At 45.5% G+C, this 143,390-nt stretch overlaps 3 protein-coding genes and 2 long non-coding RNA genes across 5 annotated transcripts; 3 read left to right on the plus strand and 2 right to left on the minus strand.

Moving 5' to 3' along the window:
* Positions 1–50,127: 50,127 nt before the first annotated feature.
* Positions 50,128–65,323, plus strand: LOC132772921 (WAP four-disulfide core domain protein 8-like). The gene is made up of 6 exons (XM_067467131.1): positions 50,128–50,245; positions 54,017–54,067; positions 58,627–58,794; positions 59,153–59,302; positions 62,316–62,515; positions 65,177–65,323. Exons 1-6 carry the CDS (start codon positions 50,155–50,157, stop codon positions 65,321–65,323), a joined length of 807 nt encoding a protein of 268 aa, XP_067323232.1. The 5' UTR covers positions 50,128–50,154.
* Positions 65,323–74,916, plus strand: LOC132772705 (WAP four-disulfide core domain protein 8-like). The gene is made up of 6 exons (XM_067467132.1): positions 65,323–65,633; positions 66,557–66,724; positions 69,272–69,421; positions 70,930–71,064; positions 71,992–72,198; positions 74,834–74,916. Exons 1-6 carry the CDS (start codon positions 65,378–65,380, stop codon positions 74,914–74,916), a joined length of 999 nt encoding a protein of 332 aa, XP_067323233.1. The 5' UTR covers positions 65,323–65,377.
* A 4,716-nt stretch (positions 74,917–79,632) lies between these two features.
* Positions 79,633–85,689, plus strand: LOC137097027 (uncharacterized). Its single transcript, XR_010909934.1, has 3 exons — positions 79,633–79,947; positions 82,445–82,612; positions 85,411–85,689. It is a non-coding gene; the product is annotated as an uncharacterized lncRNA (long non-coding RNA).
* A 4,595-nt stretch (positions 85,690–90,284) lies between these two features.
* Positions 90,285–92,926, minus strand: LOC132772936 (uncharacterized). The gene is made up of 2 exons (XR_009631294.2): positions 92,890–92,926; positions 90,285–90,522 (listed from the first exon to the last, which is right to left on the minus strand). It is a non-coding gene; the product is annotated as an uncharacterized lncRNA (long non-coding RNA).
* Positions 92,927–93,649: 723 nt separating this feature from the next.
* Positions 93,650–114,656, minus strand: LOC137096873 (whey acidic protein-like). The gene is made up of 6 exons (XM_067467133.1): positions 114,523–114,656; positions 111,609–111,731; positions 108,024–108,152; positions 98,408–98,545; positions 95,135–95,266; positions 93,650–93,810 (listed from the first exon to the last, which is right to left on the minus strand). The coding sequence occupies exons 1-6, from the start codon at positions 114,623–114,625 to the stop codon at positions 93,650–93,652; spliced, it is 786 nt and encodes a 261-aa protein (XP_067323234.1). The 5' UTR covers positions 114,626–114,656.
* Positions 114,657–143,390: the final 28,734 nt, after the last annotated feature.

Consider the following 143,390-nt stretch of genomic DNA (forward strand, 5'->3'; position numbering starts at 1 on the left):
GAGGTCTCTTCCAACTCTTTGATTCTATGATTCTATTATTTAAGGAGCTAACCTTGAGACTGATCTTTGGGAGAAAAGTATTCTGTCACGTTGCCAGGGCTCTACCTTGTTTAGGTAGAGATGAATCAAACTCCCAGTTTTACCAAACAGCTTAATTAAAACAGCACTCACTTGCTGGCTGTTTTTATAGTCCAAAATATAAAACACAAAGATGGCACACAGCTACAGAATAAACAAAAACTGATAGAAAAAACAACTCTGTAGTCAAAAGGGTCCAGTCCAATGGTCAAATGCCAAGAGTTCAATAACAGAGTCCAGGGATCAAGAGTCAAAAACCAGTCCAAAGGTTCAAGATTCCAAGATTACAGGAGACAGGTCAGGATACCGAAAAATCCAACAGACCTGGGGGAAAAACCAGCAGCATCCACCACCAAAATACAACAGATACTTTTCTCCCAAAGATCAGTTTCAAGGTTAGCTCCTTAAATCCAGTAACACTCAGCTGCAACCCATCTCCTGCACACCTCCACCCCTAATTGCTTTCACCCATGAACTCCCACTTACAGATTACCAAACCCTCTAGAACTAATCCTCACATTAACCCTTCCATCACCAACCACCATCAACTGCAGAACATAGGACAGACACTAATGAAGTACTTCCACATTCCCTGCATGCTTTTGCTGGAGTCTTTTTTCATGGCCTCATAATTTTTTGTTAAATTAGCCTCCCCACGCATAGGTGGTACCTAATTTTTCTACTTGACAGATCCAACTGTCTTTGGGGTTGCAAAGGTCGACAACAAGCTACACAATTGGTCGGAAGCTCACTCCGACCCAGGCTGGCTTTGAACTCATGACCTTGTGGTCAGAAGTGATCTTAATGCAGCTGACACTGATGCCAAGCATCTTCCCCCCCCAAGTATTTGTAGTTCGCCAAGGGCCGGACGATGGATTCTGTTGCTTCCTGACCCAGCACACATAACTGGGTTCCTGTTTCCTCTCTGTGAATTCTCTGGCTTGTGCACTGGACCCTGGCCCCTGATCAGGGAAATGTAGTTTCCCAAAGGACACTGCTTCGCAGATCGCAACCTGGAAGCCCCCCCCCCTTTTTGAACTCTCTTGCTTGCCCTCTCCTATTGACTTTCTGCTCCACATCCCGGACTGTTTTCAGCCACACTTTTGGACTCAAACCTCAGACCAGGCTAGCTTGGAGGGACAAGCAGCCTCAACCTGCGTGCGCCCTTGCCAAGAAGATCATACCTCAATCTCCAAATGAGCCACTTTTATCAATTGTTGTTACTTATAATAAACTTTGCTGGGATGGGATGGGATGGGGATCCCTTTTTATGAAATCTATGAAACTTATGAGGATTTATGGAGACTGTATATGAAATGTATAATATGATAGTGATGCCTTATGATTACGATGTATGTAACCCTATGAACTCCCCTGGATCCTCACCCCCTTGACCCTTGTCCCACCAAAACCGACGTGACCAGGAACTGCCTGAGGAAGGGGCCCCAGCCCCTTCCTCAATCACCCAGTGATTAACTCAATTGCATGGACAGTGCTGCAAATCCCAGAAAGGAGCACGATCGACGCGGACTGGGGAAGACGTCTGAGGGTAAGCAACCGGGGTCCCCCAAGACGACCAGGTGGAGGGGTCTCAAGTTTCTCTGGCCAGCTTCGGAGTTCGCCCACTGGAGAGGGATTTTCTTGGGACTCGGTAACAAATCCTGGGTGAGGGGGGCGAACATCTAGGCGTTTTGAGGTCCTGAACTTGGCAATCCAGCTTGCCTTTTTGCATACCTGATAGGGGCTGTGTGAGAAAGGGAGTCCTCCCCTTTCGGTCTGTCCTGGTATTCAGGTGCTGGTCGCTCATTCTTCCTGACCAGGTACCTTTCAAGGTGTAGGTTTTTGACTCTGATCCGGTTGCCAGAGGCCCTCCTTGATTAGCCACTGGACTGTGGGGCTGTTTCAGAGAAGATGGGGGCATGTCAAGCAGGAATCAAACGTCCCATTCCACCAGAGTCACCTTTGGGAAGATACTGGCAGAGTGGAATGGGGGGGGGGCGACACGGTTGTTGTCGCCAGCCAGTTTGGTAAAGTATAGCATGAAGAAGTGGCCCACCAGGCCGCTTGCAGGGGGAGTTTCGTGGCCCCCTCATGGCAGCACTGACCCGGACCTCATTTTGAAGCTCCAGTCAGACTGTTGTGGGAGGGCCAAGTGGACCGAACTCGCCTCTGCCTCATGCTTTTTGCCATGTGCCGGAGGGAGGCGGAAGGGGGGTAGTTGTGGCCAACCCCTACCATGCAAGGGGAAGGTAACAAAGCCCCAACCCCCAGGAAACCCCCTCTAGACCCTTTCACCCTCTCCCTTTGGAAGAAATTGCTTGTTCCCCCACCATCCCCTTCCCATTTCCCTTTATCCAATCTCCCTGACTCCTTCCTTCCCTTCCCAACCCCTCCATTTCCCTATTCCCTATTTATGATATGTCTGCATTCATATGCCCCTCCTAATTTTTTTCCCCTGTTCCTTGAGGAAATGCGTTAGGGAAATTCTTTGCTCCCCTCCTCTCCTGCTTTCCCCTGTGCCACCTTTTTCCTTCCTTCAGATGGGAAAAGGAGGCATTGCTCATTCCCTTCTCCACCAAGCTACTACAAAATCCCTTTCTTTCTCAAGCTGAATCTTCAGTGCCTGTTTATTTATAATAAACAGTGTTTCTCCTCGCCAGGAGAGACCCTGCCACTGATGTGACTCCGCTGCCTTGCAAAAGTCTCTCTCTCTCTCCTGGTCTCCCTGACCCAAGAGCTCTCTTTTTCTCCCCTTCTCTTCTGTGCAACTACAAAACCCATTTTTTCAGGGGCAGTCACCAATGTCCCTGCCTTATCCTTTGTTCTCTCTTTACTCCCCAACTTCCCTTTTTTTTCTCTCAAAACCCCTCCTCCCTTTCTCCTCTTGCAAGGGGAGGTGTAAGAGGGGACCTTTTCTGTTCCTGTTTCCTCTTGCCAAATAAAGTTTTCTGGGTCTCTCTCTCTCTCTCTCTCTCTCTCTCTCTCTCTCTCTCCCTGCTTTTTTCCCCTTTTCTCTCTAAGGACCAGACCTCACCAAAGAGTTCCATGTACTTGTGAAATGTCTCTGAAACCCATCCTCTCTCTCTCTCTCTCTCTTCCCTCCCCTCCCATCTTCTAAGGAGCCAGTATTCTGTGAATTCTTTCCTCTATCTCCCAGAGAAATCCTGCTGCTCCCTCTTACCTCCTTCTCCAAAAACCTAAGGAAGGGATGTTCCAGAAGCATTCCCTCCTGACATTTCACCCACATCTATGGTTAAATCTCTCTCACACCCACGCAGTCCCTCTGATGCTCTTTTCCTTCCTGGCCCTTCCTTCCTCCCCTTTCCCTGAGCGCATGTAGGTGTATGTCTAAATTATCCCATTAACTGCCTTAAATATGAAGGGGGCGTCGAGGTCCAGGGGTCCCCTCTGCGCAGTGAAGAGCAACTGATCGAACTGTGGGACCCATAATCCACTCCTGCCGCTGAGGACAACTACCTGGGCGAGGTGAACAATGGGAGGTCTGTGGACTTTCCTGTGTGGAACCCAGATGGCACAGGAGGATCCCACAGAGAGCAGGACCAGACCCCATGCTGCCCAGAAGAGACAGCCCCTCCTAGAGGCTGATCTGAGCCCCCACGGGGAAATGCCATCGCAGGAGGAGCAACCAGGATCCCACAGCAACTGCCATGAAGGAAGGAGGCCCTGCCCGTTCCAGAAGCTGTGCAGAGGGGTGGCCCAAAGGAGACCACTGACGCCCTCACTAGGTATGAAAGTTTTTCCCTTTTGTTTCCCCACTAACTACCCTTGGGCTGGGAAGGGGGGGTGGGGGGGGGCTGTAAACCTTCTTTCTGACTGTCCTAGACACTATCCCTGAGTCTCTGTGATGATGGAGAGCCGGACCGGTCTGCGGTCACCAGGAGGCGCCACGCCAGAAGGAGTAGCAAGGCTGTGCCCCATCTTCTCCCTCCCCCAAGTGCCAAGGGAGGAGCCAGCGCCCCCAGGAGGCCTGAGGACCACTGCCAGATGGGAGGATTCCACCATGTGCCATCCTTCTCCATTGGGAACTCACTCTGGACCCCTGAGTGCTCCATGCTGACGGCCATCACAGGCTCCATCATCCCCTGCCTCCACCGTCTTCACCTTCTTACTTCAGTCTTTTTTTTCTTTCTCCAACCCAAAGAACACTCCGCCACTGGTCTCTCCCACCCTGCTGGGTCCTGCTGTTGTTGCTTGAGTTGGGCCCCAAAATAATCCACAGAATACAATCTAATCAGTCTAGAAAGAGGCCCTGGGTGCTTGGGGGGGATTGTCGAGGCTTGGGAAAATGAGTGTGACCATTTTCCAGCCTCGAAGGGAGGATTTGATGCCAAGCATCTTCCCCCCCAAGTATTTGTAGTTCGCCAAGGGCCGGACGATGGATTCTGTTGCTTCCTGACCCAGCACACATAACTGGGTTCCTGTTTCCTCTCTGTGAATTCTCTGGCTTGTGCACTGGACCCTGGCCCCTGATCAGGGAAATGTAGTTTCCCAAAGGACACTGCTTCGCAGATCGCAACCTGGAAGCCCCCCCCCCCTTTTTGAACCCTCTTGCTTGCCCTCTCCTATTGACTTTCTGCTCCACATCCCGGACTGTTTTCAGTGATTAACTCAATTGCATGGACAGTGCTGCAAATCCCTGATCCTATCGTTCGGAGCAAGGCCAGAGGGAAAAGGAGATTTGCAGAGACTCAGGAAGAAAGGACTGATTAATTCAATCAGACATCGTCGACCCTCCGGGTGGTCCAATGTCGACATTGCCATTCATATTTATCCCCAAAACCCATCAAGGCCAAGGAAGTCTTTTGTTTCTCAAGGATCACCCTCTTCCCGCCCGGAACAAAAGCCGCATTCCAGCGGCAGGGGGTTCCAAAATTTCATCATCTTTCCCCTTTGTCCACGGCCGCTCCGCCTCCTCGCTCCTGATTGGTCTAGCCTCAGAAGCGAGCCGAGGGTTCCCATTGGCCCTCCCAGGGGGCGGGAGCGTCCTGATTGGCCAGGAGGCGGGGCGGACCGCCCAGCCTCCTCCCAGCTGTTTCAGGCGCAGCCAATCAGGGCGAAGCCGGCCGGCAGAGGGCGGCGGGAGTTTTGAAACTGTTTTTTCCTTTGTCTGTATGCTATAAAAATGCCTGGAAATTCTGTAAAAACATGCTTATGGAGGAAAGATCCCTGTAACGCATCCTTTTCAGCTGAATCGCAAATAAACGCCTCGATCCTGGTCTCCTTTCGCCTCTGGTGAGCTGATTGCTTTTAGATAACTTCTGCGCTCTTGGATTGGCTTCTGGAAAAATCTCACCAAGGTTTCCAGGACCCTCTTTGGTGCGGTCCTTGGGCTCTCCTTTCTGGGGGAGCCCCCTAAAAGAGCTCGATATCATTACTCAGACAGCTGCACCACAGTCCTGGTGCTTCTATTCTAGGCTTCTAGGCTTTCTAGAGGTCAGGGAAGAGTAAGGAAATATCATAAAGATATTCAATGGGATGAGTTAGCTGAGGCTCCCAGACGAAGCAATGGCTCCACCAGTGCTGGGACTTGGCAAGGAGCTTCCCATTGTCCAGGAATCCTTCTTGCAGAGCCAAACTCTCCTCCGCCTCCTCCTCCTCCTATGGCAACCTGACCCAGGCTCCTGCTCTCCTTCTTCTCTCTTCATTGATCACAAATAGAGAACAATGCAAAAGGCACATCCATCACAATGGGTGAAGACCACAGTGTGCTGGGAAGAACTTTCCTTGGCCATTGAAGGAGGAGGCAAAATCAGATTCAGAGGAGACTTTGGGGAATAGAGCCACTATGGGGAAGTGCTATGGAATCCTGGGATTTGTAGTTTGGAGAGGCACCAACACACTCTTTAGCAGAGAGGGCTCAGAAACTACAAATCCCAGGATCCCATAGTATTGAGCCATGGCAATTATCAAACTGCATTCATTTCTACAGTGTATAGTTTTTTCTCAGGCCCCATATAATGCAGTTTAACTTCATATGAGTCTACACTGTCAAATAATCCAGTTCAATGCAGTTAAACTGCATTACATGGCAGTGCAGATGGGACCTCAATAGAAAAACCATCCCATTTGATGCATTAATGGCCAGAATCACTAGGTTATTGTGAGTTTTCCAGGCTGTATGGCCATGTTCCAGAAGCATTCTCTCCTGACGTTTTGCCTGCATCAAAGGTTATGAGGTTTGTTGGAAACTAGGAAAATGGGGTTTATATACCTGTGGAATGTCCAGGGTGGGAGAAAGAACTCTTGTCTGTTGGAGGTAGGTGTGAATGTTTCAGTTGGCCACCTTGATTAGAATTTAATGGCCTAGAAGTTTCAAGGTCTAATAAATGAACCTCATTTTCCTAGTTTCCAACAGACCTCACAACCTCTGAGGATGCCTGCCACAGATGCAGGCCAAACGTCAGGAGAGAATGTTTCTGGAATATAGCCATACTGCCCTGAAAACTCACCACAACTCAGTCCATTTGAATGGTGCATGGGGTATGCTCCATTCCTTCAGTGCTTTTGAGGTTGAACCTGGAACTTCCTACCTTCAAGCTGATCTGACCTGCAGCAGGGAGTTCCTCAGTTCTCTGTTGCCCTGCTTGGGCCAAACTTTATGAACGTAGCCACAGCAGCAGCTGTAACTCAGAAGTCTTCTTATTACTTCGCTTTCTTCCCCATCCTAACATTGTAACTAATCCCCCCAATAAAAAGTATCAATCAGTTGTAACCTTATTCCTCTCCATAGTGCTACTTTGTGTCTTTTCACTGCCTCAAACTTCTCTCTCCATGAATCTTTCTTCTCCCGGGCTGCAGATGACTGACGGCCCTCTGGGATGCGATTTTTGCATCCCGGGGAAGCCAAAACTGCGTTCCCTTAAACCGCGGATACGGAAACCCCTCAGACCCCCATATCCGCGGGTCAACAGATCGCTTCAAAAATGGTGTTATTTATTTATCGTGTCATCAGCAACCAGACATTTGTATTACATTTTTAACAAAAACAAACAAAGAAAGAGACAAAATACAAAATTTGTGAAGTTTGGTAGTTGATTAAATGTCCTTTGACCAGTATCTGGCCCCTTGGAGTGCCTCTGGTGTTGCCGCAAGGAGGTCCTCCCTGGTGCATGTGGCAGGGCTCAGGTTGCATTGCAGCAGGTGGTCAGTGGTTTGCTCTTCTCCACACTCGCATGTTGTGGATTCCACTTTGTAGCCTCATTTCTGAAGGTTGGCTCTGCATCTTGTGGTGCCAGAGCGCAGTCTGTTCAGCGCCTTCCAAGTCGCCCAGTCTTCTGTGTGCCCAGGGGGGAGCCTCTCATTTGGTATCAGCCATTGATTGAGGTTCTGGGTTTGAGCCTGCCACTTTTGGACTCTCGCTTGCTGGGGTGTTCCAGCAAGTGTCTCTGTAGATCTTAGAAAACTATTTCTTGATTTAAGTCATTGTCGTGCTGGCTGATATCCAAACAAGGAATGGGCTGGAGATGTCACTGCCTTGGTCCTTTCACTATTGGCTGCCACTTCCCAGTGGATGTCAGGTGGTGCAATACCGGCTAGACAGTGTAATTTCTCCAGTGGTGTAGGGAGCAGACACCCCGTGATAATGCGGTATGTCTCATTAAGAGCCACATCCACTGTTTTAGCGTGGTGAGATGTGTTCCACACCGGGCATGCATGCTTCGCAGCAGAGTAGCATAGCGCAAAGGAAGATGTCTTCACTGTGTCTGGTTGTGATCCCCAGGTTTGGCCAGTCAGCTTTCGTATGATATTGTTCCTAGCACTCACTTTTTGCTTAATATTCAGGCCGTGCTTCTTGTAGGTCAGAGCACGGTCCAAAGTGACTCCCAGGTATTTGGGTGCGCTGCAATGCTCCAGTGGGATTCCTTCCCACGTCATCCTCAGAGCTCGGGGTGCTTGTCTGTTCTTAAGGTGAAAGGCGCATGTCTGTGTTTTAAATGGAGTCATTCTTCTCCATTCTTTTGGCTCTTTCCTTTGCTCACCAGAGTACCGGACTCTGGTGGGTCTGAGGGCCCCTCTCTCCTGGGTGGGAGCCTCCAAATTCTAGCTCGATATCACTTTGACCTGGCAACTTTGTAAGTGTCAGGACAGATGTTCCAGATGAAGAGCCAAAGCCTGACCAATCCATGGATCCAGGTGACAAATCTTGCAGGAGGAGGAGGAGGAGGGAAGCATAACTCCATGCTGACATCCAAATCCTCCCAACTTGGTCTTCTTTTGAGGAAGATGGAAGAGCATGAGAGTCACACGGACCCACCCCTTGCCAGTTGGGCTTGGCCAGGGATATATTCAGCCCAAATACCCTTGGCTGGCCAAACCTCAAGTGTGTTCCAAGCTGAAAGATGGACCTTCCTGCTTGCATCCTTTTCCTTCTTTGGAGCAAGATCGCCTTCACATCCAAGCAAGAATGGGGAGGTAAGTGGGGACAATGCAAGATGTGCCTCTGCTGGAGTGAATCAGAGGTGTGTGTAGGTCTCAAAGAGGGGGTGCATCTACACAAAGCATGAGCCAACTTCAGCCCTCCAGGTGTTTTGGACTTCAACTCACACAATTCCCAACAACCGGTAGGCTGTTAGGAATTGTGGGAGTTGGAGTCCAAAACACCTGGAGGGCTGAAGTTGGCCCATGCCTGATCTATACTTGAACTACCACTTGAACTGCCAGAGCTCAGTGCTATGGAATCCTGGGAATTGTAGTTTCACAAGGCTTTTAGCCATCTCTGTCAATGATTGGTGATGCCTAACCAAAACTACATAATCCATTATTGCTCAGGCTTGGGCCAAGGCATTTAAAGTGGCGCCAAACTGTATTCATTCTACAGAGGCTGGGGTTGGGGAGGGGTATTGATTTTGTCATTTGAGGAGTTGTGGTTTCTGGGATTTATAGTTCACCTACAAGTAAAGAGCATTCTAAATTTCACCAAGGATGGGATTGAACCAAACTTGGAACACTGAACTGCCATGACCAACAGAAAATGCTGGAAGGATTTGGTGGGCATTGACCTTGAGTTTTGGAGTTGTAGTTTACCTACATCCAGAGAGCACCGTGAACTCAAACAATGATGCATCTGGACCAAACTTGGCACAAACTATGCCCAAAAGAGAGGAGAGAGAGGAGATTTCATCTGAACACGAGGAAGAACTTCCTGATTGTAGGAGCTGTTCAGCAGTGGAACTCTCTGCCTCGGAGTGTGGTGGAGGCTCCTTCTTTGGAAGCTTTTAAACAGAGGCTGGATGGCCATCTGTCAGGAGTGCTTTGAATGCAATATTCCTGCTTCTTGGCAGAATGGGGTTGGACTGGATGGCCCAGGAGGTCTCTTCCAACTCTTTGATTCTATGATTCTATGAAAAGTGAACACTGGTGGAGTTTGGGTTAAATAGATCTTGACATTTTAGAGTTGTAGTTGCTGGGATGTATAGTTCTCATACAATCAAAGAGTATTCTGAACTCCACCAACGATGGAACTGAACCAAACTTGGAACACAGAACTCCCATGACCAGCAGAAAATACTGGAAGACCACCTGCTGCAATGCACCCTGAGCCCTGAGCCCTGCCACATGATGCACCATGGAGGACCTTCTTGCGGCAACCCCAGAGGCACCCCAAGTGGCCAGATACTGCTCAAAGGACATTTAATAAAATGCCAAGTCTGCAAATTTTGTTTTGCTTTGTTTTTAATGCACTGTTTCGCTCCTGACACGATAAATCTTGAAGATTTACACAGCTGGAATCACTGGGGTGTTGTGTGGTTTCTGAGCTGTATGGCCATGTTCTAGCAGCATTTTCTGCTGATGTTTCGCCTGAATCTGTGACTGGCATCTTTAGAGGATCTGGTGGTGGTAAAACTTACTGCATATACTTGCAGAATGTCCAAGGTAGGAGAAATGACTTTTGATTTCCTTGGTGTCAAATTGTTGTTGTTGGGTTGTTGTAGGTTTTTCGGGTTATATGGCCATGTTCTAGAAGCATTCTCTCCTGATGTTTTACCTACATCTGTGGCAAGCATCCACAGAGGTCATGAGGTTTGTTGGAAACTGGAAAGTTGGGTTTATATATCTGTGGAATAATGTCCAGGGTGGGAGAAAGAACTCTTGTCTGTTGGAGCTAGGTGTGAATGTTTCAATTGGCCATCTTGATTTACATTTGATGGCCTGACAGTTTTTAGGTGTGGCTTCAAACTGCCTGGGAAAGGTGACCAGGTGTTCCTGATTGTTTCCTGGCTGGAGTTCTCCTGTGTTTGAGTTTTGTTATTAGTTTACTGTTATAATTTTAGAGTTTTTCAATACTGGTAGCCAGATTTTGTTCCTTTTCATGGTTTCTTCCTTTCTGTTGAAATTGTCCACATGCTTGTGGATTTCAGTGGCTTCTCTGTGTAGCCTGACATGACCCATTGAAACATTCACACCTAGCTCCAACAGACAAGAGTTCTTTCCCCCACCCTGGACCTTCCACAGATATATAAAACAAACTTTCCAGTTTCCAACAAATCTCACAACCTCTGAGGATGCCTGCCATAGATGCAGGCAAAACGTCAGGAGAGAATCATAGAATCAAAGAGTTGGAAGAGACCTCATGGGCCACCAAATATGCCCCTGGGGGTTTCTGTATCTGCGGTTTGGAGGAGCACAGATTCGGCCTCCCCGGAACGCCTGGAAGGCATTCCGGGCAGGCCTGAGTCTCCCGCAGCCTGGAAAAGGTTAGTTTCATGCATTTATATAGTTTCAGCCAAGGAAATGACACAAAGTAACAAGCTAGAGAGTTAAAAGTTGCAATTTCAGTAGTCTTTATTGGGGGATTTGTTACGTAGTTGGGGCTTAGCTGGGAAGTGAAAGGAGAGAGCACACGGCTGTGTAGAGTCCCTGGTTGAGCTTGTTGTTGGGGCACATTTCATCAGTTTGGCTCAACTTTGCATCCAGGAACTGTGGAACTCCCTGCTGCTGGTCACACCAGCTTGAAGGCAGGGGCCTGGGATGCCCTTGACGACAGCCATACAACCTGAATAACCTACAACAACCCAGTGATTCCAGCCATGAAAGCCTTTGACAATATGTTGTTTTTGTTGTTGCTGTTGTTGTTGTTGTTGTTACAGTCACAGTCCAGGAGTGTAGAGTGGGAGAAAGAGCCATTGCCTGTTGACCAAGTGTAAAGGGTGCAATTAGCCAGCTTGATTTGCAACTGTTGAGTGGGCCCTACCAAGCCAGCTAATTGCACCCTTCACACTGGGTTAATAGACTAGTTCCCTCCTCCCACCCTGGACATTCCACAGGTATATATACTCCACTTGCTTTACCACCATTGGATGCCAGCCACAGATGCAATCAAAACATCAGGAGAAAATGCTGCTAGAACATAGCCATACAGCCCAGAAACTGTACAACACCCCTTCTGATCTTTGTGGTCTTTCTTTTGCAGATACTTCTATGGCTGGGACTCCTGTCCCAGAGAAGGAGGGCTGGTGCCCACCGGAATGGGACCGGGATGTCCCCACAGGCCGGATTTACTGCCTTTCGGATGCCTCCTGCCCCGGGAGTGAGAAATGCTGCACCATTGGGACTATGAGGATCTGTGTGCAACCTGCCGTGGGTATGTGGGTGCATTTGGTGGATGGGGTGACAGATCCCAAGACGCTCAAATATCTGGCTGGAAGGAGAAGGTCTCACAGAGGTAGGAAACGATTAAAGAATGACAGGGAAGGAAAGAACACCTTTGGGAACTAATGAAATGTGCTGTTGAAGGCTTTCATGGCCAGAATCACTGGGTTGCTGTAAGTTTTTTGGGCTGTGTGGCCATGTTCCAGAAGCACTCTCTCCTGACGTTACTTACAGCAACCCAACTCATGAAATGTTTGCATCTACACTGTAGAATTACTACAGTTTGTTTAACTGCTGCAGCTCCATGGAATCTAAGGAGCTATAGTTTAGTGAGACCTCAAAACTCTGGCAGAGAAATGCTAAGGAACTTGCAAAACCAGAAATCCCAGAATTCCATAACATTAAGCCTTGGCAATTCAAGTGATACCATTCTGCAGTTTAGATGCATCCCAGTCAATATCTGAATCTACACTAAAACTCTGTTACATGGTTAGTGTAGACCATGGTTAGTGTAGACCATAGAACTCCAGTATGCTGATGATAATGTCGTCTGTGTGCATTCAGAAGAAGATCTACAAGCCACTCTAAACACCTTCGCAGAAACATACGAGAAGCTCGGCCTGTCACTGAACATTGAGAAAACCAAGGTGCTGTTCCAGCAGTCACCAGCCAATCCCTCCCCAATGCCAGTAATACAGCTCAATGGTGTAACATTAGAAAATGTGGACCATTTCCACTACCTTGGCAGCCACCTCTCCACCAAAGTCAACATCGATGCCAAAATACAACACCGCCTGAGCTCTGCAAGTGCAGCATTTTCCAGAATGAAGCAGAGAATGTTTGAGGACCGGGACATCCGTAGGGAGACCAAGGTGCTTGTCTATAAAGCTATTGTCCTCCCAACCCTGCTCTATGCCTGTGAGACGTGGACTGTCTACAGACGTCACATGCAACTCCTGGAGTGATTCCATCAGCGCTGCCTCCGGAAAATCCTGCAAATCTCCTGGGAAGACAAGCGGACAAACGTCAGTGTGCTGGAAGAAGCAAAGACCACCAGCATTGAAGCGATGGTCCTCCAACATCAACTCCGCTGGGCCGGCCACGTTGTCCGGATGCCTGACCACCGTCTCCCAAAGCAGTTGCTCTACTCCGAACTTAAGAACGGAAAACGGAACGTTGGTGGACAGGAAAAGAGATTTAAAGATGGGCTCAAAGCCAACCTTAAAAACTCTGGCATAAGCACTGAGAACTGGGAAGCCCTGGCCCTTGAGCGCTCCAGCTGGAGGACAGCTGTGACCAGCAGTGCTGCAGAATTTGAGGAGGCACGAGTGGAGGGCGAAAGAGAGAAACGTGCCAGGAGGAAGGCGCGTCAAGTCAACCCCGACCGGGACCGCCTTCCACCTGGAAACCAATGCCCTCACTGCGGAAGAAGATGCAGAGCAAGAATAGGGCTCCACAGCCACATACGGACCCACAAGGAAATCCATAATGGAAGACCATCTTACTCGTCCAACGAGGGATCGCCTAAGTAAGTAAGTATAAGTAAGTAAGTAAGTGTAGACCAGCCCTGCACAACCTGTGGCAGTCCAGTTGTCTTGGACTTCAGTTCCCAGAATTTCTGACCATTGGACAAGCTGGCTACAGCTTCTGGGAGTTGGAGTAAAATTGCATTATATGGGTCTGTGTGCTGTCACACACTGGGCCTATAGCAGTTGGCTTTTGAACAGGACGTGCTCTTTGTGACCAGCGGGAAGCCGGGGTGCCTCGGGTGAGAAGTCTTAAGGATTTTCCTATACAGAGTCTTTAGAAGCTTTATTATTGCTTAAGTCTTCAACAAACAATCAAATACTTCTCAGATCTTCAACAAGCCAAATAAATTCTTCAAGGCTTTGAATCAACTGGTGGCTTTCTTAATCTTGTCCACAAGCAACAGGCAACTGGCTCCGTGAACTGTTTCTTTTCTTTAAGAGGAAAACCCTTTTTAACCCCTCCTTGGGCAATCTACTTTCTAAACTTTGCTGGTGTGGACTCTACTCCCGGCTCCAAACTACTTCTTGGGTCCCGAGTAGACCTACCAGTCAAGGCTGTGTAGATTCTCCAGATGGAGTCCTTTGGAACTGTTTTCCCCCGAGTGCTGTGAAAAACAAAGTTTCTCTACAAGTGGAGCTAATCCACGTCCTGTAGCTAAGCTTTCCAATGCAAGACTGACCTAAAATGGCTCCCTCTCCTCCCAGAGCCCTGGGGAAAGGGGCGGAACCAAAACTTAACAATGATTGATGGGTCATTGGCCCTATAATTGCAAACCAAGGGAAGCCACCTTATTGCAAAATGGATGGAACTTTGGAATACATGCAAACACTCAAAGAAAGAAAAGGAAGTTGGAGCTTTTCATAGAATCATAGAATCATAGAATCAAAGAGTTGGAAGAGACCTCATGGGCCATCCAGTCCAACCCCCTGCCAAGAAGCAGGAATACTGCATTCAAATCACCCCTGACAAATGGCCATCCAGCCTCTGCTTAAAAGCTTCCAAAGAAGGAGCCTCCACCACACTCCGGGGCAGAGAGTTCCACTGCTGAACGGCTCTCACAGTCAGGAAGTTCTTCCTAATGTTCAGATGGAATCTCCTCTCTTGTAGTTTGAAGCCATTGTTCCGCGTCCTAGTCTCCAAGGAAGCAGAAAACAAGCTTGCTCCCTCCTCCCTGTGGCTTCCTCTCACATATTTATACATGGCTATCATATCTCCTCTCAGCCTTCTCTTCTTCAGGCTAAACATGCCCAGTTCCCTAAGCCGCTCCTCATAGGGCTTGTTCTCCAGACCCTTAATCATTTTAGTCGCCCTCCTCTGGACACATTCCAGCTTGTCAATATCTCTCTTGAATTGTGGTGCCCAGAATTGGACACAATATTCCAGGTGTGGTCTAACCAAAGCAGAATAGAGCATGGGTAGCATTACTTCCTTAGATCTAGACACTATGCTCCTATTGATGCAGGCCAAAATCCCATTGGCTTTTTTTGCCGCCACATCACATTGTTGGCTCATGTTTAACTTGTTGTCCACGAGGACTCCAAGATCTTTTTCACACGTACTGCTCTCGAGCCAGGCATTGTCCCCCATTCTGTATCTTTGCATTTCATTTTTTCTGCCAAAGTGGAGTATTTTGGTACAGCCATACCAGCACAGTCTCTCCTGACCATATCCTGCAGTTTCAAACTATATTATATGCAGTGTAGATGCATCTGTACAGTTTGCCATCATTTTTTTTCTATCATAGCTTCATTCTAGGGAATACTAGGAGTTCTGGTTTGGTGAGGCTCCAGCACTCTTTGCCAGGGAAGTGCTATGGTTCTTATAAAACCTCAACTCCCAGGATTCCACAGCATTGAGCCACAGCAGTTTAAGTTGTGTCAAGCTGTATTAATTCTACAGTGTACACTGTAGATACCCCCATTGTCTCCAACCTTTAAGTTGGGAAGTTCCCTGTTCTTCTTCTTTGCCCACCTTTCCTGTTGCCGGTTCCCATATCACCTTTCCCATGGCACACCTTGGGTGCCCCCTCCTGGACGTAGCCTCCCCTCAAGGAGATTTGCATCCTGTCCGTCTTTCTCTTTTGGGATTTTATCTGACACCCTTCCTTCCCTTTTGCGCAGTGGGCCTGGGCTACTGCCCCAACCTTTGCCCTTCCGTGGAGGAGCCCTGCCTGGTCAGCTGCCTGGACGACACCTGGTGTGGACCGGGAGAGAAGTGTTGCCAGCTGGACTGCCATGTTCGGTGTTTGGCTGCTGAGCCAGGTAATGCAGGTGTGCCCCAAAACTCCAAGGTGGATCTCTGGCTGGGGTGATTTCTGTGCTTGAAGAGACAAAGTGTGGAAGCAGAAAACCAGAGAACCAGAGGCAGAGTTCAAGGTAGAAAGAGGCATTGACTTCAATCCTATGGTTAGTCCCAACTAGACTCATAGAAGGACCTCCAAAGGACATCTAATCCAATGCCCAGTCAAAGCTCCTGAGAAGGTGGTCTTCCAACAATTGCTTGAAGACCTTTGAAAGAGAGGTGTTCACCACTATCCAAGGGTGTCTATGGGTGCATCTACACTACAGAATTAATGCAGTTTGATTTTACTTTGTTGTTGTTGTTGTTACCATGTTGTTCATTCGTTCAGTCATTTCCGACTCTTCGTGACCTCATGGACCAGCCCACGCCAGAGCTCCCTGTCGGCTGTCACCACCCCCAGCTCCTTCAAGGTCAGTCCAGTCACTTCAAGGATACCATCCATCCACCTTGCCCTTGCTCGGCCCCTCTTCCTTTTTCCTTCCATTTTCCCCAGCATAATTGTCTTATTCAAGCATTCCTTTCTTCTCATGATGTGGCCAAAGGACTTCCTCTTGGCCTCTACTATCCTTCCATCCAATGAATCATAGAATCATAGAATCAAAGAGTTGGAAGAGACCTCAAGGGCCATCCAGTCCAACCTCCTGCCAAGAAGCAGGAATATTGCATTCAAATCACCCCTGACAAATGGCCATCCAGCCTCTGCTTAAAAGCTTCCAAAGAAGGAGCCTCCACCACACTCCGGGGCAGAGAGTTCCACTGCTGAACGGCTCTCACAGTCAGGAAGTTCTTCCTAATGTTCAGATGGAATCTCCTCTCTTGTAGTTTGAAGCCATTGTTCCGCGTCCTAGTCTCCAAGGAAGCAGAAAACAAGCTTGTTCCCTCCTCCCTGTGGCTTCCTCTCACATATTTATACATGGCTATCATATCTCCTCTCAGCCTTCTCTTCTTCAGGCTAAACATGCCCAGTTCCCTAAGCCGCTCCTCATAGGGCTTGTTCTCCAGACCCTTGATCATTTGAGTCGCCCTCCTCTGGACACATTCCAGCTTGTCAATATCTCTCTTGAATTGTGGTGCCCAGAATTGGACACAATATTCCAGATGTGGTCTAACCAAAGCAGAATAGAGGGGTAGCATGACTTCCCTAGATCTAGACACTAGGCTCCTATTGATGCAGGCCAAAATCCCATTGGCTTTTTTTGCCGCCACATCACATTGTTGGCTCATGTTTAACTTGTTGTCCACGAGGACTCCAAGATCTTTTTCACACGTACTGCTCTCGAGCCAGGCGTCCCCCATTCTGTATCTTTGCATTTCATTTTTTCTGCCAAAGTGGAGTATCTTGCATTTGTCACTGTTGAACTTCATTTTGTTAGTTTTGGCCCATCTCTCTAATCTGTCAAGATCGTTTTGAATTCTGCTCCTGTCCTCTGGACTATTGGCTATCCCTCCCAATTTGGTGTCGTCTGCAAACTTGATGATCATGCCTTCAATGAGCAGCCCGGCTTTATTTCCTGGAGGATGGACTGGTTGGATCTTCTCGTGGTCCAAGGCACTCTCAGCACTTTCCTCCAACACCACAGCTCAAAAGCATCTCTCTTCTTTCGCTCAGCCTTCCCAAAGGTCCAGCTCTCACATCCGTAGGTGACTACGGGGAATACCATTGCTTTAACTATGCGGATCTTTGTTGTTACCATACTAAACAACAAATCCCAGGTTCCAAGCATTGGGTCATCATGGCAATTCAAGTGGTGTCAACCCACACCCATTCCTGCTGCCCTTGGAGACACTCCTGGCTCTCAATGACTAAACACAACACTGAACTTCTGAGATATTTGATAATCAATGGGGTGATCAGGTGCAGAATTAGATGATGGGTGTGGGCTGTCAAAAGGCTTCACATTTGTCCTGAATTTCTTCTGGCTCTTTCTTGACCCAGTTAGACCCGGCATTTGCCCAAGAAAGAGGATTCTGCTGAATGCTCCACCTTGTACAAGTCAGTGCGTTGATGACCGGAGCTGCCCCAAAGGCCAGAAATGCTGCTTCACTGGCTGCAGGCTGGAGTGTGTCCATCCCATTGCAGGTAAGGACTTTGCCTGGGTTGCATCCCTGGGTGAGGTGGGAGGGGTACCCTATGGAATCCTGGAAGCTGTAGTTTGCACTGTATTATCGAAGGCTTTCATGGCCGGAATCACTGGATTGTTGTAAGTTTTTTCGGGCTATATGGCCATGTTCTAGAGGCATTCTCTCCTGACATTTTGCCTGCATCTATGGCAAGCATCCTCAGAGGTTGTGAGGTCTGTTGGAACTAGGAAAATGGGTTTATATATCTGTGGAATGACCAGGGTGGGACAAAGGACTCTTGTCCACTGGAGCTAGGTGTGAATGTTTCAACTGACTTTCATGGCCGGAATCACTGGGTTGTTATAGGTTTTTCCGGGCTATATGGCCATGTTCTAGAGGCATTCTCTCCTGATGTTTCGCCTGCATCTATGGCAAGCATCCTCAGAGGTAGTGAGGTCTGTTGGAACTAGGAAAAAGGCTTTATATATTTGTGGAATGACCATGGTGGAAGAAAGAACTCTTGTCTGCTGGAGCTAGGTGTGAATGTTTCAACTGACCACCTTTATTAGCATTTGATGGCCTGGCAGTGCCTGGGGCAATCTTTTGTTGAGAGGTGATTAGATGTCCCAGATTGTTTCCCCTCTGTTGTTTTGCTGTCCTTTGTCCCACCCTGGTCAGACTGCAAAGCACAGAATGACCCCATTCCAGGCTAAATATCCCTCATTCCTGCCTTCATTACCTCCATATCTTTACTTTTCTCTCAAAGTAGGGACTTAATGACTCCGTTCTATGCCTCGGCATGTTTTATTTCCCTGCCCTCCTGCTTGACCCGAGAGAAAGTGGCCAGAAAAGCCCATAAAAGAGCATTAAAGGCTATAAAAGAACATAAGGTAAAGATGGAAAACCCCGTGACAGGTTCGCCCAGGGTCACCCTCAGTTGGAAATGAGTTAAAAGCACACCACAATCAATGAAAAAAGCAGGAGAGGAAAGCCTTGAAGAGCTGCCTGGAAGAAGGACTGGATGGCCCATGAGGTCTCTTCCAACTCTTTGATTCTATGATTCTAAGGAAGGAACTTCAGCAAATAATAATAATAATAATAATCTTTATTTATACCCCGCCACCATCTCCCCAACGGGGAATCGGAGTGGCTTACATGGGGCCAAGCCCGGACAACATATTACAGCAATAAATCAAAGCATATACAACAAACAACAACATCATCAAAATTACATAAGGAAAAAACAACATCATCAACATTACATAAGGAAAAAAACAGTCATAAAATAGCATTCTAATAAACACAATCACAGTAACGATAACAATGGGCGGACCACATGTAAAGGATAAAACAACTAAAAGGACTGTAATGAGATAAAATAGGAGCCGGACATTTATGGGGAATTCATAAAACACACAGAGTTGTGAGGCTAAACTTCCCATTTGGAGGACACAAGCTCCAGTAGCAAAAAACATCGAGGGGTGCAAAATGTCATGGTGTGCACCTACTCACCAAAGGGGCAGCGGAAGAGCCAGGTTTTAAGGTTCTTTTTTAATGTTTCTAGTGAAGGGGCTTTCCTGATCTCTCCAGGTAAAGAGTCCCATAGTCGGGGAGCCACAGAGGAGAAGGCTCTCTCCCTTGTTCCCACAAGACGAGCTTGTGAGATTAGTAGGGACAAGAGGGATCCTCTCACCTCTGCAGGAGTCTACCGTGTACTTACTTTACTTACTTAGGTGATCCCTCGTTGGACGAGTAAGATGGTCTTCCATTATGGATTTCCTTGTGGGTCCGTATGTGGCTGTGGAGCCCTATTCTTGCTCTGCATCTTCTTCCGCAGTGAGGGCATTGGTTTCCAGGTGGAAGGTGGTCCCGGTCGGGGTTGGCTTGACGCGCCTTCCTCCTGGCATGTTTCACTCTTTCACCCTCCACTCGTGCCTCCTCAAATTCTGCAGCACTGCTGGTCACAGCTGACCTCCAGCTGGAGCTCTCAAGGGCCAGGGCTTCCCAGTTCTCAGTGTCTATGCCAGAGTTTTTAAGGTTGGCTTTGAGCCCATCTTTCAATCTCTTTTCCTGTCCACCAACGTTCTGTTTTCCGTTCTTAAGTTCGGAGTAGAGCAACTGCTTTGGGAGACGGTGGTCAGGCATCCGGACAACGTGGCCGGCCCAGCGGAGTTGATGTTGGAGGACCATCGCTTCAATGCTGGTGGTCTTTGCTTCTTCCAGCACACTGACGTTTGTCCGCTTGTCTTCCCAGGAGATTTGCAGGATTTTCCGGAGGCAGCGCTGATGGAAACGTTCCAGGAGCTGCATGTGACGTCTGTAGACAGTCCACGTCTCACAGGCATATAGCTGGGTTGGGAGGACAATAGCTTTATAAACAAGCACCATGGTATCCCTACGGATGTCCCGGTCCTCAAACACTCTCTGCTTCATTCTGGAAAATGCTGCACTCGCAGAGCTCAGGCGGTGTTGTATTTCGGTGTCGATGTTGACTTTGGTGGAGCTGTGGACAAGTCTCCAGAGGGACCACCAAACGCAGCACCATTGCCCAGACACGCATCAAGGGACATGAAAGGCACTGCAGACTCCTTCAACCAGAGAAGTCAGCCATAGCAGAGCACCTGATGAACCAGCCTGGACACAGCAGATTATTGGAGAACACAGAAATGCTGGACCACTCCAACAACCACCATGTTAGGCTACACAGAGAAGCCATTGAAATCCACAAGCTTGTGGACAATATTTCATTTTCTGATGGTCTTTGGTGACCCTTCTGACACCCCCTTGCAACCCCCCTAGGGATCCCGACCCCCAGGTTGCGAACCACTGCACAAGAGTCAAGACAAAGATCCACCCAGAGGAAAAGTGTTCTTGTCACACATCAAGGGAAACATTGACCGCAGAGGGAAGCTGATGAGGAAACACAACATTCAAACTATCTACAGACCCACCAAAAAAAATCCAACAAATGCTACGTTCAGCAAAGGACAAGAGGGATCCTCTCACCTCTGCAGGAGTCTACCATTGTATACCATGCAGCTGTGGACAAGAAGTCTACATAGGGACCACCACACGCAGCAGCATTGCCCAGACACAGATCAAGGAACATGAAAGGCACTGCAGACTCCTTCAACCAGAGAAGTCAGCCAGAGCAGAGCACCTGAGGAACCAACCTGGACACAGCATATTATTTGAGAACACAGAAACGTTGGATCACTCCAACAACCACCATGTCAGGCTACACAGAGAAGCCATTGAAATCCACAAGCTTGTGGACAATTTCAACAGAAAGGAGGAAACCATGAAAATGAACAAAATCTGGCTACCAGTATTAAAAAAAACTCTAAAATTACAACAGCACAACAACAGAGAAGAAACAAACAAGGACATCTAATCACCTCTCAACAAAAGTTTGCTCCAGGCACTGCCAGGCCATCAAATGCTAATCAAGGTGGTCAGTTGAAACATTCATACCTAGCTCCATCAGACCAGAGTCCTTTGTCCCACCCTGGTCATCATTCCACAGATATATAAACCCAATTTTCCTAGTTGCAACAGACCTCACTACCTCTGAGGATGCTTGCCAGAGATGCAGGCAAAACGTCAGGAGAAAAGCCTTCGACAAGCTTTCTTCTCCTTGGATTTCTTTGAGAGCATCCCAATCCCTGCATATTTCATATTCCTGTACTACAATTCCCAGCAATCCTCCAGATAGATTAGATAGAGGTAGGTAGGTAGGTAGGTAGGTAGGTAGGTAGGTAGGTAGGTCGACCAGGAGGACTGCTGGATGTTGCAATCCAAGAATAAGTAGAGAAGGAAGAAAGGGGACAAAGAGGGAGGGAAAGAAAAGGGGAGGAAGGAAGGGAAGAAGAAGAGAAGGAAGGAAGGAGAGAAAGAAAGAGAAAGAGGGAGAGAAGGTTGACTACAGCAACACGTGGCAGGTTATGCTAGAAGGCAATAAAAATGAGATACACAGATACAGGATGAGTAACTCCTGGCTTGGAAACAGTTCATATGAAAGCGATCTGGGAGTTTTAGTAGACCATAAGGTGAATGTGAGCCAAGAGTGTGATGCCGCAACTTAAAAGGCCCATGTGATTCTAGGCTGCATCAATGGGAGCATAGGGTCTAGATCAGCGTTTCTCAAACTAGGGGTCAGGAGCCCTGGGGAGGTCACAAGGGGGTGTCAGAGGGGTCACCAAAGACCATCAGAAAACAGTATTTTCTCTTGGTCGTGCGGGAAGTTTGGCCCACTTCTATCCTTGGTGGGGTTCAGCATGCTCTTTGATTGTAGGTGAACTATATATCTCAGCAACTACAACTCCCAAATGTCAAGGTCTATTTTCCCCAAACTCCAGCAGTGCACACATCTGGGCATATTGAGTATTCGTGCCAAGTTTGGCCCAGATTCATTATTGTTTGAGTCCACAGTGCTCTCTGGATGTAGGTGAACTATAACTCCCAAACTCAAGGTCAATGCCCACCAACCCTTTCCAGTATTTTCTCTTGGTCATTGGAGTTCTGTGTTCCAAGTTTCGTTCAATTCCATCATTGGTGGAGTTCAGAATGCTGTTTGATTGAAGGTGAACTATAAATCTCAGCAACTACAACTCCCAAATGTCAATGTCTATTTTCCCCAAATTTGAGCAGTGCACACATCTGGGCATATTGAGTATCCATGCCAAGTTTGGCCCAGATCCATTATTGTTTGAGTCCACAGTGCTCTCTGGATGTAGGTGAACTACAACTCCCAAACTCAAGGTCAATGCCCACCAACCCCTTCCAGTATTTTCTCTTGGCTATTGGAGTTCTGTGTTCCAAGTTTCGTTCAATTCCATCATTGGTGGAGTTCAGAATGCTGTTTGATTGTAGGTGAACTATAAATACCAGAAACTACAACTTCCAAATGATTGGGGGTCACCACAACAGGAGGAACTGTATTAAAGGGTTGTGGTATTTTGAAGGTTGAGAGCCAGTGGTCTAGATAGTGAGAAATCATAGCCTCACTCTATTCTGCTTTGGTCCGACCTCACCTAGAACCTCGCTTGTAACCCTCTCTCTTTCCGCAGAAGTGTCCCATCCATGTGCAGAGGCATCACCCGCAACAACACTGAGGAAGTGTGAAGATCTCTGTGTGAATGATGCTGACTGCCCAGCAAACACAAAGTGCAGCCCCACCGACTGTGGCTTCCAATGCAAAGGGCTTCCTCCAGGTACTGCCCAGTGTGTTTATGTGTGCGCATCAGAGAGGGAGCACGCATTGCGGCATCTTGGATAGGTAGGAGAGGCCCTTCCATGCCATCTAAGCAAGAAGTCAAGCCTTGCACCGAGAGCAAGGCATGTAGGAAGGGTCACCTCCAAGGATCCTTTACCTGCCCTTTGCTGCCCATGTGCTTTCTTCTCATTTCAGGAGGAATGGAGAGAATGGAAAGGAGGGTTTGAGGAAGGAAGAAAAGAAGGGAGGGAGGAGACAGACGAGAGGAGGAAGAATAGAAGAAAGAGAAAGGGAAAGAAAGGAGAAGGAGGAGGAAAACAAACAGTGAGGGAAGGAAATGGAGGAAAGAAAAAGAAGGAGGGAAGGAGGAAGGAGAAGAAGGGTAAGGGAAGGTAGGAGGAGGGAAAAGAGAAGGGAGGGAGGGAGGGAGGGAGGGACAGATGACAGAAGGAGGAGTAAAGGAAGGGAGAAGGAAGGAGGAGGAGGAAAATAAAATGTAAGGGAAGGAAATGGAGGAAAGAAAAAGGAGGGAAGGAGGAAGGAGAAGAAGGGTAAGGGAAGGTAGGAGGAGGGAAAAGAGAAGGGAGGGACAGATGACAGAAGGAGGAGTAAAGAAAGGGAGAAGGAAGGAGGAGGAGGAAAATAAAAAGTAAGGGAAGGAGATGGAGGAAAGAAAAAGAAGGAGGGAAGGAGGAAGGAGAAGAAGGGTAAGGGAAGGTAGGAGTAGGGAAAAGAGAAAGGGAGGGAGGGAGGAAGGGACAGATGACAGAAGGAGGAGTAAAGGAAGGGAGAAGGAAGGAGGAGGAGGAAAATAAAAAGTAAGGGAAGGAAATGGAGGAAAGAAAAAGAAGGAGGGAAGGAGGAAGGAGAAGAAGGGTAAGGGAAGGTAGGAGGAGAGAAAAGAGAAGGGAGGGAGGGAGGGAGGGACAGATGACAGAAGGAGGAGTAAAGGAAATGAGAAGGAAGGAGGAGGAGGGAAACAAAAAGTAAGGGAAGGAAATGGAGGAAAGAAAAAGGAGGGAAGGAGGTAGGAGAAGAAAGGTAAGGGAAGGTAGGAGTAGGGAAAAGAGAAAGGGAGGGAGGGAGGGACAGATGACAGAAGGAGTAAAGGAAGGGAAAAAGAAAGGGAGGAGGAGGAGGAAAACAAAAAGTAAGGGAAGGAGATGGAGGAAAGAAAAAGAAGGAGGGAAGGAGAAGAAGGGTAAGGGAAGGTGGGAGGAGGGAAAAGAGAAGGGAGAAAGGAAGGAAGGAAGGAAGGAAGGAAGGAAGGGAGGGAGGGAGGGAGGGAGGGAGGGACAGATGACAGAAGGAGGAGTAAAGGAAGGGAAAAAGGAAGGAAGGAGGGGGAGGAAAACAAAAAGTAAGGGAAGTAGATGGAAATAAGAAAAAGGAGAAGGCAAGGGAAAGAAGGAAGGAAGGAGGGAAGGAAGGAAAATGGAAGAGAAGGAAGGAGAAAGAAAAAGGATGAAGATGGAAGGAAGAAGAAGGCAAAGGAAGCAAGCGAGGAGGTCAAAGAAGAAGAAGAAGGGTAAGGGAAAAGGGGAGGAGGGAAAAGAGAAGAAAGGAAGACAAGAAAAGGAAACAAAGGAGAAGGAAAATGGGGACAAGGGAAATGGAAAGAGACAGAGATGGCAAGAAGGAGAAGGGAAGCAAGGGTTGGGGAAAAGGAAGGGGGGAAGAAGGAAAAAGGAAAGAAAAATGGAAGAGAAATTGGTTGGTTCTTACCTGTTGTCAGGTCCTGATGGGTAGTCCTCATCTCAATCTTCCTAAAGAATGGAGTCTTTGAGGAAAGAATCATGGAGAGAAAGGGAATATTTCAGGTGGCGGAGCATCTTTTAATTTGAGACCGGTGGGGTGTGGTGAGGTGCAGCAGTGTGCTAGATGTGTTTATGTACGGAAGAGAAGCAAAGGCCTAGAGGAGACCCAATTGAACAGTTGAGTTAATATGCCAGTTGACTTTTTCAATAGGTCTGCTCAACAACAGGGTTCTAGCCAACTTTGAATCCAATTGCTTAATTTCAACTGAAAGAGGTGCAGTGGATGGTTTTCTTACTAGTGCTCATAAATGGTGGGTCTACTCTAGAAGTTTGGCTTTTCATGCAATGAAAATCTAAGAAGCACTGTGACATTGGGCCAGACTGAACATCTATTGAAGCTCCATCATCCTGTGTCCAACAGCATCCACTGCTGGGCCAGCTGCACCTCGGTCAAGGCCAGCTCCCATTCCAACATCTGTCCAGCCTCTTCTGACCTCTCCTCCTCCAGGTGAGTGACTCCCAGGATTCCGTAGCACTGATCCATAGTAGTCCAAGGGCTGTCCAACTGCATGAATTCTACAGTGTGGATGCACCCTTGGTCCTCCACTGAATGGAAATGACAAACATGAATGGGGCTCCAACTGTGATGGCACATCTGGCCCCACTTGTATGTAAATATATAGTTGAATTGTTTGGTTATCTACAGCTTCTATCAATGTTGTTTTGCACCGGTTGAATTGCTCCCCAGCCCAATTGTTTGGCTCCACCCCTTCCTGGGGAGGAGGGCAGTGCTTTCTTTTTCATTCTACCATCAGAGAACTCAGCAGATGGACTTGAGAAAGGCTTGGCTCTAAAGCCTTCAGTCAAGTCATCTCTCATCACCAATTCTTAAATTTGTACTCTTAAGATTCATGCTTCATTCCCAGTTCACCCTGTACGATGTTGAGGAATCTTAAGCGCCTTCAAACCAGTCCTTTGGCATCAAGAGGAAGACTTTGTGCCTTCAATATAGGCTATTGGACTGGGGTTGTGAATGAGAAAGAGGGAACTTGGAAAGCTTCTCAGCTGGAAAGCTCCTTGGACCCAATACTCCAAAGACTGTAATGTATGTTTTCTTTACCCCCTTTGAATATCAAGTTTATGCCTAAGGAAGATAACTCATGGTGAACAATAAAGCCTATTTCGAGTTATCTATAGTGTCTTGATCCTTGAGAGTTCCAGTTCTCTAAAGGAAGGCAAGAAGCAATCCCCTGGGGAAAAGATGCCACGTCCATGTTTCTTTCACTAAGAACTATAGCCCCCAGGTGCAACGGCATACCAACTCTAAAAATGAGGCAAATAGATGACTGTACGCATGCATGCATGGATGTGTGCACAAAAACATGCACACACACACGCACATAAATTTAATGTTTGTTTGTAGGACGCACATAACTCAAAAACCACTAGATGAAACGACACCAGATTTGGCCACAAGACACCTACAAACCCTAGAATCATAAAATCAAAGAGTTGGAAGAGACCTCATGGGCCATCCAGTCCAACCCCATTCTGCCAAGAAGCAGGAATATTGCATTCAAATCACCCTCGACAGATGGCCATCCAGCCTCTGTTTAAAAGCTTCCAAAGAAAGAGCCTCCACCACAGAGAGTTCCACTGCTGAACGGCTCTCACAGTCAGGAAGTTCTTCCTCATGTTCAGATGGAATCTCCTTTCTTGTAGTTTGAAGCCATTGTTCCGCGTCCTAGTCTCCAAGGAAGCAGAAAACAAGCTTGCTCCCTCTTCCCTGTGGCTTCCTCTCACATATTTCTACATGGCTATCATATCTCCTCTCAGCCTTCTCTTCTTCAGGCTCAACATGCCCAGCTCCTTAAGCCACTCCTCATAGGGCTTGTTCTCCAGACCCTTGATCATTTTAGTCGCCCTCCTCTGGACACATTCCAGCTTGTCAATATCTCTCTTGAATTGTGGTGCCCAGAATTGGACACAATATTCCAGGTGTGGTTTAACCAAAGCGGAATAGAGCATAGGGAGCATGACTTCCCTAGATCTAGACACTGCGCTCCTCTTGATGCAAGCCAAAATCTCATTGGCTTTTTTTGCCGCCACATCACATTGTTGGCTCATTTTTAACTTGCTGTCCACGAGGACTCCAAGATCTTTTTCACACGCCCTGCTCTCGAGCCAGGCATTGTCCCCCATTCTGTCTCTTTGCATTTCGTTTTTCCTGCCAAAGTGGAGTATCTTGCATTTGTCCCTGTTGAACTTCATTTTGTTAGTTTTGGCCCATCTCTCTAATCTGTCAAGATCGTTTTGAATCCTGCTCCTGTCCTCTGGACTATTGGCTATCCCTCCCAATTTGGTGTCGTCTGCAAACTTGATGATTTGAGGAGTGAGCATTACTCAAAAATCACCAAAAAAACCCAGCAAAAAGAACTTTAAAATCCAAAAAAACATAGCTCATGCACGGAAATTAATTCCATGGCCCCACCCCCTCCTGCACAAGGACACAGCAAGAGAAAAGGGGAGAGAAAAGCAAAGAAAGAAAGAGAGACGGAAGGATGGAAGCAAAGAGCGAAGGAAAGAAAGAGGTAGAAAAGGAAGAAAGGAGAGAAAGAGGAAGGGAAAGAAAAATGTGGGAAGGGAAGAGGAAGAGAAGGAAAGAGAGAAGGAAAGAAGAAAAGGGAAGGAAGGAAAGAGGGAGTGAAAGAAAGAAAGGAGAGAAAGAGGGAGAGAAGAAGGTTGGCCAGAGCAACGCGTGGAGGGTACAGCTAGTATGTGTGTGTGTTTTGTGTGTATATATATATAAAAATACTTTTGCATCCTCACCAGAAACTGAACACCCTGGTGTGTGCCCCGTGACCTTTCCAAAGACCTTGCATTTGTGCCGAGACCGGTGCCGCACCGACCGGGATTGCCCCAGCAAGAAGAAGTGTTGCCAGAACGGATGCATCCGGGTTTGCACAGATCCTCTCCGGGGTAAGCCACCTGACTCAGATCCAGATCAGTGGGGCAAGAAAAGGGCATTGCCCACACAGGGGCCTCTTTCAAGGACTTCATTCTTGTGGAGAAGTGTAAATTTTTAACTTGCAGTTATGTGTAATTATAGATGTTATGTATAATTATAGACATTGCCATCTTGAACCTCATTTATATCATTCCCCACATCCAAAGCACCCTGATCCTGAAACACAATCACAGGCTGAATTCCAACATCTTCAACCTTCTTTGGCAAAGGATTTCCTGAGACCATCAGAAATATATATATATATATATATATATATATATATATATATTCTGATGGTCTTTGGTGACCCCTCTGAAACCCCCTCATTTTTATCTTTTGCTTTTCAATAAACTACAAAGACTTCAGTCCATGTGCAGTTTGGTGATTTCAGCAAGGTGAATGTATTCTGAGGTGCGACAGGATGGTCATCTGTCAGGAAGGCTTCAGTGATGTATTTTTTGCTAGGCTGAAGAAGGTTGGATTGGATAGCCCTGGGGGTCCCTTCTGACTCTAGGATTCTATGAGGCAGCCTCAAATGGGGGGCTCTCCTTCAGAGAGAGCTTTTAAGTAGAAGTTCAGTAGCTATCTCCAAGGGGTGCTTCAGGGGTTGACTCCTGCTGAATAGACTGGATGACCGCTGGAGTCAAGAGCTGTGGAAGAGGCAAAGAGAAAGATAGGGATGGAGACCTGCACTCAGCAGGGCTCCCTGGCTCATTTTCTTCTGAGCATTATCTGGGTCTCTTGTGTTTCAGTGAAACCTGGAGCATGTCCTTTGCAGCTCAGGGGGTCCATGGGCCCCTGTCTGGAGCCAAATCGGCAGAACTGCAGCAAGGATGATGACTGTGTCGGGGCCCAAAAGTGCTGCCCCATCGGCTGCACCAGCGTCTGCAAGGAGCCCGAGGAAGGTAGGTCCCTTCCCCAGGAAAACCTGCAGAGAATCTACAGTTGACTTAAGAGAAGGAAGAAGTGGATAATGGGATGGCAATGAACAAATATCCTCAGGCTTTGCCTACAGTCTTGCCTTAGTTCAGAGTGCCACAGTCTAGAACAGGCACGGGCAAACTTTGGCCCTCCGGGTGTTTTGGACTTCAGTTCCCACAATTTCTAACAGCCGGTTAGCTTTGGAGATGAAGTAATACTTTCTAAACCAATAACTACAGAGGGCCTGCAGTCTGGCTTTCCAGACTCTGATACTGTTTAACTTCCAGGGTGCTGCTGGATCTATAGCAACTAGGCTTGGGCGATCCAGTTCGTTAATTTCGTAATTCGTTATTAATTCGTATTTAAATTAGACAACTGAACGAATGAACAACAAAACAATCTAATATCGAACCATGCAGGAATAGTGTGAGGAGTAATTAAGAATCGAAACAATTTTTCCAATTTTCGTAATTATTTCGTAATTATTTTCGTATGTCTGGTGCAAGTTTTACAATCTCGCATTTACCCCACTTCCGGTCCCTTTGCTCTGCTGCTTCCCTCCGCTTTCCTCATGCTTCTTCTTGCCTCACTCTAATATACAATACTATAATATAATATATAATATAATAATATATTATATTATTATAATACTATTATATTATAATATATAATATATATAATAATAATATATAATATAATAATATATTATATTATTATAATACTATTATATTATAGTATTGTATATATTATATTATATTATTATATTATATATTTTGTTTCTGTTCATTCGTTCAGTCGTCTCCGACTCTTCGTGACCTCATGGACCAGCCCACGCCAGAGCTCCCTGTCGGCCGTCACCACCCCCAGCTCCTTCAAGGTCAGTCCAGTCCCTTCAAGGATGCCATCCATCCATCTTGCCCTGGGTTGGCCCCTCTTCCTTTTGCCTTCCACTTTCCCCAGCATAATTGTCTTCTCTAGGCTTTGCTGTCTCCTCATGATGTGGCCAAAGGACTTCCACTTTGTCTCTAGTCTCCTTCCCTCCAGTGAGCAGTCGGGCTTTCTTTCCTGGAGGGAGGACTGGTTGGATCTTCTCGCAGTCCAAGGCACTCTCAGCACTTTCCTCCAACACCACAGCTCAAAAGCATCGATCTTCCTTTGCTCAGCCTTCCCTAAGGTCCAGCTCTCACATCCGTAGGTGACTACAGGGAAGACCATGGCTTGGACTAGGCAATGGATCTTTGTTGCCAGTCTGATGTCTCTACTCTTTACAATTTTATCGAGACTGGACATTGCTCTCCTCCCAAGAAGGAAGCGTCTTCTGATTTCCTGGCCACAGTCTGCATCTGCACTCATCTTTGCGCCTAGAAATACAAACCCTGTCACCCCCTCCACATTTTCTCCCTCTGTTTCCCAGTTGTCAATCATTCTTGTTGCCATAATCTTGGTTTTTTTGACGTTTAGCTGCAACCCGGCTTTTGCGCTTTCTATTCTCACCTTGATTAGAAGGCTCCTCAGCTCCTCCTCGCTTTCGGCCATCAGAGTGGCGTCATCTGCATATCTAAGGTTGTTAATGTTTCTTCCAGCCATTTTCACCCCAGCTTTGCATTCATCAAAGCTGGGGTGAATTATATATTTTATTATTATATTATTATATTATATTATAATTGTATAATATAATATAATGTAATATATATAATATAAAGTAATATAATATAATAATAATATAATATACAATAACATAATATAATATAATATAATAATATTATAATAATATAATATAATATAATATAATATAATATACAATAATATAATATAGTAATATTATAATATAATATACAACAATATAATATAATATAGTTGTTGTGTGTTTTCTCACACCAACAGTCAACAACAGAGGGAGAGGGAAGCTTCAGAAGTTTCCCCTGTCCCATTTGGAGGTTTTTTTAGCATATTGCGCAATCGCGTCCGCCATTAACGAATCGATTCGTAATTTACGAAATTTCGGAAATTTTGAAATTTTAAATTTCGGAAGTTCTCAGAATTTAGAAACGCTAGCGCACCCTAGAAATGAAACGAGTTTAGAACCATTTTTTTTCTTGATCGCCCAAGCCTAATAGCAACCCTGGGGAAATGTAAAGCAATGCTATCCCATGCAGCTAAAAGGCAACGTAAACCATGCTCCTGGAAGACGGAACAGGCACCATATACCAGCATCCATCTAAATTCACTTGCGGCTTTAATCTGACCTCTGTGCTGTCCAATATTCTGAGCCCTTTCTCCAGATAGCATCCAAAAAACCCTTGTGCAATTTTACGTTGTATCAATCGAAGTTTGCAAAGATGAGTGCAGATGCAGACTGTGGCCAGGAAATCAGAAGACACTTCCTTCTTGGGAGGAGAGCAATGTCCAATCTCGATAAAATAGTAAAGAGTAGAGACATTGCACTGGCAACAAAGATCCCCATAGTCAAAGCCATGGTATTTATTTATTTATTTTATTTCATTCACTTATACCCCGCCCTTCTCACCCCGGGGGGGACTCAGGGCGGCTTACAGGGGAGGGCACAATTAGATGCCCAAACACATAACAAGTAATACAAAAATAACAATTCAACACTTAAGTTAAAACATCAGTACATAGTAAAATCCTAAAACCTAAAACAATCTCATGTCAGGGTCCATAAATCAGAGTCCATAAGTCCGATCTACTCCGTTTGTAGGTTACTACAGGTATTCCTGTAGTAACCTACGGATGTGAGAGCTGGACCTTAGGGAAGGCTGAGCCAAGGAAGAGAGATGCTTTTGAGCTGTGGTGTTGGAGGAAAGTGCTGAGAGTGCCTTGGACTGCGAGAAGATCCAACCAGTCCATCCTCCAGGAAATAAAGCCCGGCTGCTCATTGGAGGGAAGGAGACTAGAGGGAAAGTTGAAGTCCTTTGGCCACATCATGAGGAGACAGGAAAGCCTAGAGAAGGGAATGATGCTGGGGAAAGTGGAAGGCAAAAGGAAGAGGGGCCGACCAAGGGCAAGATGGATGGATGGCATCCTTGAAGTGACTGGACTGACCTTGAAGGAGCTGGGGGTGGTGTCGGCCGACAGGGAGCTCTGGCGTGGGCTGGTCCATGAGGTCACGAAGAGTCGGAGACGACTGAACGAATGAACAACAACAATCAATCAAAGTGCCATGGCTTTATGTCCAGATGATGGGAAGTCCCAGCACCGTTGTATTTGTGGCAATGTGACTTTGTTCCACTTTGGGCAGACTGCCCTTGAATTCCTGTTCTGGATACCAGAGCTTTATCAACAAGGTGAAGGGTTGTTGTGAGTTTTTTGGGCTGTGTGGCCATGTTCCAGAAGCATTATCTCCTGACATTTCACCTGCATCTATGCAGCCCGGAAAACTCACAATAACCCAGAGATTGCAACCATAAAAGCCTTTGCCAATACAATTAAGGTGAAGGGTATCCAGAGAGGGGAGACCAAAATGCTAAAGAATCTGAAAATGAAGGCTCATGAAGACGTATCCCCAAAATCTTTTGCACATAACAGGTATCTCCTTTAAAGCTCAAAGTAAAACCCATCTTGCACCTGTCGAGGTGGGATAGGTGTGTGATTTATAATTTCCTCAATTGCATTCTCCCTGGAAATGCTGCACACTGGGCTGAATGCATTAGAGGCAAAAATAAACATACAGCAAAGTGCTCATCAGCAGAAACTGTGCCGTCTGATCTTGTGCTGCTCACTGTTTAGAACAACTCTCTGATTCAGTTTCCAGCCAAACTCAGGAGGCTTTTCATCTTGACACATTGTTCTATATACAAATATATACACTCAAATCGGGATCCCCTGATCCCCAATCTGTCAATGTCATATACAACAATATACTCACAATGTAGGCAAACTGATACATGAGCAAGAGATATTGGCAAGAGACGTGGAGCAAGAGAGTTCACATGGCAAGGGAAAGAACAAGGGACCTCACTACCCCTGAGGATGCTTGCCATAGATGCAGGTGAAACGTCAGGAGAGGATGCCTCTAGACCATGGCCATATAGCCCGAAAAAACCTACAACAACCCAGAAAGAACAAGCATTTCTTGCCTTTTTAATATACCCACTGCTTGGCCCATCATCAGCCAGGGACAAACATAAATAATGCAACCATCATCAAGAATGTCACATGGTCTTCTGAAAATGAAGGCTCATGAAGACGTATCTCCAAAACCTCTTATACATCGCAGGTATCTCCTTTAAAGCTCAAAGTAAAACCCATCTTGCATCTGTCGAGGTGGGATAGATGTGTGATTTATAGTTTGGTCATGAATCAGTCTTTTCAGCATGTCCCTTTGGTAACACATCACCACCCACATAATCATTCTGCAGGTGTGTGACATGACATGTCCATTAGAACTATATTTTACACAATTTTACAAAATAGGATTACTGCCGGTTCATTCCTGTCTAACAATGCATTCTCTGTCTAGCAGCGTCTTGCAACTGGACTCTCATGGGAGACTCCAGTTGCTACTTGTAGGACAGTTGACACATCTGCCACCTGTCTAAAGGGGGCATGCCCAAAGTGAGCAGATGAACAATGGTGGCTGCATCTCCCATGGCTGCCTTGGGCACCCTTTGGCTTCAGAGCCAAGCTAGGTGTGGATCCAAATGCACCCCACTACCACATACAGAGAGACCCCAGCAGAGCCCCACAGAGCAAGGGGTCCAGAAGGAGAAGGAAGGGCAGTCATCTTCAGAATCAAGTTGAGGAGCTAACAGCATCCCTTTAGGTCTGCTTTGCTATGCACCAAGGAATTGTGTGCCAAGGAATTGCCCTGCAGTGGGTCATGTCCTTTTCATCCACCCACTCTTTCTCTGCTGCAGTGCGCCCCGGATCCTGTCCCCTTGTGGCTGCAGAGAGTGGCAAGGAGCCTGAGTGTCCCACCTTCACCTACTGCATAAGGGACAAGGATTGCCCACAGCGACATACGAAGTGCTGCTGGCACACCTGTGGCTGGGTCTGCTTGGTTGCTGCAGGTAAGAGAGGAGGAGGAGGAGGAGGAGGAGGAGGGGGGGGGAGGAGGAGGGGGGGGAGGAGGAGGAGGGGGGAGGAGGAGGAGGGGGGGAGGAGGAGGAGGGGGGAGGAGGAGGAGGAGGAGGAGGAGGGTGAACCTTGCCCCCAAACTGGGAGAGCATTTTCACCAGTGGTTCTCAACCTTCCTAATGCCGCGACCCCTTAATACAGTTTCTCATGTTGTGGTGACCCCCAACCATAACCCTCACATTATGAATCACCATGTAAATAATGATCTGCAGGATGTATTTTCATTCACTGGAGCAAATTTGGCACAAATACCCAGTATGCCCAAATTTGAATACTGGTGGGGTTGGTGGGGGGATTGATTTTGCCATTTGGGAGTTGTAGTTGCTGGGATTTATAGTTAACCTGTACACAAAGAGCATTCTGAACCCCACCAGCAATGGAATTGAACCAAAGAACTCCCATGACCAACAGAAAATACTGGAAGGGTTTGGTGGGCATTGACCTTGAGTTTGGGAGTTGAAGTTCGCCTATATCCAGAGAGCACTCTAGATTCCAACAATGATGGATCTGGACCAAACTTGGCACGAATACTCAATATATTCAAATGTGAACACTCGTGGGGTTTTGGGAAAATAGACCTTGAGATTTGGGAGTTGTACTTACTGGGATTTATAGTTCACCTACAATCAAGGAGCGTTCTGAACCCCAACAACTTCCCACACAGAGACCCCCATGATCAACAGAAAATACTGTGTTTTCTGATGGTCTTTGGTGACCCCTCTGACACCCCTTCGCGACCCCTCCAGGGGTCCCGACCCCCAGGTAGGGAAACACTGATCTACACTGTAGAATTAATGAGGTTTGAGACCACTGGAATTGCCACAACTCAATACTATGGAATCCTGGGAGCTGTAGTTTTATTTATTGATTATTTATTTGTTTAGAAGATTTCCAACCCGTCTTCTCAATCCCCGAGGGGGAACTCAGGGTGGCAATTCAATGCCACAAAATAAAACACAATAACAAATACAACATCAATTTAAAACAGTGAATAAAACATCAAGGTAAAACAGATTAAAATCCCATTGAAACATTGTCAACAATGTATTGTCAAAGGCTTTCATGGCCGGAATCACTGGGTTGTTGTAGGTTTTTTCAGGCTATATGGCCATGTTCTAGAGGCATTCTCTCCTGACGTTTCGCCTGCATGGCAAGCATCCTCAGGGGTAGTGAGGTCTGTTTGAACTAGGAAAAAGGACTTTATATTTCTGTGGAATGACCAGGGTGGGACAAAGGACTCTTGTCTGCTGGAGCTAGGTGTGAATGTCTCAACTGACCACCTTGACTAGGGACATCTAATCAACCTCAATTAAAGGGGGAAGAGAAAGGAAGGGGCAGGACAGAAATGAAGCAGAAATTACCTTCTCCCAAGCCTTTCTCCTTCCAGAGAAATCATATGGTGATTACAGTAATAATCTACCAGGATCACCAAGACCAAAGATCTTGGAGTCCTCATGGACAACAAGTTAAACATGAGCCAACAATGTGATGTGGCAGCAAAAAAAGCCAATGGGATTTTGGCCTGCATCAATAGGAGCCTAGTGTCTAGGTCCAGGGAAGTCATGCTCCCCATGCTCTATTCCGCTTTGGTTAGACCACACCTGGAATATTGTGTCCAATTCTGGGCACCACAATTGAAGAGAGATATTGACAAGCTGGAATGTGTCCAGAGGAGGGTGACTAAAATGATCAAGGGTCTGGAGAACAAGCCCTATGAGGAGCGGCTTAAGGAGCTGGGCATGTTTAGTCTGAAGAAGAGAAGGCTGAGAGGAGACATGATAGCCATGTAGAAATATGTGAGAGGAAGCCACAGGGAGGAGGGAGCAAGCTTGTTTTCTGCTTCCATGGAGAATAGGACAAGGAACAAGAGAGGAGATTCCACCTGAACATGAGGAAGAACTTCCTGACTGTGAGAGCCGTTCAGCAGTGGAACTCTCTGCCCCGGAGTGTGGTGGAGGCTCCTTCTTTGGAGGCTTTTAAGCAGAGGCTGGATGGCCGTCTGCCGGGGGTGCTTTGAATTCGCTTTTCCTGCTTCTTGGCAGAATGGGGTTGGACTGGATGGCCCAGGAGGTCTCTTCCAACTCTTTGATTCTATGATTCTATGAATGTCATTAGCCTTTTCTGCCAAAGAAGGCTGGTAGCCCAGCAGACTACTCCTCCCAGGTTTCCACAGCATTGAGTTGTGGCAGTTTGTAGCCTCAGACTTCAGCGTAGATGCTCTCTTTGACTCTCTAGCTTGCTCACTATGGTTTCATTTCTGGTTGGTATTTCCCCACAGGGTCACTGGCTCCTCTGCCTCTGCAAGTGATGAAGGAGGAAGCAGCAAAGCCAAAAGCATGAACTAATGGTGAAGGCATAGTGTTTGATAGATAGCAGCATTTCCTATGTACCTGACATGATAGATAAGCCAGCCATGCAGCCTTGTATTTGGTCCTTTGGGCGTGTTGTCATTCACTGATTGAGATATCCTAGAACTTCATTCTGTACACAGCTATTCGTATATCTACACCAAGCATGGGCTGAGGGAGAAAGGAAAGAGCCTGAGGCTGTTAGGAATTGTGGGAGTCGGAGTCCAAAATACTTGGAGGTCCAAAGTTTGCCCATGCCTGATCTACACTGCAGACCAACTGTATATTGTTAATTGCAGCAATAATGTTTCTTTCTTATATCTATGTTTGATCTTTTTATGGTTTTAATGGTTTTTACCTAGAGTTATATGTTATTGATTTAGATATGTGATATTTTTATATGTATGTAAGGCATTGAATTTGCCATTTATTAGGTTGTAAACCACTTTGAGTCCCCCCCAGGGGTGAGAAAAGCGGTATAGAAATGCAGTTAATAAATAAATAATAGCAAATAATTTATATGTATGTGAGGCATTGAATTTGCCATTTATTATTTATTTATTTATTTATTTATTTATTTATTTGGGGTTCTTTTACCCCGCCCTTCTCACCCCGAAGGGGACTCAGGGCGGCTTACAAAAGCAAGGCACAATTTGATGCCTGCATCATAAAAACAATCAAACACAAAATTACATCAATACACAGTTAACACCAAATATACATTATAACCATAAAATCAATAAAATCAATAAAACCAAATACAAACCCAATTTCTCCTCTTACATGGTCAGTGTTCGCTACTCATAGATCTAGTTTTACGTTCCGCTTCATCAATCCTGCTGGTCTTACTCGCCTGGTTGTCTGATTTAATTGCCGGAGTGCCCAAAGGCCTGGTCCCATAACCAAGTCTTCACCCTCCTCCTGAAGGCGAGGAGGGATGATGATGCCCTGATTTCCCCCGGGAGTGAGTTCCACAGGTGAGGGGCCACCACTGAGAAAGCCCTGCTCCTCGTCCCCACCAGCCTCACTTGTGACAGTTGTGGGGTCGAGAGCAGGGCCTCCCCAGATGATCTCAGACTCTGAGGCAGGACGTAGAGGGAGATGCGTTCGGACAGATACACTGGACCGGAACCGTACAGGGTTTTGTAGGTCAAAACCAGCACCTTGAATTGTGCTCGGAACTGAATCGGCAGCCAGTGGAGCTGGCATAGCAGGGGGGTGGTATGCTCCCTGTATGTCGCTCCGGTGAGCAATCTGGCTGCCGCTCGCTGGACTAGTTGAAGTTTCCGAACAGTCTTCAAGGGCAACCCCACGTAGAGCGCATTGCAGTAGTCTATTCGGGATGTAACAAGAGCGTGGACCACCGTGGGCATTATGTTGTAAACCGCATTGAGATGCCTGTATGGGCTGAAAAATGTGGTATAGAAATAAAGCAAATAAATAAATAAATAAGTGCTGTGTTTCCATAGATATATATTATATATGTGTCGTGAACCAGATGCCTTAAAAGAGCCAGACACAAAGAAAAGGTCCAAACAAAGTTTATTAAGGCAACAAAAATAGCTTAGAAACACTTAACTCAGTGTTTCTAGCAATAACTGAAAGTCTGTAGCAAACTGCTATGCAAAAACATAATTTAGCGGATAATCCGGATTATACCGGAATATAATCTGGATTAGAAAAAGTATTAGCATCCTGCTTCAAAAACACAGAGTTCAATAAACACAAGGAAACAAGGTGGAAGCAATCAAAACGTCATCAAAAAGCAGTCCCAGGTCCAAGCATGTCCAGAAGAAGATGATAAAGTCCAAAACGCGATGTCGTCGTCCAAAAACAATCCGAAGTCAGAGGGGAAGTAGAAGGCAGCACTTATGAGATTCCAGTTGGTAGAAGCACGGAAACACGGCAACCTGCAGTTCCAGGACCCAAGCCCACAAAAGCAATGGCAGCAACAAAGTCCCAAGCACGAGTGCAACACTTTGCCTACTGCAAAGTGCCCGTAGTTTGATACCTACTTTTATCCTATAACTCATTATCAGATGATGAACTGCTCTCTACCCTGTCTTCATCACTCTCAGCTGCCTTAGCTTCCACAGCTGATCACCAAAGCCCATCCCTCCAACTTTTCCACCTTCTATCAAGACTTAAATCGCCCCATGTATCACCAGATTGCCAATCCCCAGAGAAACCTTCAAATGCATCACTAGATGTTGGTTGTCTACATATTTCTCTGATTTCCTGCACATGGGTCCAATCCAGCCCATCCTCCTCTTCGTCACTACTCCCAGTCCCATCACTTCCCATAAACCCCATAAAATCTTCCTCCTCAGTTGGAGCATTAAGTATTTCATGGATACGTTTCCTTTCACATTCTTCATCTGATTCTTGTTCCCGAGTAATCTGCTTTATACCTCTACCCCCATCTCCCTCCTCCTCCATTTCAGAATCTGAGAAGCCTTCAAACGAGTCAGTATCTGTAGGTGTCATGAATATCTCCCTAATTCGCTTCCTTTGCTGCTCTTGCTCCAACATCTGAGCAGCCCTCTTTCCCCTTCTACTACCAGTTGTAACTTGACCAGCACACTCTACTGCAACAATATGTATGTAATCGCTAGTCCCTTCTGTATGTAAAATTATGAATAATAGAATTTAGGATTCTATTTTTATATATATGTAATATGCAAGGGTTTGGTAACCCCTGCACATCCAAAATCTATGAGTGCTCAAACCCCATTATATGCAATAGCATTGCAAACTGGTGTTCTATATATAAAACTGCAAAATAAAGCATTGTTTTTAATAATGGTGATGATGATGACAATTTAGATAAAAAAAAGATATAAATAATATGTAATGGTGGGTACTCAAGCTACACTACATAAATTGCTAAATTGCACGCCTGATATAAAATGTCAAAATCAAGGACTGCTTTCGGGAATTTATTATCATTGCATTTATTGTTTTTGTTGTTGTTGTCGCTGCTGCTGAATGGTGGAATCGGTGGATGCTGAATCTGTGCATACAACCAGCTGGCTGCAATGACAAGTGATAAGCCATTGGGTTGCTGTGAGTATTTCAGGTTGTATGGACATGGTTCAGCAGCATTATCTCCTAACGTTTCGCCTACATTTATGGCTGAGAGGTATCTTCAGAGTTCTTTTTGGAAGTGAGGCAAGTGGAGTGTGTATATATATCTGTAGAATATCCAGGGTGGGAGAAAGAACCCTTGTCTGTTTAAAGCAAATGTGAATGTTGCCATTAAAAAGCTTGAATAGCATTGAGCAGCATTGCATCTGCAAAGTCAATCAATGAGGGTACCTGCATAGAGGTAGCCTGGCTGTTGTTGCCTTGAGGCATCCTCTGTTTGGGGTTTTCTGACTGACCCTTAATGGTTTGCTGTCTGGATTTCCCATGTTTCTGAGTAGTGTTCTTTATTTACTGTCTTGATTTTGGTTGGTTTTTTTAAAAAAATACTGATAACCAGATTTTGTTCATTTTCATGGTTTCCTCATTTCTGTTGAAATTGTCGACATGCTTCTTGTGGATTTCAATGTCTTCTCTATATAGTCTGCCATGAACACTACTCAGAAACAGGAGGACACCAGAGAGTAAACAATCAAGTGCCATTTAATACTGCCCAAACAGAGGGCATCTCCATGCAACAACGGCCAGGCTATCTCTGTGCAGATACCCTCACTGATTGACTTTCCAGCTTCATGTCTACTCTAAGCCAGGGGTCCTCAAACTTTTTGAACAGAGGGCCAGGTCACAGTCCCTCAAACTGTTGGAGGACCGGGTTATAATTTGATAAACAAAAATGAATGAATTCCTATGCACGGTGCACATATCTTATTTGTAGTGCAAATAACACTTAAAAACAATACAATAATTGAAATGAAGAACAATTTTAGCAAATACTAGCTGTGTATTGTCGAAGGCTTTCATGGCTGGAATCACTAGGTTCTTGTGGGTTTTTTCGGGCTATGGAGCCATGTTCTAGAGGCATTTCTCCTGACGTTTCGCCTGCATCTATGGCAAGCATCCTCAGAGGTTGAGAAGGTCTGTTGGAAGTAGGAAAAATGGGTTTATATATCTGTGGAATGGCTGGGGTGGGGCAAGGAGCTCTTCCCTGCTGCAGTTAGGTGTGAATGTTTAGCTTATCACCTTCATTAGCATTTGAAGGCCTGCCTGAGTCTGGGAAAATCTGTTGCTGGGAGGTGTTAATCTGTGCCTGGTTTTTTCCTCTCTGTTGTTTAGCTGTTATAATTTTAGAGTTTTTTTAATACTGGGAGCCAGATTTTGTTCATTTTCACGGTCTCTTCCTTTCTGTTGAAATTGTCCACATGCTTGTGGATTTCAATGGCTTCTCTGTGTAGTCTGACATGGTGGTTGTTGGTGTGGTCCAGCATTTCTGTGTTCTCAAATAATATGCTGTGTCCAGGCTGGTTCATCAGGTGCTCTGCTATGGCTGACTTCTCTGGTTGAAGGAGTCTGCAGTGCCTTTCATGTTCCTTGATGCGTGTCTGGGCAATGCTGCGTTTGGTGGTCCCTCTGTAGACTTCTTGTCCACAGCTGCATGGTATACGGTAGACTCCTGCAGAGGTGAGAGGATCCCTCTTGTCCTTTGCTGAACGGAGCATTTGTTGGATTTTCTTGGTGGGTTTGTAGATTGTTTGTATGTTGTGTTTCCTCATCAGCTTCCCTATGCGGTCAGTGGTTCCCTTGATGTCTGGCAGGAACACTTTTCCTCTGGGTGGATCTTCATCTTTACTCTCGTGGCTTCTTCTCGGTGGTCTTGCAGCTCTTCTGATGTCTGAGGTGGAGTCTCCCTTGGCCTGGAGAGCCCAGTTGAGGTGGTTCAGTTCATCTTGGAGGAGGTGGGCTTCACAGATTCTTTTTGCGCGGTCTGCCAAGGCTTTGATGGTGCTTCTTTTTTGACTTGGGTGATGGTTGGAGTTTTTATGTAGATATCTATCTGTGTGTGTGGGTTTTCTGTAGACGGTGTGACCCAATTGTTGATCTGGTTTGCGGATGACTAGGACATCTAGAAAAGGCAGTCTTCCTTCATTTTCTTTTTCCATGGTGAACTGGATGTTTGGGTGGATGCTGTTAAGATGGTCCAGGAACCTGTGGAGTTCTTCTTCTCCATGGCTCCAAATACTAGCTGTGCCCTGCCACGCGTTGCTGTGGCCTATAGTAAAACTTATCAAAGTTGAGGTAGATATCTGGACTATTATGAAAGAGAGGTCCCTACCTATTCCTTCCCCCCTTTCCTCCCCCTTTCTCTCCTTTCTTCCTTCTCTACCTCTTTCTTTCTTTCACTATTTGGTTTCATCCTTCTCTCTTTTCTTCATTCCCTCCCCCTTTCTTCCTTTGCCTTTCTTCCCTCCCTGTTTGCTTCCTTCTTTCACTTTTTATTTCCTTTTATTTCACCACCATCATAACAATAACAATAATGCAATGCATTGCCTCTGGGACCTGACACCTCTCCCATTCCCCCTAAAAGGGTCTCATAGGAACAATAGCATAATAATAATAATAATAATAGAAATAACAACCTTTACCCGCCACGTGTTGCTGTGGCCAATCTTCCCTCTTTCTCTCCTTCTTTCCCTCCTTCCTTCCTTCCCTCCCATCTTTCCTTCTCCTCTTCTTTCTCTATCTCTTTCCTTCCTTCCCCCTTTTTCTTTCTTTTCTGCTGTCTCTCTTTTCTTTCCTTCCATCTTTCCTTTTCTTTCCTTTTCTTCTTCCTTCTTTCTCTAACTTTCCTTCCTTCCCCCTTTTTCTTTACCTCCCTTTCTCTTTCTTCCTTCTTTCCTTCCTTCCTGTCTTTCCTAGATTTTGACAGGGCGGGAAGGGGCGGGGCGGGGTTTGGAGGTGGCCTGAAGTAAAAGGAGGTAAGATTGGAGTGGGGGAGTGATGGAGCGTGGGGTTGCGTGTGTGTGTGCGGCGGCGGGGGGAGTGGGGTTGCGTGTGTGTGCAGCGGTGGGGGGAGTGATGGAGCGTGGGGTTGCGTGTGTGTGTGCGGCGGCGGGGGGGGAGTGATGGAGCGTGGGGTTGCGTGTGTGTGTGCGGCGGCAGGGGGAGTGGGGTTGCGTGTGTGCGTGCGGCAGCGGGGGAAGTGGGGTTGTGTGTGTGTGTGCGGCGGCGGGGGGAGTGATGGAGTGTGGGGTTGTGTGTGTGTGTGCGGCAGGGGTGTGTGTGTGTGCGGGAAGCGGCGCGGCGGGGCTTGGAGTGGGCATGGTTTCCGCAGAGGGAACGTTGGCCGGAAGGGCATGTGCACGCGCCAGGGAACTTGCGGCTGGGCGCCAATGCGCATGCTCAGTTGTTTTGCCGTTTTGTGAGTGTGTTTTTGTGTTGTTTTTCATTTTGAGTAGATACGTTTGTACCTTGTGGGTTGTGTTATGGGCATGGGAATTTTGGTTAAGTTTCGTTGGGGTTTTTTTGAGTTTTGTTTTTTTGCCGTTTTGAGTGTGTTGTTGTGTTGTTTTTCATTTTGAGTAATATGTTTGTACCTTGTGGGTTGTGTTATGAGCATGGGAATTTTGGTTAAGTTTCGTTGGGTTTTTTTTTGAGTTTTATCCTTTTGCCGTTTTGTGAGTGTGTTGTTGTGTTGTTTTTCATTTTGAGTAGATATGTTTGTACCTTGTGGGTTGTGTTATGGGCATGGGAAATTTGGTTAAGTTTCGTTGGGGGATTTTTGAGTTTTGTTTTTTTGCCATTTTGAGTGTGTTGTTGTGTTGTTTTTCATTTTGAGTAGATATGTTTGTACCTTGTGGGTTGTGTTATGGGCATGGGAATTTTGGTTAAGTTTCGTTGGGGGATTTTTGAGTTTTGTTGTTTTGTCGTTTTGTGAGTGTGTTGTTGTGTTGTTTTTCATTTTGAGTAGATATGTTTGTACCTTGTGGGTTGTGTTATGGGCATGGGAATTTTGGTTAAGTTTCGTTGGGGGATTTTTGAGTTTTGTTGTTTTGTCGTTTTGTGAGTGTGTTGTTGTGTTGTTTTTCTTTTTGAGTAGATATGTTTGTACCTTGTGGGTTGTGTTATGGGCATGGGAAATTTGGTTAAGTTTCGTTGGGGGATTTTTGAGTTTTGTTTTTTTGCCATTTTGAGTGTGTTGTTGTGTTGTTTTTCATTTTGAGTAGATATGTTTGTACCTTGTGGGTTGTGTTATGGGCATGGGAATTTTGGTTAAGTTTCGTTGGGGGATTTTTGAGTTTTGTTGTTTTGTCGTTTTGTGAGTGTGTTGTTGTGTTGTTTTTCATTTTGAGTAGATATGTTAATTTTGGTTAAGTTTCGTTGGGGGGTTTTTGAGTTTTGTTTCCTCGTTGGATGTCCCTAACAAATTTATATATATAGATAAACTTAATAGTATTTCAATGGGAAGTGTGGGCCTCCCTTTTGGCTGATGAGATAGGATTGTTGTTGTTGTTGTTGTGTGCTTTCAAGTCATTTCAGACTTAGGTTGACCCTGAGTGAGGGCCGGATAAATGAGCTTGGAGGGCCACATCCGGCCCTCGGGCCTTAGTTGGAGGACCCCTGCTCTAAGATATTCAAGATTGCTATTTGCAGCATCCACACTTTCTTTAAACAGACAAGGTTTCTTTCTCTCATCCTAGACATTATTCCACCAATATATACACTCCACTTACCTCACCTCCAACAGAACCTCTCCAGCTACAGGTGTAGGCAAAACATTAGGAGAGAATGTTGCTGGAACATGGCCATACAGCCTGAAAAACTCAATGCAACCCAGTGACTCTGGCCATGAAAGGCTTTGACAATGAGCTGCTGCTTTTGCATGGAGAAACCTGTCAATGTGTAATAAACCCTGGACTGGAGCCCAGGCTGTTGCCACACCAACGAATTGTGAGGTGCATTCTGGGACATTTCAGGGAACAAAATAATCCCTGGTCCATGCAGCGGAGTGTGACACAACTTTTGATTCTTTGGCTCACAAGTGGCACAAACAGAGGGCACCACAAGTTTACCTGGAAGCAGTTCAAATAGAAAATATTTGGAGATATTGTGTGTTTTAGGAATGGATCCTACTCAGCTGGAACTCTGAGAGGGGCATCTACACTGCAGAATTAATGTAGTTTGGCCCCACTGTAATTGGCATGGCTCCATTCTATGGAATCCTGGGATTTGTAGTTTTGCAAGGGCAAACTACAAATCCCAGCATTACATGGCATGGAGCCATGGCAATGGCAGTGGTATCAACCGCATCAATTTTATGGCGTGTTGTGTTTTTTAGTGAATCGTAAGGTTTTCCCTTGACATTAAGTCCAGTCGTGTTCGACTCTGGAGCATGGCGCTCAACTCCATTTCTAAGCCAAAGAGCCGGCGTTGTCCGTAGACACCTCCAAGGTGATGTGGCCGGCATGACTGCATGGAGCACCATTACCTTACCGCTGGAGCGGTACCTATTGATCTACTTACATTTGCATGTTTTCGAACTGCCAGGTTGGCAGAAGCTGGGGTTGACAGCGGAAGCTCACACTACTCCCCGGATTCGAACTGCGACCTTTTGGTCAACAAGCTCAGCAGTTCAGCACTTTAATCGACTGTGCCATAGAGATTCTAAATGCCCTACAATGGTGAAAGAGCATCCTTGATTGTTGTTGTTAGTAGTAGTAGTAGTAGAAGAAGAAGAAGAAGATACCCCAAGATACCTTGGAGGAGGTGCGAAGCCCACCTCCTCCAAGATGAACTGAACCACCTCAACTGGGCTCTCCAGGCCAATGGATACTCCACCTCAGACATCAGAAGAGCTGCAAGACCACCGAGAAGAAGCCACGAGAGTCAAGACAGAGATCCACCCAGAGGGAAAGTGTTCTTGCCAGACATCAAGGGAACCACTGACCGCAGAGGGAAGCGGATGAGGAAACACAACATACAAACAGTCAACAGACCCACCAAGAAAATCCAACCAATGCTCCGTTCAGCAAAGCACAAGAGGGATCTTCCCACCTCTGCAGGAGTACTGTGTACCATGCAGCTGTGGACAAGTCTACAGAGGGACCACCAAACGCAGCAGCATTGCCCAAACATGCATCAAGGAACATGAAAGGCACTGCAGACTCCTTCAACCAGAGAAGTCAGCCATAGCAAAGCACCTGATGAACCAGCCTGGACACAGCATATTATTTGAGAACACAGAAGTGCTGGACCACTCTCACAACCACCATGTCAGACTACACAGAGAAGCCATTGAAATCCACAAGCATGTGGACAATTTCAACAGAAAGGAAGAGACCATGAAAATGAACAAAATCTGGCTACCAGTATTAAAAAACTCTAAAATTATAACAGCTAAACAACAGAGAGGAAAAAACCAGGCACAGATTAACACCTCCCAGCAACAGATTTTCCCAGGATCAGGCAGGCCTTCAAATGCTAATGAAGGTGATCAGCTAAACATTCACACCTAACTGCAGCAGGGAAGAGCTCCTTGCCCCACCCCAGCCATTCCACAGATATATAAACCCATTGTCCTAATTCCAACAGACCTCACAACCTCTGAGGATGCTTGCCATAGATGCAGGCGAAAAGTCAGGAGAAATGCCTCCAGAACATGGCTCTATAGCCCGAAAAAACCCACAAGAACCAAGAAGAAGATAGTTATCATCTTAGAAAAATGTCAAGGTGTTATCACATTAGAACCACTACAAGAACAAAAAAAACAAAGTAGGCGATGACTTTCATAGAATCATAGAATCCTAGAATCAAAGAGTTGGAAGAGACCTCCTGGGCCATCCAGTCCAACCCCATTCTGCCAAGAAGCAGGAATATTGCATTCAAAGCACCCCTGACAGATGGCCATCCAGCCTCTGTTTAAAAGCTTCCAAAGAAGGAGCCTCCACCACACTCCGGGGCAGAGAGTTCCACTGCTGAACGGCTCTCACAGTCAGGAAGTTCTTCCTCATGTTCAGGTGGAATCTCCTCTCTTGTAGTTTGAAGCCATTGTTCCTTTGCATCCTCGTCTCCAGGGAAGCAGAAAGGAAGCTTGCTCCCTCCTCCTCCCTGTGGCTTCCTCTCACATATTTTTCACAATACATTTCATCTTATTTTGTTTAGGTGTCCTTGGCGAACTATAAATCTCTGGGGTGGGGGGGGGTGCATTGTCCGATAACACTAGGGCTTGATTTTTTTCTCACTTTCGGTTGTCTCATCCTTGTTCCAGCTCAAGTCATTAGTAAGTTGGATGTTTGTAACTCAGGGCCTCCCTGTAAAACTGCTATTGTTGAGATTTTTTAGGTTTTCCTAGAATTGTGGACTAAGAGAGTTGGAAGAGTCCCCAAGGGCCACCCAGCACAACCCCATCCTGCCATGCAGGAATGCACAACCAGAAGTTTGTGTAGCCAGAAAAAGAGAGCTATAGGTGGGCTTGGTGTGAAGTTGTCATCTTTGTAAAGCTCACAAGTTTAGGCTGGAATGTGTTTTGGCTAAATGTTCCTCAGCTCTTGGCTGTGGTTTTTTGGCTCGAGCTCCTTTGCCAACATGTGCGCTGACCTTGGAGCATGTGCATGCTTTTATGAGCAACGTTTCTCTGCCAGGTCTTGGTAACCTTCTGAACCCAGAAGTGACTGGCAGCATGACTGGACAATGTTCTTCCCAGGCTGTAACCCTATACCCTGTTCGGCCTTGCGACTGACCAGGAGGACCTCTGTCTTGTCTGGAATAAGTTTCAATTTGTTTGCTCTCATCCAGACTGTCACAGCGGCCAAGCACCGGTTCAGGACCTGGACAGCCTCCTTAGTAGCGGCTGGGAAGGAGAGACAGAGTTGGACATCATCTTCATACAGATGACATTTATTTATTTACTAGCTTGGGGACCCGGCGCTGCCCAGGTTATTAGAGAAAGTGGGTAATGGCGGTTCTGTATGCCAAGTTTGGTCTTTGTTGGTCATTGGATAACGGCTGCATTGTTTTCAGGTAGTGAGTGAAGGTACTTGAAGTCCCATCATCTATGGTCCACCCTCCTCCAAACAGCAGCAGGATATAGAGTGGGTCATGGGGGCTCTGTGTGCCAAGTTTGGTCTTTATCAGTCATTAGATGAGGGTGTCAGTGGTGTCAGTAAGTGAGTGAACGTACTGCAAGTCCCATCATCCAAAGTCCATCCTCTTTCAAACTGCACCAGGATGTAGAGTGGGTCATTGGAGTTCCATGTGCCAAGTTTAGTCTTGATTAGTAATTGGCGAGGGTCTCAGGAAGTGAGCAAAGGTACTTCAAGTCCCATCATCCATCTCCAAATTTTTCCAAACAACACCAGGATGTAAAGTGGGTCATGAGAGGTCTATGTGCCAAGTTTGGTCTTGATCTGTCATTGGATGAGGTTAACAGCGGTCTCAGAATGTGACTGATGGCACTGCAAGTCCCATCATCCATGGTTGCAGTAGGATGTCGAGTGGGTCATGGGGGCTCTGTGTGCCAAGTGTGGTTTGTATTGGTAATGTTTTGACGCAGCCCCCTCTGGCCTTTTCTTTCCTCTCTTTGTCATCTCGGAATCTTGAAACTGAGGCTGGCCAATCAGAGACCATATGCAAATTTCCTTCTGTCATGTCCCTGTTTCTGTCATGAACCCTTTTCTCCACCAGGGGCTCCTGTTGAAGCAGGCCAATCAGGGACCATATGCAAATAGCATCACAGCAGCAGCCAATCAGAATCTTGGAACTTTCAGGCTGGCCAATCCGAAAGCCGGCACATACACCGCCACACATCCGCCGCATACAAGTTTTGACTTTTATTATATAGATAGATTTATTTGCTATGCTTGTATACCGCTGTTTCTCAGCCTAGCCGGCGACTCAACGCGGTTTACAACAAAACATAACAATCAACAGTATACAATTTAAAACCATAAAAGCATAATACACAATTCACATATCAATAGCAACCCAATACATCTCCTGACTAAAATCGTGATCCAGTTCGTCGTCCATATTGCCAATCCTTAATCATTACATTAATTGCACTGAGTTAACCAAATGCCTGTTCGAACATCCAGGTTTTTAATCTTCTTCGGAACACCATCAGCGAGGGGGCTGATCTTACCTCCATGGGAAGGGCGTTCCATAGCCGCGGGGCCACCACAGAAAAGGCCCTGTCTCTCGTCCCCGCCAGCCGCACCTGTGAAGCAGGCGGGAAAGAGAGCAGGGCCTCCCCAGGAGATCTTAGGGTCCTGGCGGGCTGATAGGCCGAGATACGTTCGGGTAGGTAAGTTGGGCCAGAACCGTTTAGGGCTTTAAAGGCCAACGCCAGCACTTTGAATTGAGCCCGGTAGCAGATTGGCAGCCAGTGGAGCTGGTGCAGCAGAGGAGTGGTATGCTCCCTGCGCTCCGCTCCTGTTAGTATCATGGCTGCCGAGCATTGGACTAGTTGGAGCTTCCGGGCCGTCTTCAAAGGCAACCCCACGTAGAGAGCGTTGCAGTAGTCTAAACGGGATGTAACCAGAGTGTGGACTACCGTGGCCAAGTCAGACTTCCCAAGGTATGGTCGCAGTTGGCACACGAGTTTTAACTATGCGAATGCTCCCCTGGTCACCGCCGAAACCTGGGATTCCAGGCTCAGCGATGAGTCCAGGGTCACACCCAAACTGCGAACCTGCGTCTTCAGGGGGAGTGCGACCCCGTCCAACACAGACATCGTAATCCAAAACTCTGGATGATCTCTCTCAATAGATTTAAGTAAATGTTGAACAACATAGGGGACAGAGTTGAGCCTTATTAAACCCAGCCAGTGTAAATCAATCAAGCATGTGCAAACTTGGGCCCTCAAGGTGATTTGAACTTCAATACCCAAATCTCCGAGCCAAACTGGCAAGGGGTCTAACGTAGATGCTGAAAAGAAGAGGGGAGAGAATTGCACCTTGGGGTACCCCGCATAGGAGGGGGGAACTTTCGGAGACTTGGTCCATATATTCCACGCACTGACTCCGATTTCGGAGGAATTAATTGAACCAATTGAAGGCCTGACCGCGAACTCCGGACATGGCAAGATGGTGGGTCATTAGGTGTATGTATATGTGTGTATTTGTGTATATGTGTGTCTGTGTATATGTGGGTTTGCACATGCATTCTAATGTATTTTTTTGTTTTTTGGCTTTTTAAGTCTCTTCTGCTGTGCTTTTCAGTGTTTTTATGAGTGATGGACACTCGTTGGCAGAAAAGGATAAAACTTTTTAAAAATCATAACATTGGGCTACCGCAGTGAAAATGGGGGTAAAACTGCATCATGGTTCACAGTTAATGTGGTACCAAACTGGATGAAGCCTACAGAACTGAAAGTGATCACAGAGGCCATCCAGTCCAACCCCTTTGTGCACACAATGCTAGTCTGTCATGTAGTGGACTGCCAAGATGGGCCTTGTCTGCCCAAAATAAGCCCCAGCGGTCATAGAAGCATAGAATCATAGAATCATAGAATCAAAGAGTTAGAAGAGACCTCATGGACCATCCAGTCCAACCCCATTCTGCCAAGAAGCAGGAATATTGCATTCAAAGCACCCCTGACAGATGGCCATCCAGCCTCTGTTTAAAAGCTTCCAAAGAAGGAGCCTCCACCACACTCCCTCTGGGGCAGAGAGTTCCACTGCTGAACGGCTCTCACAGTCAGGAAGTTCTTCCTCATGTTCAGATGGAATCTCCTCTCTTGTAGTTTGGAGCCATTGCTCCATTGCGTCCTAGTCTTCAGGGAAGCAGAAAGGAAGCTTGCTCCCTCCTCCTCCCTGTGGCTTCCTCTCACATATTTATACATGGCTATCATATCCCCTCTCAGCCTTCTCTTCTTCAGGCTAAACATGCCCAGCTCGTTAAGCCGCTCCTCATAGGGCTTGTTCTCCAGACCCTTGATCATTTTAGTCGCCCTCTTCCTCTGGACACATTCCAGCTTGTCAATATCTCTCTTGAATTGTGGTGCCCAGAACTGGACACAATATTCCAGGTGTGGTCTAACCAAAACAGAATAGAGGGGTCATGGTAAGAGAACCCAGTGACAAGAACATTGTGTGCCTTCTCCCAAAAGAGACAGTGACCTGCCCCAGCTGATTTATTGAGGTCTCAGATAAACCCAGCAGATAACAGTGTTGACACAACATTGCAGGATTCAGCACCAGCTGTCAAGGGGGCAGGACATGGCACCCCGGGAAGACCCATCAGGCCTGGCCTTGGCATCCGGGAGGGTTTATATTCCAGGTTCTCCCTCCTTGGCCAAGGACACCGTCAGCCATGAAGAGCCACCACGCTGCCCTGCTGCTCCTGGGCTTCTTCGCCCTCGGGACAGAGCCCATTTTGGCTAACCTGAGGAAAAAGCTAGGCAGTGAGTACAGAAATCCCCACGCCTGGCGTGGAGAGAGATTGCCATGCCTCCCACATTCTGTGCCCTTGTTTTTCCTGATATTTGACCTTTTAATTCCCTGCACAGTTTGAGCTTGGACTGTCCTAGTATGCATCTACAATGTAGAATCAACTGCCTCAACTCAATGCTATGGGATCCTGGGAATGGTAGTTGGGTGAGATGTTTTGGTGGGATCAAACTATGTTTATTCTATAGTGTGGATGCGCTCAGTGCCTTTTCAGTGATTGTTCCCATTGCTTTCTTTCTATGTAGGTATTAGAGGTGTGCAATTCAGGTAAACCACGTGCTGGTTGGATGGTGAATTTTTGGTTGCCCAAATTTGGGAGGGCAAAATGCTGTTTATCGATCTGGCAGCTGGATGATCCATTTTCGCTCTGGGAAGATTTGGCCCAGTGGTGGCAATGGGGCCATTCAAATGGTTCTACCCCAGAAGGTGATAATGCTGTGAAGGCTCCTTGCTGGCCATTGATTAGTCTTATGGATTGATTGATTGGTTGGTTGGTTGGTTGGTTGGGTTGGTTGGTTGGTTGGTTGGTTTGGATAGGATGCCTGCTTTTCTCAAAATGGGACTCATCTGGGCATGGCTGGAAGAAGAAGAGAAGTAAGAGTGTGCAAACAGGTAGTATCCACTCTCCTTCTCCTTCCCTTCGAAGCATCTTCCACTCTGGATGACCACCTTTCCCTCTATTGTTCCTTGCTTGCAATCCCCAAATACCCCTATACTGTCTGCCCAATCCAGAATAAATAAATTTCAATTGAGTATATGCAACTGAGTACAAGATGATGGCCTACCTATAAGTGTCATATAGGTGCACAACCTATATTAAACTTGTGGTAGTTAGCATGCTCCTTCCATGGCCATGTATCTTGCTCCCCAAAGGGGCATCTGCCTGCCATTCTGAGAAGTCATCTGCTGGGTGAAAGATGCTTTGGACTTGACCCAGGAGATCTCTTCTGACATTCTGAGGACCACGGAAAGGACCCATTTCCAAGAGTCTTTTCCAAAGTCCAACTTCTATGGCATTACTAGCTGTACACGCCACACCACACGTTGCTGTGGCCAACCTTCCCTCCCTCTTTCTCTTCTTCTTTCCTTCCTTTGCTCCCTCTTTCCTTCCTTCCCTTTTCTTCTTTCCTTCTCTCCTTCCTTCCTCCTCGACCTCTTTCCTTCCCCTTTTTTCTTTTCCTTCCCTTTCTCTCCTTTCTTCCTTCTCTACCTCTTTCCTTCCTTCCTTTCTTCACGTTTTGCTTCCATCCTTCTCTCTTTCCTTCTTTCCTTTCCTCCCATTTTCTCTCCGTCTTTCCCTCCTTCCTTTGCTCCCTCTTTCCTTCCTTTACTTTTTTCCTTTCCTTCTCTGTTTCCTTCTCTACCTCTTTCTTTCCTTCCACCCTTTTTCTTTTCCTTCCCCTTCTCTCCTTTCTTCCTTCTCTACCTCTTTCCTTCCTTCCTTTGCTTTTTGCTTCCATCTTTCCTTCTCTTTCCTTCTTTCCTTTCCTCCCATTTTCTCTCTGTCTTTCCCATCTTCCTTTGCTCCCTCTTTCCTTCCTTTCCTTTTTTTCTTTCCTTCACTCCTTCCTTCCTCCTCAACCTCTTTCCTTCCCCTTTTCTTTTCCTTCCCTTTCTCTCCTTTCTTCCTTCTCTACCTCTTTCCTTCCTTCCTTTCTTCACGTTTTGCTTCCATCCTTCTCTCTTTCCTTCTTTCCTTTCCTCCCATTTTCTCTCCGTCTTTCCCTCCTTCCTTTGCTCCCTCTTTCCTTCCTTTACTTTTTTCCTTTCCTTCTCTGTTTCCTTCTCTACCTCTTTCTTTCCTTCCACCCTTTTTCTTTTCCTTCCCCTTCTCTCCTTTCTTCCTTCTCTACCTCTTTCCTTCCTTCCTTTGCTTTTTGCTTCCATCTTTCCTTCTCTTTCCTTCTTTCCTTTCCTCCCATTTTCTCTCTGTCTTTCCCATCTTCCTTTGCTCCCTCTTTCCTTCCTTTCCTTTTTTTCTTTCCTTCACTCCTTCCTTCCTCCTCAACCTCTTTCCTTCCCCTTTTCTTTTCCTTCCCTTTCTCTCCTTTCTTCCTTCTCTACCTCTTTCCTTCCTTCCTTTCTTCACGTTTTGCTTCCATCCTTCTCTCTTTCCTTCTTTCCTTTCCTCCCATTTTCTCTCCGTCTTTCCCTCCTTCCTTTGCTCCCTCTTTCCTTCCTTTACTTTTTTCCTTTCCTTCTCTCTTTCCTTCTCTACCTCTTTCTTTCCTTCCACCCTTTTTCTTTTCCTTCCCCTTCTCTCCTTTCTTCCTTCTCTACCTCTTTCCTTCCTTCCTTTGCTTTTTGCTTCCATCTTTCCTTCTCTTTCCTTCTTTCCTTTCCTCCCATTTTCTCTCTGTCTTTCCCATCTTCCTTTGCTCCCTCTTTCCTTCCTTTCCTTTTTTTCTTTCCTTCACTCCTTCCTTCCTCCTCAACCTCTTTCCTTCCCCTTTTCTTTTCCTTCCCTTTCTCTCCTTTCTTCCTTCTCTACCTCTTTCCTTCCTTCCTTTCTTCACGTTTTGCTTCCATCCTTCTCTCTTTCCTTCTTTCCTTTCCTCCCATTTTCTCTCCGTCTTTCCCTCCTTCCTTTCTTCCCTCTTTCCTTCCTTTCCTTTTTTTTCTTTCCTTCTCTCCTTCCTTCTCTACCTCTTTCTTTCCTTCCACCCTTTGTCTTTTCCTTTCTCTTTTTCTCCTTTCTTCCTTCTCTACCTCTTTCCTTCCTTTGCTTTTGTCTTCCATGCTTCCTTCTCTCTTTTCTTCCTTCCTTCCTTCCTTCCTTCCTTCCTTCCTTCCTTCCTTCCTTCCTTCCTTCCTTTCTTTCTTTCTTTCTCCCATTCCTTCCCTCCCTCTTCCTTCCCTTTTTTCTGTATGGCATTTAACTTTTCATCATTTAGCTTTTGGGGAGCTTTAAATCCTTTCCACTTTTGGGGGGGGTTATGAGTGATGGTCACTCATTGGTCTGTTAGGGGTATAGTGTCCAAATTTCGTGTCAATTCTTCCAGTGGTTTTGAGTTATGTTACTCCCACAAATGAACATTACATTTTTATTAATATAGATTACTCCCCGTGGGAGACTGAACATGAGGTTCTGCCCAAAATGGGGAGGACAAGCAACTCTTGAGAGCACTTTCTGCTGCTGAGAGTTTGGCCAGTGAAATATAGTTCCAAAGAGTGGAAGAACTTCCTGACTGTGAGAGCCGTTCAGCAGTGGAACTCTCTGCCTTCCCCGGAGTGTGGTGGAGGCTCCTTCTTTGGAAGCTTTTAAACAGAGGCTGGATGGGGTGCTTTGAATGCAATATTCCTGCTTCTTGGCAGAATGGGGTTGGACTGGATGGCCCAGGAGATCTCTTCCAACTCTTTGGTTCTATGATTCTTTGAGTCAAAAGGCTGCACTAGAAGAGGGAATCTGTTGCTGGAGACATGATTGACCTTTTGCTGCAGAAGGCAAGGAAGAAGGTGGCAGCCCCCTTTCCCCTTCCATAAACAGAAGACGTTGAAAGGTCCCCTTGCCAGTTTCATCTCACTCCAACACAGGAAACCACAACTCCCATCACCACAAGTCCTGTTTGGAGTGCCTTTGCTATGATGTGTGTCCCTCTCAAAGAAAAAGGGACTTGAAGGGTCCACCAAGACCTTTCACGGTGTTCATGCTCAGCCTGATGGGAGGTCCAGTCTGGTTGGATGGAGAAACCTGGAACCTAACTCTGCTTCTTCTCTCTTTTTAGAAATGGAAGCACATGACAAGCCACCGGCACGTTCCATGGCAACCTTCCAAGGTGAGAAACTACGCCCAAAGACAAAAAGGTGTTTTAGAGATAAAGTTCTCAGAATACAAAGAAGATAATCTTGTTAAAAAATGAAAACATTATCAGGAAATAAGTGGTCAGAGGAACATCCCAGGTTTTGCATCCTTTGTGAAACTATACTATGGCAAAAGTAATGGAACTGTTCAGATCTGTTTAGGCATGAAACTCTTCCCTTTTGGATACCTGCTTGGTTGACTTCCTACAGTTTCTCTTGGATGCTCATTTGGCTTTCTAAGGGGGACATTTCTTTACCTGTCCACTTTTAATAAGGCCAGAGTTCAAATGCCCAACCAGCCATGGAAATTCACTAGGTGACCTTGGTCATTCACACTCTCTTAGCCATAGAGGAAGACAATGGTAAACCTCCATTAAAGGGGGACGAAAAATAATAGGGAAGGACAGAAATAAAGCAGGAATGACCTTCCTCCAAGCCTTTGTCCTTCCAGAGTATCACAGTAAGAATCTACCAGGATCACCAAGACCAAAGATCTTGGTGAGTCCTCGTGGACAACAAGTTAAACATGAGCCAGGAATGTGATGTGGCGGCAAAAAAAGCCAATGGGATTTTGGCCTGCATCAAGAGGAGCAGAGTGTCTAGATCTAGGGAAGTCATGCTCCCCATTCTCTATTCTGCTTTGGTTAGACCACACCTGGAATATTGTGTCCAGTTCTGGGTACCACAATTCAAGAGAGATATTGACAAGCTGGAATGTGTCCAGAGGAGGGCGACTAAAATGATCAAGGGTCTGGAGAACAAGCCCTATGAGAGCTGGGCATGTTTAGCCTGAAGAAGAGAAGGCTGAGAGGGGATATGATAGCCATGTATAAATATGTGAGAGGAAGCCACAGGGAGGAGGAGGGAGCAAGCTTGTTTTCTGCTTCCTTGGAGACTAGGACGCAATGGAACAATGGCTTCAAACTACAAGAGAGGAGATTCCACCTGAACATGAGGAAGAACTTCCTGACTATGAGAGCCGTTCAGCAGTGGAACTCTCTGCCTTCCCCGGAGTGTGGTGGAGGCTCCTTCTTTGGAAGCTTTGAAACAGAGGCTGGATGGCCATCTGTCAGGGGTGATTTGAATGCAATATTCCTGCTCAGTTCTTGTGGGTTTTTTCGGGCTATATGGCCATGTTCTAGAGGCATGGCCATATAGAACATGGCCATATAGCCCGAAAAAACCTCTAGAACATGGCCATATAGCCCGAAAAAACCCACAAGAACTGAGTGATTCCGGCCATGAAAGCCTTCGACAACACAATATTCCTGCTTCTTGGCAGAATGGGATTGGACTGGATGGCCCATGAGGTCTCTTCCAACTCTAGGATTCTATGATTCTATATCCTTTGGTCAAAACATTCCAAACCGTTTAGGATTATCCACCAGCCCAACCAGCCATGGAAATTCATCATCATCATCATATTTAATTACTTATTAATTGCCCTCCATCCGAGAATGCTCTAGGCGATTTACACCTAAATTGTAAAAGATAGGTAAAGGTAAAGGTAGTCCCCTGACATTAAGTCCAGTCATGTCTGACTCTGGGGTGTGGTGCTCATCTCCATTTCTAAGCCAAAGAGCCAGCGTTGTCCGTAGACACCTCCAAGGTCACGTGGCCAGCATGACTGCATGGAGCGCTGTTAAAGATAAATTGTAAAAGATTCTGTACATACATACAGAAATTAAAAATCAACAGGGATCGAATGCTCTAGTAAAAAGCCAGGTGTCTTAAGTGCTTGAGTAAAAGGCCCTAAGTCATGCATGGCTCTCAAGTAGGGCAGCAAGGAATTCCTTAAGGCAGGAGGGGCAGAAATAGAGAAAGCCCATCTGCACCTGGTCCTTTCCAAGTGCACTTCTCTAGGACTCGGTATATGGAGTAAGTTGGGCTGGGAGATGGGAGAAGGAGAGGCGGTCCCTAAGGTACGATGGACCCTGGCCGTAAAGAGTTTTAAAGGTCAGAACTAGCATCTTATACAGGTCACGGTACTCAGTTGGAAGCCAATGTCAATGTTGCAGCACTGGTGTTCTATGGCATTATTTCATGGGCGTTCTTGTGAGTAACCTGGCTGCCACATTCTGAACAATACGGAGCTTTCGGGTCATAGACATTGGAAGGCCAACATACAGGGTGTTGCAATAGTCCAGCCTATTTATTTATTTATTTATTTATTTCACAGTTTTGTATACCGAGCTTCTCAACCTCGTCGAGGGACTCAGCCCGGTTTACAGCCATAAAAACATATACATTCATTAAAATATCATATATCACAAATTACAAAACAACTTTAAAAACACTAAATATAAAACTACAGTGGTCAGTCGTCCTAATAAGATGGGTCTATATCCACTTCCATCCAGAGTCCTATGGTGTTGTCTCATTCCTCGAAGGCCTGACTCCACAGCCATGTCTTCACCCGTTTCCTAAATGTTAGGATGGATGGGGCGGTTCTGGCCTCTAGTGGGAGAGAGTTCCAGAGTCGTGGGGCCACCACCGAGAAGGCCCTGTCCCTCGTCCCCACCAGCCGCGCTTGCGAGGCTGGTGGGACCGAGAGCAGGGCCTCTCCAGATGATCTTATTAATCTTGATGGTTCGTAGGGGAGAATACGTTCGGAGAGGTAAACAGGGCCGGAGTCGTTTAGGGCTTTATAGGTCAACACCAGCACTTTGAATTGTGCTCGGAAGCTAATTGGCAGATGTGACCATGGCATGGATGACTGTTGCCTGAGCCTCGTCAGATAGGGAGGGTGCCAGTTGCCTCGCTTGTCGTAGATGGAAAAAGCCCTGTTTGCTGGCAGCAGCCACCTGAGCTTCCATTGTCAGCTGCGAATCCAGGACGACACCTAAGCTCTTAACAGTGGACGATGGAGATAGGGCAGCACCATCGAAGGTGGGTAGCGGATGAGTCAGACCTGCCGGGCGGCCATGCCAGAGAATCTCAGTCTTTGCCGGGTTCACCTTCAGTCTGCTAGCACGTAGCCAGTTCGACAGAGCTTCCAGACATAGGGTGAAATTCAGTTCTTGTGGGTTTTTTGGGGCTATATGGCCATGTTCTAGAGGCATTTCTCCTGACGTTTCGCCTGCATCTGTGGCAAGCATCCTCAGAGGTGAGGTCTGCTGGAACTGGGAAAAAAGGGTTTATATATCTGTGGAATGACCAGGGTGAGACAAAGGGCTTTTGTAAGTTGGGCTAGGTGTGAATCTTCCAACTGACCACCTTGATTAGCATACAATGGGCTGACTGTGCCTGGAGCAAACTCTTCTTGAAAGGTGATTAGATGTCCCTGCCTGTTTTTCTCTCTGCTGTTTTTGCTGTTGCAATTTTAGAATAGGGTGTAATTGTCTGGAATTGACGTTGCTCCAGGCTCCAAGCACAGAAGGAGTTGGGTCTCATCCGCATATTGGTAGCAGTCCAGGCCGAAACTCCGAGCCAAACTAGCAAGGGGTCTAACGTAGATGTTGAAGAGAAGAGGAGAGAGAATTGCACCTTGGGGGACCCCACATAGGAGGGGGGATCTATCAGAGACTTGATCCATGTACTCCACGCGTTGGATCCGGTTCCGGAGAAATGAGTTAAACCAATTGAGGGCCTGACCACGAACTCTGGTCATGGCAAGATGGTGAATCATTAGATCGTAGTCGACAGTATCAAACGCTGCGGTAAGGTCGAGAAGTACCAATAGCACTTATCCACCGTTGTCAGACTGGCGACGGAGTTCATCCATAATGGCAAGCAGGACTGTCTCCGTCCCATGGCCCGGGCGAAAACCTGACTGGAAAGGGTCCAGGCCAGTTGTGTCATCCAGGAATTGTTGCAATTGTCCCAGTACAGCCCGCTCTATCACCTTGCCTAAGAATGGCAGATTAGAAACAGGACGGTAATTGGCAAGGATCATAGGATCCAAGTTTGGTTTCTTTAACAAGGGACGAACCCTTGCCTCTTTTAGGGTTCACTAGGTGACCTTGCGTATTCACACTCTCTTAGCCATAGAGGAAGATAATGGCAAACCTCCATTAAAGGGGGAAGAAAAATAATGGGGAAGGACAGAAATAAAGCAGGAATGACCTTCTCCCAAGCCTTTCTCCTTCCAGAGAAATCATGTGGAGATCACAGTAATAATCTACCAGGATCACCAAGACCATATCCTTTGGTCAAAACATTCCAACCCGTTTAGGATTATCCACTGCAAACACTTTAAAGTCAAAAGTCATAGAAAAATAGAGTTGGGAGAGACCACATGGGCCATCTAGTCCAACCCCCTGCCCTGCAGGAAAAGCACAATCAAAGCACCTTCGACAGATAGCTACTGAATCGCAAGCCATTGAATAGACCTCAAATTCCTCCCTCCTTCTCAACATGGAATGATGTTCTGGTTGGTCCCAGAAAAGGTTTCCCACCCCTTACAAAAGGTCTTGTCCATGGGTTTGTGAGGTGGAGAAGGAGCAACCCAAACAAGGCCAGTCAAGAGGGCTCTTTGAGGCTGGGCCTCCCTGTCCCACCTTCTGCTCAGTAGCTTTTTCCTTCCTTCTTCTAGATCTCTGCCTCTTTCCACCCGAAGAAGGAGACTGCAAAGCAAACATACCCCGATTCTTCTTCAATTCGACCTCATGGAAGTGTGAGGGATTCATTTATGGTGGATGTGGAGGAAATGACAACAACTTTAAGACACGGGAGGAATGTCTCCAGTTCTGCTCACACAGAGGTGAGGAGCAGAAGGCAATGGGGTGGCCCTGAAGCTCATTTGGACTAGCTGGACAAGGAGAAGGAAATGCACTTGATGCTCCTTCCATGGCCATGGATCTTGCTCCCCAAATTGCAGAGTATGAGGAACATCACCACATCTTCTAGCCACACAACTGGAGGAAACTATAGGACCCTTGTTGTTGTTTTCTTCCTTGGGTTTCATTCTGACTTTGGGAGGCTGAGTCCCAATAACTCCAACAAAGGCATGCAATATGGGGACTTGATGCTAGGTCTCCCTGTGCCACCTTCTGCGTCCTTCTTTGCCCTGTCCATCTTGGACTTCTGCGTGAGCATGACTCTCCTTCTCTTCCTTACAGAGCTCCTTCAACCTGGTGATTGCCCAAGAAGAATGCTGCCTGGGCTTTCTCGGCCTACCGAAGCCTACTGCATAGAGGATGGGACCTGTCCAGGAGAGCAGAAGTGTTGTCTCATGGGCAATATCAGGAAATGTGTCCTCCCTGTTGGAGGTAGGCCACCATCTGTTCAGCCCTCCTCAAAGCAGGGGAGCAGGAGGAGTCTTCTCTTTCATGTGAGGCTTTGATTGCTGAGATGTTCTAGGATTGTGGGGTTTATCTAGGGAACAATTTCCTGGCATCCAACCCTAGATGTTGCCAGAAGTACAACATCTACTCCAGATGGCCTTTCATATAACACTTCTTCCTTCCTTCCTTCCTTCCATCCTTCCTTCCTTCCTTCCTTCCTTCCTTCCTTCCTTCCTTCCTTCCTGAAATTTCCTTTCCTCACAAATAATCTCAGAAAATGGGAAGCATGGATTAATGGTTGGAGATGTGGGTTGTCAGATCTGGCCACAGTGGTCCAAGTTCTTGTTACATCCCGAATAGATTACTGCAACACACTCTACGTGGGGTTGCCTTTGAAGACTGTTCGGAAACTACAATTAGTCCAGCGGGCGGTGGCCAGATTACTCACCGGAGTGTCATATAGGGAGCATACCACCCCCCCTGCTATGTCAGCTCCACTGGCTGCCAATCCAGTTCTCAGCACAATTCAAAGTGCTGGTTTTGACCTACAAAACCCTATACAGCTCCGGCCCAGCATACCTGTCCGAACGCACCTCTTTCTACGTCCCGCCTCGGAGTTTAAGATCTTCTGGGGAGGCCCTGCTTTCGGCCCCACCTCTATCACAAGTGAGATTGATGGGGACGAGGAGCAGGGCCTTCTCGGTGGTGGCTCCTTGCCTGTGGAATTCACTTCCCGGGGAAATCAGGTCATCGACATCCCTCCTCTCTTTCAGAAGGAAACTAAAAACATGGATATGGGACCAGGCCTTTGGGTAATATGGCAGATAGACAAAGGATAATGACGACCAGAATTGATAGGATTTGACAATGTGGAACGAACCTACGGACTCTGAGCTGGCGAACGTTAAACATTAGATTGGTTTTATTGATTGTGATATATATCTACGTAGCTTGTTTTAATTGTTTATAATGGCTATTGATACATGTTTTTATTTTATTGTTTGTTGTTGGCATCGAATTGTGCCATTTGTAAGCTGCCCTGAGTTCAACCACGGGGGTTGAGAAGGGCGAGGTAGAAATGAGCAAAATAAATACATAAATTGTAGGTTTTTTCAGGCTATATGGCCATGGTCTAGAGGCATTCTCTCCTGACGTTTCGCCTGCATCTATGGCAAGCATCCTCAGAGGTAGTGAGGTCTCTTGGAACTAGGAAAATTGGATTTATATATCTGTGGAATGATGTCCAGGATGGGAGAAAGAACTCTTGTCTGTTGGAGGTCGGTGTGAGTGTTACAATTGGCCACCTTGATTAGCATTTGATGGCCTGACCGCTTTTTGGAGTGGCTTGCTACTGCCTGGGGGAATCCTTTGTTAAGAGGTGATTTTTTTCATTGTGTCAGGAGCAACTTGAGAAACTGCAAGCCGCTTCTGGTGTGAGAGAATTGGCCATCTGCAAGGACGTTGCCCAGGGGACGCCTAGATGTTTTGATGTTTTATCATCCCTGTGGGAGGCTTCTCTCATGTCCCCGTATGAGGAGCTGGAGCTGATAGAGGGAGCTTATCCGCGCTCTCCCCGGCTTTGAACTTGTGACCTGTCGGACTTCAGTCCTGCCGGCACAGGACAACCCAGTGATTCCGGTCATGAAAGCCTTCGACAATAGGTTGGACATGTCTTCAGTCAAACCGAGACATCACCTTCCTCTTCATCTTGGAAAGAAGTGACGAGCGGAGTGCCGCAGGGTTCTGTCCTGGGCCCGGTCCTGTTCAACATCTTTATTAATGACTTAGATGAAGGGCTAGAAGGCAGGATCATCAAGTTTGCAGATGACACCAAATGGGGAGGGATAGCCAATAGTCCAGAGGACAGGAGCAGAATTCAAAACGATCTTGACAGATTAGAGAGATGGGCCAAAACTAACAAAATGAAGTTCAACAGTGACAAATGCAAGATACTCCACTTTGGCAGAAAAAATGAAATGCAAAGAGACAGAATGGGGGACAATGCCTGGCTCGAGAGCAGTACGTGTGAAAAAGATCTTGGAGTCCTCGAGGACAACAAGTTAAACATGAGCCAACAATGTGATGTGGCGGCAAAAAAAGCCAACGGGATTTTGGCCTGCATCAATAGGAGCATAGTGTCTAGATCTAAGGAAGTAATGCTACCCCTCTATTCTGCTTTGGTTAGACCACATCTGGAATATTGTGTCCAATTCTGGGCACCACAATTCAAGAGAGATATTGACAAGCTGGAATGTGTCCAGAGGAGGGCGACTAAAATGATCAAGGGTCTGGAGAACAAGCCCTATGAGGAGCGGCTTAGGGAGCTGGGCATGTTTAGCCTGAAGAAGAGAAGGCTGAGAGGAGATATGATAGCCATGTCTAAATATGTGAGAGGAAGCCACAGGGAGGAGGGAGCAACCTTGTTTTCTGCTTCCTTGGAGACTAGGACGCAATGGAACAATGGCTTCAAACTACAAGAGAGGAGATTCCACCTGAACATGAGGAAGAACTTCCTGACTGTGAGAGCCGTTCAGCAGTGGAACTCTCTGCCCCGGAATGTGGTGGAGGCTCCTTCTTTGGAAGCTTTTAAGCAGAGGCTGGATGGCCATTTGTCAGGGGTGATTTGAATGCAATATTCCTGCTTCTTGGCAGAATGGGGTTGGACTGGATGGCCCATGAGGTCTCTTCCAACTCTTTGATTCTATGATTCTATGATTCCCAAGTGCCACTTGGGAACACATTTGCTAAAACTGAATCAACATGAGAGTTGTGTTTGGATAGCATTTTGCCCAAGATATGGTTTTGGACCCAAAAAGTGATTTTCCATCCCCTCCCCCAAACATTACAAAAACAAGACTGACAGCAAAGGGCCGTCCCCTTTGCTGTCAATCTGAGACAGTTTCCTCCCTTGATGGGGTCCCTGTCCTCACCTGGCCTACTTCAGGGGTCTGGAAAGCCGTGTCCATTCTTAACCCTCCTCTGTACGTTTCCTTCACAGTGAATCCTGGCTTTTGCCCCAGGAGAGACGATGCCACAGTCTTCACAGAGCCCTGTTCATTTGACTTGGATTGTGCCTTGGATGAGAAGTGTTGCCCCAGTGAAGGACGGAGAAGATGCACCAAAGCCTTGCCAGGTAAAGATCCTTCTGGAGAGGTGGACCCAAAGGCAGCCAGCACCCCACATTGCAACCTCAAAAGAGTAGCAAGGCTGCTCCTTGAAACCCATAGACCAGTGTTTCTCAACCTGGGGGTCGGGACCCCTGGAGGGGTCACCAGGGGGTGTCAGAGGAGTCACCAAAGAGCACCAGGAAACACAGTATTTTGTGTTGGTCATGAAGGTTCTGTGTGGGAAGTTTGGCCCAATTCAGTTGTTGGTAGGGTTCAGAATGGTCTTTGTTTGTAGATGAATTATAAATCCCAGCAACTACAACTCCCAAATGTCAAAGTCTATTTTCCCCAAACCCCACATTTGAGCATATTGAGAATTTTGGTCCAGATCCATCATTGTTTGAGCCCCCAGTGCTCTCTGGATGTAGGTGAACTACAACTCCCAAAACTCAAGATCAATGCCCACCACACCCTTCCAGTATTTTCTGTTGGTCATGGGAGTTCTGTGTGCCAAGTTTGATTCAATTCCACCGTTGGTGGAGTTCAGAATGCTCTTTGATTGTGGGTGAACTATAAATCCCAGCAATTACAACTCCCACAGGACAAAATCAATACCCTCCCCCAATTTCAATTCAAATTTATTTGTGCCAAGTTTGGTCCAGATCCATCATTGTTTGAGCCCCCAGTGCTCTCTGGATGTAGGTGAACTACAACTCCCAAAACTCAAGGTCAACGCCCACCACACCCTTCCAGTATTTTCTGTTGGTCATGGGAGTTCTGTGTGCCAAGTTTGATTCAATTCCATCGTTGGGGGAGTTCAGAATGCTCTTTGATTGTGGGTGAACTATAAATCCCAGCAATTACAACTCCCACAGGACAAAATCAATACCCTCCCCCAATCCCACCAGTATTCAAATTTGGGTGCATTGGGTATTTGTGCCAAATTTGGTCCAGTGTATGAAAATACATCTTGCATATCAAATATTAGTATTAATAATAATAATAATAATAATAATAATAAACTTTATTTGTACCCCGCCTCCATCCCCCCAAGTAGACTCAGAGCGGCTTACATAAGGCCACACCCATCAATACAGTAAACACAATATAAACACAAAGAACACAACAGATAATCAAAAAGTAAATTACATAAAGTGCAAAACCATATTTGCATTACTATTCATAACAGCAAGAAAATGACAGTTATGAAAAGCCAATGGGATGTTGGCCTGCATCAATAGGAGCCTAGTGTCTAGATCTAGGGAAGTCATGCTCCCCATGCTCTATTCCGCTTTGGTTAGACCACATCTGGAATATTGTGTCCAATTCTGGGCACCACAATTCAAGAGAGATATTGACAAGCTGGAATGTGTCCAGAGGAGGGCGACTCAAATGATCAAGGGTCTGGAGAACAAGCCCTATGAGGAGCGGCTTAAGGAGCTGGGCATGTTTAGCCTGAAGAAGAGAAGGCTGAGAGGAGACATGATGAGGGCCATGTATAAATATGTGAGAGGAAGCCACAGGGAGGAGGAGGGAGCAAGCTTGTTTTCTGCTTCCCTGGAGACTAGGACGCGAAACAATAGCTTCAAACTACAAGAAAGGAGATTCCACCTGAACATGAGGAAGAACTTCCTGACTGTGAGAGCCGTTCAGCAGTGGAACTCTCTGCCCCGGAGTGTGGTGGAGGCTCCTTCTTTGGAAGCTTTTAAGCAGAGGCTGGATGGCCATCTGTCAGGGGTGATTTGAATGCAATATTCCTGCTTCTTGGCAGAATGGGGTTGGACTGGATGGCCCAGGAGGTCTCTTCCAACTCTTTGATTCTATGATTCTATGATTCTATGAAGTAGCAATGAAAATAATTTTATTGTTAGGGGTCACCATAACATGAGGAACCATATTAAGGGGTCGTGGCATTAGGAAGGTAAGGAACCAATGCCATAGACCATTAGAGGACTTCACCCTACTTCTCCCTCATAGAGGACGTTCCTCACTCCTTCAATGCCTCTTTGTTGGCTTAATCCATTGGATCAATGGCCAAAATTTGGTGCAGTCTCAAAGCACCATGGGTGAACCCAAGGGCCACTGCTTTCTCCCCCAGACCCAAGGAGGACATCATCCTTCCCAATGTGACTTCACCACATTGCCAGGGACTCTGCCAAATAGACCTCCTTGAAAAAGATTCTACATGTGTGTCAGTGTCCAAAGGGGTGCTACTTTCTTCCTTCACCCAAACCCATAGAGTTGTGGGGAACCTCACCCTGCTTGTCATAGAATCCTAGAATCCAAGAGTTGGAAGAGACCTCCTGGGCCATCCAGTCCAACCCCATTCTGACAAGAAGCAGGAATATTGCATTCAAATCACCCCTGACAGATGGCCATCCAGCCTCTGCTTAAAAGCTTCCAAAGAAGGAGCCTCCACCACACTCTGGGGAAGGCAGAGAGTTCCACTGCTGAATGGCTCTCACAGTCAGGAAGTTCTTCCTCATGTTCAGATGGAATCTCCTCTCTTGTAGTTTGAAGCCATTGTTCCACTGCGTCCTAGGGAAGCAGAAAACAAGCTTGCTCCCTCCTCCTCCCTGTGGCTTCCTCTCACATATTTATGCATGGCCCTCATCATATCTCCTCTCAGCCTTCTCTTCTTCAGGCTAAACATGCCCAGCTCCTTAAGCCGCTCCTCATAGGGCTTGTTCTCCAGACCCTTGAGAATAGTCATAGAGAACATTCCCTCAGTCCTTCACTGCCTCTTTGTTAGGCTATTCCATTTGAGTCAATAGCCAAAGTCCGATGCACCTTCAATGTGTGTCAGGGTGACCCTGTTCCTGCACTCTTATCTCAAGGGATGACATTGGGACCTAAGGGAGAAGGGGACACGAGGCTTCCAGTGCCTAGTATTGACTGATGCCCCCATTTTGCCTGCTTACCCTTCCTTAAGGGGATTCTGGGTCAACTCTTAATGGGAAGGAGCTTCTGCTTGTGTCTCTTGCTAATTCCTCCCACTTCTGCAGCCAACCCTGGCTTTTGTCCCAAGAAGAGCCTCTTGCGGGTGCCCAGCCCTTGTGAAGGTGAATGCATAGATGACCAGTCTTGTCCCAAGGGGAAAAAGTGTTGCTTTGTCAACTGTGGGCTGAAGTGTGTCCCCCCAGAGAGCCATCACAGTGGAGAGCGAGTGGAGCTGGATCGGGATCCCTCACTGGAAGTGGGACACAGAGGTGAGTTGTGGGTTGGAAAGAGTGGTTCTTGCTCGACCCTACTCTCTAGGACATTGGTGCCAGGCCAAAGGGTTGGGTGGCCTCTTGTAATTTCCACTCCCTTGCTTTGTCTTGCACAAACTCCCAAATGTTAGGGCCTATTTCCCCCAAACTCCATCTGAGTTCACATTTGGGCATATGAAGTATTCTTGCCAAGTTTGGTCCAGATCCATCCTTGTTTGACTCCACAGCACTCTCTGGATCTAGGTGAATTACAACTCCAAAACTCAAGGTCAATGCTCACCAAACCCTTCTAGTGTTTTCTGTTGGTCATGAGAGTCCTGTATGCCACATTTGGTTCAATTCCATCATTGGTGGAGTCATGGGTGGAGCTCAGAATGCTCTTTGATTGTAGGTGAACTATAAATCCCAGCAACTACAACTCCCAAATGACAAAATCAGAAAAAAAATAGAGTGAAGGACATACATTGGGTTATTAGGTATATGCTGTCCAAATTTGGTATCAATTTATCCAGTAGTTTTAGAGTTCTGTTAATCCCACAAATGAACATTACATTTTTATTTATATAGATAGATGTATTTATGTTTCTCTTTGAATCTGTCCATCAGCTTTTTTTCTTCTTTGCATACATGTTCAGTCCACTCATAGGTTGCATGATGGCTTTCTTCCTTCTGGGAATTGGCCATGTCCTTCTCTTTCTCCCACTGAAATAATTGTGGTCATTTCCAGCCTTGAAAAGTGACCTTCCATTTCCTTTTCTGCATTTGGACTGTGATGCCTGTAGAACCCTTCGTGGTCCTTCTCTCCACTATAAGGGATTCAGCAGAAACATCTCACTGGTTCCTTCAAAGTCTATTATTGCTGAACTTTTGTTCTCCACCTGTTTATCTCCCCCTAGTAGCATTCTTCTCCTTTCTTCTAGATATCTGCCTCCTTCCTCCTAAACAAGGAGACTGTGATGCCCACATGCCCCGATTCTTCTATAATTCAACCTCTGGGAAGTGTGAGAAATTCATTTTTGGGGGCTGTGGGGGGAATGAGAACAACTTCATGACGCGGGAGGAATGTTACCATGCCTGCATTGACAGAGGTGAGAGCCAGAAGACAATGAATGTGATTGTCCTGCTTCTTGGCAGAATGGGGTTGGACTGGATGGCCCACGTGGTCTCTTCCAAGTCTATGATTCTATTATTCTAATGAGCCAGTGTGGACGTGTTAGATGGGGAATGGGATTTGTTGGATAATGGAAGAGAAATTTATAGCTGGACATTCATCCAGATGTTGCTTCTGACTTGGACTGGTCCACAAAATCGTTGCAAGGACAGGAGCAAGTTCAAATCATCAAGTTTCCAGACGACACCAAATGGGGAGGGAAAGCCAAGACTCCAGAGGACAGGAGCAGGATTCAAAACAATCTTGACAGATTAGAGAGATGATGGGCCAAAACTAACAAAATGAAGTTCAACAGTGACAAATGCAAGATACTCCACTTTGGCAGAAAAAACGAAATGCAAAGATACAGAATGGAGGACAATGCCTGGCTCAAGAGCAGGACGTGTGAAAAAGATCTTGGAGTCCTCGTGGACAACAAGTTAAACATGAGCCAGGAATGTGATGTGGCAGCAAAAAAAAAGCCAATGGGATTTTGGCCTGCATCAATAGGAGCCTAGTGTCTAGATCTAAGGAAGTAATGTTCCCCATGCTCTATTCCGCTTTGGTTAGACCACACCTGGAATATTGTGTCCAATTCTGGGCACCACAATTCAAGAGAGATATTGACAAGCTGGAATGTGTCCAGAGGAGGGCGACTAAAATGATCAAGGGTCTTGAGAACAAGCCCTATGAGGAGCGGCTTAAGGAGCTGGGCATGTTTAGCCTGAAGAAGAGAAGACTGAGAGGAGATATGATAGCCATCTATAAATATGTGAAAGGAAGCCACAGAGAGGAGGAGGGAGCAAGCTTGTTTACTGCTTCCTTGGAGACTAGGACGCAATGGAACAATGGCTTCAAACTACAAGAAAGGAGATTCCATCTGAACATGAGGAAGAACTTCCTGACTGTGAGAGCCGTTCAGCAGTGGAACTCTCTGCCCCGGGGTGTGGTGGAGGCTCCTTCTTTGGAGGCTTTTAAACAGGGGCTGGAAGGCCATCTCTCAGGGGTGATTTGAATGCAATATTCCTGCATCTTGGCAGAATGGGGTTGGACTGGATGGCCCAGGAGGTCTCTTCCAACTCCTTGATTCTATGATTCAGGTGGCGTTCTGGTGGAGATAGAGATCAGAAGGCAGTTGGGTTGTCCTATGACTCATCTGGACTAGTTTAACCAGGAAAATTGTTCAAGGAAGAATCCCTCTTCAGATTCAGCCAAATTTTGCATCTAGCTGGACAGTTTTTCATCAGCCAACCGGGAGATGATGAGGGTTTCTTGAATAGCTGTCAGATGAAATAAAAAATGTTATGCATTTTCCAATTGTGTTATGTCAATACTTTGGAGGGCTTTCTCCACTGACATCCTCTCTGACCATTGACAGGCATGTAGCCGGGGGGGGGGGGGCTTGTGGGGCTTCAGCCCCCCCCCCCCCAAATTCTCATGGTAGTCCACGAGAAGGCCTTACTGGTGCATTATTTAAACTGTTATGTTTATTCAGACTATGGTATGATTACCATACTCAATATACCCCATATGCATGGGGTATTGGTGTAATGATACAAAAGGTTTGCTAGGGTAGATCCTCTTTCACTCAGACCCCCCCCCCCCCCCCGAATCAAAATCCTGGCTGCAGGCCTGACCATTGAGAATAAAGCTCTGCTTTTTCCTTCTACCTATCTGTGTCCGATTTGGCCTTCCTGGAAGCTATTCACACTGGATCCCCAAACCCATGGTTTTTGCAGAGCTGAAATTACTGAACATGACACAAAGGAAAAGATGGGGATTCACCATAAGTAGAGGAAGAATTTGAATCAAATATAGATAGACATTCATCCAAATATTGCTTTTCACCTGGACCTGCTAACATGGTCATGGCCAGAACATGTACTCTTACCTCAGTTCAGATGGAGGTGAGGGGCAGAAGATGAGGGGGTCCCAATTCTCATTTAGTTCAGTTTCTCAAGGAGAATTTTTAGAGCAGTGGTTCTCAACTTGGGGTCCCAGATGTTTTTGGCCTACAACTCCCAGAAATCCCAGCCAGTTTACCAGCTGTTAGGATTTCTGGGAGTTGAAGGCCAAAAACATCTGGGGACCCCAGGTTGAGAACCACTGGTTTAGAGGAAGAAACCCTCTTAAGATACAACCCCACTAGTGGACATCTTCGTCTGGTCATTTGAAAGAGAAGAATCAACACTCTCACTTCAATATGAACATTATGCTCCATAGTAATAAACTACAGCATGTGGAGAACATCGCCATTCTTTGAGCAATGAACTAAAGAGGTAATGATGGGCTCACAATTTTTCAACTTGTTGTAAAATTTCAATTGATTGTTGTGGTGGTGGTGGTGATGGTTTCCTAGCAGCCTTGGGAGACTTAGCAACCCAAACAAATGCATGCAACATGGGAGTATAAATCTGAGTCTCCTTGTGCCACTCTTTGCTCTGTCCCCCTAGGACTTCTCCATGACCCCTTTTCTCATTTCCAGCATTGTCCAAACCTGGCATCTGCCCAAGGAGGACGGTTCCGGCTCTTCCAAGGTCCTCCAAGGCCTACTGTGCATACGATGTATCTTGCCCAGGAGATCAGAAGTGTTGTCACATTGGAAATATCAAGAGATGTGCCCTCCCTGTTGGAGGTAGGCCAACGTCCGTCCATCTGTCTATGCAAAGAATGGATGGGTGGTCAGCGGGAACAGGAGGAGCCATGGTCCTTCTCTCTCATGGGAGGCTCCCCTGCCTGGGATGCAGCTAGTGGCCATAATTAGGGTGATGCATAATTCACCTAGGAGAGCCTTTCTCACCTTGGAGTTTGCAAACATTAATTGTCCCCTAAGCTGCCTTCCAAATGACAGTTCCCCCTTCCCTGGTGCATACTGGTGTTTTTGAATCATCTCAGCAAATGGGAGGCATAGAGCGCAGAACACATGGAGGCATCTCACCAAACAAACAGTGGATAGCTCAGACATTTGTCACATTTGTGTATATTTTTTGCACAAAATGAAGGGTTATTTGCACAGTGTTTCTTTGACACACCATACATAAGAGAACCCTTCTTTGGTTGTTTTGTTTTGCTTTTGCAAAAAACAATCCTAAAGATAAAAGGACAATCCACCAATCAGGTCCAGGTCCTGAATAGGCTGTGCTAAGTACATCTGGTGCTTTTTTTCTCCCAAAAAACCAAAACAAAACCCTGGCTTCTACCTATCCCAGTCATTTGCCATGTCCCATGAGGCCATTGCTGTGGCTACCAAATGTTCACAGGATTGGTCAGAGGAAAGAGCATATGTAGGTGTTGACCAAGCCATTGGGGTAATCTTCCACATCCTCACCAGCCTAGAGTGACACTCATCCTAATATATCACACACATGTTTACACCATTCATATGTCACCAATAGGACATATGAATGTGCCAATTTTATTCACAGATTTTAATACAATTCATTCACAACAGAATAATCAACTTTTCAAAAGAAAAAGTGGGATATGTGTGTGTGTGTGTGTCTATGCATATGTATATGCTAAACCTAACACTAAACTACACTGGCTGGATGGCCATCTGTCAGGGGTGCGTTGAATGCAATATTCCTGCTTCTTGGCAGGGAGTTGGACTGGATGGCCCATGGGGTCTCTTCCAACTCTATGATTCTGCACTATGCTGAAAACACTAAACTATTGCAATAAAGACAACCCAATTAATCACGAAGATACAAAAGAACTCAGACACCCTCAAACTAGTTGTAATAAAAAAAATAAAGCCTTATTAATCTGTTGGGAGTGCTTAATTGTGTTTTCCTGGATCATGCAGGATTGGACTGGATATCCCTTGGGGCCTCTTCTAACTCTAGGATTCTATGATTCAACAAGAAAAAGGAAAATCAGTCATGTAGCAATTGTGAAGGGAAATTAACTATTTAGTATTGATGATGATGATGATATAGACACCTGAGCAAAACTAAGCACAGGCTTGAACCCCTTCCAGCTGGCCATGTTTTTGCCCCCAACTTGTGCCAACTCTTTGCAATCAAACCAAGAGAGTTTCCTCTCTTGGTGGGAATCCATAACCTCGTCAGATCCACCCCAACGATTCAGGAATTTGCTCATTCTTGGCCTAACTGAGTCATTTTCTGTCCCTTTGCCTTGCAGTACATCCTGGCTATTGCCCCAGAAGAGATGATGTTGCAGTCTCCTCGAAGCACTGTTCGTGGGATTCAGATTGTGCCGTGGATGAGAAGTGTTGTCCCAGTGAAGAACACAAAAGGTGCACCAAAGCCATACCAGGTAAAGGCTCTTCAGTAGAACATGACCCTTGTGCACCCACCATTTTCGTCCACCTCTCTTTGCAAGGAACCATGCTGGTTAGGTCTTCAAAAGAAGAAGCAGGAGTGTCCCCAAGGGCCACTGCTTTCTCTCCCCCACCCATGATCCAAGACTCACAGAGAGCCACACCAAAGCTGTGCCAAAGAACAATCCTTCAGAATGAACCAAGGCTCTACCAGAGAAGAGTCCTTGAGTATCTTCACCATGTTTCCAGGTCCTCTACCAGCTAGATCTCTAGAAAAGACCATGCATGTTTGGCAGGTGTCCCCCCATCCAAGCTCCCAAACTCATGGAGGACCTCACCCTGCTCTCCCTCACAGAGGACCTTCCTTCAGTTTTCACTACCTCTCTTCTGGGTTAAACCAATGGATGAGTTGACAAAGTGTGCTGCACTCTTGTGGTAGCAGGGACCTCAGCAATGCTAATGCCAGAAAATGGTCCTTCAGGATGAACAGCACATCCACTACATTGCCAAGGGCTCTGCTAGCTAGACTTCCAAAAGAGACCACACATATGTGGCAGGTGTCTTTAGAGGCACTGCTTCTTTCCTCCAACCAAATGCTTAGAAACATGGAGGGCCTGCTCAGTTGAGAGCTCCCTCTCAGTCCTTTCGCTGTCCAAATCCACTGGGCCAATGTCCAGCCATGTGTCACCATCCCAAGTTTGATTTACCAACCATATGACACAGAACTTTGTGTCAGGGTGACCCTATTCCCACTGCCTTGTTGTAGGTCATGGCCCTTGGGAACAATCCAGGTGCTGAGTGTGCATGAACTCTTTCCACCTTTTACCTTGCCTAGTCCTTCTCCTGAGGGTTATGTTCTACCTCTTGAGAAGTGGCTCTACACAGTTATCTGCTCCCATTGATGTCTTTTCCTTCTTCTGCAGCCAATCGAGGCCTTTGCCCCAAGAGAAGTCTACCACTGGAGTTTTTCCCATGTGAAGGACATTGCAGGGATGACCGGTCATGTTCCAAGGGGCAGAAGTGCTGCTTTGTTGGCTGTGGCCTGCAGTGCGTCCCTCCAGAGACTCATCACAGCGTAGAGCGGGTGGCACTGGACCAGGACCATGCTCTCACCTTGCCAGTTCACAGAGGTGAGTTGTGGGTCAGGGCAATGACAGGGCGTCACCAGGCTAGGTTTTTGAACTCATTCCAAAATCTGCAATGACCCTTTGCGGTTGTTGTTGTCTTGCTTGGATCTCACCACATCCTTGCAAGGCTGAGAACCAGCAACCCAAACAAGGCCACATGAGAAGGCGTTATTATGATCATTTTAATAATGCAAGCATGATATACAATTTAAGTCTTTAGTCTTTTGCCTGGATAGCTCAGTCTGTTGTTAACTGCCCTTGAGTCTGGTTCACCCCATGGCCAGCAAAGACCTCATCTCTCAATGTCTTTGGTTCTAGACAGGTTACTTGGTGCCCATTCCAATCATCAGCTGACCTGGATTCCACAATTCCTTTTCTTTCTTTTTTTCGAAATCAATACCTATTTATTTATTTATTTATATCATTTTTACTAGGCTTGGGCGATCCAGTTCGTTAATTTCATAATTCGTTATTAATTCGTATTTAAATTAGATTACGATCCAATATTGAGCCATGCAGGAATAGTGTGAGGAGTAATTAAGAATCGAAACAATTTTTCCAATTTTCGTAATTATTTCGTAATTATTTTCGTATGTCTGGTGCAAGTTTTACAATCTCCCACTTCCGGTCCCGTTGCTCTGCTGCTTCCCTCCTCTTTCCTCATGCTTCTTCTTGCCTGACTCTAATATACAATACTATAATATAATATGTAATATTATAATATAATAATAAGATATATATATATATATATATATATTATAATACTATTATATTATAGTATTGTATATATTATATTATATTATTATATTATATATTTTATTACTATATTATTATATTATATTATAATTGTATAATATAATATAATATAATATAATATATTATAATAATATAATATAATATAATATACAATAATATAATATAATAATATTATAATATAATATACAACAATATAATATAATAATATTATAATAATAATAATAATAATATAATATAATAGTTGTTTTTCTTTTCTCACACCAACAGTCAAAAACAGAGGGAGAGGGAAGCTTCAGAAGTTCCCCCTGTCCCATTTGGAGGATTTTTTAGCATATTGCGCAATCGCGTCCGCCATTAACAAATCGCTTTGTAATTTACGAAATTTCGGAAATTTCAAAATTTTGAAATCTTAAATTTCAGAAGTCCTCAGAATTTAGAAACGCTAGCGCACCCTAGAAACGAAACAAGTTTAGAACCAATTTTTTTCTTGATCGCCCAAACCTAATTTTTACCCCACCCATATCAGCCCAAAGACGACTACCTAGCCCTCCTGCAATCCAATCTGTGTGCCAAAATGTGCTGTAATGCCACTCTCTTCATTTGCAATGAATAAGACAGCTATTCTCAGATGAGTTTCTTGGAAGACCCCCTTATCACTGGGATCCCTTTCCACTGATTCACCAACTTATGGTCGCCACTAATAGAAGTTTTTGTGGCATCTCTCAGTCCTTCAGTGTAACTCCAGGGTGTGATGAGGCTAGAATTTGACATCTGACCCACCATTAAATGATGGAGAAGTAACAAGTGGGCTTGGGGCATTTGGTGCTCGCAGGACATCCTCTTGCTCTTAATGTTGCCATAGATATCAAGTATGGATGTGTGGATCATGCGCTCTGCTTGCACCATTTTGCTGGTTTTTCACATGAATGCAGAGGGAGCAGAGTGGTCTCCCTTCCTGAAAATTATTTCTATATTGGGTTGTTGTAGGGTTTTTCGGGCTATATGGCCATGTTCTAGAGGCATTCTCTCCTGATGTTTCGCCTGCATCCATGGCAAGCATTCTCAGAGGTAGTGAGGTGTGAATGTTTCAACTGACCACCTAGGTGCAAATGTTTCAACTGACCACCTTGATTAGCATTTGCTGGTCTGACAGTTGTTTGGTGTGGCTTGTTAGTGCCTGGGGCAATCTTTTGTTGAGAGGTGATTAGATGTCCCTAATTGTTTCCCTTCTGTTGTTTTGCTGTTGCAATTTTAGAGTTTTTTTTTAATACTGGTAGCCAGAGTTTGTTCATTTTCATGGATTCCTCCTTTCTGTTGAAACTGTCCACATGCTTGTGGATTTCAATGGCTTCTCTGTGTAGTCTGACATGGTGGTTGTGAGAGTGGTCCAGCATTTCTGTGTTCTCAGATAATCTGCTGTGTCCAGGTTGGTTCCTCAGGTGCTCTGCTGTGGCTGACTTCTCTGGTTGAAGTAGTCTGCAGTGCCTTTCATGTTCCTTGATGCGTGTCTGGGCAATGCTGCTGCGTTTGGTGGTCCCTACGTAGACTTGTCCACAGCTGCATGGTACACGGTAGACTCCTGCAGAAGTGAGAGGATCCCTCTTGTCCTTTGCTGAATGGAGCATTGGTTGGATTTTCTTGGTGGGTCTGTAGATAGTTTGTATGTTGTGTTTCCTCATCAGCTTCCCTCTGCGGTCAGGGGTTCCCTGGATGTCTGGCAAGAACACTTTCGCTCTGGGAGGATCTTGGTCTTGACTCTTCTGGCTTCTTCTCGGTCTTGAAGCTCTTCTGATGTCTGAGGTGGAGTCTCCATTGGCCTGGAGAGCGCAGTTTAGGTGGTTATTTCTATATTTCATGTTCTTTTTTTCTGTCATTTTTAAAGGTTCCTGGCCATTGAATTCTACAGAACGTGAATCTCATCCTGCTCGTGGTAAGCATGAGTTTTATGTCATAAAGGCCATGTGATGTTTAGGATGCTCCAGAAAGACTCAGCATGTCTCAAGGTCTCGACATTTCCCTGCATTGTGTGCCAAGGCAGAGAATTCATTATTTTTCATTACTTCCCCCCGCCCAAAATTGCTAACAATTTGGAACTACTCTTTCTGAATTTGGTTTAATGCAGATTGAGATAAGGCACTGCTTTATTGAACCAAGATCTTATGCTGAGTAAATGGAGCTCTTCCTCACACTCACATAATGATGACTTTCCAATGACCTGCATTCTTGCACAAACAAATGTGACATGAAATGCATGGGACCTTGTGTGTGCAATGTGCATCCTGTGCAATGTACAACAATGGGTAACGAGAATATAATGACAGTCTTATAGAAACAAGGACAACAGAGCAATGTATTCAGGTCCCTTGGTGCAATCTTGAACTGAAGTGCAAGGAGAGGTAAGCCATGTCTTTGTGGGAACTTACACCTCACTGCTGTGAACCAGAAGCCTTAACAGAGCCAAACACAAGGGTAAAGGTCCAACAAAGTTTATTAAAGTAACAAAAATGGCTTAGAAACACTTAACTCAGTGTTACTAGCAAAACTGAAAGTCTGTAGCAAAAAGCCAAGCAAAAAAACACAACTTGGAATATAATCCAGATTATACTGGGATATAATCTGGGATCACAAAAAGTATCAGCAAACTGCTTCAAAAACACAGAGTCCAATAAACATTAATAAACAAGGTAGGAGCAAGCAAAAACGTAGTCTAGAAACAGTCCAGAAGAAACTGTAGCAGTCCAAAGCGTGAAGTCGTCGTCCCAAAAACAATCCAAAGTCAGCAGGAAGATAGCAGCACTTACAGGATTCCAGAAGGTAGAAGCATGGAAACACAGCGATCTGCAGTCCCAGGACGCAAGGCAAGAGTAATAACAGCAACAAAGTCCCAAGCCCAATGCAACACTTTGCCTACTGCAAAGTTCCAATAGTTTGATACCTTACTTTTATCGTATAACTCCTCATCAGAGGAGGAGCTGGACTCCACCCTGTCTTCATCATTCTCAGGTGCTTTCGCTTCCACAGCTGCTCGCCACTGCCCATCCCTTCAACTTTTCCAACATCTATCAAGACTTAGATCACCACATGTATTTCCAGGTTGTCCATCTCCCGAAAACCCTTCAAACTCCTCAATTGATGTGGGTTGGGTACATATGTCCCTGATCTCTTGTACACGGGTCCAATCTAGCCCATTTTCCTCTCCGTCATCACTCCCAGTCCCATCACTCCCTGTGAACCCCATGGTCTTCCTCCTCAGTTGGAGCATTAAGTATTTCACGGATCCGCTTCCTTTCTCTTTCTTCATCTGACTCTTGCTCCCGAGTAACCCGTTTCAAGCCTCTACTCTCATCTCCCTCCTCCTCCATCTCAGAGTCTGTGAAACCTTCAAACGACTCAGTATCTGTAGGTGTCATGAATATCTCCCTAATTCGCTTCCTTTGCTGCTCTTGTTCCAGCACCTGAGCAGCCCTCTTTCCCCTTCTACTACCAGTTGTATCTTGCTCAACACACTCTACTGCAACACCTCACTCCTCACTAGGATTCCAGACAGTATGATTCAGCATCTATATTTATCACAAGGCATTTCCCTGTAATTCAGCTTTGCAGAATTTCTCCAGCTGCTTCCTGTCACTCCATCTAGGAACTGGTTTGCTGAACATCCCTTTGGCAGCCTAACCATCCTCTGCAACAAAACTGCAAGGAAAAGCAAGCATTGTTTCAAATGTAACCTTCAGTCTCCATGGGAACTTTATATGCAAAAGTGCTAAAATTATCCTTCAGAAGAAGTTGGGCATTTTTTGTCCTTCACAGAATGTCCAGAGTCAGTTGCAGAAGAGGAGTTGCAGATCGTACAGACTGAACATGCAGCTCCTCATGCAATGCACACTAGCATATTCATTTGCTATAATACACTCATATATTCAATTGTGCATTCAGTTGCGTGATGATGTTACCATTTAATGCAAGAGTTGCACAGCACAATCTGTGTTTGAATTTGGAGACTGATACTATGGGTATAGAATAAAATTGACTACACCCAGTTTTAAATGCATTTTATTATTTTATTTTATTAGTTTAGTAGCCATCCCCTGCCACGTGTTGCTGTGGCCCAGTCTGTATATATGTGTTATGTGTGTGTATATATGTGTTTATGTGACCGCGTGAGTGGTGCCACCTATATGTAGAACTGTTAGTTGCAAGATTTAAACTGTTGTATCATGCTTAATCCTGCCTTTTTACCCTGCTTATGTATAGTTGGATTGATTGGTTATTTATAGCTGTCAATCAGTGTTGTTTGCACCAGTTGAATTGCTTTCTCAAGCTCAATTGTTTGGCTCCACCTCTTCCTGGAGGAGGAGAGTGCTTCCCTTTTTCATTCTGCCATCAGAGTTTCTTTCAGATGGACGTGAGTAAGAGACTTGGCTCTAAAAGCCCCTGCTTAAATTACCTCTCAGCACCAATTCTAAGGTTTTTTACCCTTGGGACTCATGCTTTATGTCCAGATCATCCTGGACAACATTGAGGAGACACAAGCACCTTCAAACCGGTTCTTTTGGCACCAGAGGAAGGTCTTGTCCCTTCAACATAGGCCATTGGACTGGGGTTGTGTTTATTCCGATATTCACAGCCATTGAGGAAAGAGGAAACAGGAAAAGCTTCTCAGCTGCAAAGTCCTTGGACTTCAGAGATTGTAAAGTATATTTCCTTTATCCCTGTTGAAACATCAAGCTTATGCCTAAGAAAGATAACTCATTGTGAACAATAAATACCATTTCGAGTTATCTGTTGTGTTTTGGTCTTTGGGAGTTCTAGTTTCCTATAGGAGGGCAAGAAGCAATCCCCTGGGGAAAGATGTCATGTCCATGTCTCTTTCATTCAGAGTTATAGCCCCCAGGTGCGACGGTACAGTTTATATGTGTGTATATTTGTGTAACTTTGTATATATGCGTGTTTGCATGTGTATATGTGTATATGGGTATATGTGTGTGCATATCTGTGTGTGTAGATGTATATATATGTGTGTGTATATATTTGTGTGTTTATATGTATATATGTATATTGTGTATATGTGTGTGCTTGTCTATATGCATATTTGTGTGTATATATGTATGTATGTGTACATGTGTGTATGTGTGTAGATGTATGTGTCTGCTTGGGTATAAATATGCATGTGTGTATGTATGTATACATGTGTATATGTATGAGTGCATTTGTATATATGTGGAGTATTTTGGGGATTTTTAAGTCCGTTCTGCTAGGGTTTTTTGTGTGTTTATGGGTGATGAACACTCGTTTGACTGTTAGGTGTATTGTGTCAAACTTCCGTGTCGATTCGTGTAGTGGTTTCTGAGTTATGTTATTCGCACAAACGAACATTACATTTTTATTTATATAGATTAGTGTATTTTATTAATGAATTTTAACCTGAAATTTAACTGCGTGTATCCCATTAAGGATAAAGGAGCCCCAGGTGGTGCAGTGGGTTAAACCACTGAGCTGCTGAAAGGTCACAGGTTCAAATCTGGGGAGCGGCATGAGCTCCTGCTCTTAGGCCCATGTTGCCCTCCAGGACAGGAATAATCCTCTGACTTTAAAAAACCTCAAACGTTGTGTAGGGGAAAACAATCCTTTTATTGAAGATAAGTAAAAGCAGCAAAGTAAAAAAGCACTTTAAAGGAATGGGTAAATCCAATTAGGTAAGCAGATAAGCAGGGACAAATTAGTCCAAGGTAGAGTTCAGCAAAGTCCCAAAACAAAGTCCACACTTCACTAACAAAATCCAAAGAACCAGGAAATGTTGATTCAAGGCATGAGTATGTAATCACAAGAGACAGAGTCAAACCATGAAACAAGAAATCCTTAAACATGAATGTTCCAAGCAAAGCTTCCATGAAAAAAGAACAAAAATTTAGCAGGATTCTAAATCATGTTTCATCTGGCTATATTTCCCATGCTTGGAACTTTTATCCCCTCATTAACCATTCCAAGCACTCAGGAATTGGTTTCGCTTTCCTTGAACGCCCTTTATCTTTTTCTGTCGGAGCCTGGCAGAACGCCAAAGGCCTTGGTCGAGCTGTCTGTTTTGGCTAATTTCCACCTGCCTGTCTATATGCTCATTAATTTCTGCAGGTGCCAAGTTGTTTTCAAGCCCCAAATCCTGGGATCTCTCTGGGAGCAATTCAGCGAGTAAACCATCATCCTTATATCCTGTAGGAACATTCTCATGGGAAACTACACTTGGAACAGGTGTCTCTCTGTCATTCTCTGCATCAATATCACTGACCAAACCATTGCCATCTTGAACCTCATTGACATCATTCCCCACATCCAAAGCACCCTGATCCTGAAACACAATCACAGGCTGAACTCCAACAGCCCAGCTTCTGCCAACCTAGCAGTTTAAAAACATGCAAATGTAAATAGATCAATAGGTACCACTGGGGGGGGGGGGGGGGACAGTGCTCCATGCAGTCATGCTGGCCACATGACCTTGGAGGCGTCTACGGACAACGCTGGCTCTTCGACTTAGAAATGGAGATGAGCACCAACCTCGAGAGTCGAACATGACTGGACTTCATGTTAGGGCGAAACCTTTATCTTTACTATCACGGCTGTTAGGAATTGTGGGAGTTGAAGTCCAAAACGCCTGGAGGGGCAAAGTTAGCCCATGCCTGGTTTAGCCCGTAATGTGCTAACATGGCGACAGTGGGAGCCTGATCAGAGGGAATATTTGAGTCAATAGGAGTATGCATTGTTAACCTTTCTTTCCTCCTTTGCAATGATGGCATTGCCCCGGTCCCTCTTAATGGTCATCTCCTCTGTGCCTAGATTTCTGCCACCTTCCTAGTGCCTCTGGCTCTTGTGACGCCCCCTCCGTCCACCGTGTCTTCTACAACTCCCAGGCCAGGAGGTGCGAGAGGTTCCTTTACAAAGGCTGTGGAGGCAACAGGAACAATTTTGCAACACAACTGGAGTGTCTCCGGAGCTGCTCCAATCCAGGTGAGAAGGACACTGAAGGGAAGGCGGGCTCAGCAGAGATTAAAGGGACAACTCCTACTGCAGGCAAACTACAGCCATCCCACTGATGTTCTCTATAGGCATTCCCTTGGTCCTTCAACATCGTTCTGGTGGATCTAGAAAGGCTAGTGAGATGTTCTCTATAGGCATTCTCTTGGTCCTTCAACATCATTCTGGTGGATCTGGAAAGGCTAATGAGAAGTTCTCTATAGGCATTCTCTTGGTCCTTCAACATCATTCTGGTGGATTGAGAAAGGCTAGTGAGATGTTCTCTATAGGCATTCTCTTGGTCCTTCAACATCGTTCTGGTGGATCTAGAAAGGCTATTGAGATGTTCTCTATAGGCATTCTTTTGGTCCTTCAACATCGTTCTGGTGGATCTAGAAAGGCTAGTGAGATGTTCTCTATAGGCATTCTCTTGGTCCTTCAACACCATTCTGGTGGATCTAGGAAAGGCTAGTGAGATGTTCTCTATAGGTTTTCTCTTGGTTCTTCAACATCATTCTGGTGGATCTAGCAAGGCTAGTGAGATGTTCTCTATAGGCATTCTCTTGGTCCTTCAACATCATTCTGGTGGATCTAGGAAAGGCTAGTGAGATGTTCTCTATAGGTTTTCTCTTGGTCCTTTAACATCATTCTGGTAGATCTAGAAAGGATAGTGAGATGTTCTCTATAGGCATTCTCTTGGTCCTTCAACATTGTTCTGGTGGATCTAGAAAGGCTAGTGAGATGTTCTCTATAGGCATTCTCTTGGTCCTTCAACATCATTATGGTAGATCTAGAAAGGCTAGTGAGATGTTCTCTATAGGCATTCCCTTGGTTCTTCAACATCGTTCTGGTGGATCTAGAAAGGCTAGTGAGATGTTCTCTATAGGCATTCTCTTGGTCCTTCAACATCATTCTGGTGGATCTAGCAAGGCTAGTGAGATGCTCTCTACAGGCATTCTCTTGGTCCTTTAACATCGTTCTGGTGGATCTAGCAAGGCTAGTGAGATGCTCTCTACAGGCATTCTCTTGGTCCTTTAACATCGTTCTGGTGGATCTAGAAAGGCTAGTGAGATGTTCTCTATAGGCATTCTCTTGGTCCTTCAACACCATTCTGGTGGATCTAGGAAAGGCTAGTGAGATGTTCTCTATAGGTTTTCTCTTGGTTCTTCAACATCATTCCGGTGGATCTAGCAAGGCTAGTGAGATGTTCTCTATAGGCATTCTCTTGGTCCTTCAACATCGTTCTGGTGGATTTAGAAAGGCTAGTGAGATGTTCTCCATAGGCATTCTTTTGGTCCTTCAACATCGTTCTGGTGGATCTAGAAAGGCTAGTGAGATGTTCTCTATAGGCATTCTTTTGGTCCTTCAACATCGTTCTGGTGGATCTAGAAAGGCTAGTGAGATGTTCTCTATAGGCATTCTCTTGGTCCTTCAACACCATTCTGGTGGATCTAGGAAAGGCTAGTGAGATGTTCTCTATAGGTTTTCTCTTGGTTCTTCAACATCATTCTGGTGGATCTAGCAAGGCTAGTGAGATGTTCTCTATAGGCATTCTCTTGGTCCTTCAACATTGTTCTGGTGGATCTAGAAAGGCTAGTGAGATGTTCTCTATAGGCATTCTCTTAGTCCTTCAACATCGTTCTGATGGATCTAGAAAAGCTAGTGAAATGTTCTCTATAGGCATTCTCTTGGTCCTTCAACATCATTCTGGTGGATCTAGAAAAGCTAGTGAGATGTTCTCTATAGGCATTCTCTTGTTCCTTCAACATCATTATGGTAGATCTAGCAAGGCTAGTGAGATGCTCTCTACAGGCATTCTCGTGGTCCTTTAACATCGTTCTGGTGGATCTAGCAAGGCTAGTGAGATGCTCTCTACAGGCATTCTCTTGATCCTTTAATATCATTCTGGTGGATCTAGCAAGGCTAGTGAGATGCTCTCTACAGGCATTCTCTTAGTCCTTCAACATCGTTCTGGTGGATCTAGCAAGGCTAGTGAGATGCTCTCTACAGGCATTCTCTTAGTCCTTCAACATCGTTCTGGTGGATCTAGAAAGGCTAGTGAGATGTTCTCAATAGGCATTCTCTTGGTCCTTCAACATTGTTCTGGTAGATCTAGAAAGTCTAGTGAGATGTTCTCTATAGGCATTCTCTTGGTCCTTCAACATCATTTTGTGGTATTTTTCTACCAGAAATCTTTTGTTTCAATAGGGCTTGCTATTATCTGTGATTTCATATTTCTTCAATCAGTACAGACATCTACCCCCTGTAGATATGGGGGCTATATTGTGCTACCCTCATTCTAGAAGAACAGCTGTTATTATTTCTCCTCAAGTCAACTTTGACTTTTGGTGATCCTATGAATAGAGAACTCCAAGTTAACTGCATATGTGCATATAAGCCGCACATGATCCTGGTCTCCAAAATTCCCAATGGAGGTTTGGACAAATAGAAATGCACTTCAACCTTATGGTGGTCTGCTCCTTCCTTTCAGGGATCTGTCAGCTCCCAATGGACCACGGAATAGGCGATGCCCTGAGGCCTCGCTACTTCTACAACTCCGACTCCAGGACCTGTGAACACTTCATCTACCGAGGACACCACGGCAATGCCAACAACTTCTGGGAGGAAGAAGATTGCCTCCAGTTCTGTGGATCCCATGGTAATTTTGGGGTGGCATAAATGTGCCCAAAGGCAGGCCTAGGTAGAGAATGAAGTCCTCAAAAGCACAGGCAATTTCCTCCCACATTCCTCATCTTGGAGTATGCTGCATTAGAAAGATACTAGAAGGTGCAGATGAAGAACATCTGAAGACCAAATAATCCCCTGCTCTATAGCATAAATTGCATATACAGTAGAGCCTTGGAATCTGCTGGAGTTTGTTTCCAGGACCCACTCTGGATACCAAAATCCATGAATGCTCAAGTCCCATTGTATACAATGGTGGAGTAAAACTGCATAAACTGATATATAAAATGGCAAAATCAAAGTTTCCTTTTTCGATTTTTTAAAAATACTTTTGAGCAGTAGATGGTTGAATCCATGGATCCAGAATCCATTGAATCAGAGGACCAACTGTGTTGCAGTAGATCATATGGCATCCATTGCTGAACGGCTCTCCTGACTGTGAGAGCCGTTCAGCAGTGGAACTCTCTGCCCTGGAGTGTGGTGGAGGCTCCTTCTTTGGAAGCTTTTAAGCAGAGGCTGGATGGCCATCTGTCAAGGGTGATTTGAATGCAATATTCCTGCTTCTTAGCAGAATGAGGTTGGACTGGATGGCCCATGAGGTCTCTTCCAACTCTTTGATTCTATGATTCTATGTATCAGCATTTGAATAGGCCAGCAGCTGAACTCCTTTTCAATAGTAGTAACACAATGTACACCATACAATAGAAGTACAATAGAAGCACATAGACGCCACGTGCATTTCTCATCTTTATTTAGGACTTGAACTATGATGGCCTCTGACCATCGTTGAATCACTTTAATCAGGAGCTCAATTTGTGATCAACGAAAATGGTAGCCCGAATCCTCTTTATTAGGTTGGCTTAGAGTAGAGCCATTATTGGTTGGGTGACTCGTCATTCAGCAAGGTGTCCAATGGGTCTACTCCAGTTGGGGTGAACCAGCAAGATCACAACTATTCTGGGCAAATTCTGTTGTTCTGGCCATATCTATACGGCAAAGGTAACGTCAACTGATATCTGAGTCTCCGTAGGGTCCCAAATAATGCATGGCTTGGATTTGCAGTGGAAGCAACACATCCAGCTGTTAATGAGGCTCAAGAGGAAATGGGGTTTGTTCTGGGATGCTTCAGAGAGATCCCAGAGTTGTGGTATATGACGCCACAAAAATTAGGTATAATGTATGACAATGTTAGAAACAAATGCTGGAAATGTGAATTACAGACGGGAACCTTCTACCATGCATGGTGGACATGTCCCGTGATTAGTGCATACTGGAAAATGATAAAACAAGAATGTGAGAAGATATTAAAATTGAAAATTCATATGAAACCAGAATACTTTTTACTGGGAATCATAGACGAAGAATTGGAACTAGACCAAAATATGGATATCCTGTTTAATTATTGTATCACTGCAGCAAGAATAGCATGGGCAAAAAAATGGAAACAGAAGGAAGTAACCACAAAGGAAGAATGGATAAGTAAAGTGGAGGAAATTAAAGACATGGACAAACTGACATTTGCATTAAAAGATTCATACAGAAGACCAATAAAAAGAACAGACTGGAAGCTATTTGAGGAATACATATCAATATATCTAAACAGACATGATATGAAAGGAGAGCAAGAAGAAATTTCAGAAGAAGGAAGAAGACAAAAATAGAGGAAACCAGAGAGAAGATGATTAAGGAAGTCAGAAGACCCCCATCACCCCCTTATACCCTTTTCCCCCTCCCTCCCCCGTTGTGCCGTCGCACTTGGGGGCTATTAGTCTTAATGAAGGAGGGATGGACATGGCACTTTTCCCCCAAGGGATTGCTTCTTGCCCTCCTTTAGGAAACTGGAACTCCCAAAAACCCAAAACGCTGTAAATAGCTCAAAATAAGTTTTATTTATCACAAAGTCATTTCTTCAAAGCAATAAGCTGGAAAACTTTAGAGGGGTGAAGGAAAACATACTCTACAGTCTCAATTAGTCCTGGGTCCAAGGGGTTTGAAGCTGAGAAGCCTCACCAAGTTTCCTCTTTCCTCAATGGCTGTGAATGCCGGAGCAAACCACAACCCCAGTTCATATGGCCTATGTTTGAAGACTCAGAATCTTCCTCTGGTGCCAAAAGAACTGGTGTGAAGGCGCTGGGGTCTCCTCAATGTTATCCAGGACGATCTGGACATAAAGCATGAGTCCCAAGGGTAAAAAACCTCAGAACTGGTGCTAAGAGGTAACTTAAATCAGGGTCCTTTAGAGTCAGGTCTCTTACTCACGTCCATCTGGTACGACCTCTGAAGGCAGAATGAAGAGAAAGGAAGTTCTCCCCTCTTGCAGGGAGAGGTGGAGCCAAACAGTACTGATTGACAGCTACAAGCAACCAATCCATACAACTGTACACAAGCAAGGTAAAAAGGGGGCAGGATTAAACATGATACAACAGTTTAAGTCTTACAACTAACAGTTCTATACATAGGTGGCGCCACTCGCGCCGTCACACCCGTTCCTATACACCCCCTCCTTTGTCCAACACTATCCTTGGTCGTCAACACCCCTTTTCCATCCCCTTCAACCCAGTCAACCCCGATCCCTCTTTCCTCCCTTAATCCTAATATTCTAACCCTATCCTATTTACCTATATATCTGTAAGAATAAGTCTTAATAAAAAATATTTTTTTAAAAAAAAAAGAGAGATCCCAGAGTTTTGGAGGGATGGCTTGGTGCATCTGGCTAACATTGCCGTCTGTACCTCTGCCTTTTTGACCAATTGTTTCTCTTCTCTTTTGCAGCTGCCTAAACCAACAGAGACAACTTCCTGAAGGAAGCACAGAGAGGACTCAAAACTCCTGGATCCTCCCTGGAGTATGATGAGACCACCAGTCCTGCGTGCCAGTATCTTCCATCCACATCTGTGTCCTTCCATCGTCACCCTATTGCTCTGTCTTCTTCCATCTCAGACTCTTTTAGCAGCCCAGATTAACATCCCGCTTTCTTCATCCTTTCTGGCCTTTCCCCTAAATGCCCTCACCCTCTATTTCTTCCTCTAATCTCTCCAACTCTCCCTTTGAGAGGCCCGTTTTGGCACAGTCAACAGTACCTGCCATTGCACCTTCTTCAACCCTCCTTCCTACTTTCATCTTTCAAATGAAGTTTGAAGTACTTTCAAATGATGTTCAATAGTCTAAACTTAGGGTGCGTCAACACTTTTGAACTTATGCAGTTTGACACCTCTTTTTCTGCCATAAAACATTGCCATAGGATTCCTGGAAGTTATATTGGTGTTAGGCTCCTGCACTGTTTGGCAATGAAAGCTAAAGGTCTTGTAAGACTACAACTCCCATGATTCCATAACTACAACTCCCAAATGACAAAATCAATCCCCCCTCTAACCCTACCAGGATTCAAATTTGGGCATATTGCATATTTGTGCCAAATTTGGTCCAGTGAATGAAAGTGTTATGATCTATTTTCCCCAAGTTCTATGAGTGTTCACATTTTGGCACATAGAGTATTCATGCCAAGTTTGGTCCTGATCCATCATTGTTTGAGTCCACAGTACTCTCTGGGTGTATGTGAACTACAACTCCAAAACTCAAGGTCAATGCCACCAAACCTTCCAGTATTTTCTGTTGGCTGTGGGAGTTCTGTGTCCCAAGTTTAGTTGAATTCCATCATTAGTGGAGTTCAGAATGCTCTTTGATTGTAGGTGAACTATAAATCCCAGCAACTACAACTACCAAATGAAAAAATCAATTCTCCCCAACCCCACCAGCATTCAAACATGGGTGCATCGGGTATTTGTACCAAATTTGGTCCAGTGAATGAAAATACATTCTGCATATCAGATATTTACATTACGATTCATAAGTAGCAAAATTACAGTTGTGAAGTGGTAGTGAAAACAATTTTATGGTTGGGGGTCACCACAACATGAGGAACTGTATTAAGGGGTCGCGGCATTAGGAAGGTTGAGAAACACTGCACTAGACCAAATTCGGCACAAATACCCAATACGCCCAAATTGGAATACTGGTGGGGTTTGGGGAGGGGTTGATTTTGTCATTTGGGAGTTGTAGTTGCTGGGATTTATAGTTCACCTACAGTCAAAGAACATTTTGAACTCCACCAATGATGGAACTAAACCATACTTGGCAGGCAGAACTTCCATGACCAACAGAAATTACTGAAAGGCTTTGGTGGACATTGTCCTTGTTTGGGAGTTGTAGTTCACCTACATCCAGGGAAGCACTGTGGACTAAAACAATGACGGATCTGGACCAAACTTGGCATGAATACTCAATATGCCCAAATGTGAACACTGGTGGAGTTTGGGGAAAATAGACTTTAACATTTTGGGAGTTGTAGTTGCTGGGATTTATAGTTCACCTACAATCAAAGAGCATTCTGAACCCCACCAATGATAGAATTGAGCCAAACTTCCCACACAGAACCCCCATGCTCAACAGAAAATACTGTATTTTCTGATGGTCTTCGGCGACCCCTCTGTCACCCTCTCGCGACCCCCATAGGGGTCCCGACCCCCAGGTTGAGAAACACTGGTCTAGTGAATGAAAATACATCCTGGATATCTGATATTTACATTACAATTAATAACGGTAGCAAAATTACAGTTATGAAGTAACAACAAAAATAATTTTATGGCTGGGGGTCGCCACAACATGAGGAACTGTATTAAGGGGTCACGGTATTAGGAAGGTTGAGAACCACTGCTCTATGTCCTATCTCAAAATTTAAGATATTTTGGGGAGGCCCTGCTCTCGGCCCTGCCTTTGGCGCAAACACGCTTGGTGGGGACGAGGGACAGGACCTTCTCGGTGGTGGCCCCCCGCCTGTGGAACTTGCTCGCCAGCAAAATCAGGTCAACAACATCCCTCCTCGCCTTCAGGAGGAAATTGAAAATGTGGTTATGGGACCAGGCCTTTAGGTAGCTGGCAGATAATTGACAATGGTAAGAATGATAATGCTATGGGAAATGGACTACGGACAGGCTTCCGATTGTGTTGTGCTCGCTGAATTCATTTCTACGTAAAGCTAGACAGCCAGTATTATTGTACTTTTAATTAATATAGTTTTTTTTATTTTCAAACTAATTTTAAAATTAATTCATTGTGGTTAATATGTAATTCTGTATGTATCATTTATATGTAACTAGCTGTCCCCTGCCACATGTTGCTGTGGCCCAGTCTGTTGATCTGGAAAATAAAGTAATGAGAAAGTGTTGGTTTCTAATATATGTAATTTCTGTATGCTTGTGGGTAAACAGTATTTCTTGCTGTTTCTTTGTCAGTGTTGATGTGGAGAGTGTCTGGTTTGCCCACCCTGGAACATGCAGGATATCATTGTCCTTCTTTAGGGGTCCCTTTCAAATCTATGGTACTATATCTGTGTGTGTGTGTGTGTGTGTGTGAATAATACCTAATCTATCTATCTATCTATCTATCTATCTATTATTATTTCCCGGGCGTAGGGGTCCAAAATGAGAAAAGCGAGATAGCAGTTTGATTAAGAATCAAGCACAGAAAAATATGGCACTGAAACGGGGCCGATCCACCATTTTGAGATTTTAGCGGATACGGGGGCCCAAAAAGGCCTTTGTATCCGCGGTTCCAATTGACACAGATTCGGCCTCCCCGGGATTCCCAGAAGGCATCCCAGGCAGGCCCGCGGTTGCCCGGAGCCTAGACAGGGGTTTATTTCATGCTTGGGTTAGCTTTAGGCCACGAAGGACACAAAGTATCAAGTGGAAAAGTTAAAAGTTGCAAATTTCAAGTATCTTTATTAGGGATTGGTTACAAAGTAAGGAGAGGGGGAAAGTAATAGAAAGAGTGCAGTCCTAGTTTTGAGCTGTCTGCTGGGGCACATTTTATCAGTTGGTCCCAAACTTGGCTCCCAGGAACTGCGGAACTCTCCTCTGCGGTTCATACCAACTTAAAGGCGGGGGCCTCCGCCACTCTCTGGGTCAATTCTACATTAGTTCTACAGTAGAGACGCAGCCAGAGAAAGGGCAATTGATTCACACTGCAAAAAAAGGGGGGGGACTGCAAATCCTATGAGGAGTGGCTGAGTGAGCTGGGGATGTTTAGTTTGGGGAAAAGAAGGCTGAGAGGAGGGGACATGAGAACTATACTTGAACATTTGAAAGGATGTCTGATTGAGGAGAAAAGCCCCAAAGACTAGGACACAACAGAGCAATGGATTCAAACTGCTAGAAAAGAGATTCCACCTAAACATTAGGAAGAAAAGAGAAGTTCAGCATGGAATATGCTGCCTGGGAGTCCGGTGGAGTATCCTTCTCTGGAGGTTTCAATCAGTGGATGGATAACAATAATAATAATAATAATAATAATAATAATATAAAACTTTATTTCTACCCCGCCACCATCTCCCCAAGGGGACTCAGGACGGCTTACATGAGACCAAGCCCAACAACACATCAGTAAACAACAAAGCAGCAAGCAAATAAAACAATACAATTAATATAACTCTCATATAAGCAATAAACATATAAGCAATAAACCTATGGCCGGGCCAGATTAAAATTTTAAAATAAACACTGGGTGTGAACAGAGGATGTATCTAAGCAGGAGAGTTTTAAAAGATAATGTAGGGAGAGCAACCCAACGGGTAGTTAAAGTGATTCTGAGGACATTTTGCAGGGAATTGATCAGAGCAGGGCATTGTTTCCTTTATTCAGGGAAGGCACACTGGAACAGCCACGTTTTCAGGCTCCTCCTAAAGACTGCCAATGTGGCGGCTTGTCTAATATCCTTGGGGAGTGAGTTTCAGAGTCGGGGGGCCACCACAGAGAAGGCCCTCTCCCTCGTCCCCACCAATCGCGCCTGCCAAGGGGGCGGAAGCGAGAGCAAGGCCTCTCCAGATGATCGAAGAGATCGAGTGGGTTCGTACACAGAAATGCGGTCACGCAGGTAGGCATGTCCCAAACCATTCAGGGCTTTGTAGGTAAGAACCTGCACTTTGAATTGGGACCGGAAAATAAACGGCAGCCAGTGGAGCTCCTTAAACAGCGAGGTAGACCACTCCCTGTAAGTCACTCCAATTAGTAGTCTCGCTGCCGCCCGTTGGACCAATTGAAATTTCCAAGCCGTCTTCAAGGGCAGCCCCACGTAGAGTGCATTACAGTAATCCAATCTGGAGGTCACTAAGGCGTGGACCATCATGGCCAGATCTGACTTCATGAGGTACGGTCACAGCTGGCGCACGAGTCTTAATTTTGTGAAGGCCCCCCCAGCCACCGCCAACGCCTGGCCATCTGTATTGCTACTCTGGACCAGCTTTGTATTTAGTGGCGCAAGTTTCATGCAGACACTGACAGAGAGGCTTCGGTGCAAACGGCGGATTCTCATGAGAATGTTTCTGTCAGGCCTTGGGAGGAAGGTTTACTCCCTCCACCTGTGAGCTCTCCAGATTCTACTTTGGGAAACAGTCTGACACCTGGTCAAGTTAATGAGGAGTCAGATAAGCTGAGTCGGCGGCTGGAGATTAGCCAGAATCGACAAGAGGCCCAATGTTTACATAGATCCGAAAGAATTTGTCAGTTAAGTAGGTGCTCCCGGAGTGATGCCTGTGACCTCTTAACCCCATTCCTTCACCCTTCCAAGAAAAAATGCCAAAGAAACAAAAGAACTTTCTGACAATGCTTTATATGGCCATAGATGTTTATATTCATGCTGGGCTTGCTAAGGCATGTTTGGATGGGAGAAAGGAGAGTAATACAGTGATGGTAGAGGGAAGGGGAGACGCGAGGGAGATGCTGGCATGCAGGATGGACGGCCACTTTGGGGAGGATCCAGGAGTAACTTCCAGCTGTTATGAGACCCCTCTGTTCTACTCTCCGGAAGATTCTTCTATTGCTTGAGTGTCTGAAAAAGAGAAGGGGGAGACGATGGAAGAGGTACAGTAGCCACATGGTGGAGACAAAGAAGGCAATGCTAGCCCCATGCACTAGCCATAATAATAGGTCCCTGAGATCTCTTAATGCAGAACAATAATATATCACGATTTAAAAATAAGAGTGATGGGCTATTCATAGGCTAAGCTGACTCAAGTACTTTACAGTGTTCTCCAAAAAGAGGAAGGGGCTACGTACAAATATTCCTGATTCAAAAGCAGTGCTTCCTAAACCATGTCCTTTGGAACCCTAAGGTTCTGCAAAAGCATCATCAGGGTTCCGTGAAATATCTATTTTAATAATCTCCGTCCCTGAGAATGAAGGTCTTGTTGAAATGCAGAGTACTTTTGCTTTATAAGTTCTTGAATCTCTTTATTTCCAACCCTATCACATTATACAAAACCACTCAGGCAATAGAAGTGGATGAAAGAAGGGAAACCTTTGTGGAGTCACAATGCTGACGGACAGAGTTAGGGTTCTGCTGAGGGAGGAGAGACTTCTGAAGGGTTTCATGTTTGGAAAGGTTTGGGAACCGCTGTTCTAAAGAACCAGACAGCCAAACAGGAAACTACAACCTCTTGGCGAAAAGGTATACCAACGTCCTACCAAGAACATTCAGGTGAACTTGCCTTCTTTGTTGCTTGAGCAACAGATGAAAACATAAAATGAAGTTCTTGTTTCTTCCTTACTAACTTGACTCTTCATTGGAATGAGAGGCTAGTGTAGCTTTGGGGTAACACAGACAAAGGTGACAATTAGACTGGCCCTGTTTGATGGACTGTAGTTAGGAGGGATGGCTGAGGAAGGTCACATTGTGCTACTAAGAGGGGACGTTCTTGCACCAGTCAATGGTGAAGCAGAACTATCAGTGTAATGTCAACATATATAGTACACGTTTAAAATGTCAATGCAGCTAGCTGTGAAGTTAATCTTTGGAATGTTATGAAGCATGTAGAACAGACAAGGAAGCTTGTTGGGACTCAGCCTGTGATTGAACCTGTGAATGTGTTTCAGTCTCCTGATGTTTCTGTGTCTGATGTGGGTAATGAGGAGGGAAATCAGTCTCCTGTTGCTTCTGATGTGGGGGATGCTGGGGCTGACTCTGAGGTGCAAGATGGAGACACTTTGGTCAATAAGTTTCATGCAGACTCTGACAGAGAGGCTTCGGTGCAAAGGGCAGATTCTCATGAGAATGTTTCTGTCAGGCCTTGGGAGGAAGGTTTACTCCCTCCACCTGTGAGCTCTCCAGTTTCTACTTTGGAAAACAGTCTGACACCTGGTCAAGTTAATGAGGAGTCAGATAAGCTCAGTCGGTGACTGGAGATTAGCCAGAATCAACAAGAGGCCCAATGTTTACATAGATCCGAAAGAATTTGTCAGTTAAGGTCAAAGACTGGAGGAAAACAGAACCAGTTTTTGGGATTTAAGGTTTGACTTTAGAAAATCTTGTCAGATCAGGCATTGTTCGGAAACTAAGCACAAGCCTCATGGAATTCCTGTTCATGTGGTCTTTTCTTCATGGATTTTTCTAGCCTTTCAAGTTGACTAGCAGCATCTGGTCGGTTCTTGCTTCTTGTTTGATTCCTCTCTAGATAATCATTGCCCTGGATTGTATTTTCATGCTTTTTGGACATTGCTTTTGATTGCTACATTTGGACACTGTTTTATCTTGCTGCATTTGAATGCCTTATAGCTTTTTGGAGTCTTATCTATCTTTACAAGCATTTATTTCTACTGGCTTTTTTTGGTAAGCTTTAATAAAAAGCATTGTTCCTTCACTTGACGTGTGGTGTGTTTATAGTCAGAGGGGCTATTTCCTGTTCTGGAGTGCAACAAAGATGTTGCAATAGACTAGGAGGCTGGACACCGAATTAATGAGCTGATAAAAGTGGGGTTTAAATATAGCAGACATGATCGCTCTGTCTCTTTCTCTTCTCTCTTGCATTGTGACCGTGTTAATGAGTAAGTGTTACTCCAACGAATGAAACGTTAATAAAGATAAGAGCCGCTGTTGAAGCAGAAACAACAGTCTGAAGTCAGTTAATTGGATGATAAGAAGCAAGTTGGTCAGCAAATTGCATTGATAGAACCTTTGTCTACACCGACCTGATCAATCCAGGATAAGCTGCTCAGGAACTGCCCTGATGCATCACCAGAGCATCCCCGGTGCCCCATGGCTATCCACAAACAGAAAAGGTAGTGGCTAATAACAAATGCTCTGTCTTAGCTTGCAATAGTAGGGAAATATTGAGACCCAAAGGGGCATGAGACACTGGCCTGCTGATTCCATCCAGCGCATCCCATTCCCCGGCATTTATGCAACAAAACCCATGCTCACCAGGAGGAGATGTTGTTGAATTGACCAACGGGACACCTTTAATAAAAGAGATAGAAACAAGGAAACATGAATTGTGGCAAGTTAGACTTGATGGAGTGGCATTATATGAATTCTGATGGCTATCAAGAGCAGTGGCCATCTTGGAGGAGTGCTATAATAACGCCACATGTGGGGAGTGGGGTGAATAAAATTGGAATGGAAGCAAATAGCAGAGATCTACATCTATCTGTATCTGTCTATATAAAATTGAAAATATGTTTGGTTATATCTGTCTGTATATCTAATTTTCCAAAATGGCTCCCACTCTGAAGTTGGACTAGAAGAAGGAGGACAAGAGGACCTGGGGGGAGGGGTTCTCAGCCACCACTAAACTACAGTTGAGAGATTTTTCTAACCATAGAGGAACCTTGAGTGGCCTGAGTACTTACCTATCTTTGGCTATGGAAAACATTGACCCTTCAAGCTTTTGTGATCTAATGGGGCAGTCTTTACATCTGCTATGTCCAATTTTGGGCACCAAAATTGAAGAGATATATTGACAAGAGAGATAAAGAGATATTTTATCGATTGTATGTGTTTTTATGGTTGGAAACCAGGCTGAGTCCCTCTTCTGAGGTGAGAAGCTCGGTATATAAAACTTTGAAATAAATAAATAAAATAAAGCCAACTTGCATCTGGAAAAGGGAGGTGTTGGGCAGGATGGTCCTCTATTCCAGCCCCGGCGCCCAGTGCCACCCATTGGCCTGGTTGGGTCCCAGGCTCAGGCTCCCTTACCAGTCAGTGGCTCCAGGCAGTCAGTGCCACACCCAGTTTTGCAGCACTTCCTTTTGCCAGCGCAATTGACATCTTGTGAACAATGATAGACACAGTCACTGGAGGGCTGTTGCTGACCATCATTTGTGGGACAGATACCCTCTTTCTCTGGAAGAGCAAAAGGAGATGTGTCAAAGGCAGGATGAGCTCTTGCAAATCTACAGAATGCCCCGTCTGTGCATTTTGGCATGCAGCTGGTGACATAATGTTTCCATTTTGGAAGCATTTCAGATTTCAGAGTTTCAGAAAAGGGAAACTCAACCTATATAATAAGGATAATGGTTATGACAGCAATAATTTTACTTTATGGGCCTAGTGCCGTTTAAGCATTGTTTGCAGGCAGCTCTCTGATATAAACTAGAGTTTCCCCCTTGAAAATGCAGCACCTTATTTACCCCAGAATCTGGAAAGAATCAATGCAAAAGAAATGCTACAGGCATAATTTTTGCAAACTATCAGAGTGGCATTGCAGCACATTTTGAGATGTAAGGAGATCAGCCAGGAAAGAAAGCAAACTCAGTGTTTACGTCGCTCTGAAAGGCTTCGGCTGATAAGAGGTAAATGTGGGGGAAGGCAAAACCAGTTTCTGAGTTTTGGGATATAAAGTTTGCCTCAAGGGGAAACCTGTTAGATCAGGCATCATTTGGAAATCAAGTTTATGTGCCATGGAAATCCTGTTCAAGGGGTCTTGTTCCTGTGGAGTTTTTTTAGCCTTTTGGATTGTCTTTGCATCTTGTTGATTCCTGTTTGGATTTATGCTGTCTTGGATTGCTTATATCTCTGTTGTGGACATTGCTTGGTGTTACTATCTTTTATGGACTTAATACTTTTTGGAACTTTCTCATTTTCTTACAAGCATTTATTTCTTCTAGCTACTTACTAAGCTTCAATAAAAGAAGATTTGTTTCTTCACTCTTTGTGTGGTGTGTTTTAAAGTCAGAGGGCTCTTTCTGACCTGAAGTGCAACAGGTCCCCCTGTTCCCGCTCCCATGTCAAGCACAATCAGGCTCAGGGTGCTTCCACGCAGGACAAAAATCTGCGTCAAACAGGTTTTAAATAACCTACTTTGGTGTGGGTCTCAGTCCCCATGCTCAAACAAAAACCCGGGCTTTCCTAGAGGGTAGCTGGGTGGAGTGGCTACATCCTAAATGACACCCAAGACACAGGAGAAGTGAGGAGGAAAAAAACTGCCATCTCGTGCCAGGAGGATGTGAGGAGGGAAGTTATGGGGGCCAGGTAGGCTTTCATTAACCTGGGGGCTTTTGGGGGAGGGAATGAGCACCATTGTTTGGACATGTCTAGGTTTTGGGGCCTGTCTGGATGGACCCTTAGGCTCCCTTATCAGGTAGTGGGTCCAGTAGAGCCCATGCTCCAGCCTTTCTGTCAAATGTAACTCTCAACCTGGTTGGACTCTACGCTTAAGCAATCTTACCAAATGATGGTGTCAAACAGAGTGACCCACATCCAACTCCGCAGCACTTCCGCTGGCCCTGGCAGTCCTTGTCACTGAAACATTCAGAAGTGCAATGCTGAAAAATTAGTGCAGGGCACGTACCCTGTTTCTCTGGAAGAAGAAAGTGAGGAATGTCAGAGAGTCAGAAACAAGAATCATAGAATCCTAGAATCAAAGAGTTGGAAGAGACCTCATGGGCCATCATCCAGTCCAATCCCATTTTGCCAAGAAGCAGGAATATTGCATTCAAAGCACCCCTGACAGATGGCCATCCAGGCTCTGTTTAAAAGCTTCCAAAGGAGGAGCCTTCACCACACTCCGGGGCAGAGAGTTCCACCGCTGAACGGCTCTCACAGTCAGGAAGTTCTTCCTCATGTTCAGGTGGAATCTCCTCTCTTGTAGTTTGAAGCCATTGTTCCATTGCGTCCTAGTCTCCAAGGAAGCAGAAAACAAGCTTGCTCCCTCCTCCTCCCTGTGGCTTCCTCTCATGTATTTATAGATGGCTATCATATCTCCTCAACCGAATGCTCCCTATCTGAGTCCTGGGGGAGGAATCTCACAGATGCAACCAAATTTGGGTAGAATGGGGTAACATTGCTCCATTTATCCCACACATGGATAAGAGAGGAGATTCCATCTGAACATGAGGAAGAACTTCCTGGCTGTGAGAGCCGTTCAGCAGTGGAACTCTCTGCCCCAGAGTGTGGTGGAGGCTCCTTCTTTGGAAGCTTTTAAGCAGAGGCTGGATGGCCATTTGTCAGGGCTGATTTGAATGCAATATTCCTGCTTCTTGGCAGAATGGGGTTGGACTGGATGGCCCATGAGGTCTCTTCCAACTCTTTGATTCTATGATTCTATGAAATGGAACAACATGTTCCCCTTCTTCCTGAAAATTTGGTTGCTTTTGAGTCTTCAATAAACTAAAACTGGGTATCAGAATCAGGAAATCCTAGGGTTGGAAAAAAAAACTCCAAGAACCATCCAGTCCAATGCTCTTCTGTCAGGCAGGAAGACACCACCCAATCTCTCCTGACAGATGGCCACACAGCCCCTGTTTAAAACCCTCCAGAGAGGGACATTCCACTGGACCCCAAGACAGCAGCAAATGTCATGGCCAAACATCTTTAACTGCCAGGAAAATCTTCCCTTGAGCTTAGGTAAACGTTTCTCCTGCAGTTTGAACCCATTGCTCCGTTGTGTCTGAGTCTCTGGAAAAGCAGAAAATTGGCTGCATCCTAAATGCAATATTCTTTGAAGTATTTAAACACAGCAGGAGACCTTGTCAAGATGGGGGGATGAAGGAAGAACCCCAGACAAGCTCTTGCGCAGAAGAGGGAGAAATCATCCCTTGCAGATTGCTGATCCTGTGGGACCTCTGAAGCAGCAGAGATATTCCCTCGGCAAGGGGCACCCAGGGGATATCTCAAGAGTTTAGTTTCTACCTTTGATTGATTGATTGACCTTATTTATATCCCACCTTTCTCTACCCTGAGGGGGACCCGAGGCAGATTACAAATGATGTTTGAATGCAATTCTTGTTAGTAGCTAAGGGCTCTGTTGTGAATGCCTGTCTTTGTCTGTAATGTTTGGGTCCCATTCCTGTGGATGGCTTAGGCTCTGTAGGGAGAGGGGTTCTGTAAAGAGCATTCAAACATCATCAACCCAACCACTGCTACTGGGGCCTGAGTGTTGCCATCCAGCTTTGCTGCCTGCTCAGCCCTGGGCTTACCTATGTGGAGACCTGCAGCCACACCCTCATTCCAGCCAGCTGACCCAGTATTATTATTATTATTATTATTATCTTTATTTGTACCCCGCTAGCATCTCCCGAAGGACTCGATGCGGCTTACACGGGCCGAAGCCTCCAATCACAATACAATAAAAACATAACACAACTATAAACAAAGCAAATCAAAACAATTAAGCAAAATAACCGCAATGACAATACATCAATACATCAAGACACTATTAAAACTGGTTCGGCCGGCGCAATGGGGTACAGGGTTAAAAGTGCTGAGATGGCAGGAGGAACGTAGGATTAAAAGTGCGGTGTGCAGCAACATTGCTTGTGCTAAAGTGCTTCTAGGACTTGGGATGGGGATTCCTAATCTGCGAAGGCACATCGGAACAGCCACGTTTTTAGGTTCCTTCTGAAAACTGCTAGAGTAGGGGCCTGACGAAGCTCTTTTGGAAGGGCATTCCAAAGTCGGGGGGCCGCCACAGAGAAAGCCCTGTCCCGTGTCCCCACCAAGCGCGCTTGCGACGTAGGTGGGATCACGAGCAGGGCCTCCCCAGATGACCGGAGCGAGCGTGTGGGTTCGTAGATGGAGATGCGGTCATGCAGGTAGGGTGGTCCCAAACCGTTCAGGGCTTTGTATGTGAGCACCTGCACCTTGAATTGGGCTCGGAAAATAAATGGCAGCCAGTGGAGCTCCTTGAACAGAGGGGTAGACCTCTCTTGATAATGAGCTCCAGTTAGCATCCTAGCTGCTGCCCGCTGGACCAATTGAAGTTTCCAAGCCGTCTTCAAGGGCAGCCCCACGTAGAGCGCATTGCAGTAATCCATTCTAGAGGTGACCAAGGCGTGGACCACCCCGGCCAGATCAGCCTTCACGAGGTACAGTCGCAGTTGGCGCACAAGTCTCAATTGTGCAAAGGCCCTCCCGGATACCACCGACACCTGAGCCTCAAGTGTGAGCGAAGAATCAAAGAGGACTCCCAAACTGCGGACCTGTGGCTTCAGGGGGAGTGTAACCCCGTCCAGCACAGGTAGCCACCCTATACCCCGGTCCGGTTTACGATCGACCAGGAGGACCTCTGTCTTGTCGGGATTGATCTTCAGCTTGCTCTTCCTCATCCAGATCGACACAGCGGCCAGGCACTCGTCCAGCACCCGAGAAGCCTCCTTGGAATTAGGTGGAAAGGAGTAGTAGAGTTGCGCGTCATCCGCATAAAGATGGCACCCAACTCCAAAACTCCGGATGACCTCTCCCAGCGGTTTCATGTAGATGTTGAAAAGCATGGGCGACAGAATGGAGCCTTGCGGGACCCCACAGGTCAAAGGCCAGGGATCCGAGCAGGCGTCTCCCAGCTTCACCATCTGGGTCCGTCCCTCCAGGAAGGACCGGAGCCACGACAGTATGGAGGGAACATGGCGCCTGCAACCTCGCTGCCCTGCTACTTTAATGGCCGCGCCACCCATTGCCCGGCTGCTGGAACACCTGGTTGTGATCCAGGCTCAGGTTCTCTTACCAGGCAGTGGCTCGTGGCATTCCTTCCTGCATCCAGCTTGGCAGCACTTCTGTCTACCGGAGCACCGGCTGTCATCTCTACATTCATCTCTACAGTAAGTGTAAGTTGTCCACAGAATAGGACAGAAGCCTGCTTTTTCTGGAAGAGCAAAGGGATATGCGTCAGGGGCAGGCTGAGCTCTTGCAAACCTATAGAGTGGCACAGACTGGCTGCAAGGAAGGCTAGTCACTGGCTTGAAAAAAAGAAAAGAAAAGCAAAAAGCAATAACTTTAGATACGTTTTATTGATTGGCCTATTGGCTGTATCAAAACATTTAACACATAAACACATTTAACACATAGTCATACATACAACATACAACCCTCAGTATAAAAGAAGTTAAAATAAACAAACTGTTAGCAAGATCCCGTTCAGGTCAAATGTCTACGTCACCTCCACAGTTTACCCCAATTGATTCTAAATGTGCATTTCTCAGCTGTGTTGCTTTGAATAGAAAAAGGGCTGTTTTGTGTGTTATCCTAGGGTTCTGGCCGCCCAACAAAAATGAAGTTTTAATATGTGGATCCCAGTGTGTTTTGAGAATAATGTATGGTCCAAGGCAATGGTCTCTCTCTTTCTTATACAGCTCCCAGTTGAGCAGTACATGTGTGATATCCTCCACCTCCGATGATCCACAAATACAAAATCGTTCGTTGTATGGGACTTGATTAAACCTTCCGTGCCTGACCGTTGTATCCAGCTGCTCAAAACGAGCTCTGGTAAATACCCTCCTAAGGTGTTTAGGCATTTCTGTTTCTAGATATCGAGCTGTTTGGAAAGTATGCTTAAAGCAGCTTAGCCATTTCAATGAGCCAGCTTTACTGAGGGTAGCAATGTCTTTTTGGCCTTCTATATCCAATACTCGTTGAGCAACTATTTTTGGGTCTAGCTCTTCTAAGAGATTCGGATACCGAGTCAGAAGTCCACAGCTCCTAATGTATTTTGTCAGGAGAACTAGCCAGGAGGTCTGATGTTGATTTTCTGTCTGCTCTAACAGGCACAGTTTTGGGAGTTTATCATTTGCCATGGCAGTCAGTTTTGCCCAATAGTTGTAGGCCCTGATTTTAGCAATAACCAAAAAGCAATAACCAATTAAGCCCTGACCCATGCATATTAAAACGTGCCTGCATTTCCTGGGGTTGGAGATCTTCAGGAGAGGGCCTTTCCCTCAGTGCCACCATCATTGAAACACAGCAAATGAATCCCAACATTGAGAATAAAGTAGTATATATATAAACTATAAACCACGTATTTTCCTTATTCATGCCCTGACATCCAAACCTATCACTCCTTCCCCCTCCCTTTGGTTAATAGGGCTGGGCGGTTTCGTTTCGTTAATTCATAATTCGTTAATAATTCGTTAATTTTTTCAATTACAAAACGATAACGAACCATTCTGGAGCAATTATTAAAAAAAACGAATTTTCAAAAACGTTTTGTAAATGCTTCGTATTTTGATATTGTATTCGTTTTGTTATTGTTTTGAGGTCGTTTCGTTATTATTTCCGCATGTCTGGGCCAGTTTTATGGTTTAATTAGTGGAAAAAAATTATAATATCACACCAACAGTCAACAACAGAGGGAGAGGGAAGCTTCAGAAGGTTTTGGAGGTTTTTTAGCGTATTTCGCGGTCGCGTCCGCCATTAACGAATCAATTCGTTATTGTTTCGGAAATCGATTCGTTAATTTTTTACCATTTACGAAATTTCGTAAATATCGAACTTTTTAAAAGGAAAATTTTGTAATTATTTTAAATATCAAAACAAAAAAAAACCCCCAAATACAAATCGATTTTAGAAACAAATTTTTCCGTTGTTACCCAGGCCTATTGGTTAAATCAATCCAGGAAGCGGCCAGCTGTTGAAAGGGCAATCAGAGGTTACTTTACTATATGTTGCATATCGATTTAAAAATGAAATCTATATGCAAGAGGGGGAATATGTAATAAGGAATTCAATGTGCAAATTTGATAAATGTGAATTTAAAATTATGTGTGGGAATGAATGGAAGAATGGAAGGATGTATGAATGGAGCTAATAATTTTGGAGATGCCAGTAAAATATTACTAATTACCAGCTTGCTACTTTGTGATTAAAACCTGTTAATTAGATCTGAAGAGTAAACTCTGATAAGAACTGGGACAGTGATAACAGAAATGTTTGCAACCTTCCTTATGTTAAGAAGGAAGTCAACACAAGCCTTGTGTTTGTCAACACCAATCAAGAAGATCAACAACTGGCCAGGAAACTCGGATGGATCCAGGATGGAAGAAGTCTACCATTAATTTACAACTTTGGGACTACATCAACAGAATTTTCCTATAAAAATGCCTCTGATCTCTGTACTGGGATGCCTTGCATGTGAGCTATCACTGCATTGCATCCGATCCAGCTGAATCGCTCATTAAACCTCGATGTCTCTTCTTCGCTTTGGCAAGAGTCTCATTTCAATTTTTAATATTAATAAAATTGCTGGAATCAGGCTTCTCTGAAGGCTCGCCAAAGTAGCGTTCCCTCTTTGGTGGGAACTAAGGGTCCTCTCCCCTTGGAGTCGACCCTCCTAAAGTTCCTATTGACTTCACTTTGAAGGGGTGAATGGAGCTTATTAGGTGAAAGAGATGTTGGAAATGCTGAAAATGCAAAGCCCTTTAAGAGAGAGCCTTGTCCTTTGGCCTAGAAAGGAGCAATAGAAAAGAGAGATAGAGTTTTGGAAAGCACAGGATGCAGAGTTGAAGGATAAGGACAGGATGACATCCCAGAATTTGCAGTCATAACATGTATGTTTGCTCGAAGTATGCCGGAGTATGCCGAAGGTTATCAGTTCTGTCGGGCGCCAAAGTGGAAGAAGGTGAAAGAACATGTTTTTGAAAAGAAGTTTGGAAGAGGGGTGGATCTGTTCATGATCTGTTCACGACACGGTAGGAAAAGGGTATAAAGAATCGAACTGGAGAATCAAATGACACAGGCAGCCTTTTGAAAGACATCTGATTGTCAGGCTGATTCTGTCTTTGTGCGGCTGCACTTGCAGTAAAAAGGATTTTTGCTTCAAAACCTCAAGGAGACTGATTGTCTTTTTTTAGAGTCACCAAATTTGCCAATTAAAATAGTTCCCTTCACCTTCCTTCCTTCTCTATCTGTTCTTGGACTACAACTTCCAGCAGTCCTCCTCATCTATCTATCTATCTATCTATCTATCTATCTATCTATCTATCTATCATCTATCTATCTATCCAGGCCTGTAGCAAGGGGGTGGTTTTAGGGGTTCAAACCCCGCCCGAAATGTTTCAGATTTTTTTTTTTAAAAACCTGGTTTAATCATGAATTTTAACTGGTTAACCAAATCCCATGCTAAGTCTATGAGATGCAAAAAATTAGGAGTCCCTCCAGAACTGTAAGCACTATCTCAAGCAAATATTGACCATTTATTCACACTGTCATTTATTTATTTATTTATTTATTTATTTATTTATTTATTTATTTCATTTACTTATACCCCGCCCTTCTCACCCCGGGGGGGACTCAGGGCGGTGTACAACATAGAAAGAACAAGGTTCAAAATTCAAGACACAATCTAAAATATCAATCTAGCAATAACCAAAAACATGATCATCAAAAACATCAACAATATCAATACTTGCAGCAATAGCCGACGTAGTGAAGCAACCAAGTTGGGGGTGTGTGTGTTGAATGCTCTCATGAAGGAGGCCAGACTTGGTGGAGGTGGTTGACAGGGGTGGAGCTGCAGGCTATGGAAGGTTGCTCTGACCCCTGCTGTGCTCTTTGCTTCAGTGTGAGCTAGGAGGCAGGTTTCAAACCCCCCCCCTCCCCCTGAAATTTTCAACCCTCCCCGAAATTTTCAAACCCCCCCCCAAATTTTCAACCCCCCCCCCAAATTGTCAACCCTCCCCGAAATTTTTTTCTGGCTATGGCCCTGTATCTATCTATCTATCTATCTATCTATCCATCTATTTTCCTTATCTATCTGGAGGATTGCTGGGAGTTGCAGTCCAGGAATAGGAAATGGGAAATATGCCGGGATTGGGATGCTCTCAAAGAAATCCAAGGAGAAGCAAGCTTGCACCTTTGAAGCAGTGCATTTGGATCATCCTCTTCTCCTAAAGGGCCTGGCCTAAGGAATTCTGGGAGATGTAGTCCAGAAGGGAGTGTGGATATGCTATTGTGTATTTTGTTTGCTAGGGGGAGTCATTTTGCGCATGTGCTATAGAGTCTTTTTTTTTTTTTTTTGCTTATTTGGCCTTTTAAGTCCCTTGTGTTGTGTTTTTCGGTGTTTTTATGAGTGATGGTCACTCGTTGGCTTGATAGATGTGTTGTGTCCAAATTTGGTGTCAATTCCCTCAGTGGTTTTTGAATTCTGTTAATCCCACAAACGAACATTACATTTTTTTTATTTATATAGATATCTATATAAATAAAAATGTAATGTTCGTTTGTGGGATTAACAGAACTCAAAAACCACTGAAGGAATTGACACCAAATTTGGACACAAGACACCTATTATCCCAATTTATGTCCTTTACTCAAAACAACAATGAAAACACAAAGCAGAAAGGACTTCGAAACTGCATGTCCCCAAAGGAGAAACTGAATGCCCACAAAGAGACCCATGGCCACGCCCTCCTCCTCCTCGCAGGTAAATAGCCAGCCGTTAAAGCATTAGGAGCCAGGCATGCATGCACGGCCACACACACACACACAAGCGAGAGTGGGCACCATGGGAGTGGAGGTGGAGACTTGCCACATGGAGCCCCTTCTCTTTCCCTGCTATGTCAGGAGGGCAGTCTCCTCCTCCTTTCCCTGTCGGAAGAGGAAGGGGCGGATGACTGGCAGCGGCAGCAAGGATGAAGGGGAGGAGGAGGAGGAGGCGAGGAAGGTGGACTGTGCTTGAGTGAAGGTCCTTCCTTCTCTCCCTCACTTGCTTCCTTTCTTTCCTCCCTTTCCTTTCTTTTCTTCCTCCCTTCTCCTTCCTTTCCTTCTTTCCCTCCTTCCCTTCTTTCCTGTCCCTCCTTCCTTCTTCCTTTCCTTCCTTTCCTTCTTTTCCTCCCTCCCTTTCTTCCTTCTTTCCCTTTCTTCATGTCCTTCCCCTTCATTTCCTTCCCTCCCTCCTTTCTTCATCCCCCTCCTTCCTTCACCTCCTTCCTTCTTCCTTCTCTTTCCTTCCCTTCTTTCCCTCCCTCCCTCCCTTTGTTTTTCCTTCCTTCCTGTCCCCCCTCCTTCCTTCTTCCTTCCTTTCTTTATTTGTAAGATATAAATACAATATTAAATGGAAGGGACAGTCAAGAAGTAACGAGAGAAGGAGGGAAAGAGGGAAGGAATGAAGGAGGGAATGGAGGAAGGAAGGAAGGAGAGAGGGAGGGAGGGAAAGAAGGAAAGAAAGGTAGAGAAGCAAGGAAGGAGAGAAGGAAATAAAAAAGTGAAAGGAAAAAGAGAGGGAAGGAAGGAGAGAAGGAAAGAAGGACAGGGAAGGAAGGAAGGAAGGAAGGAAGGAAGGAAGGAAGGAAGGAAGGAAGGAAGGAAGGAAGGAAGGAAGGAAGGAAGGGAGGAGAGAGGGAGGGAGGGAGGGAAAGAAGGAAAGAAAGAAAGGTAGAGAAGCAAGGAAGGAGATAAGGAAATAAAAAAGTGAAAGGAAAAAGAGAGGGAAGGAAGGAGAGAAGGAAAGAAGGACAGGGAAGGAAGGAAGGAAGGAAGGAAGGAAGGAAGGAAGGAAGGAAGGAAGGAAGGAAGGAAGGAAGGAAGGAAGGAAGGAAGGGAGGAGAGAGGGAGGGAGGGAGGGAAAGAAGGAAAGAAAGAAAGGTAGAGAAGCAAGGAAGGAGATAAGGAAATAAAAAAGTGAAAGGAAAAAGAGAGGGAAGGAAGGAGAGAAGGAAAGAAGGACAGGGAAGGAAGGAAGGAAGGAAGGAAGGAAGGAAGGAAGGAAGGAAGGAAGGAAGGAAGGAAGGAAGGAAGGAAGGAAGGAAGGGAGGAGAGAGGGAGGGAGGGAGGGAAAGAAGGAAAGAAAGGTAGAGAAGCAAGGAAGGAGATAAGGAAATAAAAAAGTGAAAGGAAAAAGAGAGGGAAGGAAGGAGAGAAGGAAAGAAGGACAGGGAAGGAAGGAAGGAAGGAAGGAAGGAAGGAAGGAAGGAAGGAAGGAAGGAAGGAAGGAAGGAAGGAAGGAAGGAAGGAAGGAAAGAAGGAAGGAAGGAGAGAGGGAGGGAGGGAGGGAGGGAGGGAAAGAAGGAAAGAAAGAAAGGTAGAGAAGCAAAGAAGGAGAGAAGGAAATAAAAAAGTGAAAGGAAAAAGAGAGGGAAGGAAGGAGAGAAGGAAAGAAGGACAGGGAGGGAAGGAAGGAAGGAAGGAAGGAAGGAAGGAAGGAAGGAAGGAAGGAAGGAAGGAAGGAAGGAAGGAGAGAAGGAAGGATGTAACGAAAGAGCAAAGAAAAGGAGGAAAGAAACAGGTAGAGATGGAAGAAAGAAGAGAAATAGGGAAAGAAAAAGAGGAAAGGAAGGAAAGAGGGAGGGAAGGTTGGCCATAGCAACGCGTGGTGGGTACAGCTAGTCTATATAAATAAAAATGTAATGTTTGTTTGTGGGATTAACAGAACTCAAAAACCACTGAATGAATTGCCACCAAATTTGGCCACAAGACACCTACTAACCCAATGAGTGACCATCACTCAAAAATTTGATTTTATCATTTGGGAGTTGTAGTTGCTGGGATTTATAGTTCACCTACAATCAAAGAGCATTGTGCACTCCACCAATTATGGAATTGAACCAAACGTGGGACACAGGACTCCCATGACCAACAGAAAACACCAGAAGTGTTTTGTGGGCATTGACCTTGAGTTTGGGAGTTGTAGTTCACCTACATCCAGAGAGTGCTTTGGATGGATCTGGACCAAACTTGGCACGAATATTTAATATGCCCAAATATGAACACAGATGGAGTTTGGGGGAAATAGACCTTGACATTTGGGAGTTGTAGTTACTGGGATTTATAGTTCACCTACAATCGAAGAGCATTGTGAACACCACCACCAATGGCACAGAACCCCCATGACCAACAGAAAATACTTAAGGCCACTCAGTCCAACTCCCTTCACCTGGGCAAGAAAATGTAAACAAAGCCCTTCTGACAAAGAGCCATCCAGCCATAGATATAGATAGATGTGATTCACATACACACAGATATCATATCATAGAATTGAAAGGGACCCCTAAACAAGGACAATGATATGTTGCATGTTCCAGAGTAGGCAAACCAGGCAATCTCCACATCAACACTGACAAAGAAGCAACAAGAAATACTGTTTACCCACAAGCAGAAAGAAATTACATATATTCGAAACCAACACTTTCTCATTACTTTATTCTCTAGATCACCAGACTGGGCCACAGCAACGCCTGGCAGGGGACGGCTAGTATAGATATAAATGTAATAATAGTATGCTCAAATGCTTGGGATGGAAACTTCGGTGGAAGGTGAGCACAGAAGCACTTGGGATGTCTGGTATTTGCAGGGTCCTTGTGCGAGTGGAGCCCCCCCCCCCCTTTCACTTTTCCCTTCCTCTCTATCTCCCATTAAGGCTCCCTAGGGAGTGACTTGTGACTAGTAAGGCAGAAATGGGCAAGTCACAATAATACGTTTGAGTTTTAGGAACATTTCAGATTTTGGATTTCCAGGTAAAGGATACTTTAAGTGATGATGATGATGATGATGATTTTTTAAAGTATTATGCCTTTTACTCTGTATTCTCAGGCTAGTTTGCTCTGTGGCCTTTGTCCTGCTGTTGTACAGCATTTCTCAACCTGGGGGTCAGGACCTGGGGGGGGGGGTCGCGAGCAGTTGTCTGTCGGTCATGGGGGTTCTGTGAGGGAAGTTTGGCCCAATTCTATCGTTGATGGGGTTCAGAATGCTCTTTGATTGTAGGTGAACTATAAATCCCAGCAACTACAACTCTCAAATGTCAAGGTCTATTTCTCCCAAACTCCACCAGCATTCACATTTGGGCATGTTGAGGATTTGTGCCAAGTTTGGTCCAGATCTATCATTGTTTGAGTCCACGGTGCTCTCTGGATGTAGGCGAACTACAGCTCCAAAAACTCAAGGTCAGTACCTACCAAATCCTTCCAGTATTTCCTGTTGGTCATGAGAATTCTGTGCGCCAAGTTTGGTTCAATTCCATCGTTGATGGAGTTAAGAATGTTCTTTGATTGTAGGTGAACTATAAATCCCAGCAATTACAACTCCCAGATGACAAAATCAATCCCTCCCCAACCCAACCAGTATTCAAATTTGTATCAGGTATTTGTGCCAAAGTTGGCCCACTGATTGAAAATGCATCCTGCATATCAGATATTTATGTGACAATTCATATACATATTATGGTTATGAAGTAGCAATGAAAATAATTTAATGATTGGGGGTTTATCACAACATGAGGAACTATATGAAGGGGTTGTGGTATTAGGAAGGTGGAGAAACACTGATCTACAATAATTTATTTATTTTATTTATTTAGAGCTTTTATAACCTAGTATTCTCGACCTCCGAAGAGGGACTCAGGCTGGCTAAAAACAGGAAATTCATACACAAATAAGCTAAAACATAATAACATCATAATACGTTAATACATTAAAATACATTAAAATACAGATTAAATAATTACATAAAGCCAAGTCGTCAAGGTAAAATCCCATATTCATCACCATCCATCAGTGTGGTCAGCAGTTATTGACTCGATCCTCATTCTGCAAATGCTATATTCCAGAGCCAGGATTTTACCAGCTTTCTGAAAGTCAGGAGGAAAGGGGCAGTTCTAATCTCCAATGGGAGAGAGTTCCAGAGCCGAGGGGCCACCACCGAGAAGGCCCTGTCCCTCGTCCCCACCAGACGAGCCTGAGAGGCTGGTGGGACCAAGAGCAGGGCCCCTCCAGAAAATCTTAACAACCTTGATGGTTCCTAGGGGAGAATCCATTTGGACAGGTAAACTGGGCCGGAGTCATTTAGGGATTTATAGGTCAGCACCAGCACTTTGAATTGTGCTCGGAAGCTAATTGGCAGCCAGTGGAGCTGACGCAACAGAGGAGTAGTATGCTCCCTGTACCCCACTCCTGTTAGTAATCTGGCAGCCACTCGTTGGACTAGTTGAAGCTTCCGGGCAGTCTTCAGAGGCAACCCCACGTAGAGAGCGTTGCAGTAGTCTATACGGGATGTAACCAGAGCGTGGACCACCGTGGTCAAGTCCGACTTCCCAAGGTGCGGGCACAGCTGGCGCACAAGTTTTAGTTGTGCAAAAGCTCCCCTGACCACCGCCGAGACCTGAGATTCCAGTGTTACTAGGTTATTTCTTGCAAACCAACCAAGTGACACAGACTAGATTCATAGCCATGTATGTTCAGAATGGATATGCTACCTAGAGCCCATTAGCCCAAGAAGATAAGAGGGTAACTGCCCCCCCCCCTTGCCCCAGCTTCTGTGCCAAGTGCCATAAGGCTCCCTCATTGGGCAGCGGGTTGAGACAGGGCCTGTGCCAAATACATGTCTTGACCCATTTGGGTTCATGGCTTAAGTTTTCTTACCTGGCATTGGGTCAAGGCAGGCTTTCCTACATCCATATGTGCAGCACTTTTTCTTTTCCATGCAATCGAAGTCATCACTACAATAATCCCTGCAATATTTTCCTTCAGTACGGCATACACCATCGTCCTCTGGAAGAGCAAAGTGAGGGGTGTCAGAGAGTCAAAACAGAGTCAGCTGGGAGCCTGAAAAAGGCTCATATCCAGCCTTTGTTCAAAAACCGTCTAAGAAGGAGATCCCACCAGACTCCCTGGAAGCAGCAGAGGATTCTCTTGTTGAATGGCTCAGACTTTCAAGAGGTTCTCATAGAATCCTAGAGTTGGAAGAGACCTCATGGGCCATCCAGTCCAACCCCATTCTGCCAAGAAGCAGGAAAATTGCATTTAAAGCACCCCTGACAGATGGCCATCCAGCCTCTGTTTCAAAGCTTCCAAAGAAGGAGCCTCCACCACACTCCGGGGCAGAGAGTTCCACTGCTGAACGGCTCTCACAGTCAGGAAGTTCTTCCTCATGTTCAGATGGAATCTCCTTTCTTGTAGTTTGAAGCCATTGCTACATTGCATTCTCTCCCTCCTCCCTGTGATTTCCCTTCATGTATTTATACATGGCTATCATGTCTCCTCTCAGCCTTCTCTTCTTCAGGCTAAACATGCCCAGTTCCCTAAGCCGCTCCTCATAGGGCTTGTTCTCCAGACCCTTGATCATTTTAGTCGCCCTCCTCTGGACACATTCCAGCTTGTCAATATCTCTCTTGAATTGTGGTGCCCAGAATTGGACACAATATTCCAGATGTGGTCTAACCAAAGCAGAATAGAGGGGTAGCATGACTTCCCTAGATCTAGACACTATGCTCCTATTGATGCAGGCCAAAATCCCATTGGCTTTTTTTTCCGCCACATCACATTCCTGGCTCATGTTTAACTTGTTGTCCACGAAGACTCCAAGATCCTTTTCTCACATCCTGCTCTCAAGCCAAGCATCGTCCCCCATTCTGTATCTCCCTAATGTGTAATTCAAATTTTTTTTCCTGACATTTAAGCCGTTGGTCTCTCATGTCCTATTTATGTAAGACAAAGCGACGTGCTTTGCCTGGCTTCCGGCTATGCAAGAAGAAACAGCAAGGCCAATCTGACTCGCAATGCTTCCTCCATCACATGGGAAAAGCGTCGTCCTCACAGCGAGGCCAGTGCAACACAGAAGCATCTGGTGACACTTTTACTCCAGTTGGAGAGGGAGTGACAGACATCTCCTGATGGCTGCTGTGGAGCTCTGTCTCCAAGCTGGCTCTAGGATGCTTATTTTGAGCTATAGGATGAGGTTGCTAGTCTCTGAAGAAGCAGAAAATTGGCTGCATCTTCCATATGACATTGTTTCAAATATTTATCCATTACTCTCATGTCCTCTTCTCCTAGGCCCCTTCTACACTGCTGTATTGTCATATGTTCTGCAGTTGGTGGTTGGTGATGGAAGGGTTAATATAAGTATTAGTTCTAAAGGGTTAACTAATCAGTAAGTAAGAGTACATGGGTGAAAGCAATTAAGGGTGGAGGCATGCAAGAGATAGGTTACAGCTGGGTGTTTGTGGATATAAGGAGCGAGCCTTGGAAATGATCTTCTGGAGAAAAGTATTATCATATTTTGGTAGTGGGTGCTGCTGGTTTTTCCCCCAGGTTTGTTGGATTTTTGGTATCCTGACCTGTCTCCTGTAATCCTGGAACTTTTAACCTTTGGACTGGCTTTTGACTATGGTATAGACTCTTGATCCCTGGACTTTGTTTATTGAACTCTCGGCGTTTGACCACTGGACTGGACCCTTTGACTACAATGTAGTGTTTGCTATCCGTTTTTGTTTATTCTGTGGCTGAGTGCTATCTTTATGTTTTATATTTTGGTCTATTAAAACAGCCAGCAAGTAAGTGCTGTTTTAATTAAACTGTTTTATATCAAACTGGGTTTTTGTTTGATTCACCTCTGCTGGAAATAACAGCAGAGCCCTGGCAATGGGACACATATGCAATCTAGGTTATCTGCTTTGACTTGGATTATATGGTAATATAGACTCGTGTAATCCAGTTCAAAGCAGATAATGTGGATTATCTGATTTGATAATCTGGATTATATAGCAGTGTTTAAGGATCCATAGCCTTCTCCTCTCTAAGCTGAACATCTCCAGCTCCTTCAGACAGCTCTTATGGGACTTGGCCGCCAAATCATTGACTTTCTCTGGAGAACTTCCAACTTGTCAATATTTTCCTTCAGTTGTTTTGCCCAGAACTGGAAACTGGGATATTTCAGGTGAGGTCTGACCAAAGCAAAAGAGCATGGAACTTGCATAAACTGTGCCCCCCCCCCCCAGATGTTTGGAACCTTTGCTCCTAGAAGTCCTAGCCAGCTTGGCCAATTGTCAGGAATTCTGGCAGCCAAAATCCACCTGAATGGCCACAGGTTGTGCAGGCCTGATGTAGACATTAGTCTACTGTTTATGCCACCTAGAATCACATTTGCCTTTTAGCTGCAGCATCACACTCCTGGCTCATGTTGAGCTTGTGGCCTGCTTAGGCACCTAGATCTCTTTTACATGGACTGCTTTCAAGCCAAGCACGACCCTCTGTGTGTTTCTCTCTCTCTTTTGTAATGAAGGAAGTTGTGGGTTGCTTAACTTTAGCTCACTTGATAGTCATGTTCTCATGGGCTCCTAGAAGAGGTCCATGGTTTTCCCACTCTCTTTCAGCTCATCCAAGATGATGGGACCTATTTTTCTGGGAGGGGCATGGGGTGACCCAACACATTGTTAGGACCAGTTGGTTGGACCATGACGTTTGGAGCTCGAAGCCTTTGTGTCCCACACCCATAAGTCCCGGACTATGCTGAAGGGGACATCTGGACCCAAATTCAATGGGGTAATGAATCCCCTGAGACTTGATTCCAAAACAAAAAGGAACTATGCAAGATGTAGAGACAAAAATCTAAAACTATTTAATTCCCACCTGTGAGTATGGATAAATACAAGACATGATGGAGATAGAAGAGATAGCTCTACAAAATTTAAACATCCCAAAATGTTGTGAAGGAATAATTCTATGAAGAAAACCAGGTAGTTTTGCACTCACTTTCTGTTTTGCCATGGGAAACATCTTCTTTGCTCAGCAGACATGTGTTGCATAGCCCATGTGTTTCTCTTTGAACATTAATTCCTCTGCAACAGCTTTGGATGTTGAATTCTAGGATGTTTCCTAGTGTTTTTCCCTGATCTGTAACTCTTCTTATTAGTTGGGAAACTAATTTTTAACCTGGACAGGCCTGGTTGAGAGTCACCTGGGTAGTGCTTCAAGTCTCTGACTAAGATTCTGGTTACCTGGTTCAAATCCCTGCTTGCTCCAACTCCAGTAGTAGAAGGTTTCACAGGTGAGAGCAGCTCCCAAGGCTAAAACCAGGAGTGGGCTCCCCCTTTCCCCTGACTAAGAAGAAGATAAGATACCCTGCTTTTGGGGACAAAGTGACATCGGGCAGAATGGGCCCCCTATTCCAGCCCCCGTGCCAAGTGCAACCCCTTGACCTGGTTGGGATCCAGGCTCAGAATTCCTTACTAAACCGTGGAGGGAGGCAACGTCCTTGAACACCACGTCTACAGCAAGGCCCGAAGATGCAGTCACCATTTCTTGAACAAAAATAGGGCTCTGGAGATTTTATAGGGCAGACGCCATCTTTCTCTGAAAGAGTAAAGGAGACATGTCAAAAGATCGGAATCAGAGCCAGCTGGAAGTTTTTATGGAAGGATCTCACCACTTCCTTGCATTAGGACAGATGGAGAAATGGCAGCAACCTCCAACACATTGTGGTGGCACCCAAGGAAGGGATGGACAACTCTCTCTGAACAAATCTTGCCACCACCTTTGGTCCGCCTTAGGACAAGCAGAGAGCAGAAATTGGAAAGCACATAACCAGACACAACAAAGGAAGAATTCACACATACTCTATTCCACCCCACCAAAAGTACAGAACCCATTTGGAGTCTGGAGGTCAAACATCTTGGAGATCTTTCCAGTGCGGAACACTGATGGGATGGTTGGATTTGATTTGGTTCTGATCCCCTTTTGTTCCAGTATGGGACTAGTGGTGACTCATCATCAAGATTAAATTATAATGCAGAATAATTTTGATAATGAATTTCAAAATAATAAAACAACCTGTCCCTTTACAATAGTTTTAAAGCTTTTCAAGCCTTGCGGTGGGGATGGAAGCCTATCAACTTTTGACATGACACCTCAAGAACAGTCAGTTAGTGGTGTGCCGTCACACCCAGACACTATAAGAATTAAGACTAAGATGTGCTTCTCTCTATATCTGGGCGAACTGCAGATATATGTCTTTCTTAGAAGCTTGAGATTCCCAGCAACTGAGGCCACTACAGGTTTAGAACATCAAAACAGAATATTTATTTCTCAAAGTCCTTGCAGACTTGGCACAGCTTGTCAAAGTTACAAACAAAACCTTCAATTGGTGAAACCATAGAGATGTTATTTCTTTCCTTTTTTCCTCTAGTCGCTGAGTTGCCTTCCTCCAAATGGTAGAAAAAATCCTGAGATCTTTTACCCTAACCCCGAGCTACTATCTTTTAGAAGGCGCAGGCCTTCCCCTATTCCAGCCCAAGGTTAGTTTTGGAAATGAAGCAAATAGTGCTTAATAACTATCTCAATAGCCCTCAATAACTATCTCAATAGTCCTCTATACTAAATAGCTCAAAATCTCAATATGCTTCTCTATAGCTCAATAGAATCTCAATTTCTATCTATAATATCTCAATTATATCTCAGTTATATTCTCTATATCTATAACTCAATTATCTGTCTATAACTCAATTGTACTTACAATGGTTTATCAGAGCTATTTGGCTGACCTAACAGCACATCTGAGGCTTTTCTCTAAACTGAAGGAGGCAGGGGAGATTCCAAAATGGAGATCTCAACCCCAGGAAAAAGGGCGGTCTCTAAACCCAAAGAGATCCTTTCTAAACCAATAGCTGTCTTTCTAGCCTCAAATGCTGTTAACTTTCAGGGTGCAGCTGAGATTGCAGCAACCCTGGGGAAATGCAAAAGAATGCTAACCCATGCAGCTAAAGGGCAATGCAAACCAAGCTCCTGGAAGACGGAACAAGTGGGCAAAAGCCACTTTCAATCAAAAGGTCTTTATTATCTGCGGAGAGAAGATCTGTCCCAACATCCAGTGGGAGAGAGTTCACCAGGCTTGCAACAGTAAAACCTGGAGTTTGTTGCCTCACCAGAAGTATTCAACATTTTCTCGGGGTGCATTGCAGGACAGCCTACTTTTCCTCCTTTTATCCCTATGTTTGGGTTCGCCTGAACGAATATGTTTATTTTATGTATTACAGCTTTTCTATTCCGCCCTTCTCCTCACCCCGCAGGGGACTCAGGGCGGATTACAGTGTACACATATATGGCAAACATTCAATGCCAATTTTTGACATGCAAACATATACAGACATACACAGAAGCTATTTAACTTTTTCTAGCCGCCAGGAAGCTGTCGCTTTCATCGTCCATCTGCGACGCTGATGAAGCACTTCCGCATTCCCCACATGCTTCCCCACTGGAATGCTTTGCTGGAGTCTTCTTTATGGCCTCATAAATCAGTTAATTTAGCCTCCCCACACTTTAAGGTGGTACCTTATTTTCAGGGGTGGCTCATCCATTACGCAAAGTAAGCAGTTGCAGTACACTTTTTTTTGCCAGGGGTGCAAAGGCGCCTCTGTAAATGCCCCTCGACTGCCACTTGAGGAGTGCCCCCCTCGGCTCACAACAGCCCTAGCAGTCCGGGGGAAGCCTCAGCAACCTATTACGCAAAGTAAGCATTTGCAGTTTAGTTGATTGTGCCCAGGGGCACTCTTGAGGCGCTCTTGGGGGGAAATAGACCTTGACATATGGGAGTTGTAGTTACTGGGATGTATATATAGTTCACCTACAATCAAAGAGCATTCTGAACTCCACCAATGATGGAATTGAACCAAATATGGCACACAGTACTCCCATGACGAACAGAAAATATATATCAATAATTGGTTGGGGGGGGGGGGCAAAATACTGTTTGCTTACCATTGAAAGTTACCTAGGGCTGCCTCTGCTTATTTTCCTACTTGACAGATGCAACTGTCTTTCAGGTTGCAAAGGTCGACAACAGGCTACACACAATTGGTTGGAAACCCACTCCAACCCGGGCTGGCTTCGAACTCATGACCTTTTGGTCAGAGTGATCTTAATGCAGCTGACGCTCATCCAGCTGCGCCACAATGTCCACTGCTACAGCATGAATTTCATGCCCAGAAGACATTAAATAGAGAAGAAGGAAAAGGCTGAGAGCAGAAGAAGAAGCAGAGCAAATCTCATCGCAGGACACAAGGCGATGTCAATTTCTCCAGCCAAGCCCAGCCAGTCAGCATGAAGGTCTCCCTCCCTCCCTGAACCTTGATTGGGTTTACCTACTCACCCCCTCGATAGTAGCTGGCAGCAGAAGGAAGACTGGACCAGAGAAAGAAGAGACCCATGAAGACCAGTCTGGACCACATCTTGTCCTTTTGGGAAGCAGGCATTGCCCTTGGTCTCTTATAAACCCAATAGAGAGGGAAGTTGGACCATGACTGCCAATAGTAGAAAGTTCCTCTTGGGTTCCAGGGAACTTAGAGCAACTGCCTTGGAGGAGTTTCCCTGCAGATTTCTGAATAGTAAACATTTTTGGACAAGAGCTGCTCCACAGGGATTCTGCAATGGTTGGCTTTGGGTTTTTACGCTCAATCCGAGGGAGTCCTGGGAGCTTAATGTTGGTGAGGTGCTAAATATTAGAGGTGTGTGAAACAGCAACAAGAGTTTTGAATTTTGTTTTGAAAACCAAATGGCCCCTCTTTTGAATCATTAATATTTGAAACGATTCGGGAGGGGGGGGTTGCTGTCAAGGGCAGACCCCCGCAGGACAAAATTACACTTTCCACAACATTCTTTTCCCCTTTTTATCAGTTTACTAGCCGTCCCCTGCCACACGTTGCTGTGGCCCAGTCTGGTGATCTGGAAAATAAAGTAATGAGAAAGGCATGTATAAATACGTGAGAGGAAGCCACAGGGAGGAGGAGGGAGCAAGCTTGTTTTCTGCTTCCTTGGAGACTAGGGCGCAAGGGAACAATGGCTTCAAACTACAAGAGAGGAGATTCCATCTGAACATGAGGAAGAACTTCTTGACTGTGAGAGCCGTTCAGCAGTGGAACTCTCTGCCCCGGAGTGTGGTGGAGGCTCCTTCTTTGGAAGCTTTGAAACAGAGGCTAGATGGCCATCAGTCAGGGGTGCTTTGAATGCAAATTTCCTGCTTCTTGGCAGAATGGGGTTGGACTGGATGGCCCAGGAGGTCTCTTCCAACTCTTTGATTCTAGGATTCTATGAAAGCATTGGTTTCTAATCTATGTAATTTCTTTCTGCTTGTGGGTAAACAGTATTTCTTGCTGTTTCTTTGTCAGTGTTGATGTGGAGCGTGTCTGGTTTGCCTACTCTGGAACATGCAACATAGAATTGTCCTTCTTTAGGGGTCCCTTTCAAATCTAGGATACTATATCTCTGTGTGTGTGAATCATATCTATCTATACCTATGGCTGGATGGCTCTTTGTCAGGAGGGCTTTGATTACATTTTCTTGCCCTGGTGAAGGAAGTTGGACTGGATGGCCTTCAGTATGGGGGTTCTGTGTGGGAAGTTTGGCCCAATTCTGTCGTTGGTGGGGTTCAGCATGCTCTTTGATTGTAGGTGAACTATAAATCCCAGTAACCACAACTCCCAAATGTCAAGGCCTATTTCCCCCAAACTCCATCTGTGTTCGTATTTGGGCATATGGAATGTTCTTGCCAAGTTTGGTCCAGATCCATCATTGAATCCACAGTGCTCTCTGGATGGAGGTGAACTACAACTCCCAAACTCCAGGTCAATGCCCACCAAACCCTTCTAGTGTTTCCTGTTGGTCACGGGAGTCCTGTATGCCACGTTTGGTTCAATTCCATCATTCCCCCCCCCCCCCGAAATTCTCATGGTGGTTTGCGAAAAGGCCTTACTGGTACATTATTTAAACTGTTTATTCATATCATGATCTGATCACCATACTCAATATATCCCATATGCATGATGGGGGTATTGGGGTAATGATACAAAAGGTTTGCTAGGCCAGACCCTCTTTCACTCAGACTCAGCCCCCCCCCCGAAACTCAGCCCCCCCGAAACTCAGCCCCCCCCTGAAAAAAATTCAGCCCCCCCCCCCCCCCCCCCGAAACGAAATCCTGGCTACGGGCCTGCCGCTCCCTGTAAGGAGCACCAGTTAACAACCTGGCCACTGCCCACTGGACCAATTGAAATTTCCAGGCCGTTTTCAAGGGCAGCCCCACGTAGAATGCATTACAGTAGTCCAATCTGGACTTCCTTTGCCGTGCCACAATGTACCTCCTCATCTGGACTTATACTTGCTCATGTTCTGCCATGTGGCTGGTTCGGCCAAGAGGGATGTGTCCATGATGTCTTGGTGCAACAACTTGGAGATAAGGGAGGTCATGGAGACGGTGGAAGAGATACTGTATATCAAAGATGACCAGATGAATGGGGAAAGCAGGATCTAAAGATGATGTGTGTGGTCTCCCATGGTGTGCAGGTAAGTTAAGAAGTGACAGGAGAGCATTGGTCACAGTCCTCTGTGGAATAGCCCTTGACTATCCAGGGGTCATTATTATTACACTATAAAACTGGGCCGGTCCAGAGTAATGGGTACAAGATTAAAAGTGCTGATGTGGCAGGAAGGTGTGTAGGATTAGAGGGTAAGTGCAGTGTGCAGTGTGCAGCAATCTCAGTTCTTCTAAAGTGCTTCTGGGACTTGGTATTGGAGATTCCTAATCTGGGAAGGCACATCGGAACAGCCAGGTCTTCAAGTTCTTTCTGAAGACTGCCAATGTAGGGGCCTGTCTAAGATCTTTTGGGAGGGTGTTCCAGAGTCGGGGGGCCACCACAGAAAAGGCCCTGTCTCAAGTCCCCACCAAGCGCGCCGGGATCACGAGCAGGGCCTCTCCGGATGACCGAAGAGAACACGTGGGTTCGTAGACGGAGATGTGGTCATGCAGGTAGGGTGGTCCCAAACCGTTCAGTGCTTTGTAGGTAAGCACCTGCACCTTAAATTGGGCTCGGAAAATGAACGGCAGCCAGTGGAGCTCCTTGAACAGGAGGGTTGACCTCTCTCTGTAAGGGGCCCCAGTTAGCATCCTGGCTGCTGCCCGTTGGACCAGTTGGAATTTCCGAGCCGTCTTCAAGGGCAGCCCCATGTAGAGCGCATTGCAGTAGTCCAATCTAGAGGTGACCAAGGCATGGACCACCCCGGCCAGATCAGCCTTCGCGAGGTACGGTCGCAGTTGGCGCACGAGTCTCAATTGTACAAAAGCCCTCCCGGACCCCGCCGACGCCTGAGCCTCAAGCGTGAGCGATGAATCCAAGAGGACTCCCAAACTGCGGACCTGTGGCTTCAAGGGGAGTGTAACCCCGTCCAACACAGATTGCCACCCTATACCCCGATCCGGTTTGCGATCGACCAGGAGGACCTCTGTCTTGTCGGGATTGATCTTCAGCTTGTTCCTCCTCATCCAGAAAGACACAGCGGCCAGGCACTCGTCCAGCACCCGAGAAGCCTCCTTGGAATTAGGTGGAAAAGAGTAGTAGAGTTGTGTGTCATCTGCATAGAGATATGACTGTGTCATATCACAGTCCATAATTTAGGCCCGCAAACCTGCCCTACATTAGCTTGACTTATGAATATATGCAGTAGTTTCCAGTGCCTTAAGTGTGCCATTCAATTCACTTAATGGTTTACATTCATTTGTCAAGGAAACAAAGGAGATGGGGTGTCACGACTGGGGACTATTATTTTATTTTATTTTATTATTTATTATTCAAACTTATATGCTGCCACTTTCCTAGGGCTCGGAGCGGCTTACAAGAACAGACTAAAATCTAAAACAATTTAAAAAACAGCAATATCAAAGATCAAAGGCCTGTCGAAACAAATATGTTTTACATGCCCTGCGGAACGCTGGTAAGTCCCACAAGGCACGGACTTCAGGTGGCAGAGTGTTCCAGAGTGATGGTGCCACTGCTGTAAAGGCTCTGCATCTGGCTGCTCTTAGACACAAGGTCTTAAAACTGGGAACCTCCAATATATTTTGGTCCTCAGAATGGAGGGATCTCTGAAGTTGGTAGAGGGTGAGGCGGTCCCTCAGGTACATCGGTCCCAGAGCATATAAGGCCTTAAAGGTAAGTACCATCACTTTGAAAGAAAATGCCTCTAGGACATGGCCATATAGCCCGAAAAAAAACCAAAACAACCCTGTGCTGTCGCACGCTGGGCCTGTGCATAAGACTGTAGACAGGACATAATTTCTGTGTGCCCAACGGTACACCAGGGCTGCCTCAGATTAAAGGCCCTTGGATTTCCTTAAAACAGAGTCTCTAGAGTGCTTAAAGGTTCAACAAAGTTCGTTATTAATGTAAGCAAACAGGTACTTCAAGGCTTTCTTAACAGTCTATTGGCGCTCTCTCTCAATCTTGTCCACAGAGAACAGGCACTATCTTATCTAACTAATGGGGAAATCCTTAACTTCTAATCTGGGCAGTCTGTTTTTGTCTCTGATGGCATGGAGCCCCTGCACCCGGTACCAACTGCTTCTGGCTTCCACGAGTGACCCTTACCAAGAAGAGCTTTGTAGACTTCCAGGGGAAAAGGAATTCAGGTTTCCGTGATGGCTGACTGAAGTCCCTCAGCAAAGGAACTGTAAGGCTGTATAACCCCAGCCAAGCTGTGGGCTGTATAACCCCGGCCAAGCCGTAGAAGACGAAGCTTTCTACAGGAGCTCTTGGTATTATGTCCTGCATGGAAAGCTTCTCTGTGTGGACTGAACCCAAAATGGCTCCTATTCCCTCTAAAACCCAAAAAGGGGGCGGGACCAGGGAACCTAACTATAATTGACAGGTGGCTTGTCCTATGATTGCAGCCAAAAGAAGCCACCTGTGCAGGTACAACTGCACCAGGAGCTCCAATTTTGTTTGCTTTGCATTTAATGTTTGTTATAGTCCCAAGTTTCAGGGACTCTGCAGATAGGTGGCTTCTTTTGGCTGCAATCATAGGGCAATCCACCTGTCAATTATAGTTAGGTTCCCTGGTCCCACCCCCTTTTGGAGTTTTGGAGGGAATAGGAGCCTTTTTGAGTCAGTTCTCACAGAGAAGCCTTTCGCACAGGACATAAAACCTAGAGCTCCTGTAGAAAGCTTCGTCTTCTATGACTTGGCCAGGAGACATACAGTTCTACAGCTTGGCCAGGGTTTTACAGCCCACAGCTTGGCCAAGGATCATACAGCATTACAGCTCCTTTGCTGAGGGACTTCAGTCAGCCATCACTGAAACCTGAACTCCTTCTTTTCCCCTGGAAGTCTACAAAGCTCTGCTTGGTAAGGTCACTCGCGGAAGCCAGACGCAGTTGGTACTGGGTGCAGGGGCTCCACGCCAACAGAGGCAAGTACAGACTGCCCAGATTAGAAATTAAGGATTTCCCAATTAGTTAATTACAGTTATGAAGATAGTGCCCGTTCCCTGTGGACAAGATTACAAGAGCCAATAGACTGTTAAGAAAGCTTGAAAGTACCTGTTTGTTTTCATCAATAAAGAACTTTGTTGGATTTACTTTAAGCAATCTAAAGACTCTGTTTGGGGAATCTAAGGGCCTTTAATCTGAGGCAGCCCCGGCGTTGTGCTGTCGCGCTTGGGGGCTATTAGTCTTAATGAAGGAGGGATGGACGTGGCACTTTCCCCCCAAGGGATTGCTTCTTGCCCTCCTTTAGGAAACTGGAATTCCCAAAAACCCAAAACGATGTAAATTGCTCAAAATGAGTTTTATTTATCACAAAGTCATTTCTTCAAAGCAATGAGCTGGAAAACTTTAGAGGGGTGAAGGAAAACATACTTTACAGTCTCAATTAGTCCTGGGTCCAAGGGGTTTGAAGCTGAGAAGCCTCACCACGTTTCTTCTTTCCTCAATGGCTGTGAATGCCGGAACAAACCACAACCCCAGTTCAGATGGCCTATGTTTTGAAGATTCAGGATCTTCCTTTGGTGCCAAAAGAACCGGCTTGAAGGCGCCTGGGTCTCCTCAATAATTGTCCAGGACGATCTGGACATAAAGCATGAGTCCCAGGGGTAAAAAACCTCAGAACGGGTGCTAAGAGGTAACTTAAATCAGGGCCTTTAAGAAACAAGTCTCTTACTCACGTCCATCTGGTACGAACTCTGATGGCAGAATGAAAAGAAAAGGAAGTTCTCCCCTCTTGCAGGAAGAGGTGGAGCCAAACAGTACTGATTGACAGCTACAAGCAACCAATCCATACAACTATACAAAAGCAGTGTAAATAGGGGCAGGGTTAAGCATGATACAACAGTTTAAGTCTTACAACTAACAGTTCTATACATAGGTGGCGTCACTCACGCTGTTACAATAAGACTGTAGACAGGACATATTTCTGTGTGCCCAACGGGACGCCAGGGCTGCCTCAGATTAAAGGCCTTGGATTTCCCTAAAATAGAGTCTCTAGAGTGCTTAAAGGTTCAACAAAGTTCTTTATTAATGTAAGCAAACAGGTACTTCAAGGCTTTCTTAACAGTCTATTGGCTCTCTCTCTCAATCTTGTCCACAGGGAACAGGCACTATCTTCACAACTGTAACTAATGGGGAAATCCTTAACTTCTAATCTGGGCAGTCTGTCTTTGCCTCTGTTGGCGTGGAGCACCCGGTACCAACCTCGCCTGGCTTCCGCGAGTGACCCTTACCAAGCAGAGCTTTGTAGACTTCCAGGGAAAAAGAATTCAGGTTTCCGTGATGGCTGACTGAAGTCCTTCAGCAAAGGAGCTGTAAGGCTGTATAACCCAGGCCAAGCTGTGGGCTGTATATCTCCCCGGCCAAGCCGTAGAAGACGAAGCTTTCTACAGGAGCTCTTGGTATTATGTCCTGCATGGAAAGCTTCTCTGTGTGGACTGAACCCAAAATGGCTACTATTCCCTCTAAAGCCCAAAAAGGGGGCGGGACCAGGGAACCTAATTATAATTGACAGGTGGCTTGCCCTATGATTGCAGCCAAAAGAAGCCACCTATCTGCAGAGTCCCTGAAACTTAGGAGTATGACAAACATTCAATGCAAAGCAAACAAAATTGTAGCTCCTGGTACAGTTGTACCTGCACAAACCCAGTGATTCTGGCCATGAAAGCCTTTGACAATACATTGGCCACCTGTATTGTTACTCTGGACCAGCTTTGCATTTAGTGACACAAGGAGGTGTTCCCTGAGTGATGCAGTGCATCTCCGCAGCAGGGTCTGTGACCCCTTAACCCCATTCCTTCACCCTTCCAACAAAAAATGCCAAAGAAACAAAAGAACTTTCTGACAATGTTTATATGGTTATAGATGAGTGTAGTCATGCTGGGCTTGCTAAGGCATGCTTGGATGGGAGAAAGGAGAGTAATACAGTCATGGTGGATGAAAGTGGAGACAAGAAGGAGATGCCAGCATGCAGGATGGACGGCCACTTCAGGGAGGATCCAGGAGTAACTTCCAGCTGTTATGAGACCCTTCTGTTCTACCCTTCAGAAGTTTCTTCTATTTCTTGAGTGGCTGATAAAGAGAAGGGAGAGATGATGGAAGAAGTTTAGGCCCTTGAGATCTTTCAATGCAGGGCAGAACAATAATATATCACTATTTAAAAACAAGAGTGGTGGGCTATTCACAGGATGTGCTGACTCAAGAACTTGACAATGTTCTCAAGAAAGAGGAAGTGCCTAAAAATATCCCTGATTTGAAAGAAGTGGTTCCCGAACTGTGTTCTGTGGAAACATAAGGTTCCACAAAAGCATCACAGGGGTTCTCTGAAATGGATTGTCGAAGGCTTTCATGGGCGGAATCACAGGGTTGTTGTAGGTTTTTTGGGCTATATGGCCATGTTCTAGAGCAGTGGTTCTCAACCTGGGGTCCCCAGATGTTTTTGGCCTACAACTCCCAGAAATCCCAGCCAGTTGACCAGCTGTTAGGATTTCTGGGAGTTGAAGGCCAAAAACATCTGGGGACCCCAGGTTGAGAACCACTGCTCTAGAGGCATTCTCTCCTGACGTTTTGCCTGTATCTATGGCAGTGTTTCTCAACCTGGGGGTCGCGAGGAGAGGTCAGAGGGGTCACCAAAGACCATCAGAAGACACAGTATTTTCTGTTGGTCTTGAGGGTTCCATATGGGAAGTTGGGCCCAATTCTATCATTAGTGGAGTTCAAAATGTTCCCAAATGTCAAGGTCTATTTCCCCACAAACTCCACCAGTGTTCACATATGGGCACATTGAGTATCTGGGCCAAGTTTGTTTGAGTCCACAGTGCTCTATGAATGTAGGTGAACTACAACTCCAAAACTCAAGGTCAATGCCCACCAAACCCTTCCAATATGGCAGCTCCACTAGCTGCCAATTTGCTACCGTGCACAATTTAAAGTGCTGGCTTTGGCCTTTAAAGCCCCAAACCAGTGTTTCTCAACCTCCCTAATACCGCGACCCCCTAATGCAGTTCCTCATGGTGTGGTGACCCCCAACCACAACATTATTTTTGTTGCGACTTCATAATTGTAATTTTGTTAATGTTATGAATCATAATGTAAATATCTGATATGTAGGATGTATTTTCATTCACTGGACCAAGTCTGGCACACATACCCAATACGCCCAAATTTGAATACTGATGGGGTTGGGGGCGGGGATTGATTTTGTCATTTGGGAGTTGTCGTTGCTGGGATTTATGGTTCATTTAAATTAAAAGAGCACTCTGAACTCCACCAACGATGCAATAGAACCAGACTTGGCACACATAACTCTCATGACCAACAGAAAATAGTGGAAGGGCTGTAGTTTGGAAGCTATAGTTCACCTACATCCAGAGAGAACTGTGAACTCAATCTGGACTAAACGTGGCATGAATAATCAATATTCCCAAATGTAAACACTGGTGGAGTTTAGGGAAAATAGACCTTGACATTTGGGAGTTGTCATTGCTGGAATTTATAGTTCACCTGCAATCAAAGAGTATTCTGAAGCCCACCAATGATACAATTCGGCCAAACTTCCCACACAGAACCCCTATGACCAACAGAATATACTGTGTTTTCTGGTAGTCTTTGGTGACCCCTCTGACACCCCCTCGCGACCCCCCCCCCAGGGGTCCCAACCCTCAGGTTGAGAAACACTGCCCTAAACGGTCGTGCCCCGACTTACCTGTCCGAACGCGTCTCCTCCTATGAACCAGTTAGGACATTAAGATCGTCTGGGGAGGTCCTGCTCTTGATCCCGCCGGCTTCACAAGCACGCCTGGAGGGGATGAGAGACAGGGCCTTCTCAGTGGTGGCCCCTCAGCTCTGGAACGCCCTTCCTGCAGATATCAGATCGGCCCCCTCCTTGCTGGCATTCTGGAGGAAAGTAAAGACCTGGCAGTTTGAACAGGCATTTGACTAGGCAGTGCGATTGACTGATTGATTATCGGAACACGGAATAATGGATAACGAGTTTGGATTCTGGTTTCATTGATGAGACCTGATGGATTTGTTATATTGATGTACTGATGTATTGATGCTGATGCTTAACGATTTGTGATGCTATTGCTTTTAAATGCTTAATGATTTTGTATTGTGTACACTGAAAATGTCGTTAACCGCTCTGAGTCACCTAAGGGCTGAGAAGTGCGGTATACAAACGAAGTAAATAAAATAAATAAATACATATTTTCTCTTGGTCGTGGGAGTTCTGTGTGCCAAGTTTGGTTGAATTCCATCGTTGGTGGAGTTCAGAATCCTCTTTGATTGTAGGTGGACTATAAATCCCAGCAACTACAACTCCCTAGTGGAGCCCCCGGTGGAAAAGTGGGTTAAACCCCTGTGCTGGCAGGTCGGAGGTTCAAATCCGGGGAGAGGCGGATGAGCTCCCTCTATCAGCTCCAGCTCCTCATACGGGGACATGAGAGACGCCTCCCACAAGGATGATAAAAACATCAAATCATCTGGGCATCCCCTGGGCAACGTCCTTGCAGACGGCCAATTCTATCACACCAGAAGCAACTTGCAGTTTCTCAAGTTGCTCCTGACAGGACAAAACAAACAAACAAACAAAAAACAACAACAACAACAACAAAACCTCCCAAGTGAGAAAATCAATTTAATTGTCTATTCATTCCTGTATTGCAGTCTTAATGTCAAGTCAATAAGAGTTCGTGGTATGATATAATATGAGGTATAGCATTTGTTAGTCATATTTTTATTGGTGGAGTTCAGAATGCTCATTGATTGGAGGTGAACTATAAGTCCCAGCAACTACAACTCCCAAATCCCAACATTAATTCCCTCCCCCAAGCCCACCAGTATTCAAATTTGGGTGCATTGCGTACTTGTGCCCAATTTCGTCCAGTGAATTAAAATCCATCCTGCATATCAGATATTTGCATTACGATTCAGAACAATAGCAAGATGACAGTTCTGAAGTAGCAACAAAAATAATGTTATGGTTGGGGGTCACCGCAACATGAAGAATTGTATTAAGGGGTCGTGGCATTAGGAAGGTTTAGAAACACCGATCTATGGCAAGCATCCTCAGAGGTAGTGAGGTCTGTTGCAACTAGGAGAATTCTGTTTATATATCTATGGAATGACCAGGGTGGGACAAAGAACTCTTGTCTGCTGGAGCTAGGTGTGAATGGCCACCTTGATTAGCATTTGATGGCCTGGCAGTTTTTTGGTGTGGCTTGTGAGTGCCTGGGGGAATCTTTCATTGAGAGGTGATTAGCTGTCCCTGATTGTTTCCTCTCTGTTGTTTTGCTATTGTAATTTTAGAGTTTTTTAATACTGGTAGCCTCAGTTCCCACCTCCCAGCTTCACCAAGCAAAAATACACAAGAAGTGATTTTCTGTATTTATTTATCGTGTCATCAGCAACCATATCATTGTATTACAATTCTAACAGAGCAAAACAAACACACAGATTAAAAAGAAAAAGGAAAAAAACCACACAGATTTTGCAAATTTGGTAGTTGGTTAAATGTCCTTTGCCCAGTATCTGGCCACTTGGAGTGCGTCTGGGGTTGCCGCAAGAAGGTCCTCCATTGTGCATGTGGCAGGGCTCAGGGTGCATTGCAGCAGGTGGTCAGTGGTTTGCTCTTCTCCGCACTCGCATGCCGAGGATTCCACCCTGTGGCCCCATTTCTGAAGATTAGCTCTGCATCTCGTGGTGCCCGAGCGCAGTCTGTCTTCCAAGTTGCCCAGTCTTCTGAGTGCCCGGGGGGAGTCTCTCATTTGGTATCACCCATGGATTGAGGTGCTGGGTTTGGGCCTGCCACTTTTGGACTGTCGCTTGCTGGGGTGTTCCAGCGAGTGTCTCTGTAGATCTAAGAAAACTATGTCTTGATTTAAGTCGTTGACGTGCTGGCTGATACCCAAACAGGGGATGAGCTGGAGATGTCTCTGCCTTGGTCCTTTCACTATTGGCTGCCACTTCCCGGCGAATGTCAGGTGGTGCAATACCGGCTAAGCAGTGTAATTCCTCCAGTAGTGTAGGGCGCAGGCACCCCGTGATAATGCGGCATGTCTCATTAAGAGCCACATCCCCTGTTTTAGTGTGGTGAGAGGTGTTCCACACTTTCATTTTCTGTGAAATGATGCTTTTTATCCATTTGTGTAACATTTGATAATCCACATTTCGCAGGCATATAGCAGGGTTGGGAGGACAGTAGCTTTATAAACAAGCCCCTTGGTCTCCCTACGGATGTCCTAGTCCTCAAACACTCTCTGCTTCATTCAGAAGAATGCTACACTCGCAGAGCTCAGGCAGTGTTGTATTTCAGTGTCAATGTTGACTTTTGTGAAGAGGTGGCTGCCAAGGTAGCAGAAATGGCCAACATTTTCTAATGTTTAATGTATTTTCTAATGTTTACTGTATGTTTCTAATGTATTTAAGCACCACGCTTCCAGACCTTCTTTGTGGTTCTTGCAGATGTGACTTCGTTATTTCTCTCTCTTGCCTATTTCCTAGAAATTCTAGCCCAATCATTACAAAATCCCTGCCAAGCAGCTTGTGTTCCAAAGTGTTCACACTCCTGGAATCTGCAGGGAAACTTGTGCAAGGCGGTTGCAGCAGGTTTCCTGGAGCTCAACTGACACGAGTCTTGGGTCTTGTGCTGAGAGGAAACCTCTTCATTGGGAAACCCACATGGGGCAACAATACTTGTCTCTCTGTGGTCCAACTGCCATCCAGACACACCTTCTCCGTTGGGTTTATAAGATCAAGGGCGATGCCTGCCTCCCAAAAGGGCACCATGTGGTCCAGACTGGTCCTCCTGTGTCTCCTCGTCCTCTGGGCTGGGCTTCCTTCTGTTCTCAATGGCCAGAAAAGGGGTGAGTAAGGGAACACAGACAACATCCAAGGGAGGAGCCTTTCTGCTGACCAGCTAGGCTTGGCTGGAGAAATGGACGTAGGCATGGGGTCCCACCAGGAGGTTTCCTCCACTTTCTTTGCCCTGCTTCTCTGGGAAATTTGTTCTGGGGATGACTCTGATGCTCTGGAAGTAGATGCATGCAAGTGTTTTCCTTTGTGAGAATCAAAAAATGGAGATACGAGGCAGGGAAAAGAGCATATCCTGCAATTGAATCCAGGAGATGGTTGAATGGTGGGAGTGGGTCCGGTCTAGGTTTTATTCTTTAGATCCTGTGGACTTCTCTCCCACTGGAGGTTGGGCCAACTCTCCTTCTCTCCGCAGATGAAGAAAACCTTTTGATTAAAAGTGGCTGTTGCCCGTTAACTGTCAGTTGTTGAAGGGAATGCTAGACTTCCATCCTTACCACAAGGCTTGAAAGCTGTAGAACTGACAGGTTATTTTATTGTATTGTCAAAGGTTTTCATGACCAGAATCACTGAGTTGCTGTGAGTTTTCTGGGCTGCCTGGCCATGTTCCAGAAGCATTCTCTCCTGATGTTTCACCTGCATCTATGGCAGGCATCCTCAGAGATTGTAAGGTCTCTTTAAAACTAGGCAAGTGGGGTTTATATATCTATAGAATAATGTCCAATGTTGGACGAAAGAACACTTGTCTCTTTCATAGAATCATAGAATCAAAGAGTTGGAAGAGACCTCCTGGGCCATCAACCTGAAGAAGAGAAGGCTGAGAGGGGATATGATAGCTATGTATAAATATGTGAGAGGAAGCCACAGGGAGGAGAGAGCAAGCTTGTTTTCTGCTTCCCTGGAGACTAGGACGCAATGGAACAATGGCTTCAAACTACAAGAGAGGAGATTCCACCTGAACATTAGGAAGAACTTCCTGACTGTGAGAGCCGTTCAGCAGTGGAACTCTCTGCCCCGGAGTGTGGTGGAGGCTCCTTCTTTGGAAGCTTTTAAGCAGAGGCTGGATGGCCATTTGTCAGGGGTGATTTGAATGCAATATTCCTGCTTCTTGGCAGAATGGGGTTGGACTGGATGGTCCAGGAGGTCTCTTCCAACTCTTTGATTCTATGATTCTATGATTCTATGATTCTATCTTGCCCTTGGTCGGCCCCTCTTCCTTTTGCCTTCCACTTTCCCCAGCATCATTCCCTTCTCTAGGCTTTGCTGTCTCCTCATGATGTGGCCAAAGGACTTCCGCTTTGTCTCTAGTCTCCTTCCCTCCAATGAGCTTTAGTCGGGCTTTATTTCCTGGAGGATGGACTGGTTGGATCTTCTCGCAGTCCAAGGCACTCTCAGCACTTTCCTCCAACACCACAGCTCAAAAGCATCGATCTTCCTTCGCTCAGCCTTCCCTAAGGTCCATCTCTCACATCCGTAGGTGACTACAGGGAAGACCATGGCTTGGACTAGGCAATGGATCTTGGTTGCCAGTCTGATGTCTCTACTCTTTACTATTTTATCGAGACTGGACATTGCTCTCCTCCCAAGAAGGAAGCGTCTCCTGATTTCCTGGCCACAGTCTGCATCTGCAGTAATCTTTGCGCCTAGAGATACAAAGTCTGTCACGGCCTCCACGTTTTCTCCCTCTATTTCCCAGTTGTCAATCATTCTTGTTGCCATAATCTTGGCTTTTTTGACGTTTAGCTGCAACCCGGCTTTTGCGCTTTCTTCTTTCACCTTGATTAGAAGGCTCCTCAGCTCCTCCTCGCTTTCGGCCAGCAGAGTGGTGTCAACTGCATATCTGAGGTTGTTCATGTTTCTTCCAGACATTTTCACCCCAGCTTTGCGTTCCTCAAGCCCCGCACATCCTCGCATGATGTGTTCTGCATACAAGTTAAAGAGGTTGGGTGAGAGGATGCAGCCTTGCCGTACGCCTTTCCCAATCTTGAACCCGTCTCCTGTTCCGTGGTCAGTTCTGACTGTTGCTCCTTGGTCCTTGTCCAGATTCCTCAGGAGAGAGGGAAGGGGGCTTGGGATGCCCATCCCACCAAGAACTTGCCACCATTTATGATGATCCACACAGTCAAAGGCTTTAGAAGAGTTAATGAAGCAGAAGTAGATGTTTTTCTGACACTCCCTGCCTTTCTCCATTCTCCAGCATCCGGAGATTGGCAATCTGGTCTCTCGTTCCTCTGCCTTTTCTAAACCCAGCTTGAACATCTGGCAACTCTCTCTCCATGTCTTGCTGGAGTCTTCTTCCTTGCAGGATCTTGAGCATTCCCTTCCTGGCATGATGAGAAATAAGGGCCACTGTACGGAAGTTTGAGCAGTCTTTCGCATTTCCCTTTTTTGGTATGGGGATAGAAGTGGATTTTTTCCAGTCTGATGGCCATTCTTGTGTTTTCCATATTTGCTGGCATCTGGCATGCATCACCTTGACAGCATCATCTTTTAAGATTTTAAACAGTTCAGCTGGGATCCCATCGTCTCCTGCTGCCTTGTTGTTAGCAATGCTTCTTAAGGTCCGACCTCCAGCTGGCTCTAATGTAATAAGAAATTCAATGTGCAGATTTGATAAATGTGAATTTAATATGATGTGTGGGAATGAATGGAAGAATTGAAGATGAATGTATGGATGGAGCTAATAATTTTGGAGACACCAGTATAATTTTGAGGCCTGCATTGACTAACTACCTGCTTGCTGGACTGTAATTAAAAGTTGCTAATGAGAACTGAAAAGTAAACTCTGATAAGGACTGAAACAATGGTTCTTTCAAGTTAAGAGAAATGTTTGCACCATTCCTTGTGTTAAGAAGTAAGTCAACCCAAGCCTTGTTTTGTCAACACCAATCAAGAAGATCAACATCTGGCCAGGAAATTAAGATGGAGCCAGAATGGAAGACGTCTATAATTAATTTACAACTTTGGGACGATATCAGTAGAATATTCCTATAAAAGACTCATTCTAATAATGCTCAAAGTGTGGCAGACCTGAGGAGTCTGTTCCACCCGCCATGCTCTGCTCCATGGGAAGGACAGAGATGGTGTATTCAGAGAGTGGCAGATATGCTCTGGGAAAGCATGATTATGGACACTTTGGGGCTTCTTTCTCAAGGGAAGAGGAAGAAATGTGCTTTTGGAGTCTTAGATTTTGTGCAGGGAGTCAGCGTCTGCTGTATGGAAAACAGGGGTCTAGTCCTTGGTATTGTTCTCAGGGAAAAAGTTTTGACATTTCAGCGTTTTGAAGTTTTGGCATTATGGAAGTTATGGAAGTTTTGGAACTATGCATTGGCAGGCTACAGGAAAGCAGGGCCTGGCCAAAGAGGTAGAAAAGGGTATGGTAATATTTAAATGCCTGAGGATGAATGCGTGTACATGTGTGTGAATGTTGAGTGAAATTGTAATTCTCCTTTGTTTGTCTGTTAGCCATGTAATTGTAAATTTATTTATTTCAGTTTCTTCTACCCCGCCCTTCTCATCCCGAAGGGGACTCAGGGCGGCTTACAAAGGCACAATTCGATGCCAGCATCACATAACAGTAGTAACACAAAATAACATCAATTAAACAGTTGAACAGTTAAACAATTCCTGCATTACAACCCTAAAACCAATAAAACCAATAAATAATACAAACCCAATTACTCCTCATAGACGGTCAGCGTTCACTATCTCATAGTCCAGATTTCAAATTCCACATTGTCAGTCCTGTCAGTCCAAGTGGTTTGATTGTCCTTATCTAGTTGTCAGATTGCCCGAAGGCCTGGTCCCACAACCACGTCTTTACTTTCCTCCTGAAGGAGAGGAGGGATGTTGATGACCTAATTTCCCCCGGGAGTGAGTTCCACAGGTGAGGGCCACCACCGAGAAGGCCCTGCACCTCGTCCCCGCCAACCTCAATTGTGATAGCGATGGGGTCGAGAGCAGGGCCTCCCCAGATGATCTCAAACTCCGGGGTGGGACATAGAGGGAGAAACGTTTGGACAGATACACTGGACCAGAACCATACAGGGTTTTGTAGGTCAAAATCAGCACCTTGAATTGTGCTCGGAACGGAATCGGCAGCCAGTGGAGCTGACACAGCAGGGGGGTGCTGTGCTCCCTGTATGACGCTCCAGTGAATAATCTGGCTGCCGCTCGCTGGACCAGTTGAAGTTTCCAAACAGTCTTCAAGGGCAACCCCACGTAGAGTGTGTTGCAGTAGTCTATTCGGGATGTAACAAGAGCATGGACCACTGTGGCCAATGTAAATCCAATGTAGTTGCATAGAATCTGTATGTCTGTATGCCTAATGTCATTCTTTGTCTAAATGTTTTTCTGTAATCTGATGTACACTGGAAATTGCAATAAAAAGAACCTGTGCCTCAAAGTTATTGAAAAGTCATTCATGACACTAATTCTGTCCCTCTGACATGTCTCCATTTGCTCTTCCAGGGAAAGAAGGCTTCTGTCCTGCAAAAACCCCTCCAGGAGTGATCGATCCTTGCTTCATTCGCTGTTCAAGAGACAGTGATTGCCGTGGCATGAAGAAGTGCTGCAGAATTGAGTGTGGCAACGCTTGCATGGACCCACTGCCCGGTAAGGGAAACTATGACTCGAACCCAACCAGGTCAATGGGTGGCACTGGGCACAGGGGATGGGACAAGGGGATCATTGGTGAGGTGGAGGGTTTCCAGAGAAGGATCACCAAAATGGTCAAAGGTCGAGGGATGGCACTTGGCATGGGGATTGGAAGAAGAGGATGTCGCAAAGCTAGAATGGGTTGAGAGAATGGACAACAAAGGTTTGGAAGCCAAGACCCATGAGGAGTAGCTGAGTATGTTTAGCTTGGAGAATATAAGGTGGAGAGGGGACATGAGAAGCGTGGTTAAATATCTGAAAGGGTGTCCTACTGATGAAATTATTATTATTATTATTATTATTATTAATAATAATAATAATAATAATAATAATTTCATCAGGGGGAGCTGTCGCATCATGGTCCACTTGTGACATCCGAGTCCTTTGATGGAGTACTTCCTCATTCTTACGCATGCTGCTGGAAGGTTTTATGGCATCATAAATTAGTTAAATTAGCCTCCCCACATTAAGCAGTACCTAAATTTCCTACTTGACAGATGCAACTGTCTTTCGGGCTGCATAGGTCAACAGCAAGCTAGACTATTAATGGCCGGAAGCTTACTTCGACCTGGGCTGGCTTTGAACTCATGACCTCTTGGTCAGTAGTGATTTAATGCAGCTGGCTACTAACTAACTGCCATAGCCTGGCAAGCTTGTTTTCTGGTGTCCTAGAGCAAGGCTTCTTAAACTTTTCCACTCATGAGCCCTTTCAGCCTGAGAAATTCTTTTATAACCCCAGGTATATAGGTACAGAAAATAGGTATAGAAATCAAACATTTACTGATAACAAACCAGCCTTTGCAAGGCTTGCTGAACAGGTAAGGGTTGTTTTTTTCTTCTCCTTTTTATGAAGTACAGCTGAAACATCTGCTGCAGAGTCCACTATAAACATTGCACAATAGGTCCATGTACATGTCTAAAATAGCATCTAGGTGACATTCAGAAAATGTTTATTGTTCCAGTTTTTTCAAAACCCCAGTATTGAGCGAAGGGGTCTGGATGTTGCACTCCAGAAGCAGGAATCAGGGCCCTGTTGTCATTAATACACCACGCCTTGGTTTAGGAAAAATACAATCCTTTTTATTGAATGATGAATATAAAATAGATAGAAGTCCAAAGGTAAAAAAGCCAAAATGAAACAGCAAACAGCAATGTCCAGAACGTTTGCAGAAAATCCAAAGCAGTAATGTCCAGAAAACTCTCCATAGAAATCCATAAGCAGATTAGCCCCTGCTAACCTCACTTGAATAGCCAGAAATTCCCTTAGAGACCAGACCACTGGAAACTGGAAAACCCAGGAGGTTTGTACTTGATACTAAACGATGCTTGGTCTGAGGAAATCCCCCTCACGACCACTCTTAAATCCCCAAAACTGATTCCGGCTAACTCTAATCTTTGGTTTCAGTTGTCGGATTCTCTCGGACCTACGTAAACACTGAGCCTCCCTGCGGTTCTGGCTTATCTCCAAACTGCGGCTGTTATCGTTGATCCGACCAGGTGTCAAGTTATCTTGCAAGCTCGCACCTGAAGGAAATGGGAGTGAATGTTCTTCTCTCGGTCTGACAGAAACTTTCTCATGAGAAGTTGGCTTTTCCCTTGAAGCCTCTAAATCAGTGTTTCTCAACCTTCCTAATGCCGTGACCCCTTAATACAGTTCCTCATGTTGTGGTGACCCCCAACCACAACATTTCATAACTGCAATATTGCAACTGTTATGAAAAATAATGTAAATATCTAATATGCAGGATATATTTTCATTCACTGGACCAAATTTGGCACAAATACTTGATACACCCAAATTTGAATACTTGTGGGATTAGGAGAGGGGAGGTAATTTTGTCATTTGGGAGTTGTAGTTGCTGGGATTTATAGTTCACCTACAATCAAAGAGCATTCTGAACTCCACTAACGATGGAATTGAACCAAACTCAGCACACAGAATTCCCATGACCAACAGATCTGGACCACACTTGACATGAATACTCAATATGCCCAAATTTGAACACCAGTGGAAAATAGGCCTTGACATTTGAGAGTTGTAGTTATTGGGATGTATAGTTCACCTACACTCAAAGAGCATTCTGAACTCCACCAATGGTGAAATTGAACCAAACTTGGAACACAGAAATCCCATGACCAACGGAAAACACTAGAAGGGTTTGGTGGGCACTGACCTTGAGTTTTGGAGTTGTAGTTCACCTACATCCAGAGAGCATTGTGGACTCAAACAAAAATGGATTTGGACCAAACTTGGCAAGAATACTCAAAATGCCCAAATGGTGGGGTTTGGGGAAAATAGACCTTGACATTTGGGAGTTGTAGTTGCTGGGATTTATAGTTCACCTACAATCAAAGAGCATTCAGAACCCCACCAATGATAGAATTGGACCAAACATCCCACACAGAACCCCCACGACCAGCATAAAAATACTATGTTTTCTGATGGTCTTTGGCGACCCCCCTGGCACCCCCTCATGACCCCTCTGGGGGTCCCGACCCCCAGGTTGAGAAACACTGCTCTAAATCAAAGCCTGTGGGATTTTTACTGACCAAAGTGTCTCCATCTTGAGCCTCGTCCTCATTGATCCTTCAGCCTCACTATCCAAACTAGGCCCATCAACATTAGCATCAATATTGGCATCAGCATTAGGCAATACAATCAGAGATTCAAGCTCAGGTTCACACACAGGCTGAGTCCCAACACTGGGCCCACCGCTTAAGAAGCAACCCACTTGAGACCGAGGGCAGGTCTAGACAGCCCCTTTATTACAGAAACTTCCACAATAAAAAGGGGGCTGTCCAGATGACGTTCTGGACAAACCCGAATTAATTTGTCACAAACCAGAAAAAAAACTGGTTTGTGGTGAATTAATTAGATAGTGGGTTTATTCCACGCCTTCTTGGAAGGCACAGAATAAACCCACTACTTCCGGTGTCTAGACTGCAGTCTAGACACCATTCCCACAGTTTTCCAGACTAAATTAGTCCGGAAAACTGTGGGGATCCCACCCCCCACCCCAAAAGCCCCCAAACCCCTTTTAAAAGTAAACTTACCCAGCCTCCATTACATAGAAATGACATCCCCAGTGAGTGTGGGGGTGGGGGGATTGGGAGAGCTCCAGCAAGACTGTAATGGAGGCCGGGTAAGTTTTCCTTACTTACCCGGCCTCCATTACAATCTTGCTGGAGTAAATAAAACTTACCCAGCCTCCATTACATAGAAATGACATCCCCGGATTGGGGGGGGGGGATTGGGAGAGTAGGAGAGCTCCAGTAAGACTGTACTGGAGGCTGGGTAAGTTTTCCTTACTTACCCGGCCTCCATTGCAGTCTTGCTGGAGTAAATAAATGTACTCAGCCTCCATTACGTAGAAATGACATGCCAGGAGAGTGGGGGGTGGGGGGGGAGAGAGAGATTGGGAGAGTAGGAGAGCTCCAGTAAGACTGTAATGGAGGCTGGGTAAGTTTTCCTTACTTACCCGGCCTCCATTACAGTCTTGCTGGAGTAAATAAAACTTACCCAGCCTCCATTACGTAGAAATGACATGCCAGGAGAGTGGGGGAATTGGGAGAGTGGGAGAGCTCCAGCAAGACTGTAATGGAGGCCGGGTAAATTTTCCTTATTTTTAAAAGGGGGTTGAGGGCTTTTGGGGTGGGGTTTATGGTGTCCCGGTGTTGTACTGGGAAGTCCAAGTGCAACATCTGGACACCCAACCCAGAAAGTGCACGCTTTCTGGTGTGGGTGTGGACAGGCCCCTAGGAACATCCGTATTTCTTCAACCTGGATGGTCCTGGGGTAAGTCGCTGTCTGGAAGCACCCTAAGACACAATGGACCAATGGGTTCAGATTACAGGAAAAGAGATTCCACCTAAACTTTAGGAAGAACTTTTTGAGGGTCATGGCTGTTCAACTGTGGAATATGTTGCCTGGGAGTTTCCTTCTCTGGAGGATTTTAAGCAGAGGCTGGATGGCCACCTGTCAGGAAGGCTTTGATTGTGTCTTTGGGCTGGATGTCCTCTGGAGATCATGTCCAAGCCAATGACTTACACAGTTTTGCTTATTGCAGACTCAGGTGTCATCGAATTGAGTGTGAACTCAACTTTGTTCCATTGGTCCTAATCAAAGGCAGCTGTGAGACCCTCCCACCTGCCCAGAACGTAGACAGAGGACTTCCAGGTGACTCTTCTTCTGTCTCTCTGACCTTCCAGTGAAAGACGGGGTGTGTCCTCCAAAAATTGGTTCCTGGGACCCCAAGCAATGCCGCAAGAAATGCACGAGGGACAAGCAATGCCCCGGGAAGAAGAAGTGCTGCCAGGTCGGATGTGGAAAGGAGTGCTTGGAGGCAATGCCAGGTAAGGGAGCCTGAGCCCGGGACAGAGCCAGATCAAGGGGTTGCACCTGGAACAGGGGCTGGAACTCAGAGCCCATTCTGCCCAACATCCCTTCATCCCTGGAAGCAAAACCCCACCATTTTGGCTTTTTTGGTGTGCTAAAATGGTCTACTCTACTCTACCACTCAGTTGGGTTGGGTTGCAACAAGAAATAAGTATGGTAATACTTAGTGACCATAGATTGGCTCGTCCCAGATTCCAAGGTAAATATTGACATTTTGAGGGAAACTCTTGTTCAGGTATGGGCAAACTTGGGCCCTCCAGGTGTTTTGGACTTCAACTCTCACAATTCCTAACAGCCTATCCTATAAAGCCCTATATGGCTCGGGCCCAGCTTACCTGTCCGAACATATCTCCCTCTATGTCCCATCTCAAAGTTTAAGATATTTTGGGGAGGCCCCACCTTTGGTACAAACATGCTTGGCGGGGATGAGGGACAGGGCCTTTTCGGTGGTGGCACCCCCGCCTGTGGAACCCGCACCCCAGCGAAATCAGGTCAACAACATCTCTCCTCGCCTTCAGGAGGAAATTGAAAATGTGGTTAAGGACCAGGACTTTGGGTAGCTGGCCAAATAATTGATAATGTTATGGAAAATGGACTATGGCCAGCCTTCTGATTATGTTGTGCTCGCTGAATTCTTTTCTACGTAAGGATAGACAGCCGGTATTATTGTACTTTTAATTACTATATTTTTTAAATTGTCAAACTGATTTTAAAATTAATTTATTGTGTTTAATTCTGTATGTATCATCAAAAAAGGGAAATGCGAAAGGCTGCTCCAACTTCCGTACAGTGGCCCTTATTTCTCATCATGCCAGGAAGGGAATGCTCAAGATCCTGCAAGGAAGAAGACTCCAGCAAGACATGGAGCGAGAGTGGCCAGATGTACATGCTGGGTTTAGAAAAGGCAGAGGAACCAGAGACCAGATTGCCAATCTCCGGAGGCTGGAGAATGGAGAAAGGCAGGGAGTCTCAGAAAAACATCTACTTCTGCTTCATTGACTACTCTAAAGCCTTTGACTGTGTGGATCATAATAAATTGTGGCAAGTTCTTGGTGGGATGGGCATCCCAAGCCCCCTTCCCTCTCTCCTGAGGAATCTGTCCAAGGACCAAGGAGCAACAGTCAGAACTGACCACGGAACAGGAGACTGGTTCAAGATTGGGAAAGGCGTCCGGCAAGGCTGCATCCTCTCACCCAACCTTGTTAACTTGTATGCAGAACACATCATGCGAGGATGTGCGGGGATTGATGAATGCAAAGCTAGGGGGGAAATTGCTGGAAGAAACATTCACAACCTCAGATATGCAGATGACACCACTCTGCTGGCCGAAAGCAAGGAGGAGCTGAGGAGCCTTCTCATCAAGGTGAAAGAAGAAAGCGCAAAAGCCGGGTTGCAGCTAAACATAAAAAAAACCCAAGATTATGGCAACAAGAATGATTGACAACTGGGAAATAGAGGGAGAAAATGTGGAGGCCATGACAGGGTTTGTATTTCTAGGTGCAAAGATGAGTGCAGACGCAGACTGTGGCCAGGAAATCAGAAGACGCTTCCTTCTTGGGAGGAGAGCAATGTCCAGTCTCGATAAAATAGTCAAGAGTAGAGACATCAGACTGGCAACAAAGACCCATTGCCTAGTCCAAGCCATGGTCTTCCCTGTAGTCACCTACGGATGTGAGAGCTGGACCTGAGGGAAGGCTGAGCAAAGGAAGAGAGATGCTTTTGAGCTGTGGTGTTGGAAGAAAGTCGTGAGAGTGCCTTGGACTGCGAGAAGATCCAACCAGTCCATCCTCCAGGAAAGAAAGCCCGACTAAAGCTCATTGGAGGGAAGGAGACTAGAGACAAAGTGGAAGTCCTTTGAATGCCACATCATGAGGAGACAGCAAAGCCTGGAGAAGACAATGATGCTGGGGAAAGTGGAAGGCAAAAGGAAGAGGGGCCGACCAAGGGCAAGATGGATGGATGGCATCCTTGAAGTGACTGGACTGACCTTGAAGGAGCCCTTGGGGGTGGGGACGGCCGACAGGGAGCTCTGGCGTGGGCTGTTCCATGAGGTCACGAAGAGTCGGGGACGACTGAACGACAACATGTATCCTTTATATGTAATGGCATTGAACTGTGCCAGATGTAAGCCGCCCTGAATCTTGAGAAAGGTGGGGTACAAATGTTTAAAATAAATAAACAAATAAACAGCCCCTTGCCCTCTTTGAGCCAAAATGGGGGTCAGTCCCCACTCTCTTGGCTTGCAAGAGCTCATGTTGACGCATCTCTTTGTGCTCCTCCAGAGAAACATGGCGTGTGCCGCAGCGGCAGTCCTGGGCTGTTCCTCAATCCCTGCTTCATCAAGTGTTCGAGAGACAACGAATGCCCCGAAAAGAAGAAGTGTTGCAGGCAGGGATGCGGATTGGCTTGCCTTGAACCAACGCCCAGTAAGGACGCTTAGCCTGGAGCCCAACTGGGTGACTCCCCCACCCCCCAAGAGACGGTTTCAAAAAGCATGGGGTTCCCATTGAAATAAGGGCGGAGGCCACAAGGAGGTGCTGGAAGGAGAAGGATAGTCCATTTTACGGGGGTGGAGGGTGGGTTGAAAGAGGAAAACAATATTCCCCTGTTTTCCTGTTATCCCCCCCCCCCCACCCATGTCAATGTCGTGGAAATATTTATCACTAGCCATCCCCTGCCACACATTGCTGTGGTCCAGTCTGTGTTTATGTGTTTTGTGTATATATATATTTGTGTATATGTGTGTTTGTATATATATGTGGCTTTGTGCATGCATTGTAATGTGTGTGTGGGGGGGGGGGGGTTGGCTTTTAAAGTCTCTTCTGCTGTGTTTTCCAGTGTTTTTATGAGTGATAGTCACTCGTTGGCCTGACAGGTGTCTTGTGTCCAAATTTGGTGTCATTTCCCCAAGTGGTTTTTGAGTTCTGTTAATCCCACAAACGAACATGACATTTTTATTTATATAGATTAATTTATTTATTTTATTTTTGACATTTATATGCCGCCCTTCTCACCCCAAGGGGGACTCAGAGTGGCTTACAAGATATACAGGGTTAGTCAAAATGAATAGGCCAATTCGGGTACAATTAATTTTCTTATTGGCCTATTCATTTTGACTAACCCTGTATATATGCATACAATATATGATATTATTAGCATAGGACAATATCATCAAGCAGGATCATCAAGTTTGCAGACGACACCAAATTGGGAGGGATAGCCAATACTCCAGAGGACAGGAGCAGGATTCAAAATGATCTTGACAGATTAGAGAGATGATGGGCCAAAACTAACAAAATGAAGTTCAACAGGGACAAATGCAAGATACTCCACTTTGGCAGGAAAAACGAAATGCAAAGATACAGAATGGGGGACAATGCCTGGCTCGAGAGCAGTACGTGTGAAAAAGATCTTGGAATCCTCGTGGACAACAAGTTCAACATGAGCCAACAATGTGATGTGGCGGCAAAAAAAGCCAATGGGATTTTTGGCCTGCATCAAGAGGAGCATAGTGTCTAGATCTAAGGAAGTCATGCTCCCCATGCTCTATTCTGCTTTGGTTAGACCACTTAACTTGGAAAGTTGTGTCCAATTCTGGGCACCACAATTCAAGAGAGATATTGACAAGCTGGAATGTGTCCAGAGGAAGAGGGCGACTCAAATGATAAAGGGTATGGAGAACAAGCCCTATGAGGAGCGGCTTAGGGAACTGGGCATGTTTAGCCTGAAGAAGAGAAGGCTGAGAGGAGATATGATAGCCATGTATAAATATGTGAGAGGAAGCCACAGGGAGGAGGGAGCAAGCTTCCTTTCTGCTTACCTGGGGACTAGGACGCAATGGAACAATGGCTTCAAACTACAAGAGAGGAGATTCCATCTGAACATGAGGAAGAACTTCCTGACTGTGAGAGCCGTTCAGCAGTGGAACTCTCTGCCCCAGAGGGAGTGTGGTGGAGGCTCCTTCTTTGGAAGCTTTTAAGCAGAGGCTGGATGGCCATTTGTCAGGCGTGATTTGAATGCAATATTCCTGCTTCTTGGCAGAAGGGGGTTGGACTGGATGATGGCCCAGGAGGTCTCTTCCAACTCTTTGATTCTATGATTCTATGATTCTATATCAGTATTATATATTACTATATTGTACTATACAATTATATTGTAATATTATTAGTAATGTGACATGTAATATAAAATATATAATTATAATATCATTTTATTAGTAGTAGTAGTATATTGAATTACATTATAATATTATAAATATTATATGTATATACAATATATTATATTATATTATATTATATTATATTATATTAGCCGCCCCCTGCCACACGTTGCTGTGGCCCACATGGGGGTTCTGTGTGGTAGGTTTGGCACAATTCTATCGGTGGGGTTCAGAATGCTCCGTGATTGTAGGTGAACTATAAATCCCAGCAACTACAACTCTCAGATCTCAAGATTCTATTTTCCTCAAACTCCACCTGTGTTCACATTTGGGCCTATTGAGTCTTCATGTGGAGTTTGGTCCAGATCCATCATTGTTTGAGTCCACAGTGATCTTTGGATGTAGGTGAACTACAACTCCAAAACCAAAGGACACTGCCCACCAAACCCTTCCGGTATTTTCTGTTGGCCATGGGAGAACTGTGTGCCAAGTTTGGTTCAATTCCATCATTGGTGGGGCTCAGAATGCTCTGTGATTGTAGGTGAACTGTAAATCCCAGCAACTACAACTCCCAAATGACAAAATCGATTTTTTTTTTTTAGTGAAGGACGTACATTGGGCTGTTAGGTGTCTTGTGTCCAAATTTGGTGTCAATTCATCCAGTAGTTTTTGAGTTCTGTTCATCCCACAAACGAACATTACATTAGGTTCTTGTGGTTTTTTTTCGGGCTATAGAGCCATGTTCTAGAGGCATTTCTCCTGACGTTTCGCCTGCATCTATGGCAAGCATCCTCAGAGGTAATGAGGTCTGTTGGAATTAGGAAAATGGGTTTATATATCTGTGGAATGGCTGGGGTGGGGCAAGGAGCTCTTCCCTGCTGGAGCTAGGTGTGAATGTTTCAACTGATCACCTTCATTAGCATTTGAAGGCCTGTCTGAGCCTGGGAAAATCTCTTGCTGGGAGGTGTTAATCTGTGCCTGGTTGTTTCCTCTCTGTTGTTTTGCATTTTTATTTATATAGATTATATATTATTAGCATAGCACAGGAGACAAGATGGAACTGTCTTCTGCCCCCCCCCCCTCTCTTCACTCTGGCCAAGAGCAGCAGTTGGTGCTGTGGGGAGGGGTCCCCAGCCAATGACATATGCAGGAGACAAGATGGAACTGTCCCAGGACCCCTCTAATAACCCTTGTATATGACATGGGGTGTGGGAGAGGACATAACCAGCAAGAACAGGGAAAATAGTTTTGTCGAAGGCTTTCATGGCCGGAATCCATGGGTTGTTGTAGGTTTTTCCAGGCTATATGGCCATGTTCTGGAGGCAGTTTTTCTCCTGACGTTTCGCCTGCATCTATGGCAAGCATCCTCAGAGGTAATGAGGTCTGTTGGAACTGGGAAAAATGGGTTTATATATCTGTGGAATGACCAGGGTGGGACAAAGGACTCTTGTCTGCTGGAGCTAGGGGTGAATGTTTCAACTGACCACCTTGATTAGCATTTGATGGGCTGGCATTGCCTGGGGCAATCTTTTGTTGACAGGTGATTAGATGTATGGGTTATAGGGTTTTTTTGGGCTGTGTGGCCATGTTCTAGAGAGGCATTCTCTCCTGACGTTTTCCCTGCATCTATGGCAAGCATCCTCAGAGGTAATGAGGTCTGTTGGAACTGGGAAAAATGGGTTTATATATCTGTGGAATGACCAGGGTGAGACAAAGGACTTTTGTTTGCTGGGGCTAGCTGTGTATGTTTCAGCTGATCACCTTGATTAGCATTCAATGGCTTGGAAGCGCCTGGGGGAAATCTTGTTGAGAGTGATTTCATGTGCCTGTTTGTTTCCCCTCTGTTGTTTTGCTGCTGTAATTTTTGAGGTTTTTTTAATACTGGTAGCCAGATTTTGTTCATTTTGTTCATTTTTATGGTTTCAGGACAATAAAGTTAGGAAGAAACCATGAAAATTTGATTTTTTTTAATACTGGTAGCCAGATTTTGTTCATTTTCATGGTTTCAGGACAATAAAGTTAGGAAGAAACCATGAAAATGAACAAAATCTGGCTACCAGTATTAAACAAATTCAAAAATTACAGCAGCAAAACAACAGAGGGGAAACAAACAGGCACATGAAATCACTCTCAACAAAAGATTCCCCCCAGGCACTTCCAAGCCACTGAATGCTAATCAAGGTGATCAGCTGAAACATACACAGCTAGCCCCAGCAGACAAAAGTCCTTTGTCCCACCCTGGCCATTCCACAGATATATAAACCCATTTTTCCTACTTCTAACAGACCTCACTACCTCTGAGGATGCTTGCCATAGATGCAGGCGAAACGTCAGGAGAAAAATTGCCTCCAGAACATGGCCATATTGCCCGGAAAAACCTACAACAACCCAAAATAGTTTTACTCCTTCAATTACCCCCTCCCTCCTGTAAAATGGAGTATCCTTTTCGCTCTAGCACCCCCTTGTGACCTCTGCCCCAATAATGGAATAGTCCATTATTGATCCCATTGAAAGTGAAAGACTATACAGGGTTAGTCAAAATGAATAGGCCAATCTCTAGTCAAATTGCATGTATATTGGCCTATTCATTTTGACTAACCCTGTATAACTTCCATTTCTCTACATTTACTTTATTATTCCTGTATTGAATTTTTAAAGCAGCGTTTCTCAACCTGGGGGTCGGGGTTGCCAGAGGGGTCACCAAAGACCATCAGAAAACACAATATTTTCTGGGTTGTTGTAGGTTTTTTTCGGGCTGTATGGCCATGGTCTAGAGCAGTGTTTCTCAACCTGGGGGTCGGGACCCCTGAGGGGGTCGTGAGGGGGTGTCAAAGGGGTCGCCAAAGACCATCAGAAAACAGTATTTTCTGTTGATCATTGGGATTCTGTGTGGGAAGTTTGACCCAATTCTATTGTTAGTCGAGTTCAGAATGCTCTTTGATTGTAGGAGAACTATATATCCCAACAACTACAACTCCCAAATGTCAAGGTCTATTTTCCCCAGACTCCACCAGTGTTCACATTTGGGCATATTGAGTATTCGTGCTAAGTTTGGTCCAGATCCATCATTGCGTGAATCCACAGCACTCCTCTGGGTATAGGTGAACTACAACTCCCAAACTCAAGGTCAATGCTCACAAAACCCTTCCAGTGTTTTTTGTTGGTCATGGGAGTTCTGTGAGCCAAGTTCAGTTTAAATCCATCGCTGGTGGGGTTCCGAATGCTCTTTGATTATAAGTGAACTATAAATCCCAGCCCCTACAACTCCCAAATGACAAAATCAACCACCACCACCACCCCCAACCCCACTAGCATTCACATTCGGGCATATTGGGTATCTGTGCTCAATGTAGTCCAGTGAATGAAAATGCATCCTGCATATTGGATATTTACATTAAGATTTATAACAGTACTAAAACGACAGGTATCAAGTAGCAACGAAAACAATATTATGGTTGGGGGGTCACCACAACATATGGAACGGCATTAAGGGGTCACGGCATTAGCAAGGTTGAGAACCACTGGTCTAGAGGCATTCTCTCCTGACGTTTCGCCTGCACTTTGGAAAGCATCCTCAGAGGTAGTGAGGCCTGTTGGAGCTAGGCAAAAGGGTTTATATATCTGTGGAATGACCAGGGTGGGACAAAGGACTCTTGTCTGCTGGAGCTAGGTGTGAATATCTCAACT

The sequence above is a fragment of the Anolis sagrei genome, chromosome 4 (assembly GCF_037176765.1).
Source record: "Anolis sagrei isolate rAnoSag1 chromosome 4, rAnoSag1.mat, whole genome shotgun sequence".
In the NCBI taxonomy this organism is placed as follows: domain Eukaryota; kingdom Metazoa; phylum Chordata; class Lepidosauria; order Squamata; family Dactyloidae; genus Anolis; species Anolis sagrei.

Coding starts and splice junctions, on each gene's coding strand:
- LOC132772921 (XM_067467131.1), top strand. CDS start 50,155: ATGAAGAGCCACCACGCTGCCCTGCTGCTCCTGGGCTTCTTCGCCCTC. Junction 50,246..54,016: donor CCTGAGGAAAAAGCTAGGCA/GTGAGTACAGAA, acceptor CTCTCTTTTTAG/AAATGGAAGCACATGACAAG. Junction 59,303..62,315: donor ATGTGTCCTCCCTGTTGGAG/GTAGGCCACCAT, acceptor TTTCCTTCACAG/TGAATCCTGGCTTTTGCCCC.
- LOC132772705 (XM_067467132.1), top strand. CDS start 65,378: ATGGGAAGGAGCTTCTGCTTGTGTCTCTTGCTAATTCCTCCCACTTCT. Junction 69,422..70,929: donor ATGTGCCCTCCCTGTTGGAG/GTAGGCCAACGT, acceptor TTTGCCTTGCAG/TACATCCTGGCTATTGCCCC. Junction 71,065..71,991: donor GTGCACCAAAGCCATACCAG/GTAAAGGCTCTT, acceptor CTTCTTCTGCAG/CCAATCGAGGCCTTTGCCCC.
- LOC137096873 (XM_067467133.1), bottom strand. CDS start 114,625: ATGCCTGCTTCCCAAAAGGACAAGATGTGGTCCAGACTGGTCTTCATG. Junction 98,546..108,023: donor CTGCCTTGACCCAATGCCAG/GTAAGAAAACTT, acceptor TTGCTCTTCCAG/AAAAAGCAGGCTTCTGTCCT. Junction 95,267..98,407: donor ATGCCACGAGCCACTGCCTG/GTAAGAGAACCT, acceptor TTCTTCTTCCAG/AGAAACAGGGTACGTGCCCT.